The sequence below is a fragment of the Callithrix jacchus genome, chromosome 21, assembly GCF_049354715.1.
Source record: "Callithrix jacchus isolate 240 chromosome 21, calJac240_pri, whole genome shotgun sequence".
Lineage (NCBI taxonomy): Eukaryota > Metazoa > Chordata > Mammalia > Primates > Cebidae > Callithrix > Callithrix jacchus.
This window is the reverse complement of record NC_133522.1, coordinates 23557856-23702034: the sequence shown is the minus strand read 5'-3', so window position 1 is coordinate 23702034 and position 144179 is coordinate 23557856. Positions and strand designations below refer to the sequence as shown.

General features: G+C 34.9%; 1 protein-coding gene across 6 annotated transcripts; it reads right to left on the bottom strand.

The window, feature by feature from the left end:
• Window positions 1-28860: 28860 nt before the first annotated feature.
• On the bottom strand, window positions 28861-130142 carry LOC128930370 (large ribosomal subunit protein uL23-like). 6 transcript variants are annotated; one of them, XR_013530602.1, is made up of 6 exons: window positions 128808-130142; window positions 127074-127135; window positions 77691-115065; window positions 76693-77077; window positions 71981-72095; window positions 67749-70354 (listed from the first exon to the last, which is right to left on the bottom strand). XR_013530602.1 is itself a non-coding variant. In XM_078358612.1 (5 exons), the coding sequence occupies exon 5, from the start codon at window positions 53641-53643 to the stop codon at window positions 53104-53106; it is 540 nt and encodes a 179-aa protein (XP_078214738.1). In that variant the 5' UTR covers window positions 53644-70354; window positions 71981-72095; window positions 76693-77077; window positions 127074-127135; window positions 128808-130142; the 3' UTR covers window positions 28861-53103. The 6 variants fall into 6 exon arrangements, 4 of the variants coding, with proteins under 4 accessions (XP_078214738.1, XP_078214737.1, XP_078214735.1 ...); XM_078358612.1 differs by lacking the exon at window positions 77691-115065 and having other exon boundaries at window positions 28861-70354; XR_013530601.1 differs by having other exon boundaries at window positions 77691-127135.
• Window positions 130143-144179: the final 14037 nt, after the last annotated feature.

Genomic DNA, 144179 nt, shown 5'->3' with positions numbered 1-144179 from the left:
GAGAAAGGTGCTTAATAAAGTCATATATAATTTGCCACCATTATTCACATAAGGCCATGCTGGGAAGAAAATACTGAAACCACCCACTGGCTGTGACTGAAAAGACCTCCTGACTCTGCATCTGTTAATGTTTATGGAAGTGAAAATGCCAATGCTTCCTTTGTCTCTTCCTACTAATTTCAGATACATATTGTGAGTTAAGGAACCATACTAAGGGATGAAAAGAGAGATTCGGCATTCATTTGTGTAGTGCTGGAAAAAGAAGAAACTAAGCAGAATGTATTCATGTATACGCCATGGATTTCAATTCAAACACAATCATCTTTATTTCTAACAAAAGCATCTTTGTAATAAAAAATGGCAGTTTATAATTTTACCTTTTAAATGAACATTTTATTTTGGAATAATTTTAAATTTGCAGAAAAGTTGAAAAGATAGTGTAAAGGGGTTGCAAAATGTACCCCTCAGCCAATTTCCTTACATTAGTACATTAATGTTAATTATATTCCAGACTTATATGAATTTTATCAGTTTTGAATGCCCTAATTCCCTCTCTGTGTTCTAGAATCCAGTCAAGGGGACCGCACTGCATTTAGCTGTCAGGTCATCTCAGTCTCTTCTGCTCTGTTAATATTTCTCCGTCTGTTTTTCGTGAGCTTGATAGTCTCAGATAGTTATTTTCAGCTATTCTGTAGAATGCTCCTCAACCTGTATTTGTTGTATATTTTTTCAGATAAGATTGGGATTATGGGTCTTAAAAAATACTAAGATGAAGTACCATTATCGTCACATCATATCATGTGTTACATGACAGTCACGTGAAATCACTAACAATGTTAATCTTAACTATTTGGATAAAGTAGTGTTTATCAGGTTAATCCACTAAAAACTTGCTGCTTTCCCATTCCCTACTCTACTCTTTGGTAGCAAATCACTAAGCCCACCCTCAAGTCTAGGGGGGTACTATGGGAATTAAGCTCCACACGCTACATATATTATTTGAAATTATGTAAAGAAGATTTATCTCCCTCGCTACTTGTTTATCCATCATTTATTTATAACACTATGGAATCAGGTATATTGATTTTATTCCTTACTTTACAATTCAATAACGCATTATTTATTTTTAGCTTAAATTTTTTGTTGCTTTGGCAATTGGAATCTTTCATGTGGGTTTCTTCATCTTTTTGACAATACCATCTCTTTGTTTTTGAGCACTTTCTTACTTTTTGGTACTACAAGATGCATAGGCTCATCTTGTGTGTTTCTTGTCCCAACCCTAGAACCAGCTGTATCTGCTGTCTTTCAATTAAGAATGATATGTTGAAACCAAGATCTAGGCTCTGAGTACATTTTTACTACTGGGATGTCATTGCTTAAAGACTGTCAGCATAAAGGGAAAATATGCATATGTATAATAACCAATAAATACACACATGTAATTAGCTCTGTATATATCCAGCTATACTAGAACATACAGGTTTATTAGTAATAGGAAGGATTGCTTTTTTATTTTAAGTTAAAAACATAGGCATAGAAAACAACAGTGTCAATAATAAAAAATAATAATTTAAAAAATCATGTTGGCTTACTTTCAGAGCTTCTCTGGAAACATTCCTATGTTTAAATATCAGTATGTTTAAGAGAACGAGTTCTGTATGAAACTAAGAATAATGGCATATATAAAGCATCGGAATATCTATAAGTTAGGTTTTAGTTTTATTTGGGTAATCGTGTAAAAGGAAATTAACTTATTCTTGCATATGTATGTTGAACACGTATAAAACATATGTGTTATGGATTAAAAGACTGTCATGCGATGTGGATTACAAATCGATATATTTTTTAGGATGAACACCAACCACAAAGAGAAAGTCGGAGGACCACAGAATTTCATTTGTAGGAGAAATTTCAAGTAATCTTTAAATCCAACACAGTATCTTTACAGGTGTTATGAAAGTCATATTATGTTATTCTGCTCAGAATCATCCAATGGCTTCTCTTTGCACTTCAGCACATATAAGGCTCCATGTAATCTCACTCTTTGTCAACTGTGACCCCGTCCTTGCTAGTCTCAACACTCTTGACTCAGGGTCTCAACATTTGACCTTTTCCTTGGCCAGAATGTTTCTCTCAGATACAACCAGATATTATCTGATCTCCATGTAATATAAGCCTTATAAGGGCAGAGATTTTTGTCAGTTCTATTCTCTATTGTCTACCAATTACCTACCTATATAGTGTCTGACACATAGTAGGTGGTCAATGAATATTTGTTAAATTTAGCTGAATTGAAAGAAATCTTTATTAAGCAGCATATTATACAAGTACTAGACTCTACTAGTTATTTTAGAATTGAGCTCAGTACTTCTCTTGACATACAGAGATCCATTTAATCACAGTATCATATCATCCTGGTGTCATCATAGAGGACTTCTGGTGTCACACAATCAATGAACAGATACTCATTTTATTGTATATACTTCTGAGAGACAAAATGTTCAGGATATTGTGGGTGATACAGGAAATCTAAGAGAAGCAAAATAAATTGTTATTGCCTTCCAATTAAAGGGATAAGACATGAACTCAGGAAATCTATTACACCAGACAGTATAAAGTTGTGTAATGCACTGCCCTGTGTATGGCAAACTACCCAGGAATGGAGAGAGGAGAGCACGGCTGGCCCTTTAGCAATAGATGCAGGTAGGATGACCAGAAAGAAGATAGTAAACACTTCAGAAACAGGGACAGAACAAAGGAATATCACAACCAAATACACTATTATTTTCTTCAATAGCTACAGAATAAACAATGACTTGTTTTCATTAATCTATTTTTAAGAACTTATTTAAGAAGCTAGGACGTATTTTGACACATTCTAAAACAAATTATTATTACCTGAAATGAATAGATTTATGCTTTTTATAGGCATGCTATTAAAATAAGATTAGCAAGTAAATATTATGGCAAGGTTCACTCATCAATTAAATTATCAAGTAAGATAAGAATGAATATTATTTCATGTATTTTTATGTCTCCAGAGAAAATATTTGCTCTTGGAAATAAGAAAACAAAAAATTAAAGTCCTTCCAAATAGCAATCAATTTATCTGTCCATCTCAGACACAGATAACATAATAATCCATTAAAAATGTAAGGTATGATTCTTAATATCAAACTATCAAATCATTCACGTTTCTAAAAAGAAAGCTCAGAGGTCAGTCAGTGAGATTTGATTTGTCATACAAATCTCTCAGTTAAAACTAAGGAGACTTTAATTCTCTGGAAAGTCCATGAGCAAAATAAACAAAAAAATGCCATAACTTTAAAATAATAATAATAGTAATAATTTTGTGAATCTACAGTTTTACTACTTTAGAGACTTGCAAGAGTACCCAGATTTTTGCAGCAGCCCTTGACTTTGTATCAAAGAGTTTAGAGACTTAATTGGAAAAAAATAACCTGAATTTATAATAGATTTTCCCAGAATTGTTGAGAAATATTAGGAATGCACAGAGGGTCAATTGAAGCATCTTGAATCTTTGAATAGGCATTTTTTATCCAGGGCCTCTAAGAAAAGCCTCATTACATTTTTAAAAACATTGACATCAGCTGGGATTTTTTTTTCTAGTGTTAGTAATTTTGGGGGATGATGGGTTTGAAAACAAAGATTATTTTTTAAAGGCAGATTTTTATAAACTCATGGAATTAAAAGCTCTGGAAATAAGGACAGGGCTATAAACTAAAGGTGACCAAAAAAAAAGTGTATTTCCTGCTTTTAAAGGCTAGGTAATTTGCTGTTGGTTAGCCAGTGATTCTACTGTTTTCATACTACTGGCTGAGGATTTAAAAATCAAGTTATCCTTGCTTTGATGCTTTCTAAGAAACATTTTGGCACTGTTATTTCTAGTAGTAATCATGATATTGAAGGCTTCCTGTGGACATATTTTATTTTCAACCTCCTGACATTGGAACAGTGATCACTATGTTGGTGAAAAATATACCTAAGAAATGAAAATATTAAAATAAATATTTTCCTGAATGTTTTGTGTGATGATGTGATAGAGGGTTTTAACATGTCATATATTAAAATGTCATTAAAATATTTAAAAATCATATACACCCTGGAATACTATTCAGCCATAGAAAACGATGAGTTTGTGTCCTTTTTAGGAACATTGATGAACTTGGAAACCATCATTCTCAGCAAACTGACACAAGAACAGAAAATCAAACACTGCATGTTCTCACTCATAGGTGGGTGTTGAACAGTGAGAACACATGGACACAGGGAGGGGAGCATCACACTCTGGGGTCTGTTGGGGTGAAATAGGGGAGGGACAGCAGGGAGTGAGGAGGTGGGGAGAGAGAGCATGGGGAGAAATGCCAAATATAGGTGAAGGGGAGAAAGGCAGCAAATCACACTGCCATGTGTGTACCTATGCAACAATCTTGCATGTTCTTCACATGTACCCCAAAACCTAAAATGGAATTAAAAAAATTTTTTTTTAAATGTACTTCTTTCTCATAGTTTTGCCTATGTAAACCACTTCATTGCTCTTTTCTCTTTCACTTCTACATGATCTCCTTTATTGTCTTCTACAGCAATTGAACAATCACTGGGGTTGCATTTTCTCCTCAACAAAACAAAGGGTCAGTAATTTTGGCCAACCAGAGACTCTGGTGTTTCTCAGTCACGTCCTTGGAAGAGTCTGTATATTCTCTCATTTAGCCTGTGTGCCTGTCCTTCTTTATGATCACCATCACCATAACCATCACTATGAACAGGAAGAACAGGATCTGTTTTTTTCTGCACGTGTCTTTTAATGGCCTCAATAAACAATTCTTAACCATATTTAATTTCTAAAGTGAAATTAATTCTTTAATATGAATGACTTCAAGACAAAGTAGAAATTTAACAATGTGTAATCATAATTTACGAATCACAGGAAATTACAATTAGAAATATAAATTTTATAGATTATAAACATAATAATAGCAATACATTGAGATAGATGTAAAAAAAGATCCAAAATGGTGCTGTCTCAAAAATTTGTGTGGGATGTGATAAAGTACACTGGGTGAAATTATGTCAAGGATTTCTTCATAAAAATGTAGCAAAAGAATCAAAATGTATGCAGGAAAAACAATATGGCACTGAATTCATTATTGCATGTGTACAGAATTCTTTTAAAAATGCTTTCTATTAAAAATCGCCAGTTTTCCAAAGTGGTTGAACCCATTTAAATTCCCCATATTAATTTATTAGAAATAGAGTTAGTCCACATCCTCGTCAACCTTGTTATTATCAGCCATTTGCATGATAATTTTTCTTTAAATTATAATGGTAATTATAATTTAAATATAATGGTAATTTAAAGAAAAATTATCATGCAAATGGCTGATAGAAATATTGGTAGAATTGTGTGGTAGAATTGCCTGGGGAAGCCGTCTGATCCTAGGATTATCTTTGTAGGAAAGTTTCGAATTACAGATTAAAATTTTTGACTATTTCATTTTTTATTTATTCCTTCCTCCATTGGCAAATTTTGCACTTTCAGAAATTTGTCTTGTTTCATCTAAAATTTTAAAATTTATTGGCATAAATGCATCTCATATATGTTTCATTATCATTTAAGTGTCTCTAGGATCTATACTGAGCTTATTTTTTCCATTCCTGATATTAGAAATTTGTGTTTTCTGTTTTTATTTTTGACAATATATCTTTGCCAATTTTATTTGTCTTGTCAAAGAACAAACTTCTAGCTTTGTTGATCTTCCGTACTGTGGTCTATGGTTTGGTTATTTGTTTGTTTTCCCATTGGTTTCTGCTGTTTTTATCTTATTTTTCTTTGTGGAATGAAAATTAAGGTATTTAACCTTTATTATACATGAACTATTTTTAAATGTGAAGAATTGTTAGTTTCTTCATATCTAACTTCTTATTTCCTGTACGAACTCTAACATATCCTCATTCAGAGATTCTTAAAAGCCCCAACTACTCCAGGAATAATGGATATTTCTCTGTTCTTGTCTTATTTCATTTGGATTTTATTTGTGAATTGAATGCTTAGATTATAGATTTTTAGACTTTAATTCCTTTCCAATGTAGAAATTTAATAAGACAATGCACTTTTCAAAGAGGACAGTCTTCAATACATCCACATGTTTTGGTATTTTTATTATCTTCAATTCAAAATATGTTCTAATTTCAATTGTGCTTTGTTTTTTGGTGCAAGGACCATTTAGAAATGTATTGGATAATTTCTAAACATGTGGGAACACTCTAGTTATCTTTTGCATGTTACAGGTAAAGGAAATAAAGGCTCCAATTAAAAACTTGTCATGAAGGAAAAACACCAATACACATGTAACTTACAAGAAATATAACTTAAATATAAGCATGCAAAAGGGGTGAAAATAAAAGGACAGAAAATGTGACCATTCAGACAGAACTAAAAGAAAGTTGGTGTAAGTAGACTAGCAAAGAAGACTTTCATGCCAGAAGCATAACTGATAATGAGGACATTTCATAAGAATAAAAAACAAGATCTATTTGCTTATGTCTAGCTAATTTCCACTAATTTCTTACATATTCTGTAAGATTGCCATTCTTTCAAATTTGTTGATTAGTTTAATGGACTAGCAAATGATTAAATGCCTCTTTATCAGTCCATGAGAAAAGGATTTTTTTTAAAGTTATTATGGGGACTTAGTAGGTGTATATTTATGGGGTGAGAAACAAATTTTGAAATCCCTCATTATGATTATATATTTGGTTCTTTTTCCTTTTTTTTTTTTACTTTTACTTTATATGTTTTGAATTTCTCTCATTACAAAGTCAGAACTGCTATATATTCTTGGTAGATTTTGTTTTTGATTATTATGAAACGTCCTCATTATCAGTTATGCTTCTGGCATGAAAGTCTTCTTTGCTAGTCTACTTACACAAACTTTGTTTTAGTACTGTCTGAATGGTCACATTTTCTGTTTTTTTATTTTCACCCCTTTTGCATGCTTATATTTAAGTTATATTTCTTGTAAGTTACATGCATGTTGGTGTTTTTCCTCCATGACAAGTTTTTAATTGGAGCCTTTATTTTCTTTACCTGTAACATAATAATTATTTATTTTGTTTAATTTTTCAAATATACTATTGTGTTTTAAATTTAATTTATTTTCCGTTTTTGCATTCTTTTGAAATTGTTTGCAATCTCTTGCCATTTCATTTTTCTAGGTCTACTTGAGCTTTTTTGTTTTACTTTCAGTCAACATAGAGATTGCAAAACAGATACTTTTCTTATAAGGTCTAATATAAATCAAATACACTTCTAGAAAAATGAAAATACTTTAGAATTTTACTTCTTTTTTTCTCTTTAATTATGTGTTCTTATTATATTTTAATATGCTATGTACATATGTCTTTAAAAGGATGGTTGGGTCAGGGTCTAAAGTATGACTATGCATTGCAATTGCTATCTCTGCCTCCCTGTTAAATAATTTTCTTAGAGTATGATAAGCATGTATAAAAGTACATAAGTCATTATGCTACATCTTGATAAATATTTACATATATATCTGTGAAACTACAACTAACATTGAGATACATAATATTTCAAGCATTAGAGAGGGCTCCCATTTTTCTTCTTCCCTATCAATACCTCCTCTAACAATAATTACTATCCTGACATTTGTTATCACAAATTTGTTTTGCCCGTACTTTAATTTTATATACATAAATTTAAGAAGTATATACTCTTTTATATGAATACTTTCACTCAACATTATATATTTTTAATCATCCATGTTACTAAATTCAGTTTGTTTTTTACTGCTAGTTAGTATTCTATTGCATGAGTATACCACAGTTATTTATTCGTTTCGCTATTGGTGGACATTTAGATGATTTTCAGTTTCAGGTGATTGATTATAAATTAAGCCACTATTAACAGTCTTAAACATATCTGGAGGTAGGAATATGCACTCAACTAAGTTAGGCATATACTTGAGTGCTGAATTACTGAGTTAAAGAATAGACATATGTTTAGCATTAGCTGAATTTTTCCAAAGTATTTTCCAAAGTGCTTATTACAACAGAGACTCCCAGTAGTATTGTGTGAAAGTTCTAGTTGTTTTGAATCCTCACCAACTCTTGATATCTAGTCTCATCAGCAATTACTGTTTTAATTTATCTTATTAGTAAAGATGCTAAGCAAATTTTTGTGTGCTTGTTGATCCTTTTTATATTTTTCTTGTGAAATGCTAAAGTCTTCAAGTAATTTATTAAAACTGAATTATGTTTTCCTTATTCACTTGCAGAATTTTTTCATCTATTTTAAGCACAAGTTCTTAGTGAAATAAAATTACTGCAAATGTGTTTACTTATACAGCAGCTTACTTTTTTTTTACTCTCAATAGCTTTTAATAGGTAGAAGTTTTTCATTTTAGCAAAGTCCAGTTTATGATAATTGATTTACAATGATTAGAAATCCCAAATTCAGAACAAAATTGTCCTGGAAGATTTATTGTATTTTTTTTTACATTCAGAATTACACTGACTGAAATTATTTTGTCATACAAGTAAGATTTGTATTTTCCCCATACTTAAATTTTGTTTAATTTATCCTACATCATTATTTGAAAATACTGTATTTTATGCCATATTGTATTGGGAAGTTTATAATAAATACAATGACCATATATGTGTGGCTCTAATTTGTCTATTCTGTTCAATTTATATTTATTTATATTTTTACTAATACTACACTCTTTTAATTATTTAATCAAATATCAAGTCTTATTAAAGCTTTAATAAGTCTTCCAAATTTGCCTTCTTCAAGATGGCCCTGGCCGTTCCTTTGTATTTCTATATAAATGTAAAATAAAATCAGCTTGACAATTTCCACGCAAAATATTCTGTTAGGATTCTGACTAGTATTACGTTATATCTAGAGTTCATGCATTTTGGGGAAACCTGGCATCTTATTGATATTAAATTGTTCAATTTACAAAATGACTACTATCTTCATTTATTTAATTCTTTACTATCTCACAATAGTAATTCATAATTTTTGCACAATGTTTCAACACATTTTGTAAGATGTACTGCTTATGTTGCTGCTCCTATGATAAATGGTTTTTTTTTTTACTGCTCGTGTTGAAATTGCAATAGATTCATAAATGTTGAGTTTACAGGTCATAAGGGAAATCCTTAGAACCTTACCTGTCATATAATATACACTAAATAAGTGATTTATATGGCTTTATTTTTATTTTGGCTTACTCTATTGTACTTTTTGAAGTTACTTTTAAAACTTAGATGTCTAGCACATTAATTCTTAACCTTTTTTTTTCAGCATAAACATCCAGTGTACACATTTCTCCCGAAGCACCAAAACTTTCTTTTCGATTTTATCTTTTGTCGTAGCATTTATTTCAGTCCTTTAATACTCAATGTAATTTATTTAGTTATTTGTCTGTTGCTACAAACTGTAAATTAATGTTCTGTGATGCCAGGTATTTTGACTTTTTTATGCAGCGATATGTCTCCAAATGCCAAACTATGCCTCTAAATAAACAAGTATTTATTTAGAGCATAAATAAATACTTGTTTAATGAGTAAACTCATATTTTTTTCTGCCTGAAAGTTTTGTTTTCACAAATGGTTATGTGTTCTGTTTAAGCAATACATAAAAAACTTAAGGATTTCGTCTCCCAGTGCTAATTTGTGTGTGTTTTTAATTCAACTTTTATTTTAAGTTCAGGGAAACATGTGCAGGTTTGTTCCATAGGTAAACTTGTGTCATGGAGGTTTGTTCTACAGATTATTTCAGCACCCAAGTATTAAGCCTAGTTCAATTCATTATTTTTCCTGGTCCTGTCCCTGCTTCCATCTTCTGATAGGCCCCAGTGTATGTTGTTCCCCTCTATGTGTCCACGTGTTCTTATCATCTAGCTGCCACTTATAAATGGTTGTATTTGGTTTTCTGTATGCTGTATTTGGTTTTCTCCTCCTGCATTAGTTTGCTAAGAATAGTGGCCTCCAGCACCATCCATATTCCTGCAAAGGACATGGTCTTGTTATTTTTTATGGCTGCATAGTATTCCATGGTGCATATGTACCACATTTTCTTTATCTATTCTACTATTGATGGACATTTTGGTTGATTCCATGTCTTTACTATTTGCAAATAGAGCTGCAATTAACATACATGTGCATGTGTCTTTATGATAGAACAATTTATATTCCTTTGGGTGTATACCTTGTAATGGGATTGATGGGTCAAATGATATTTGTGTATTTTTGGTCTTTGAGAAACTACCACAATGTCTTCCACAATGGTTGGACTAATTTACACTCCCATAACAGTATATAAGCATCCTTTTTTTCTCCACATGGCAGCACTAATTTGGAACAGTTAGTCTTTTCATATTTATTGCAAATATTGATTTTTAAAAATATATCTCTACCATCTTATTGTAAATAATTTGTCCTGCTTTTGTATTTTTTGCTTGTATTTTTTGCCTTTTATAAAAATAATTATGGTTTCTTATTCATATTTTTCTAGTTTGTATTTTTCCTTTCTGTTATTTTAGTTGTTATTCTAGAAAGTATCTATGCATGCTTAACTTTCCCATATGATAAAAGTAATGGGTCTTTGCTCTCAAACAATTCCAAGAAATGGCTTTTTGATTTCTCTGCTATCATTTTCATGTATTTTAATTATTTTTTTATACCTTTACAATACTAATGTGTTTGTTTCATACAGCCAGTGTTCGTTTAGATTTGCTCACGTCCTTACTTAGAGTCATTTCCTGCTGTCTTTAGCTTTCTTGTCTCTTTCTTATTTCTACCTCCTTTCTCTGGATTGCATTCCAAATAACTTCTCCAAAATTGTATTAATTTGTTAATTCCTTACAACCCTGCTAAATCAGCTATTTAAATAATTTACTTCAATTATATTTTCCAAGTTTAAGAGTTTAAGAGTTCTAACTTCTCCTTTAAAAATTTACAAGTTTTTAATTCAAGGTAAACCTCTTATTAATATCTTGAACATATTAAATCATATAGTTTATATAATGTATTCAGTAATTCAGTTTCATTAGTTTTTGTGGCTGGAATCCTGTTTTCTGTTCTTCCAACCATAATTTCTCTACCACATGGTAATGTGTTTACCTGCAGATTTGTTGATTTCTAATGCTTTCTATTTTTGTTGGAATGCTAATTATGAATTATTTTGGAGAGATAGAGGAGTCTGGAATAAATGTACGGTCTGTCATACCATTTTTGTCTTTGTCTTAGTAATATTCCTGTACTACTCTAGGATTTCAACTAAGTCCTCAGTTTGGGTTGTTTTGGGCCATTTATGGACTATACATTTGGGCTACAAACCCACATGAGAACTATTTTTTATTATAAATTCCAAAGTTTGAATTTCCTGAAAACTAGCTAGTTTCCTGAAAACTAGCAAATTGTATTTGTTAGCAGGAGAGCCCTTATTTATGGAAAACTTGTAATAGTACATTGTTGGTTGGATAGACTGGTTTGTCATAAACAAGCTTGGAATCTATGGATTTATGTGGCATAGGAAATGGAAAATGTCACAAAGGCCCTGTAAGTGAATGAATATGAAATAGAAATGTTTCATAATCTGAAATATTTTTTCTGCACACATTTAGAAACGTCATGTGTGAATCTGGGTTCAGAGTGCCTTTCATATAGAAAGGAAGAACTGGGAGTTCTGATAATGATCCCAGGTCTCTTTTCACTTTGCCTGTGCCCTAAAATTAGTTGTGTTCATAAAATAATTAGTAATTCTTGATACTGGGTTAGCTCTTTGATTCATTTGAGTCTGATTTGACAATCTAAATTCATGTGTTATTGCAAGATATTTTAGGTGGCATGATTGGCATGGCATCTATTCCACCATATTGTAAAAATGGAAGTCCTCATGATACTAAATCACTTTTCAAGTGTCTCTGACCTGATACAAAACTTGCTTATTAAATATTTACTTTCATAAACACATTTTGATTCTTTCCAGATATGTTGGTAACACTTTTAAAACTGCTTTATCAAATGTGATGGCCTTGTATTTCTTATTTATACAATTTAAATTTTTATTTATTCCTTTAAATGTATAAGACACATAGATTTTATATTCTGTCTCTACCAGTATGCATGACTATAATATTCAGGAGTCTGAGCATGCAGTTTATCATTTCTGGTAACTCTAGCTCATAATGGTTTGTTGCTTTTATTATTATTATTATTATTTATTTTACCTTAAGTTCTAGGATACATGTGCTGAACATGCAGTTTTGCTACAAAGGTATACATGTGCCATGGTGGTTTGCTGCACCTATCAACCTCTCATCTAGGTTTTAAGCCCTGAATTCACTAGGTATTTGTCCTAATGCTCTCCCTCTTCTTTCCCCTGCCCACTGACATGCCTCAATGTGTGATGCTCCCCACCTTGTATCCTTGTGTATTCATTGTTAAACTTCCACTTATGAGTGAGAACGTGCAGTGTTTGGTTTTCTGTTCCTGTTTGCTGAGGATGCTGGTTTCCAGCTTTATCCATATCTGTGCAAAGGACCTAAACTCATTCTTTTTTTATGGCTGCATACGATTCCATGGTGTATATGTGCCACATTTTTTAAATTCAGCCTATCACTGATGGGCATTTGGGTTGGTTCCAAGTCTTTGCTATTGTGAAGAGTGCCGCAATAAACATACATGTGCATGTGTTTTTATAGAATAATTTATAATCCTTTAGGTTTATACCAGTAATAGAATTGCTGGGTCAAATGGTATTTCTGGTTCCAAATCATTGAGAAATCGCAGCCCTGTCTTTTACAATGGTTGAACTAATTTACACTCCCATCAACAATGTAAAAGCATTTCTATTTCTCTGCATCCTCTCCAGCATTTGTTGTTTTCAGACATTTTAATGATCACTCATTGTCAATGGCTTGTTTCTTATTTGTTTAATAATTCCTTTTTATAATGAAGTTATGTGACTTAGAACTTTATCTATAAGAATTATTTAGGAACTGTGTTTAGAGTGAATTTCTCCATAAAATATTTACTTTTACTTCAGTCAGGTAACTATAGGCACAATCCAAGACTATGTTAAATTAAATTTTCAAAAAGGATTATTTAAACTTACCCATATGTGCTTTAATGTAAATTTATGATCATGAATTTTCAAGAGAGTCTTTGTTTTTTTCTACTCTGTGCAAAATCTCATCCAAGTCAGATAAACCATACAAGCTTCCATGTGTATATGTATGTGTGTGTGCAACGCTATTGCCTGGCTCTTCTTTCTATGTCCCATATTAGCAGGCAACCTTGACCTCCTACACTAAGGCCCACACTCTGTCTCTTGGTTTTTGCATTCAGTGTCTCATTAAAACCTAGGCTCTAAGTCACCGGAGATCAGTAGATGCCTTTTGGGTTAGAATAGACTTTAATAATTTCTTGGCCCGATGATGTCATATTTTATCTTTGCTTCTGGACTAAGATTCTTTAATTTACATCAGCCAAGTAGCTTTATAAAAAACTTTTTAAAGATATTTCTGTCAGTTTATTTAGATGCTCTGTGCTGGGAGAGTTTCTTTACCCATCTATTCTATAATATTGCCTGATGATTATTTTTATTAGCACAAACATTAAACAATTAGGACTTATTAATATAAATTGTCCTAAGGAAAGTCTGGTCTTTTTCCATATAAAAATTGTTTTAATAAATCTTTTTTAAAGGAAATATTAGTTTTATTAGCTTTTGAAAAGTAATTACAACAGATAAAACATCCAAATCAGAGACAGCAGATGTGAAGAAAAGAAAAAAAATAGCTTAATTCTTATATCCTTCTATTCCTATACAGTAACTGGGTTACAGTATAATATTTAATTGTATTTTCAAAATTTAACAATCAGATGTTCAGAATAATCTGTAATTTAACCTATTTCAGTTGATAACTTGGCTTACAGTTGTCAGGATAATTTTGGCATTTATCTATTAAAATGTTCATTTATATTGGCACACTAGGCTTGAAACTTAATTTTAGTAAAATGCAAAATCTTACTAACTGCTAGCAAATAGGAATACCCATTATTTTCTTTATAATGGAAATTATTGAATGGATAGATTCTTCTTACAAATATATATATAGACACACAATAAGTACAAATGTAAATTTTTCAGGAAAAGATGAGTGGTAAATTTCCTTATCTATTAATATATCTTTGCACTCATGCACTAAAGACACATACAATATGTAAATGCATGTCATATTGACAGCAAAGTACAAAAATACGGTTACTATGACTAAAGAGATGATATCCACTGAATATCTAATGGGAGTGTTGTGAGGCTCAAGAAACATGTGGAAATGCTATAAAAATTGTAAGATACTTTTACTAAAAATATCTTTAGGCATAGTTATAGTGTTTTTATTCCACCTTAGGAAAAAATATGATCTTCAATATTATTTCACAGAAGTAAATTAAAGATTGTTATAAGACTAGGTCTAGTTAGTCTAGGATTAGGTATTAACACAGTAAACACTTGTGGTTTCAGTTAAATATTTTAGTGGTGAACACTTTTCAAGAAAACAGAATGACTTTTACAAATTAAAGAAAGAGGGCTGGGCGCGGTGGCTCATGCCTGTAATCCCAGAACTTTGGGAGGCCGAGGCAGGTGGATCAGGAGGTCAAGAGATCAAGACCATCCTGGTCAACATGGTGAAACCCTGTCTCTACTAAATATACAAAAAATTAGCTGGGCATGGTGGCACGTGCCTGTAGTCCCAGCTACTGAGGAGGCTGAGGGAGAATTGCCTAAACCCAGGAGGCGGAAGTTGCGGTGAGCAGAGATCGCGCCATTGCACTCCAACCTGGATAACAAGAGCAAAACTCCGTCTCAAAAAAAAAATTAAAGAACGACAGCTACCTGAAGTTTTCCCAAACCATTTTACATAATATATGGTATTTATATGTATAATTTCAATATATAAATAAAGTTCAGTTTAATACTGAACTATGTGTATCACCATAGCTAGATAATGCAAGGTTTCTATCAAGTGATCTGTCATGTTGATGGTGTGTAAACTTGATATGATTTGCTAGAATTGGCATTTTATCTTTGTACTCTTCTTCTCAAAATATACAACTCCAGTCTAGTTTATGAGAAAACATCAGACAAATCCCAACCGAGGGACATACTACCTAATATCTGACCCATAAAAACAAAGAAAGTCTGAGAACCAGAACCTGTCACAGCTAAGAGTAACCTAAGAAGATATGCTGGCTAAATGTAATATGGTGTCTTACATTAGATTCTGGAAGAGAAAGAGTGATATTAGGGAAACACTAAGAAAATTTAAATAAAGTACAGACTTTAGTTAATGGTACCATATTAATATTTGTTCATAACTTGCTACAAATGTACCATACCAATGTATTAGGATTCTGTACTATCTTGAACACTTTTCTGTATATCTAAGTTTATTCTAAAGTAAAAATTTAATTTTTATATTAAGATAAATAAACTAGTAGCAGCAATTTCATTTTCATTGCTACAAATAACTAATTTGGTTGATTTTTTTAAATGTAGAATTTATTGGTTGGTTACTGCCTTTTAACACTGCAGTCATAAATAATTTGGAGGCTTTGATAAGTTTTAATAGCTTCTAATCATTTGGGGTACCTTTGATTAATATATGTAACGAAACCTAACTACTGAAGGAAACTCCAATATGTTCCCTGAAGTGTTTTTCCTTTATCCAGACTCAGGACTTATACAGATTTAACTTCATCTGAGTAACTCCACATTAAGACGCATCAAAATGGAGCAGAACACTTTGACCTGATTCTGTCAGCCCAGCCTCAACTGCATCTTAGCTCCCGCTTTCCCTACAGAAAAACATACAGTTCTTAAGCAGTTCCAAGTCTCCACTAATCTCTTTCCAACTCTACAAAGCGTTGCTTCTATTTTATCATGTACTGTAAGCCTTCTCTATTCTACAGTTCCAATTCTCAGCATTAACCAGGTAAGTTATTGCTCAGGCATGATATAATGCAAGACTTTATCATGCTCATAAAAGAAAAACTAAATACATCTACATTTTATATCCAACACCAGGGTTAGAAAAACTAAACTACAAAACACTCTAAATTCAAAGCACCTTTGAATTCAAAGCAAGAATTTTAATTCCTATGGTCAAAGATATTGCATTCAGATCTTTAAATATGAGACTTTCTTTTAATTCCTGTATTAATTTGCAAAAGCAAAATATTTTCATGAGCGTTCCTTCTGAAAACTCCTTGGAAGCCTTTTGCTCCAAAAACTTTTGTGCAATGATAGCTCTCAAGATTCCTCCCCAAAATGAATTTATGTTTATGCTGTAATTATTTTCACAAAGGAAGAATTCATTAAAGTACTAGTACAGGACTTCTTAACTTCAACACTATTGACATTTTGGATTGGATAAATCATTGTTGTGGGGGGATGCCCTGTGCATTGTAAGATGTTTAGCGGGCACCCATGCCCACTAAACATCTTAGCTCCTGTTTTCTTCCCAATGGATGTCAGTAACAACCCCTCCCCAGCTGTGACAATTTTGGAGTTTTATCTCCAGGTGTTTTCAAATGTCCCCTGAGGGACAAAATCAAACCCTACTTGAGAACCACTGATGTAGTGTCACTACTAAAATTTAATTTTATTGAACCTGTTAAAATATTTTGATTTGGCTCAATATCCCCAGCACGCAGAAAGGACACTTATTCTCTTTGTTAAGTAAACACCCTCTGTATCTGTGTACTGTGCAAGTTGCAAATTTGCTATGGGGTAGAGCATGAGGGCAGCAATTCAGTTGGAAGGAGGCCTTGGAATTTGTGTTGATTCTCCGTTTGCATTGCAAGTGAACTTTTTTCTTTGAAAGATGTTTACTAATAGGAGATACGGAAGTTCCAGTTTAGCCTTCCCCTCTGTCAGTAAACCACCACACCAGCGACTTCTCCAAAATGATGCTTTGGTTCAGTTGCGGTAACTAATGTTAATCATTTAGAGCAAGAATTGGCAATGTGTGGTCTGCAGAAGCCTGCTATGCTCATGGTCTATTGCTACCTTCCATCTCCAACATCAGATTTCTGTACTGGTAACAGACTATGGCCTCCAAAGCATAACGTACTATCTGTCCCTTCACAGAAACAAATTGACAATCCTGTTGTAAAGTCTAAAATCTACAAATTATTTAAACTGTCAAACGTAAACCCTTTATGCTATACATGCATCAGCTAAGTCATAATAGCAGCAGCCACATTTGTAAAAGTATCAGAGTTTTTAAAATTCATGCCCCAGGCAAGATTAATTTAGACACAATTTTCATCCTCACGGGAATAAGTGGCTTGCTCCTTCATCTCCTAAGACTATTTTTACACCTGTGCTTTTTCTGCCTTTCCTTCGGCTCTGCAACTCTAATACCCTTTACATTTGTCAGAAGTTTTCTTCCTCAGGACCTTAGAATCCTTCCTGATGTTTGTGGGAGAGGACTGGGAGATAAGTCCACCTAGGAACAAGTTGGCTGTTACTGGATATGTTTATTTATCTTTTAGGAAGGATTCAGTATTGGAGAGATGTGGATGATTTTGGTGTAAAGTAGCTACAATATTCTTTATCCAGAATCCGGTCACTCATATTTTACTGCTTTGTGTTGTTTGGAAGGTGAGAAGGCATTTCAGAAAAAGTTTGTCCAGCAAGTCTACAAAATTTTAATTTTGTTTGTGTCTTTTCTCTATTAATCCCAGCTCTGGGATGGTTTTCCTGTTGCAACCAGTCGATACTGTTGTATTTCTCCTGCAGCTTACACTATGCTCTACAATGTGGGACATTTTAAAGTGCTCTACTCAAAATGTATTAGGCTTGGAAAACAAAGAACGTCTAAGATGCTTGGTTATTTGTAGTCAGGTGATTGATGGTAGAAAAAACACAGAAAGGGAAATGGAAATGTACAACCAACTACAGCTTACTCTGTAGATTATGTTGTCAATCTGTTTTCATTGTGTTAGAAATAACCATTGTAAAGATACAGCAATGAGCTTGTAATCTTCACTTGTGCTCATTTCCAAAAATGACTAAACTGGAACTATTAAGACTAGATAGACTATTAAAAGCAACTTTGCCTGCAATGTTTATTTCCACATGTACTTGTATTTTTCCTATGAACTAATAAGCTGCAAAGAATAAGATTCCAGCGCTGGAGCTTGGAGAATATTTACATGATAGAACAGCATGTTTGAACTGCTGCCCCCTTCATCATCTGTCCCTGCTCTACCTTTGGGTGCCAAAGAAAAATAACTCTGTAGCCAGAGGGATGAAGGGCCTCATCAGCAAAGAACCATGGGCTCTGTACAACATGGTTCCAGCTCTCTCAGACAGAATTTCATTCACATTATGAACAGATCCCTGCTAAATATAAACTTAAATCTGCTTTGCATATCATTACAGCAGGATTAAATCTATATAAAATATAGAAACCTAGCTATTAATCAAAGGAATATTCAACTATAATCAACATCTAAATAGGCTGTAGGTTTGAAGTGAAAGTAAGTGCCTAACAGGTACAAAGTGCCTCACCCATACTTCTGTGTAAGGCCGACTTGCTTGTAAATATGTACATCAAAATGACAGAAGCAGCTCTAGGATAATTTTCAGAACAGTTTAGAGGAGAAATGGGAGAAAATAATGAGTTTGAGGGAAGAGCTGAAGAAATTTTTTAAAAAATGGAAGGTTTTTTTTGATGTGCAGAGTAGACTTTTGGAAAGACTATCCTGGAAGAAAACAGAAGGAAGAAGAGAGAAAACAGAAAAAAATAATCTAGAAAAGATAAGCTCACTCGTAGTCCATGGATTAATAAATCCGTTGACTTCTTATCAGTGGATTTCTACTTATTGTGGAATAAAAGTCAAGCTCTAATTCTGTATTTAATTGATGGTTTGCTCCCAAATTACTGAATTTTCACCTCTTCCTATTGAGCACCCATCCCTTGCCTACCACAACCCTTAGTTCACCTTGGTTTATCTCCTCTTTCCTTTCTGAAACGTGGTCCATTCCACTCCTTATTCTCCAACTTCCTTCTCTAGCTCCCTATTATTTACGAAACCTTTCCAATTGAATCCAGATCCCAGATAGCTTTCTTCTCTAAACTTATGCACTCACCTATTTTACAATCCCTCAATTACGGCCTTTGGATTTCTATTAATTTGCTCTCTTAAACTGGGTTTGAATTTTTGTATATTCATGATTTATCTTCCTGGAAAAACAATAAATGTACTGAAGGAGAGTATTGTGTCATCCTTCGTGACGATTATAGTATACCACATAAATCTGTGTACAAGGAATCTAGTAAAAGCATTTGGAGACACAGAGGTGTTTTATTTCAGAATATTATAGTCACTTCCTGAAAAGTCAAATTTCTTAGTCATAGTTTCTCTGTAGCTTGTAACATCAAATTTAAGAAGTCCATACTAAATGATACTTTTCATTAGGTATCATAGTAGGTTGAATTATGGCCCCAAAAGATATGCCTACCTGGAATCTCAGAATACAATCATATTTGGAATAAAAATTTGAGCTTCAAAGAGGAAAGAGTCATACAGAAAAAGAACAGCAGAAATCTCAATAAGACCCCTTTGAGACTTAGCTGTGAGATATAACTGCGTAAGATAAAACCCCATGAGAATAAGCAGAAATTGGCTGAGAGTTGTGAGGTGAACAGTTCCCAGAGTTCACACAGGATTGGGGATCCTTGGGTTTATTCCAGCCAGAGTGGAGAGTCCTCACTGAACACTCTTAATATTCAATAGAAATGTTTAAAAAACCATATTTCAGTAGTGAAGTTTAATTATACCTAGAATAAAGGCTCTAACAGCCATATCCAAAGATAAGTAAGAACAAACCTCAAAAAAGAGCAAGATGAAATACAGATAACTCAACAGCCTTATAGAACAAAGGCCACTCACTAGGTTTTAATGGAGGAAAAAAATGGCTATGACCGACCATCACCACAGTAAAATTCACACATCCAGCCTCCAGCCAAAAATTAAACCTGTTAAGAAATAGGAAAATGAGACACATAATGAGGAGAAAAAATAGAGAATAGAAACAGAACAAGAAATGGTAGAGGTGATGGAATTAGAAGGCAAGGATTTTTAAATAGTGGTTACAGTGTTATTCAATTATGTAAAGAAAACATGATGCTAATAGATAGAAAAAATTTTAAAAGAATAAACTAGAATATCTGGCATGAACAATTCACCACACAGAATCAGACACTGCAGACAAAAACTTTTAGCAAACTTTACTGCAAAAGAAAATATTAGTGAACTTTTGAAGAATATCAATAAATAAATACCTAAAATGAAACACAGAGAGGAAAAGAGTGAAAAAATTGAAATGCATTTCTGTGAGCTGTGAAATAACACTGAACAGTGTAAAGGCTTTATAATTTAAGGGTCAGGAAGAAAGGGTGGCAGAGCGAATATCTGCAGAAAAAAACGAACTATTTGTCCAAATTTAAGAAAAAATTAAATATACAAAATGCACAATTAACTCTAAGCAGGAAAAATACAAAGAAAAATATACTGAGTCAGCATGGAAAGATATGTTAATAATATCAGAAATGAAAAAAAGGGGGACATCAATTTAAATTTTGCTAACATTAAAAGGATAGTAAGAGCATACTATGACCAGCTTTAAGCAAATACAGTAGAAAAATTAAATTAAATGAACAAATTTCTTAAGAGGTTAAGAAAAAAACCCACCCAGCTGACTCAAAAAGAAATAGAAGTAGAAAATCTGAGTTAAAATCAATTTAAAATTCCAATTTAAAAATTGGAATTATAATTTAAAATGATTCCACAAAGAAATCTTCAGATCAGATGGCTTCACTGGTGAATTTTATCACACTTTTAAGGAAAAATAATACCAGTCCTATGCAAACCGTTCCAGAAAAGTATAGGAGAGTAGAACGTTCCTTAATTCATTTTATGAGGCCAGCATGTCCCTGATTTAAAATGATATTACATGTAAAGTATAGACAAATATTCCTCATGAATTTAGACACAAAATCCTGAACAAATATTAGCAAATTAATCCAGTAAATCTTTTAAAAGGGAATATATCATAATCCTATAGGAGTTTTCCAGGAATCCACTGTTGATTTTATTCTTTTGTTCGGTTTTGTTTGTTTTTTGGAGGTAACTCAACAGCCTTCTAGAACAAACGCCACTCACTAGGTTTTAACGGAGGAAAAAAATAGCTATGACTGTCCATCACCACAGTAAAATTCTTGTTGCCCAAGCTGGAGTGTAATGGCTCAATCTTGGCTCACTGCAATTTCCACGTCCCGGTTCAAGCGATTCTCCTGCCTCAGCCTCCGGAGTGGCTGGAATTACAGGTGCTGGCCACCAGGCCGGGCTAATTTTTTGTATTTTTAGTAGAGACAGAGTTTCATCATGTTGGCCATGCTGGCCAGGCTGGTTTCGAACTCCTGAACTTAGGTGATCCACCCACCTTAGCATCCCAAAGTGCAGGGATTATAGGCATGAGTCACTGTGCCTGCCCTAGGAATGCACTGTTTAACTTGAATATTGATAATTATTAGTCACCTCGTTAACAGGATAAAGGAGAACCATAAGAGCATTCCAGAAGAAGCATTTGACAAAATTCCATTTCTAATAAAACATCTCAGTAAACTAGTGATAAAAAGGAACATTCTCAATCTGATGAAAGACATCTATAAAAACCTACACTGACACTTAACATCACACTTAAAAGAGAAAGACTTCTCCTCAACATTAGGAATAAGTAAAGAATCTGTGCTCAACTTTCCTAATCAACATTGTACTGAAGTGCAATCAAGTAAAATTTTAAAAGAGACATACAGATGTAAGAAAAGGATGTACATTTGTTTTAATTACCAAATGACATGATAATGTACGTAGAAGCTTCTAAAAAATCTACATAAAACTATCGAAATGAAATGAGTATAGAAGACTGCATAAGACAAGTCAATACAAAATGTATTGTATTTCTATGTAAAACATGAACAATGGGAGGTATTTACAATTACGTTCAAAACCATAAAATACTTAGAATTTTACAAACTACAAGACCTACACACTGAAAACTATAAAACATTCCTGAGAAGTCAAAGACCTAAATACATGTTCATCAATTCGAGTACTTAATATTGTAAGTTATTAATTATCCCTAAATTGATTTATAGATTCTACACAATCCTGTTCAAAATCCCAGCAGGCTTTATTTCAGGAGAATATTGACAATGTAATTCAAAATGTTATAGAGAAATGCAAAGGACTTATAACAGTCAAAACAACTTCATAAAAGTACAAGTTGGAATAGTTAAATTTGATTCCCATATTTCCAACCAATCTACAGTAATCAAGACAATGATACTGGTGTAAAGGTACACATAAAAATCAACGAAACAATATAAATGGTTCAAAATAGACCATGCTTATTTGGTAATTTGATTTTAGACATAATAATTTAAACAAAATAACTCAATGGGTAAAGAGACTTTTAAATAAATAGTGCTAGAAAAAAATAGAAATATCTATAAATATTTAATAACCAAATAAACACCCACTCTTACTTAAAACTATACAAGAAAACTCAGAATGAATCATAGACACAAGACTGAAAGCTAAAATTGTAAAACTCAGATGAAAATATATTTTTGATTTTTACATAACATATTTTCATAGATAGTTCAAAAAGTATCAATCGTAACAGAAGAATGGATAAAATGAATATAAAATTTACTGTTAAATAAACAGTATGAAAAGTAAAAATGCAAGACACACACTTAGAAAATTATATTTGATATATATATTGCTGATAAAAGAGTTATGCTCAGTATATATAAAGAACTCTTATGACCCTATAATAAAATGTAAAGCAATCCAAATAGGCAAGCTGCTTAAACAGATATTTCACAAAAGAAGATACATAAATGGCTTCTAAATACATGAAAAGATGCTTAACATAATTAGTCCCTAATAAGCATTAGGCAAATGCATATTAAAATCATAACGAGTACCATTATAAGCCTATTTAAATGGCTACAATTAAACTGAGTGACAATATCAAGCTTGCACAGATATGAAACCACTAGATCTATGATATATTGCTGTACATTGTTGAGAATGTAAAATGGTATAATCACTTTGTAAAATATTTTAAGCAGTTTCTTATAAGATTTAATATGCATTTTCTATATAACCCTGCAACTTCATTCAAAACAAATGAAACATGCCCACACAAAAGCTTGTACTTGAAAAGTTACTTCACAGTAACTTTTATTTTTAAAATAATAATAGTTTGTATCTTGAATAAACAGAAATGTCTATGCCCAGTTAGTGGATACAGCCATTCTGGTATATTCATGTAGTGGAATACTACTCACTGTGGTAGGCAGCTTCTAAAATATCTCCTTTTGATGTCAGCTTCCTGGTATTCACTACATTGTGTAATCCCCTCCCATTGAGTAATTTCTTTCTAATTAAAAAGATGTCCCATTACTAAGGGGATGTCATTCTGTGGCTACATTACCAGAGATTGCAGCATCTTGCTAGCAGACTCCCTTACTGCTTTTGATAAAGTAATTGCCATCTTGGGGAGGCCCACATGGCAACAAACTGAAGGTAAAATCTAGCTAATAGCTACCTAGTTATCTGAGGCCCTCAGTCCAACTACCCAAGAGCAATTCAATCCTGCCAACTGTCATGTTAAATGAGGCTGGAAGCAGACCCATCTCAAGGTGACTTTCAGATGAGACCTCAGTCCTGACTACTTCCTTGTTAACAGGCTTGTTAACAACTCTGAATCAAAGAACTTACATAAACTGTGCCCAGATTTCTGACCCACAAAAACTATGAGATAATAAATATGTGTGGTTTTAAGACATTTAATTATTGGCAATTTGTTAGGAAGTAATAGCTAACAAACACACCAACCAATATAAAGGAAAAATCTGATGATATATACAGTATATTAGTTTTCTCTTGGTGTATAAAAAATCACCACAAACTTAGCGGCTTCAAATAATTTTCAGTCGTTAATTCACTATTCTACATGTCAGCAATCTGAGCAAGACATAGCTGAGTTCTCTACTCAGATTTCACCAGGCTAAATTTAAGGTGTTGGCCAGGGCCGTGATCTCATGTGAGGCTTAGGGTCCTCTTCTAAGGTCATGTGGCTGTTGACAGAATTCAATTCCTTATGATGTTAAGACTGGGGTCTTAGCTTTGTTGCTGGCTGTGAAGTTAAAGGTAACCTAGTGTTCCCTATCAGCTGGCTTTGTCTATCACATGAAGTTTTCTTTTAAAAGCCAACAAAATTTTGTCTATACTTCAAATATCTCTTAATTTTTTTCTAAAGACTCACCTGCTTAGGTCACTCAATTAGCTCAAGCTCACTTGGGAAAATTTTTCTAACTTAAAATAAACTTTTAGGAACTCTAATTACACTTGTAAAATCCCTTTACAATAGACCTAGATAGTGTTCAGTGGAAAACTGAGAGAAAATTATATATACCGGGAGGTAAGAATGTTAGGAACCATTTTAAAATTCTGTCTGCCATATTGACAGTATGAACAAATTTCAGTTACAGTGTGCTGACAAATAAGCCAAAGTTAAAGAGCACACACTTCATTATTTCATTTATTTGTTTCTCTAGGAAAGCCAAATGTGATCCATGGTAATAAAAAGCAGATCAATTGTTGCCAGAATCCAGGGTTGGGGCATTGGTTGGAAAGGACACAAGAGACTATTCTGGAGTGAGGGGATCATTCTATATCTTGATATTGATGCTGGTTATACATGTCTATAAGTTTTTCAGAACTCCTAAAATTGTACACTTAAAATGTGTGCATTATGTTTTATTATATATGAAGTGTACCCCAATAAAGGTCATTGAACATAAACAAAATTAGCCAGTCACATGACCTTTGCCTTACTATCCCCTTCTCAGTGTTCCACAGGAACATCTAATTTGTCAAACCTAATCTCATGTAGGAACCTAGCTGCAATGTAGTTTAGCAGACACAATGTTGGTTTTAGGTTCCATGCTTCATAATAAAGGAATGGATACTCGAAGGCAGATGGTACAAATGTTGAGCTAAGCCAGGTCCCTCAGTTCAAGATATTTCTTCTCATTCCTTCAGTAAATTCAGTAGGTCAGAATGAATGAATCAAATATACATACATATATGTGCACACATGCATATACAAACATACACACACCTATACTCCCACATTGGGCAAACATGCTTAAAGACAGTGAACGATAGTTCATAAAAAGAAACACAATACTAAATATAATGATAGGTGAACATAATAGAGAGTTCTTATTAATATATATAACAGTTCTAATCCTCTTTTCATTGTTCCACAAGCTGAAAGACAGCAGGCCTGGTTTGTAGTCCTGAAATTCACTAACCAGAGCTATCACCACTGTAGTTAAATATCACTATAGACATAATCATTTCCCACTTCAAAAGTGTGTTCCAGTTTTGATACTTAGTTTTGGAACCTATTCTAGAATCACATAATTTTTAATAAGAAAAAACAATGGAGTTGCACAAAGATTTTGCAGAAATCTTTAAAATAATGAAATTTCCATTTTGTTTTTGGATCAGCTAAATTTATAGGGCAGGGATTTCTTCAATGATCTGTATTTGAATAATAAGGGTGGAGTGGGCAGGGCATAAAACAAGGCCAAATATTCCTCTAAGATTAAATGAGGGGTGTTTTCTAGTCAAAAGCATGTGTACTTAGTTATAAAAATAAAATAGAATATACAAATTAACGAAAATTTTTCAGCACATCTGGGAAGTATTTTCAGATGATGAGTTGCAGAAGCATACCACTTGAGAACCACTGACACAATAAATCATATAAATAGGACAAAGAGCAAGATGTAAGGAAATTGTTCAATGTTCATTGATTGTGCTTCTGCAGTATATATCATATCCAGAAAGAAATAAAATTTAATTAAAACAATATTATGTGAGGAATGTTGCTTATTTGGTTTTTGCCAAACTTAGGAATACAAATTGTAATTGCATTTATCAATCGATGGCCACAGAAATTATATCTCTATCTGAGACAAATTTTCTGGATTTTTTAACCCTAGGCTTCAGGAAAAACTAACAAAGAAACAAACAAAATGACTTTTTTTGTTGTTTTTTTGTTAACACCATTTTTCTTTCAGGAAAATTCCCTTGTACTATGGGCTGAGATGGAGTTGTTTCAGTAGAGTGGTTTCAGCCACACATGAGTTTTATTAGATTTGAAAAGTCATGCTCTACCATTTTCCTGGGAAGGAAAAAAGTATATTAAGACTGTGTTTAGTTCCAAGAAATCCAAACAATGAGTTAAATCAGTAAAAAATTTATTTGTCCCTTGCTCATGAATAGGAAGATCAAGATCAGTACTGTAGCTCATATATCATCAAGGTCCAGATTTCTTCTGTATTATAATTGAAACCAACTCTAAAATGTGGCTTTAATTCTCACAATTATGGAATGACTGTTCCTCCAGGCTTCCATCTGGGAGGAAGGCAAAGGAACTAAGACAGGGGTCCCTAACCCCTGGGCTGTGGACCAGTACTAGTCTGTAGCCTGTTAGGAACTGGGCTACACAGTGGAAGGTAAGCAGTGAAATCAGTGAGCATTACTGCCTGAGTTCTGTCTCCTTTCAGATCAACAGTGGCATTAGATTCTCATAGGAGCATGAACCACATCTAGGTTGAGTGCTTCTTATGAGAATCTAATGCCTGATGATATCTAGGTGAAACACTTTCATCCCCAAACCATCCTGACCACCCTCCTAGTTCATGGAAAAATTGTCTTCCAAGAAACTGGTTTTTTGATGACAAAAAGGTTGGGGACCACTGAACTAAAGGGCAAGGCCAATGAGCCTAACTTTTTTTTTTTTTTTTTTTTTTTTTTTTTTTTTTTTTTTTTTTTTTTTTGAGACGGAGTTTCGCTCTTGTTACCCAGGCTGGAGTGCAATGGCGCAATCTCGGCTCACCGCAACCTCCGCCCCCTGGGTTCAGGCAATTCTCCTGCCTCAGCCTCCTGAGTAGCTGGGATTACAGGCACGCGCCACCATGCCCAGCTAATTTTTTGTAATTTTTAGTAGAGACGGGGTTTCACCATGTTGACCAGGATGGTCTCGATCTCTTGACCTCGTGATCCACCCGCCTCGGCCTCCCAAAGTGCTGGGATTACAGGCTTGAGCCACCGCGCCCGGCCGAGCCTAACTTTTTATAAAGTTTTCATTGAAGGGCCGGGCGCGGTGGCTCACGCCGATAATCCTAGCACTTTGGGGGGCCGAGGTGGTGGATCACGAGGTCAAGAGATCAACACCATCCTGGTCAACAAGGTGAAATCCCGCCTCTACTAAAAATACAAAAATTAGCTGGGCATGGTGGTGCGCGCCTGTAGTCCCAGCTACTTGGGAGGCTGAGACAAGAGAATTGCTTGAACCCAGGAGGCAGAAGTTGCGGTGAGCCGAGATTGTGCCATCGCGCTCCAGTCTGGGTAACAACAGCGAAACTCCGTCTCAAAAAAAAAAAAAAAAAAAAAAATGTTTTTATTAAAGCTTCAACCAGAGGCTTCCATCAGTTTTATTGTTGGCCAGAATGGGGCCACATAGTTACCTTTATTTGCACTGGAGGCTACCTAAGTAAGGTTTTTAGCTTGATACATTTCTATTTAATTGACACATCTATTAAGTAAGAAAAGGGAGTCGGGTGTGGTGGCTCACACCTGTAATGCCAGCACGTTGGGAGGCCGAAGCATGTGGATCACCTGAGGTCAGGATCACCAGCCTGGCCAACATGGCAAAACCTTGTCTCTGCTAAAAATACACAAATTAGCCGGGTGTGGTGGTGGGAACCTACTATTCCAGCTACTCAAGAATCGCTTGAACCCGGGAGGCATAGGATGCAGTGAACCAACATTGTGCCATTGCACTCCAGCCTGGGCAACATAGCAAGAATGTGGAAAAAAAAAAAGAAAGAAAGAAAGAAAGGAAGTGGATATTGGAAAGGCATCACATAGTGTGTATATTATAGCTAGTGACTATCATAAACAAGATCTGCCATCCTAACACAACTTTCTCCCATTCATTCTTCAAATCACACACACATACGTGCCACTTTGTTCTGCTTACTTACATTCAGCTTCTATAAATATCCTCAGTAGATTCACTTCATAAAAAGATAAACATATTTTTGAGGAATATAACAATATAGGTGTTATTTACTCAAATTTCTATGTCTCCAAAGTACTGAGAAATTCTGAGACTTCAATAATTTATTTAGTTAGGATTGAAATGAAATGAGTTTCTGAATGTCTGAACTAGATTTACAGCCTTTTCCTAGAGTTGATTAAAGGTCAGTGTTCAATTGAACGTATCTGAATCAATAAACATTTGCTGAGCGTCAACAATCTGCCAGGTCTGCGCAAAAGTTACCAAGAATAAGACTAAATGTCTCCCTTCAGGAGTACCTGGTACAAAAAACAGGTATGTGAATACATAATTACAATAGAGAAAATATGGTCACAAGTTTGAGGATGGCGCAGTAGAAGAATACTTAATTCTACAGGGAGAGGAAGGCAGGAAAAGCTCCAAAGGCATGATATTCTAAGTTGAGTTAGTCCCCATGTTTGTTGATTCTCATTCTAGTGCATTTTCCACAATCTACAAATAAAAATTAAAACGTGGCAATAAGAAATGTGCTTACAATATTTTAAAATATATTTTTGAGTAAGAATACAACCCAAAGTATGGGTCTGAATTTTAATGAAATATCTGGACTACTGCTTTAGCTTACCCAGAATGCATCCTGTTATTTTCACAGTTTATTATAACTTCATAAATATAGAACATCTCACAATATGCTAGTGCCTACTGAAAAGCAAACAGCAAAGTATCTAATAATCCAAGAAACTGTTGTTTACAAAATATGCTAGACATTTTCATGATGATCTTCAGAAACATTTATATTCTTATTTATTTCCTATACTAATTATTTGAGAATGAGAGAGATTAAATATTTTTAATTCTCTAAAACATGATCATGGTCTAAACTATAATTTCTTGGTGATCAAGCTACACATTCTTGAAGGTATATATACCCATTTCAGATTTTTGTGGGGTGGAATTTCATGGCAATCCTTAATGATTATGAATTAGGATGTTTCCTTATTCAACGACTCACTATTTTCATCACCGTCTTTAACTCAAAACACCTTTCCCTTCTCCAAAACTCAATTATTTTCTGCCCAGAAAAATGTACCAAAGTGCTCTCAAATATTTTATTCCCTTAATTCTCACAATATCCCCCAAAATGAGCCATTTTATGTGGGTTTCGTGAACCCAAGACATTTGCCTAAAGTTACTGATCTTGGTTTCCCTACCTTAACTCCAGTTTTCTTTCTACTACTTTGCACAAGCCTTTACCCAGTCAGTAGTGGGGAGGGGGCTATACAGTATGGTTCAAAATTACAGTCAGTTTTAACAACAGGTATTTTTTGTTATTTCACCTAAAAAGTAAGCAGTTCTACTAGGCATTCTCTAAAGTGATTTGGAGCTCAAACAGTCTTCTACTCCATAAGTCCGCATTAGTTAAGCTTCCTTCTTCAACCAGGCTCCTCAGAAGGTCCTAATATTTTAAGTACGGTATGCATTTTAATAATCCAGGACTCTTTATTAAGCACCTACCTAGCTTTCCAGCACTCTACTAAGTAAAAGGGAAATGAAAACTTTCGGTTTCTGCCTTCTAGAATGATTATAGTTTATTTCACTGTTAACATAAGCATCATAATGGCCGAAACTTAAGTAACCCCTTGTTTTTAATTCCTAGAATGGTACCTAACACTTAATGTTTTTTCAGTAAGCAAATACAATATGAAAGTGAATTTTCAAGACCAGACAGTATATGATGGGTACAACTGGGAAGAAGCAAATGTAGTTAGTATGTTACAGAGCGTAAAATTCTACACCCAGGCACCCAAAGATTACGCAAGCAGGGATTGGGGACATCACTGGAACAACTAATAATTCCTAGCAGGCATTTGTAGCCATAGTGGAGAAAAGCCATTGGACTTTTCTCTGGACTGCTGTATAGCAAGAATTTAAATTTTTAGCTATTTAAAAAGTTTAGAACATTTTTTTTTTTACAAACAATAATATGTGCTCACAGGCATGAAAGTAACAACATCCGAGACTGATCCATTTATAAACTTGATGATAACATCTGAGTTAGTGGAGTTGGAAGATAATTAGGCCCTCAGACAAGGAAAATAAGAACTTGTAGTCGAACAAAAAGAAACTAGATTAAAAATAATAGAGACTATTAGCTAAATTTGGTGCAAGTTTCTGGGCTGCATTAATGTGAACTAAACTAAATCTGATAGTATATCAATTAAAGTTATGCTAAGTTTGAGTATATACTGCAAGTTTTATTAGAACTGTTCATTATTTCCATTTACCAGTATAGTTTTAATCATTCTCAACCACTTCTCTTTGTCTTCAAAATACGAGCCTTTATGTTTGTTTATAGAGACAGGATTTTAGTTTAGACACACTTCGCCTGGCTATTACGTGTGAACATCTTTTTTAGGATGTTGCCCCAAAAGCTATGGCATTCACTAAAATTTACTGAGCATTTTCCTTATGTCACGCAGAAAAAGAAACTGAGGCACAGAGGTTTGCCTAATACCACATAATCAGCACATGGTGGGTTAATAATTGTGAATTAGGATGTTTCCTTTTTATTCAGTGACTCATTATTTTCATCACCTCCTTGAACTCAAGACACCTTCCACAAAATTCAATTCTTTTCTGCCTAGAAAAATGTACGAAAGTGCAAGAAGTCTGACTTCAGAGCTGAGGCTCTGAATGATTAAAGAGTATCCATCTTGGTCTACTGCTTATGATGCAAATACAGTCAACGTTCAATTTATACAAATGTGTTTTGCCTTTGTGATGAAATTTGTGTAACGTAAGTTTAATTATAGAATGATATTCCCTTGTTATGTTATATGAACTATTTTGTATCTCACATTGGCATCAGTTGCATGTCTAGGAAATACAATTTAACTACTAGTCTGAAATCAACAAGAAGGTCAATCTAAGGGGCTAGAGGGGGAACAAGTATATATGATAATTTTAAAACTTTACCCTGAAGAAGATATAATGGCAGTTGAAGTAATAAAAATCCAGTTGTCTTGATTTTCTGATTTTCCAGGAAAACTTTGAAGAAAAGTGAGAACCTAACAATAGATATTCACACAAAGTGGGCATGAAATTGCAAAACTAAAAACCCAGTTAAATAGGATGAGTTCCCGAGAAAAGTAAAAACTCCAGTGAAGTAGCAATTAAAAAGGCATGAGGAAAGTATATTGGGGTAATGAGAGAAAGTTTTAGGAAGTCCTCAACCAAGATACTCTCCAAGCTTTGACGTTTCTTGTTAATGGTATGAAAACTTCATCATGCAAGAGAATAACCTTGTTAAAATACGAATTGCTGGCTATTATCCCCAGATTTTCTGATTTAATGGGTCTGAGGTTTGGCCCAAGACTTTACATCTGTAACGATTTCCCAGGTGACAATACTGCTGGTCCAGGGACCACACTTTGAGAATCACTGCTTTACAATAATTGTTCTCAACACATATACAACCTTCAGAAGGAATATGCTCTAAAATATCTACATTGTCAAGATTATGCCTTTATTTAGTAACAAAGTATATGCTAGAGAGAAAGGCTGGAGTTACTAAATCCATCTGAACAACTGGAGAAAAAAAGAAAAAAAAATCTACCCAAAACCATGATCAACTCTAGGAGCAAAAAGCAATCTGTTTGTTGAGGACTGCTCAACCAACATAATAAAACCAGACTACAGACTCTGGCCACCCTGTTTCCTCGTAGCTAACACTATCATCAATAAACGAGTGAGAGAGAACCCATTCCATATTTACTGCATTTATAGGTCAAACCTATATATTAGTTATAATTAGTTAGACTTTATCCCATATGCAATGGTGAGTCCTGGACATTTTTAAGCAGGAACATGATCTATTAGATCTGAATCTTAGGAAATAAAACTAAATATCAATCAAGACTTCTCCAGTTGAAAATGATACTCAATTCAAACTAGCTTTGGCAAAATGGGAAGTACATTATCTCAGATACCAGGAGTAATTTAGAAAATTCATTCACAGTTTTATTTATGTGCTCAAAAAATATCATCAAGAATTTGCCAAATTTCTCTATTGTTTCTGAGTCTGACTGTGCTTGGCCATGCTCTAGTCTACTGTCAGCCTGAACCAATGCCTATGGCCTGGGGGATAAGCTACCATCACTGACCAGAACAGATCAGATGCCCTCCTTAATAGCCAGGAGTAGGCCAGTTCCACCCAAACCATGTGGAGAAAAGTGAAAGTGCAGAGAGGTGGATTCCACAGGGAAAAGAGGAGAAGAAGTGGTGAGGAGAAGTGGTGAGAATAAAAGGTTGCTAATGTCACAATTCTTGTAATAAATATGTCTAATTCTGTGTGTTTAATCCACCTTATCTTACACTGATTTGACCATGGACTCCTCATGAATGATCCCTTGAACATTGTTACTGCATGGACTACAGTGTGGGACTTTGCTCCAGATACACTGGTGTGCCATGAGATGCTAACCCCTTAGTTTCAGGAAACTGGAGGGTTGAGTTGGTCAGGGCCAAAGATCCAGTCACCTTGGAATATGAGCAGCCCTGCCCACAGTCCCAATTCTCTAGTTTACCCTGTGTCTTAGTCTGTTCAAATTGCTATACCATAGAGTAGGTGGCTTAAAAACAACAGAAATATTTTTCTCCTAGTTCTGGATGTTGGAAAGTCCAAATCAAGGGACTATAGATTTTAAGTTTCCTGAGGGCCTACTTCTTTATAAATACTGCCCTCTCACTGAAAAATCATATGGCAGAAGGAGCAATGAGTCTCTTTTAGGCCTCCCTTATAAGGGAAATTATTCCATTCATGAGAGCTCCAGCAATATGATTAAACTGCTTCCAAAGGCCCCACCTTCTCATTCCATTACCTTGAGGGTTATCTTTACCCTCAGGGGGTACAAAAACATTCAGACCATAGCACCCCAGGATTACATGGTTATCCTTTTGTTTTTTCATATGCCTGGACATGAAAGAGTTTGAAAAACATTGCTCTAGAAAATAAAGTAACACAGGCCACATATTTTCCAAATACTCCTATAATTATCCCAGGGGAAAGAGCTTCTTGGTATTCCAAAGTCAAAATCATGTGTATACAACTAGCAGCCTTAACTGTTATGCTGTTACACAAGTTAGGTAGACAATAAATCTCTTACAAAAGTGGCTTTTAGTCTCTCAAAAGTTGAGGAGAAAAAGGGAAGTGGATAGAGAGGACAAAGATGATAATAGGTCTCCCTCACTACCTATGGGCTCAAGTACTTGAGTGATTGAGAGCTGCCTATTTCTGTTTTGCATACAACTTGCTTGAGGTCAAGTTTCAGTGTTTACCAAAGGCTTGCAAACCACCACCTTCAAAACAGGTCTCAACAGAGGCTCTTCCAATGTAGTTATGCCAGCCTTCACAACAGGAACTCAGAAATAATTCTTTCCTTGAAAAACCCAAGCTAAAGATGATAAGAACCCTATACCTTTCAATCCTCTATTATGAATAGTGCAGGGAATATAAATGCTCTGGGACTGAATTTGATGTAGTTATGGTGCAATTGTTTAGTTAGTTTTAAGGACATGGATTTAACTAAAGCTCAGAAATCAGCTTGTCATCTCCCCCTGGCTCACAAAAGCCTGAGCAGAGTATATCATACACCGGTTTGAGACAATTCTGGCAAGAGTCCAGTGAGAAAACACTGCATGCCAGGTTCATGCTCACCTATCTACAATGTTTCCACAAAAATCCTCTGAATTTAAAAAAAAGCAAAAAAAGATGGTGGTGGGGGGACTCATAAAATGATAACCAACACAGCATTTAGGAGAAATTTTTGTTTCCAAGAGCTTCATTGCGGAATCACATAATGATTTTAAAAGCCAAGTCTGGGAGTGAGATATACAGCTCTGGGTCTTCAACAAATTCTGACAAGATTTCACACACTGTCAGAGAGGTTCTTTCTTCTTGCCCAGCTTCCCTGCAGTGGGAGAGGGGACAGAGCCAATGCTCCAACCTCCCTGCACTTGGGGAGCCACTTTGACCCAATTCCAGAAGCCCAAGGGCTGTCCTTAATTAGCATTGTAATTTATATTGCACAATTATGCAAATTGGGTACATAAACAAAATTATCCTTTCAGTTTGGCTTTGCTACCCGAGAAATGCAAAGCCAGTTGAAGATAAGAATAAAGAACACAGAATACATTTGCTTTAATGCAATGCACCATTTCCTAATTTATCCATTCTTTTGTTTTACTCTTTCACCTTGCACTTGGGGTTTAAAAAATTTTTTTCTTTTCCCTTATTTGTTTTGTTTTTTTCTTTCTTTTATACCTTTCTCCCCTTTATATATACTTGGCTCTTTTTCCTTGAGAAATTTTCTGTCTCATTAATTCTCCTGCAGCAATTTATAACTCTTTGGGGCATTCCTTTGTTTTTTGATGTGACTACTATCTGACTGTCTATAGTTTCTTTTCCCCCCCCTCCCAGATTCTCTCATTTGTATCAGCATCCTTTTCCATTTTACTCCATTTTCCTCAGTTTGACTTGCTTTTATACCTGCGTGATGCTTCTTACCAGGTATCTAGCAAATGCCCTCAGGATCCAATAACTTTTTTTCTAAGAAAGCCTCAAATAAGCATGGCAAATAACAGAGCTTGGAGGACAGGAAATTTTAAAATACAAAGCCCAGTGAAATCTAACTGGAAGCCAATGCCTAGAGGCAAGAGACAGTAATTCAAATAGGTGTTAACTATCAGGTAATCAATCAATGAATCAGCATAACAAAGATAACTTTCCAACGTTGGAAAGTTATTCATTGCTCCAACTGAGCTTAGCCCTTTTAAACAGCCTTAAAATTGTATAAACCTTGAGAATATTTAAGATATTGAAAACTGCTTGAAAATAAATCCTTCTAGATAAAGCTGGTTTTGGAAGAGCAGTGGCCACTGTGATTGACAAAGAGGGGACTGACTGGTAAGGGGATTTATAACAAAAGTACTTGAACAGAATTGTGAAGAGAATAGAATTGTGCATTGCTTTATCTGCCCAGAACCACAGCTCCCACGGGAAATACTCCACCTCATTCTACAACCTTCTGGCTGCAGCAATAGCAGTCAAATTAAAACATAACCCAAGGGGTACCTAACCCAATTTGAGAAAATCATAGCATCCTCCCTTTGGCTATAACTTTTTCCATTTTGAATAACATTCAAATGCCTTGCAGAGCCTCACATACTTATTTTTAGTCCCTATCTGCCTCCTGGACTCTAAATTATTTCCTACCTTTTCCCCATTTGTTTACTAGGTTCCAGCCATCCTGGCTGTCTAATATTCTCAGCTTATTATGTGTGTACCTTTCATCCTCTCTGCCTGCCATGGTCGTTCCTGTTTTTTTTTTTTTTTTTTTGTTTAGTTTTTTGAAACAGAGTTTTGTTCTTGTTGCCCAAACTGGAGTGCAATGGTATGATCTCAGCTCACCACAGTCTGTCTCCTGGGTCAAGCAATTCTCCTGCCTCAACCTCCTTAGTAGCTGGGATTACAGGCATGTGCCACCACGCCCAGCTAATTTTGTATTTTTAGTAGAGACGGGGTTTCTCCATGTTGGTCAGGCTGGTCTCAAACTCCCAACCTCAGGTGATCTGCCAGCCTGAGCCTCCCAAAGTGCTGGGATTACAGATGTGAGCCACTGCACCCGGCCTTTTCCTAATTTTTTGATGGTTGGGGTTTTTTTTGTCATTTGGGTCTCTATTCAGATGTTATCTCAGACAAATATTCTAAGTCTAATATTGACCTCCACTCCTCTACCCCATCAATCATTTGTTATATATTACCCTGTTTTAATTTAGTACTATTTGAAGTCAGCCTATGTATTTAGTTTTTACGTGTACTTGCCTCTTGGATAGTTATTACATATTTTAACTTTATTGCCTGTCTCTCTACATAGAATATAAGATCTTGTTTGTCTGGTTCACTGCTGGATCCACAGTACTAAAATCAGCGTCAGACACATACAAAACATTCTCAAAATATTATTAAGAGAATGAACAGATAATTGTTTTAGAATGACCTAAACCTGGCCAAAGTTTTCCATCTCCACAATTAGTGTTGTTTGCTATTAGAAGAAAATTAACAGTAAGTCAAGTTCACCTCTTTTTGGGCTCATAGTAACTATGTTTTCTACTAAGTGGACAGAAGTAAGACAGTGGAGCAGGGTAGGATGGTGGGTGGAGGGAACTGGTGGAGTGTTGTGGAAGGCTGTGAGGTGGCGGGGCAGAGGTGGAAAACTAATCTTGGTCATTCTTTATTCCTTGATTTCTGATGTTGCCAAGGCCCAGCTACATTCCTGTACTTGCTTTCTATGAAACCCTTCAGGGTACTTCCTATGATTTCTGCTTTTACTTAAACTAATATAAATTGGGTTTCAACCTTTTGCAGTCCATACAAGTACCATATAACAACCTGGAACATCATAATATTATGTTGAAGAAATTAAAATCAAAGACAAAATTAGAATTTGAATCAAGATTCTGCTATTGATTAATCTGTGTCATGGAGGACCAATTTATTAATTTATTTTTCTCTTCAAATTTCATTTTCTTCATTTTTAAAAAATAGAGCAATAAGGCTGGGGGTGGTGGTTCATGCCTGTAATGCAGCATTTTGGGCGGCTGAGGCAGGTAGTTCACGAAGTGAGGAGTTCAAGACCATCCTGGCCAACATGGTAAAACCCCGTCTCTACTAAAAATGCAAAAATTAGCTGGGCATGGTGGCATGCACCTGTAGTCCCAGCTACTCAGGAGGCTGAGGCAAGAGAATCGCTTGAACCCAGGAGGTGGAGGTTGCATTGAGACGAGATCATGCCACTGCACTCCAACCTGGGGACAGAGTGAGACTCCATCTCAAAATATAAATAAATTTAAAAAATTCAGCAATAATAGAACTAACCTGATAAAGGAATTAGAGGGATCAAATGTAATTATATACACATAATTCTTAAAATGCCTGAATATGTAGTAAGTTCCTAGTTATGGAATTTTAACGTTTATAGCCTGGCCAAAGGGTGAAAGTCTGCTTTCAGTTAATATTTCAAACCTACCCTCATTGATGTATCTTATTTTCTGTGACACATTCTGCATTCCCATTTATTTTAGAATATTTCCTAGACTCCTTTCATGATTAATAATGTATTGAGAGTTGGACTTTATACTTTCTTCCATGAAAATTTATACACATCCCATTGTTGATGTATAATTTTCTGTTAGATGTCCATGATAGGGCATTTGTGAATGAACAAAATACTTGGTGCTATGAAATTGGGGAAATGATGACATGTATTATCTTAGAGTGTAGCTTGGTAAGTGCCAGGCAGGTATCCCATTCTGTGAAGAGAAGAGTAAATTCACAAGTCGAGATCCTAGAAAACAAACGGCCAAAGACTGCCGCTCCTATTGCTCTTGGAAATGGTCCTCATTAGAATGGCCCTATTCTAAAATGTAGGTTGTTACCATAAGAACAAAGAGCTGTACATCGTGAACCTGAAAAGCGTCTTGGACTAGATAACCTTTGTGGATGAGATTTGAGATACCACTTTGCTGCTCCATGATATGGGCCTGTAGCCTAATGTCTAGTCTGCAAAAATTCTGTAAGTGAGCTCTACTCTCACCACATTAATAAGCTAGATGTGTCGCAATAATGGGGTATGGTAGTGGGGCTGTTCGTGGGGAAGAGCATGTCCCAAGACCAGTCAGACTAAAATCCAAGGAGAAATGAAGGATAGGATAAGCAAACATAGCAGAGAGTAAAAGAGTTTTTTTTTTTTTTTAGCTAACATGTACTTCCTAAAAATGTAAAGTTTTAAAAAATGTAATTTTATAAAATAAAAGTATACAAGTAAAACATTTCTAAAGCCTATGTGCATCTTAATAATCAATATTGATTTTAAAATTATTGATATGTTTTAATATGTTCTCTTTCTTTAGCCAAAATTGTAAATCAGATTCTGCTTAGTGACAGAATAGGATCTCTAGTGGGCTTGCAATTCCCAGGCAAGATTTAGAAGGAGATAATGGGGAAGAAGAAGAAAAAAATGCAAGACCAAAAGACCAAGTATCTTTTAATATAGTAGATCAAAGTAGATTCATAAGAGATTGAACACTTTGTTTTTCTGCCAAATTTCGGATATGGAAATCAGAATAAGACCAGATTATGTGAGCTGTAATTTTTTTGTTTACATTCAATTGTGTGTGTGGAATTTTGTGACTCTTCTAATCCAGCAATAACCAGGTAAAAAATGCAATGGAAAAAAAAATCTTTCTAATTTTTGCAAAAGTAGAAACTTGTCAGAAGTATATTAAAGCATATTTATGGGCCCTATAGAAAACTTGAATACACGGAGAGATATAATGCTATTACATAAAGTGAAATATTTTAAGTTGATTATTGAAATCATCTATGTATTGCGATAATAAAGTATTAACACATTATTAGATATTTTAACATCCTATACAAATTATATTTGGTAGCATTTCTTCTAGAAATTTACAATTACTTTCTTAAACATTACCGTCAGTACTTTTTAAAAATTTTCTGCCTGTTGAATTCTTTCTCATTTTTTCTTGCTTTTAACTCCTTGTAAAATGTTAAAAACTTTTTCTTTAATAATATTAGTTCTGTGATTTACTTGTTGATTTTTCAGTTTCTCTAATTCAATTAAATTTGTGTTTTGTCTAAGTTTCATCTTTGCTTTACTGTAGTCCAGTTAAGTTCCTCTGACGGACATGATTCTTCCATATTTCTTTGTAGCAGACTGTTAAAGCCTATGAATTTGTCTTTAAGAACAACTTTGGTAATACATCAGTGTTGAAATGTGGTGCTGTAAGGTTAGTAGGTGCCTAAATAGGCTGCAATTATGGTTTAGTTTCCTTTTTGTCCCAACAGTTATTTAGGGAAATGCTTTGCTTATTTTAATGTTGTTATTGATTTGTTATTTGTTTTGAATAATTTGGGGGAATGTTTTTATGAAAGCATTTTTTTTATTATGAAGTTGTGACCACATGTAATTCCTGAAATTTCTGTTATTTATTATTATTATCTTGTTCTTAACTAATACTAGTCTATTCTGGTAAATAAACCACAGATGCTTAAAAATATATATAGTTTCTGTTTAGAGGGTATGAATCCTTTTAAATAACAGTTACTAACTGTCTTTTGTTTCCTTTATTTTAGTTATTTAAATTATATAATTCTTGATCAGCAATTTAATAATTAATATTTATATTTTATATTTATTTTATATGTCTCCTCAAAATGTCTACAATATGATTTTTATACTTATACCTGAGTTAGTATCAGAGCCAAGAATGAAGAAGCACAGCTGTCCCTGCCCAATTAGGACAAAAACATCGGTACATCTTTCCATGTGTACTCATTTTATTCCTTCTCTTCACATTCACATTCCCTTTCTACTTTGTGTCAATATAATCTATATTTTAATATCCAATTGTTGTTGACATTTAAATCCTTTTTTAAACATTTAAATCTTTTCTTTTGCCAATGATTTTCGTATTTGTATTTATTCTACACATATTACTAGTGACTCTGTAAACTGACTTTTATGTTGGTTCACCGCTGTGTTCCTGTCCCCTGCACAGGGCCTGGCACATCATATGCTCTCTGGAATTCTGTTAGGGAGTCATTGCAGACTAACAGGAGAAAGAAAATAAGAACCTAAACAAAATGAAACTTCAATTCCCATAATAAGTATTGCTTCTGTTACCACGTTACCAAAAAAATTAGGCTAAATTCATAGACTGGATTTTACCATGATAACCCCATCTCTGCATGGTTAAAAACATTCAAATACACACTATTCAGAATGAAATCTTTATGATTTCCCATGTATTAACATTTTTTTTTTTTGAGACAGAGTTTTGCTCTTGATGCCTAGGCTGGAGTGCAATGGCGCGATCTCGGGTCACTGTAACTCTACCTCCTGGGTTCAAGCAACTCTAGTGCCTCAGTCTCCCAAGTAGCTGGGATTATAGGCATGCCTCACCAAATTTTGTATTTTTAGTAGAGACGGGGTTTCACCATGTTGGTTAGACTGATCTGGAACTCCTGACCTCAGGTGATCCACCCGCCTTTCAAAGTGCTGTTAATGCTCTTGGGAGGTGAGATGCATACATTGGCTTCATTGTTGTTAGCATTTTAAATGAATTCACCTATAAATACTGGTAAACATTGGTCTCAAACTCAACTACACATTGTAATAACATGAGATTTTTAAAAGATCTTAATGACCTGGCTACTCACCAGACCAATTCAATTCAGTTCTCTCTGGTTGAGCCTTAGGCATCAGTAATTTCTAAAACTCCTGATGTGACTGCAAAATGCAGCCAAGAATAAAAACATAGGAAAATAAATTGAGTCAAACCTTCAGTCTAGTTTGCCTCTGGATATAATTCAATGTAAGAAAGAGCTTTTCTGGATAGTTAAAAAGTGATCTTGGGAAACAGAACTTTCGAAATGATTGGAAAGCACTTGCATCATTCATAACCATTTCTTCATTTCCAACATGCAGATGATTGGGAGTGGCGTGCTCTGATTTGCAGTGAGGATGAAGATAAGAGTTAGTCAAATAACTTAGTTAAAATCAACTTGGAAAACCAATCATAATCCAGTTTTTCAAAACCAAGAACTTTGATCATGTAGCTACTTTTATTTTTTTTGAGATAGAGTCTTGCTCTGTCGCCAGGCTGGAGTACAGTGGCATGATCTCAGCTCACTGCAACCTCTGCCTCCTGGGTTCCAGCGATTCTCCTGCCAAAGCCTCCCGGGTAGTGGGACTACAGGCACATGCCAGCACACCCAGCTCATTTTTCTATTTTTAGTAGAGATGGGTTTTCACCATGTTAGCCAGCACAGTCTCGATCTCCTGACTTTGTGATCTGCCTGCCTTGGCTTCCCAAAGTGCTGGGAGGCATGAGCCACTTCACCCAGCCGCTACTTTTTTATAAAATTAAAATTAATAAGAACAGAATCAATAAACTTAGTAAACATACTCAGCCCTCTTAGGAAAAAGACAATGTCTACAGATAAGAGTAAGGGAAATTAGCTTTGTAGAGCTGAAATCTCTAATTTATTCCTGGCATCTTCCTTGCTAAATCCATTATTAAACTGGTAATATCTATTCATTTTATTATTTGTACTGTATTTTACAAACATGCCATTATGAATATGCCTAATGCTTGGCATATAGTCTTAACTATATTTTAAGGGTAGATTTATCTATAAAATAACCTACTTTTTCAAAGCTATATAGCTTGATTAAAAATATCAAGCAAGCTTGGCATGGTGGCTCACACCTGTAATGCCAGCACTTTGGGAGGCTGAGGAGGGAAGATCAAGAGTTGAATACCAGCCTGGGCAACATAATAAGACCCTATTTCTAAAAAATAAAAAGGAAAGAAAGCAAAATACTTAACAGAATGGAATCCATGGACTTTCATCTTACAGAAAAATAATTGAGAAGATAATATGAGTTAAGTGTCTTCTTTAGTGATTTTCACATAGCGCAGTGGTTCTCAAATAGTGGACCTGGGCCAGCAGCATCAACATCACTTGGGAATTTTAGAAATGCAAATTCCTGTCTCTACCCAGCCTTATTGAACAGAAATTCTGAGATTGGAGCCTGGCAATCTTTGCCTTAATAAGCCTTCTCTGTGATTCTGTTACACTCTAAAGTTTGAGAATTTCTGACACAATAGAAATGCTATAAAAAGGCATTTATTTTTATTATGTTTAGAAAAAAATTTGTAGCAAAAGATATTTGCCCAGAAGTTCATTTTTATCTCTAGCACAAATAATCAGGGTTCTTATCATTCTATTATATATTTTTCATTACATGTCAAAGATTCATAAGTAGTTTGCAACAGCTTTTTTCATATACTTAAGTAACTAATTTCTTCATTTGCTTTCAAAAATACTTTCAAACAGCAGAGTTAGATTTCACATGGACTTTACTTAATCTCATCAAGATAATGTTACTATAATGATCTTGCTTGTATGTTGCATAATTAGATCTAGTATCTCTCTAATGAGATACACCATGTTATCTGGAACGAGCTGTTGTATCCTAGACACCAAAGGACACTTTACATGAAATTTTCAAGACACTCAAGAATAATGAAAGTGGCCATTTCATAAAATTATATCTTCTTCCTTTCTTTAAGAATCTAGTTGTTTTTGAATTGATACTGATATGCACAATAGCTCAAAGGACTAAGGGAGTCAGCTGGTTTGGGCAGGAAGCATAGTGTGTAATAAATTTTATGCTGGGAGAATAGAGACTCTCACCCAGTTCTCACAACTGTAAGCAGTAAACTAAGAATATACACCAGTTTTCACTAATATTTTTTCATTTTCATGTTTACCAAACCTGTGAGATTTTTATATAATAGTTTTAAAAATATTTTTTCATGTGAAGCATACATTTACTTATTAAGAAAGAGTTGTAAGTAGCCTTATGAATGTAGACTTTTTTTCCTGTTTTCAATAACTGCTGATGTATGTTTAATAAATATGAGATGGAAGTAAGTAGATACATATATACCTATAGGGCTTGTTTTATTGGTTATTTAGTCACAAAAATATCTATGTGCATTTTTAATACAGGCAAATGAATACACAATAGACGTGTGTGGATATGCAAAAGTGAACTGTATGAAGGCACAGTCACTCACTGACATTCAGTAGCATTCTCACCTCCCTGCTCAATGTAAATACATAACTATTTATCTAAACTGTATTTGCTTGTTAATGAAACGAGAGCATGCAGGATTTTATGAAAGTGTGGTGAATTAATGGATAAGATTACCTCACCTCCCTACAGCCTGAGTCTCTACAGAAGAGGAAATTAAGGGAGAGAAACTGAACTGTGATGCTTGGGGACTCCCTTGATTCTGCCTGTCACCATTTTTAAGCTGGCTCAAGGCCTCAGGGGAGTCTGGCTGTTCCAGCCTTCCTCAGCCAGCCAGACGGTAACGGTCCACTGCTTTTATTCATTACCCTGAATGTAATGCACTAAATTTAACAAGTAACACACTCAGCGGGAATTTATTGGCCTTTTGCAGCATGATTGCAAGGTAGGATATGGATATGGATTCCAATTACTGTTGACACCCAGATAAGAAGAACAAAGCCTGTAAATAATTATTAATCAAGGTTGATATTTGAGGGAAATGAAATTAAATAAACATCTCTATACTACGCGAGGCAAACATTCCCAAGTTTGGAAAACTCTTTCTGGTTACACAATAGAAGCATTCCAAGTAAACATAGCAATAATATAGTAGCAACACATAAAGGCAAATGTTTCTATAAAGCAACAACTTCCACAGAAAAATAGCTAATGGAGCAGATGTATAGAAACCAACAAATTCCAAACAGAGACTCATATATATTGTGTAAATAAACAGTCAAATAAACAGCAGTCTTTAAATAAGGACTTCATATTTTAAATAGAAAAAAATAATCCACATCATATTGTTATTCCAGAGGGTAGTTATATACAGATCCATTAAAACAGAAGTAATTTTTAAAAAATATAGTATTACATTTTCATATCTATAGTACTAGAGTTACTTGATCGTGAAAATTATTGTTGGGATGTAGACAGATACTTATGGTGAACCTCAAAGTCCTTGGGTAGCAACAGGAAAATGGGAGGAGCCAAAAAAAAAAAGTAAAGTGATAGGAGAGAGGGAACATGATTTTATTGTATCACACTGTGTGTGGATGAAAAATGTTAAAGAATGTATAACTCATATGAAGACAAAAGCGAACATCACCTTCTGCATGATTAACCCAATGACCAACTTAAATTAATGAAATAAGAAGCAACATGCATCACTGGTAAAGGCTTGAACCCTCACATTACACAGAATCATATCCTGGTTTTAATAATTACTAGCTTTCTGACCTTGAGCCACTAATTTAATCTCAGCCTGTTTCCTCAAGTGCAAAATAGGGACGATTATAGCAGCTACCTGCATTGTTATATTAAAATAAAATAATCCCAGTAAATTATTTAAGATCATGCTGGGTACAAAGTAAAGACTCAATAAATATTAGCAATATTATATTATTTTGTATTAATTTAACCTAGTCAGTATTAAAACTTATTAAACTAGAAAGCAAATATCATCATAACCTTTCTTTTATTCCTGGATATGATTTAGTATAAATTTGAGCTGAAACATTTTAATGAAGAAAAAGGACAGTTTATCCCTCTATGGATCAGTTTGGATTTGAGTCATGGTTTTATAGCACATCTTGTCACATACCTGTGTGAGGTTAAAGTTTGCTTCTGATACTCTGCATATCTAACGTATAACATCAGTTTAATAATACTTGCCTTTGAGGGATTATAGGGGAAATTGGAGGAAATGTACATCTGTAAATATGTCCCTGAGATTCAGCACATGGACTAGTACTATTTAAATACGGGGATATTTATTATTAAGGTTTTATACATGGACTCGTGTTTCACCAACAATGTGATTTCTCCAGGTATAATTCCCAGTATGTAGTAAATGAAGGCTGAAACATGCTAATTGGTCTTTTCAAGACTTTAGAGTTAATAAAATGGTAGAGCAAGAGCCTAACTCACTCTAGCTCAGAGTAACCATAAGTCAATGTTCTTTCTACTACAGAAACTGCCCTCAGTAGGTGGGAAGGTAAAGGTAGATAACTGACAAAATGTGTGTGTGTGTTTGTGTAAATAGCATATGCTGTTGATTGTGATGATTGGTACATAGTTTGAGTTTTAAACAGAGAGTGGCCAAATGAAAATCAATGAAGTTGTACCATGTTTTTTTTTTTTTTTAATTTCCTAAGAATGTCATGAAGGTTACCTGATTGAAGACATAAATCATTGGAATACTGGGATAAAATTATCTGCAGAGAAATAAAGAAGTACTTTCCTGACAATATCACCTACCGACGCTTTGGGGGCTCAGTCTTCAAAAGGCCCATAAAGCCAAAGTGACCAGTTAAGTAAAATGAATTCTGTCAACCTTAGGGAATCCTAGTATAATAATAAACTGATTATTTAAACAGCACACATTAACCAAAACTAACAATCAAATAGTATATTATACATATGTATATAGTTTTTCCTTTGAATTTTGCCATTATACTGGAACAGTTTTTATTTCAGAAAACATGGGATCTTTATGTAAAAACTGTTCAGATAACTTAAAGGCCTAGTCTTCCGAATCAGAGAAACATAAATAATATATTTATGTTTTAAACATTAAGAAAGAATAAATCAAACAAAATAGTACTTTAAGTAAATAATGAGTAAATGTTCACATTGAAGGAAATTCATTCACTCATTCATTCAATTCATTCATTCACCCTTTCATTCAGTCTTAAGTGATATGTTAAGTGTCTTCTCTTGGCTAGTTCAGCGCTAGCAATGAGAATACAGTATTGAATCAGATAGTTAAGGTCACTCACTGGCCTCATAGGTGTTTAGATTCCAGTAATGGAGAAAAATATGAAATAATGATATGATTTAGCTGTGTCCCCAACTAGATCTCATCTTGAGTTGCAACTCCCACCATTCCCATGTGTCATGGGAGAAACCTACTGGGAGGTGACTGAATTATGGGGACATGTCTTTCCTGTACTATTCTCATGATGGTGAATGAGTCTCATGAGATCTGATGGTTTTAATAACAGGAGTTATTAAAGCACAAGTTTTCTCTTTGCCCACTGCCATCCATGTAAGACATGACTTGCACCTCCTTGCCCTCCACCATGATTGTGACACTTCCTCAGCCATGTGGAACTATAAGTCCATTAAACCTATTTCTTTTGTAAATTGCCCAGCACTGGGTATATCTTTATAAGCAGCATGAAAACAGACTACTACAATCGTATATTTACAATTTTACCAAGGATATTAACAGTAATGAAAGCCTAGATGAGGATTTAAATCTGCTCTTGGGGAAGGGTCAAGAGGATCTTAATAGGACATAATTTCACATGTGCTAGCTCCCTCAACCCTCACACCAACTGAATGAGATCAGTACTGCTACGGTCACCCCATTCACAGAGAAGAAAGTTGAGGAACAAAGGCATTAAATACTTTAACAAATCACAGAGCCAGCAACCCAGCATCCAAACCAAGGGTGCTTAGTTTTAGATTCTCTTTTTAACCAGTCATTGTGCTATAGTAGTCTGTGCATTTATGAAGGGATAATGAGAACACATTCCAGCTAGAAATTGAGGCACTCACGAAAGCCTGATGTGGGAAGAGCTTGGTACTGGAGAACGGGACCATCTCAAGTCCAATTCTTGAGAACAAGAACTGTCTGAGTCCTGTTGTTTTGAAATGTAAAAAATTATTACAAATGTGAAAAATTATGTATGTAATTTTAAATTTTCTAATAGCTGTATGTAATTTAAAATTTTTTTAAGGTATATAATTTTAAATTTTCTAATAGACTGTACAGATACGTACAGTCACTATGAAAAATAATTGGGCAGTCTTATAAAATAAACATGCTGTTGCCATATGATTTAGCAATTGGACTCTTGAACCTTTACACTAGATAAATAAAATTCATGATTATACAAAAACCTGCATGGAAATGATTGTAGCAAAAACTGGAACTAACTTTGTGCTTAGGGGCAAATAGTTAAATAAAATCTGTAGCACATCCCTACCATGGGATACTACTCAGCAAAAAGAAGAATGAACTATTATAATGACTTGGATTAATCTTCAGAGAATTATTCTAAGAAAAAAAAGGCAATCCCAAAAAGATACACACTGTATGATTTCATTTACACAAAATTATTTAAATGACAAAATTATACAAATGGAGAAAAGACAAGTAGTTGCTAGCAGCAGGGTCAGGGCACAGGAAGAAGGTAGGAGTGGTTATGAAAGGAAACTGGGAATCTGTGAAGAAGGAACAGTTCTGTATTTTGATGTGGTGGTAGATACAACCTACACACGTGATAAAGTTGTATAGAACTAAACAGCTACACACACACAAACATACAAATGAGTACAATTAAAATTAGGAAAATATGAATAAAATAGTACCTTTGTTAACATTTGAGTAGCAATATTGTGACTAAGATTTGCAAGCTATTGCTATTGGGAAAACTGGATAAAAGATATACAGTATTCCTCTGTATTATCTCTTACAACTGCATGGATATCTAGAATTATATCAAAACAAAAATGTTAATTACAAGAAAAGAAATACAAAATTCATTTTTCTTAATCAAATATAACCAAAATATTTTTATTTCAACATATGAAACAGCTGGGCGCAGTGGCTCATGCCTGTAATCCCAGCACTTTGGGAGGCCAAGGCAGGTGGATCGTGAACAATATGAAAATTATTGAAGTATTTTACATTTGTGTTATATTGTCCATATGGGCTTGCCCCACTCCAAGTTCTCAATAGGCACATGTGGCTAGTGGTGACCATACAGGACAGTACAGGTTAGAGGAACACAGAGACAAGAGGTGAGGCAGACGCTGAGCATAGGGAGGGTGAAGTAACAAAATGCAGAGTCTTTGTAATAGCACACAGGACCTGATACTACAGCATTCTCCTGCTATTTCTCCCTTGCTCATTCTTCTTCAGCCACATGAGATTCCTTGCTGCTCCTGGAAAATGCCAAGCACACACGTTCTGGCCTTGGGCACCTTGTTCTTCATGCTTTCTCTGGCTGGAAATTTTGTCCCTGGATACTTCTCTGACCTGCTCCCACACCTGGAATAGTCTCTGCTCAGATGTCTATCATGAGGTCTTCCCTGATCTACTCCTATAAAATAGCAAATGTCACCTTTCTATAGCCCCCTCTGTCACCTTATATGGCTTTCATTTTCTTGGTGACACTTACATCATCTGACCATCTATGTATACATATCACTTATATATTTGTCAGTCTTCGACAGAGGGCAGGGGTATTGTCTGCTTTCTTGGAGACATATTTCCCAGAGTCTGGAATACTTCCTGGCATGCAGTATACATTCAATGAATATTTGTTCAATAAATTGAGGAGTAAATGATTTATGGTTAATTACTTCATAGTTTTCAAATAAACTATCTTGAATAAAATCTATACAAATTTTCCTTGAAATAAAAAAACTGATGTAATGAATTTCAGAAATTGGGTAACGTTTCCTGGGTATTTAAAGAAATCTCTTCGCATTCCAATTAAAATCAATAAAATATTTTTCATGCAAAGATGATTAATTTATTTATATCTTGTTGCTAAATCTACTTTTCTACCAAGTAAATTCACTCAGAAATTATAAAAAAAAGTTACTCTTTTCAAAAGTGCCATAAAAGCCCTCTTACTACATTGGGTCTTCAGGGACATATCACCGTCTTGGAGATACATTATTCTAGTAACCCCAATCAGACGTTTTTTCTCTCTTGGATTTCCATTGTTGCACTAGTTTGTACCTGAATTTAACACCTATTCCAGTCTACTTATATCAAAGTTATTTATGAAAATGTTATCACTCCAGGAAGGCAGAAACTGTCTTTTCTCTCTCAGTCACTAGCATAATGCTTTGCACTTCTCAGTTGAACTTAGATAAATATTTGATGAACTGAATTATGTTTTTAATAATGTATGCATACATCTAGTCTAGAAGATTTGATAAGCAAGCAGTGCTTAAGATACCTTTCACACAAATTCAGACTGTCCAGTATTTGTCCCAGAAAATAACTAGTATTTATCAAGGTCCTAGGATGCATCAAAAATTTTACATGTGATCTCATTTAGCCTCCATAAAACATGAAGTGGGTATTATTGGTAACACTGTTACCTATGAGGAACTGGAAGCTCAGAAAGAATATATAATGTTTCCAAGTTTTAATGGCTGTTAAATGTCAGGATTCTCCAAGTTGGATGGCCCCAAAGTCCAAAGTATTATTTTACACTTCCTAGTGGGGTTCTAATGCTTTAATATTAAGATAGCTTCTGAAGACAAGCAATAGGAAGTATATCTTTCAAAAGAGGAAATTGCAGTGTTAGGGATTATCTAGAGAAATACATCCAAGACATGTTGAACTTCAGAAATGATATCTCACGTAAATTGAAGAAATTGGAGTGTTTAGGGGCAAGAAAATAGCAAATGATACAGCACAGAAAAACATCTGGCCTCACCCAAAAAGAGGACTGGCTTTTGTAACAGAATTTTTGGAGGTAACTTCTAACCCCTTGAAATTCGCCAGGTGATAGAAATATCTTTGTTATTTATGACTGGCTCTTTGGACAACTTGCTATATGATTAATCAATCAACCAGGCATGCCTATGAAATTAAACTCCAACAAAATCTTCAAGTACTCAGTTGAGTTTCCCTTTTTGATAGTACTTCATGTATATTGCAATGTTTTGAATATATCCCCCCAAAAAAACGCATTCAAAACTTAAATATCCAATTCTAGAATGTTAAGTGATAGGGACTAACGAGAAGTGATTAGGCCTCAATGGATTAATGCTGTAATCATGGGAGTGAGTTTGTTATAAAAGGGGTAGATTGACCCTCTTGTCCCTCTTTTACTCTCTCTCCCTCTCTTGCCCTTTCACCTTCTGCCATGGGATGACACAGTGAGAAGGCCCAGATGCTGGTCCCTTGGTCTTAGACTCCCCAGTCTCCAGAACTGTGACAAATCAATTTCTATTCATTATAAACTATCCAGTATGTGGTATTCTGTTACACCAACACCAAGTGGACTAAAAATATGCCATCAGACATCAGTAGTAGACGAGGAAGGCTTCCTAAAGACAGTACAAATCTCCCATTTGGAACCCTTCCAGACTCTATACTATGTATCTCTTTCTTTGACTGATTTTATGAATCTTTCCTCCTGTAATAAGTAAAACTGTGACTATAATAAGTTTCAGTGAGTTCTGTATTTCTCGTAAACTATGGAACCTAAAGGTGGTTTGGGGCAATATGGGTACTTGTGGTGGGTGTCAGAAGTAAAGGTGGTCTTCTCGTTAACTTTGTAGCTGGATTCTAATTTCTTTCAGTTAAACTCCATAATCTTGGGCAGGCTTTGTGTTCTGGAAACCTTTATCATAAGTCCATGTAGGTGCATAACAATAATGCCATAATTTCAGAGATCCTTAAACATTTACTTTAACAAATTAAAGGTTTGTCTGGGGAGAAGTACATGAAAACTGACCTCGAATATTCAAAGTGCTGTCATATAGACATATTTGGTATTAGTCCAGAGACAAAACTGAATTCAAATAAGAAAGAACTGCCTAAAAATCAGAGTGATGCAAAAATGTCATTAGTTGCCTATGAAAGTAGCAAGTTCCCTACCATAGAAAATATGAATTCCTTAATTATAATGCTATAAGCCAGAGAGATGTATTGCTAAGGAATGTCAGCCTCAGAGACGGTAGGTGATTTTTGTCATCTAAGTCTAAGATTCTGCTTTGGTCACCATTACTATTTCTTTAACATGGTAACTAATAAAGCCTAGCTTACATACATGAAAGGCCAAAGTCTTAGATCTGGCTCTTACAAAGAGCTGTTATTGCCTAAAATCACCAGATCACTCAATGTAATCCAATTAGCTGGACAAATATGTTTACAAAATAGAAATCTGAAGTACTCTAAGACAAAACACTAAAAGTTGGATGATGTTGTCTCCCATCCTCCCATCCACGTTTTTGTCATTATCAGGGTAAAGTAAGAAATGCTCACTTTCAAATATTAGTGGAAAGTATCGTCTTTATGAAAAGCAGCTCTTTCACTAACACAGAATTTTAATCGTGTAGCATGAGAATTGGCATTTTGTTACGAATCAATCAATTTGCACAAAAACCCTTTCATACAAACCATAAGTGAACCTGAATGAAATTAAATATTGTCACAAAGAACATAAACTACACATTTGACAATAATTAAATTTAATGCCAATTTACTCGAACATTCAAAAGAAAAATTTCTTTTTTCCACTGTAATTCTCAGTAAGTACTGTCACATCAGCTTCTGAAATATACCTTCAAAGGCTTCCTAAGTAATTGCCATTTCTTTATATTCAACTGAATTTTAGGTTCTTGAGTAAAACTCTCAAAATACAGGTTTTATTATTCAATAAAAGCTAGCCCGTTCCTTGGTATAAGCTGCATTGTACATGTCTCTAATCAGAATTGTCATAAAAAAACAACACAAAAGCATCTTTCTTAAGACAGCTAATTTCATGACCCTGATATGTTACAAAATATCCCATTTGATATGGGGTTAAGCTCCAAAATATATAAGGAAATGAAACAACTCAATAGCAAAAATCAAATAATCCAATTTAAAAGTAAACTAGAAACTTGAATAGATGTTTCTCCAAAAAAGACATGCAGGTGGCCTGCAGATATACCAAAAAATGCTCAATGTCATTAGTTGTCAGGCAAATGCGAATCAAAACTCTGATAAAATACCACCTCACATCTTCCAGGATGGCTAAAAAAGAAAGACAACTATTGGTAAGAACCTGGAGAAATTGTAACCGCTGCACACCGTAGGTGGAAATGCAAAAATGGTACAACTACGGGGAAACAGTATGAAGTTTCCTCAAAAATTATAAATAGGCCAGGGGCAGTGGCTCACGCCTGTGATCCCAGCACTTTGGGAGGCCGAGGCAGGTGGATCACCTGAGGTCAGGAGTTCAAGACTAGTTTGGCCAACATGGTGAAATCCCATCTCTACTAAAAATTAACCAGGCATGGTGGTGCATGCCTGTAATCCCAGTTAGTCTGGAACCTGGGGGCAGAGTTTGCAGTGAGCTGAGATTGCACCATTGCACTGCAGCCTGGGTGACAAGAGTAAAACCCCGTCCACTACCAAAAAAATTAAAAAAAATAATAAAACTAGAGAAGTGAGGGATTAAAAATTACATATTGGATACTATGTACACTATTCGGGTGACAGATATACTAAAAGCCCAGATTGCACCACTCTATAATTCATCCATGTAGCTAAAAGCCAATGTACCCCTAAAACTATTGAAAAAAAAATTTACCCTATGATCCAGCAATATCACTTTCAGCTGTGTATCCAAAAGAATTGAAATCAAGATCCCAAAGAGCTATTAGCACTCCCATGAATAGCACAATGAAGTACTATTCACAGCAGCCAAGATATGGCAGCATCCTTAATGTCCATAAATAGATGAAATGGATAAAGAAATGTGGTATATACAGGGAAATACTATTTAGCCATTTTGTAAAAATGGCAATTCTGCAATGTGGGGTGACATCGATGACCTGAATGTCATTATGCTGAATGAAATAAGTTAGAAACAGAAAGACAAACACTTCGTGCTTCCACTTACATGATGTATCTAAAATAATCAAATTTGTAGACCAAAAGGTAATGGTGTTGTAAGAAGCTGGGGAAAGGGAGAAATGGGGAGTTACTATTCAATGGGCATAAAGTTTTAGTTAAGCAAGATGAATAAACTCTAGAAATCTGCTGTGTAACATTGTGCATATCATCAATAATAATGCAGTTTACAATTTAAAAAACCTGTTGAGTGTGGCTTTCAATAAAAGAAAACTTTTTAAAAAGAGAATCCCATCATGAGATGTGCAATAATCTCTGACTTAACTTTGTACAGAGTATCTTATTGCTATTGCTCTGTAGAGATTATAAGCTTGAAGCTGCCTACAGCTATGCTCTTCTTTCTCTTTTTTGATAAAATGGTGAAAAGGTATACATATATTTAGAATCAGCCAGCTGGACTCAGTTCAGATGATCCCAATTTTGTTGGCAACATCCAAAGCATTGTAATTAGGAGCCAGTCGAACCCATGCCTTCCTCTCTCCATTAGGCCGAATCAGGGTGTTGACCTTGGCCACATCAATGTCACAGAGCGTCTCCACAGCCTGTTTGATCTGGTGCTTGCTGGCTTTAACATCCACAGTGAACACGGGTGTGTTGTTGCCTTCTATCTTCTTCATGGCAGACTCAGTGGTCAGCGGAAACTTGATGATAGGATAGTGGTCAAGTTTGTTTTTCCTGGGGGTGCTCTTCCAAGGATATTTGGGCTGCCTCTGGAGTCGCAGTGTCTTGGGCTGCCAGAAGGTGGGTGCCATGTGGATGTTCTTTATTTTGTGACTGTGGACACCTTTCAACACTGCCTTCTTGGCCTTGAAAGCCTTCACTCTGGCTTCAGCTTTAGGAGGGGCAGGAGCTTCCTTCTTCACTTTCAGCACCATCTTGTGAAAAGGCCTTTTTTTTTTTTGAGATGGAGTATCACTGTTATCCAGGCTAGAGTGCAGTGGCATGATCTCACTGCAACCTTCGCCTCTGTATTCAAGTGATTCTCCTGCCTCAGCCTCCAGAGTAGCTGGGATTATAGGTGTCTACCACCACGCCTGGCTAAGTTTTGTATTTTCAGTAGAGATGGGGTTTCGCCATGTTGGCCAGGCTGGTCTGGAACTCCAGACCTCAAGTGATCCAACCACCTTGGCCTCCCAAAGTCCTGGGATTACAGGGGTGAGCCACTGCACCTCGCCTTTGCTTTTCTATTTTCATTATAACTACATCATTTTGTCCAAAGGTTCAGCCTGCTCCAGTTAGATATTACATGAAATAATAGCTTTAAAATTACGTATTAGATGGAGCTTAATTAAAACATAGAAACATTCGTTTTTTTTTAAAAAAAGTGGTAACAATAATATATCATAACAAAGCAATGTGTTACAGCAAGCAGAATGTTTATATTCTTCCTTTGGGGGCAAAAGCAGTAGAAAAATAGAAGTACAAGAAGCGGGTCAAAATCCCCACTGCCTTTGGTGAATTTAACTTTTTTCTGGAAAACCTCTTCAATTTTAATATAGAATTAAAATAGATTCAAGGAAATTCAGAATTTGAACATAACTAATTAACAATATAATACAGTTCTCAGTTCAAAGAAGATATTCTCTAAGTTTCAAAACAATATGGGTCTAATTTTAAGTGATCTTTTATTGAATAATTGGTATATTTATACAGAACACTGGAGATTTGAACAAAAAGCATCAATGTAAGTCGAATACTAACTATATTTAATTAACTCTAATCAATATATAATGGGAAAATGTATTCTTTCATTTCTATCAAGTGAGATATGAGATTAAAGTTCTATCATAATGTTGTAACTATAAATTAAAGACTACTATTTTTCCACGTTTATTTTTTAATAAGAGGAATCAAAAAGGCACCAGAGATGGTTTTATTAAAAGCCATAAATGTTTGAAAAGCCACAAATAATTACATACTTTTTCTCCATTCCCAAGAATACACATATACCTATGTTTTGCAAAGACAACTGACATTTCACATTGTGCCTTCATAGTTTTATCTTAACTCTATTTTCTTTTTTTTTTTTTTAGGAGGGGAGGCGGGGATGGAGTTTTGCTCTTGTTGCCCAGGCTGGAGTGCAATGGCACGATCTTGGCTAACTGCAACCTCAGCTTCCCAGGTTCAAGTGATTCTCCTGCCTTAGCCTCCTGAGTAGCTGGAATACAGGCATGTGCCACTACGTCTGGCTAATTTTATATTTTTAGTAGAGATGGGGTTTCTCCATGTTGGTCAAACTGGTCTTGAACTCCCAACCTCAGGTGATCCACCCAGCTCAGCTTCCCAAAGTGCTGGGATTACAGGTGTGAGCCACCGTGCCCAGCTTCTGAACTCTATTTTCTTAGAGTGGGATGGAAGGGTTCATTGTGCTTCACCATAAGAATCCACCAAAATTCTGATGCTTTGAATTGCCCCTATTATCTGATCCATATTGGTCTTTGTACAGCTCATCAAAGAAGTTTGGTTCTAAAACAATATTCCTCATTCATTATTCTGACAATAACCAAGTATTCTTCTAGATTGGAGAAGGTCTAAGTATGTATCTTTTATTTGTTCAGAAAGTTCTTCATACTATAATCCATTTTCAGATACATGAGTAGAATAATCCATAGTCTAATACTCACTAGGGTAATGCTACTCAAATTTGCTCAGTTGATGGAATCACTGATGGTTAAGGTTGGGTTGGATTTATTTATTTATTTATTTATTTATTTATTTATTTATTTATTTATTTATTTATTTATTTGATAAAGTCTCACTCTGTCGCCCTGGCTGGAGTGCAGTGGTGTGATCTGGGCTTACCACAACCTCCACCTCCGAGGTTTAAGTGATTCTCCTGCCTCAGGCTCCCAAGTAGCTGGGACTACAGATGTCACGACTGGGTAAGTTTTTGTATTTTTCAGTAGGGATAGGGTTTCACCTGGTTAGCCAGGATGATCTTGATCTCCTCACCTCATGATCCACCTGCCTCGGCCTCCCAAAGTGCTGGGATAACAGGTATGAGTCACTGTGCCTAGCCTATTTATTTTTTATTTTTGAAAAATGTAATGATGACTAATTTTAACATATGAGCTTGAATATTTGATTTCTAGATGACACAACCATAATACATACTTTTAAAATCACAAACATCCTCCCACTAACTTCAGTAAAGTCAGGTTCTCTATGCTCTGTTGGGATTTATTACAATATTATTCATTATCTGTTTTTATAAAAAAAATTAAAAATGTATGTCCTTTTTTTTCAAATTTTATGATGTATGAATAAATCTTGCTAAAACCAAAATAAAAGGAATCTGATTAAAATATTTCAGTTTAGCTCAAAACTTACAGAAAATACAGGAAAGAAGAACATGGTTAATGACATTACACCAAATTCCAGAATGAGAGAAACAATAAAGGACAAATAACCCAGTTCCATCAATAAATAAGTTGCAAAAGATTAACTGAAAGTGGACCAATAGATTAAAAGTGACTTTAAAAACACGTCAATCAAACGCCATCTTCATTCAAAGAAATTAACAGTAAAAACAAAAAAGGAGACAATCAGAAGTTTGCAGACATAGAATTTGATAATACCAGGAAAGTTCTGCAAATATTTGTAGGAGCCATTATGCTACTGAGGTTTAAAAAACAGTGCTTTCTTTTAAAGATGCATACTGAAATATTTGTTGATATATGCATATTATATGATGCATGAGTTCACTTCAAAATAATCCATGGAGTTAGGAATGAGCGAAAGGTGGTATAAATGAAACCAGATTGGCCATAAATTGATATATGTTAAGTCATTAAACCTATTTGTGTGATAAGCACAAAGAGATTCATTATGCTATTCTCTCTAATTTGCATATATTTGGAATTTTCATAACAGAAATTTTTTAGAAACAAAGCTATCATTTACTATGAACAGAAAGCCAAAATAAAATGTAGCAAAGAAATACATGGAATAATTCATTGAAAACAGAGAAAACTCAACTGATTCAGTAATATTTAGACAATGGAGAGGATTCTGCCCAGGACTTGGCTGGTGTTCCATACACAATGTTCATCTAGAATAGAGAGCCCGCAAGAAGCAGAGCAGATTAGACTTTAAAACTAATGTATCTGAATTACGTACTAATAGAAGCATGAGAAAAGTATCAACATTAACTAGAAAGCAAAGAAAAAATGCTTCCTTTTTAACTTTATTTCACAGACCAAACACTAAGTCATACCTTCTGTAGATGTGCAGAAAGCTTTATAGATTGAGGGGAATGGGTGAAGGAGGTTTGAGAGTAAATAGCTGAAACAGCACTTTTGTAGTATTAAAACAGCATGTATTAGTCTTTTCTACCCAAAACTGAGTGTTTAAACCTAAACTGTGTATTAACGTCTTTCAAGGTCCATATACTTTTTTCATTAATTTCTCTTAGATGGATGTTCATTTTGGAATCCAGTTACCCAAACTGATGTCAATATTTTTGTCTTTTATTTTACCAGTTTTGCACAACTGGGCTGCAACAGTATTATATGTGACAAAATAATATAAGATATCCATATTACTACTTCTGAGTGTTTGCCTCGAGGCTTGATTAGAAAATTTTACCCTTCTGTTGACCCATCCCTGGTCTTAAATTGGGATTATAGTCAACTTGAACCTACTATTCAATCAATAATTGAGCTATTCTTCTGAGATGCATTCTATTTAACACTGAAGGAAAGTAACACAGCTTGACCCTTGTGAAGTGTTGTGAAGAGCTGCAGTCAAGTGGAGACTTCTTTTATTCTAGTTAGAGTATTTTGCTGCTATCCTTACCTTGAGCTGGGCAGAATTGTGAATAGCTACAAAAAAAATTCCTTTATCTTTGTTGCTTCAATGTTAAGAGGTCTTATTGACACAATGACATTAAAATTGGATTGAGTCTGTAGCTAAACATTTAATTTTGATGCTTGCAATAACTAAACTAAGACAATAATAGCTACCATTTACTGAGTATGTATTTTAACCAAGCACTAAACTTGACAGCTTTCTATAGAGCATTATATTTATATACTTTTTCGTTATTTATTGGCAATTCAAAAGACTATCCTGCCAGTTGCTCCTATCAAGTCCACTACTCTTTCCTGCAGACTCTGCAATGGCAGGGCTATTGTAGCTTTTAAATATGTATTCAGCAGTGGGCTGAAACCAGCTCATACTGATTCAAGAAACTGTCTTTTCCCAACTCTACATTAAATGACATCATATTGGTAGTTTCAGATGGCTAGGAGGGGAGAATTTACACCATAGAAATCAGTAAGAGAGCCAGTTGCTAAACATATACCAACATACCACTATATGCAACCTTCATTCATTCTCCAAGGAGAAATTTTGTCATTGGGAGCATTTGACATGGCCCAGTTATTGCTACTGTAAAGACAGTTTATAGTTAAGGTTTGATTCAGTTTAAAGACATAAAAGGCAAGGCATCAGGCTCAATAGTCGTGTCACAGGTAGGTGTTTTGCCCTCCAGCTATCCCTGAATTTGTCTCATTTCATGAAAGAACCAAGTGAGGGAGCCGTGGTCCTATGGGCATTCTCTCAATAACTTGAGAAGAGGATTTTGGGGAAGACTCTCTAATTCAAGGGTCAGCAAACTAGAGCCTGTGCGCTAAATCTGCTGATTTTCTGGTTTTATAAGTAACATTTTATTGGAACGCAGCCACGCCCATTTGTTTATGTGTTGTCTAAGGCTGATTTCACACCTCAACAGAAGTGCTGAGTGGTAGTGACACAGACTGTATGGTCCCCAAAGCCAAAAATATTTACTATCTGTTCCTTTTCAGATAAAGTATTCCATGAGTGGCTGGGGTAGGGATGTGTTTGGTACATGGATGATGCTTTATTCTGGATTTAGTTCATGTAAGAATGAGGTAGGAATAAGCTCCATTTCTTTGTTTTTCCTTAATCTAAGGAAGAGACTTGAAGAAATCTAAACTATGTGCTTAATTTTATCCTTATGTACTCATGTAATTGCATCAGGTAGAAGAATAATTGCATTCATTATGTCAGAGAAACACCGTACGGGCTTCAAATAGGTTGGGCTGCCCAGATATTCTACCTGGATATTCTTTTTCAATTATTCATTCATTCAACAAATGAACCCAATATTTATTAAAGCCCTAATAGGGACCAGTCTACTAGATTTTGGGCACTAGGGATATACTCATAAATAATTCAGGCTCCTGTTCAAAAAGAGCTTATATTTTAGTGGGAACAGCATACAGGCATATACTTATTTGCTTGTTGTCTAATACAATATCAGGAAGTGATACGTTTTATGAAGAAAAAGCAGGAAAGGTGTCCGACAGTGAATGCGGTGCTTTTTAAGATGGTTAGGAAAGGTGTCTCTAAAAATATCACATTTGAGCAGAGTGATCAGAATAAAGTAAAGAGGTGAATCATGCAATTCCTGGTGAGAATGCAATTCCTGGCAAAGAGAACACAAAGGCTAAAGTTGACTAGCAGGCATGGTTAGGAAAAGGCAAGGTGCAGAGTGAAAAAGAGGATGAGTCATGAGAGCTGATGCCACTAAGGTAGACAGGGGAAAGGTCATATATGATTTCACAAGCAAGAAATTGTTCTTGTTATTCTAATGACATGAAAACCACTGGCAAATTATGAGGAGGCTGTTGATTTGAGATAATTTACACTTTAGCACCCTCTCTTCTTCATGTAGTGGAGATGACTGTGGTTGATAAAGGAGAAGAACAATTATGATGAGGCGATTGCAACAGTGCAGGCAAGAAATGACCTGAATTTTTTGGGCTTAGATGTTACCAGGAACCATGAGAAGACAGTTAAAAGGATTTCTTTTTTTTTTTTTTAATCAAAAATGCTTGCAGACTTTCTAAGTCCTCTTTATAATTGAATGCTAACTGAGTTCTTACCACACGAAACAGAGATTTTGGAAGAATTTATATATTCATTCAACAAACACTGTTCTTTAATATGAAAACAACAGGTGCTATGTGCTTGAGATTAGAAGCTAAAAGAAGGTCAGTTCAGTGGAAAATAATGCACAGCAATCAGTCCTTACATATCAGCTCTTCTTTTTACTTTTTAAAAACTTTTCCCATTCTGACCTCAGCCTCCTCCACTAAGTTCTCTGCATCCGTGGGACAACTCTGGGGCCATGGCTGCTCCTTGAGGCTGCTATCTTTGAGGTGCTCTTGTCGTCTAGAGTTTGAGTATGAAAGGCACAGATTAAAATAGAAAACAATCTATGAGTGACATACGCACATATGTGCGTGCACACACATCTGAAGTCCAATATGCAGTTGCTGAATTTTCTAATCTTCCCTTTCATAAATTTTACCTATCACTATTAACGTTAGGTGATTCTTCAGCCAATTACACTATGGAATTTCTTTAATTCATGTTTTAATTCTGGTAAACTCAACTCTCCCTATTTCTTTCTTATCCTTTCATGTTAAGCTTCTAGGCTAGATGCACTTAAAATTTTAAACAGATTTCCTTGAAGGTCTTTCCCATTGTTTGACATAGAAAGGTATACCTTCTCTTACTAACTCCAGAGCTCCCTGTGTTGCCATGGATATTGTGAATTCAATATCTGTTCCCAAAGTAATGTTTCTTTCTTTGTCTTAAACAAAGAGCAGTTATTTAACTGATTGAAATCTTCCAAATACAACATGCAAAAGTAGCTGGTTTTCCAAACCAGAAAGATTTAAGCCCTGAGTGAACATTTTGGCATTTAGGAGACTGGTAGCTGTGTTCCTTGTCACATGGGTTTGCCTGAGACTCCAGCGGAACCTTTCAATGTCAGCTATAGTTCAGGGAATATGAAAGTGGAAACAAGGGTGTGAATGAACTGGCAGACCGTTCTCAAAGCTGAGAATAGAAGTAACCACCTAATATTCCTGAGCATAGAGGTTTTGAATTTAAATTCTGTGCATTCCTAATTATAACAAAAGAAATTTCAGTGTGGCTTGAAAATTATTAGAGAGTCAAGGAAATAATATGACTATGAAAAGTTTCATGTAGTATATATAAAATATATAAATATATATCATGTTCTTGATATATTTTTAATTTTGAAAATGCTCTACGTACACAACTTAACCAGATTTTCTTTAGTGTTATGCTGAAGATAAAAAATAAAATGAGGACTTGGTAATCCTCCCCAAGGTATGGGTGAGCGATACTGGACTTCCTTTAACACACAAGCAATGCTTAGGAGTGTGCCAGAGGAGCTTGGAAGGGTTAAAGTTTTGTCTGTGACACTGAAATTGAGGCCAGCTGTAGGTCATATTCACGTCCCAGTCACAGGAAAATGAACCTGTGAGACAGAACCTAATTATCTGCTAAACCAAAAGCCAGTCTCAGTTCAATAACTTACGACAGAGCTAGCAGCCAGATATACTGTTACCATGGCAACTTTGGAAAAAGCTCCACTACAGTTGAGAATAAGGAGGAAGGGAAAGAGCGTGTAACCCTAAATGTGCTGTAGCTGTTTGATCTCCGACAAGTGGGTCCATCTAGGAAACCAGGTTATTCTGTATGTCACTGCCATTGTCTCTTCACTTTAACATCTGCTACAATTATTGAAAAAGAAAATGCAATTACAATGTATTCTGGGCTTAAAAACTATTCCGCTCTTTAACAGCTAAATGAAAGTTAATGTTAAAGAGAAAAATATAAGCTTTCTCTTTCTCTTCCTTCATGCCATCCCTAAATACAGATAAAGCAGGACACAAAGGGTGAGAATTTTGAATACTTTATCATTGTCATGAATGAGGGTTGTGCCCATGAAATTCACTGTCAACCCTATTTTCTTCTGCCTGGCAAATGCCAAGATATTTTGAGGAAAACCTTTCAGGAACTGAAGCAATAGTAAGTAGAACTGGAGAATGGAAAAGACAAAATGTTTTTCTGTGAATTATGCCTAAACTTTCAAGTGAAATAATTTTCTGGGATATTAGGATAAGAAGAATCAAACATTAGAGAAAAGGAAAAGCCCTGTCAGGTTGGTCATTTTCCTTCAGTTCACCTTTGTAGTTCTTTTTGGAATAGCACTGGAATTTCAATTTAGATGATGATATGGTTTTATGCACATAAAAATTTCAGAAACCAGCTACCACAAATACTCTGAAAACAGCATCTCACTAAAAATATTAGCAGATAAGAAACAAGAGCTTATCATACAGCTATATGTACTTTGAGGAATAATTCAGAAATACATTCCTCTATTTTTTTTTTCATTCCCAATGAGGAATAATTCAGAAATACATTCCTCTATTTTTTTTTCATTCCCAATGAGGAATAATTCAGAAATACATTCCTCTATTTTTTTTTCATTCCCAATCATGCTAAAGCTTGTCAGTTATAATTATTGGATTTCAACATGTTTGACAATTTTGGTATGTCATGAATGATGTAATAAGACACATGTGGCACATAATGTTATCACTTGGGGTTGCTATCCAGCTGTAATACCAAATTTGAATCAGATAGATATCTATGTATAAACATACAGAGATAGCAGTGTGTTTCTTTATGTATAACTCATAAACCCATTGGGTTTGGAATAAGGAGAGAAAGGAATATGGAGATGAATAATATCCTTTTCATATGCATGAATAACTTTGCAGTAATGCAAATGAGAAAACACAAAATGGAAAGTAGGTTTCTTCTAGCAGAAATATGACTAAGAACGTAGTCTGAAATTTGCCAATAAATTAGAGTCACTTATGATATCTCTGGATTTTCTTTAAGATGTCACATCTTTTAAAAACACTTTACCCTACCCTATTATATTATATATTCAGTATATAATTATGTAAATATGGAAATCCACAATTTCAGATTCTTTTAAACTGCCATGATGCATGAAAAGGAGCTTTAGGATTGTTCGACAGAAGGTGTGTTGAGGTGTGGGGGCAGAAGAGCAACACCAAAGGGCAAAATGAAATTTCTGATTAATTTCCAGGTAGAAGTAACCTAACCTCTGCTTATGACCCTAACTTATTTTCAAGTAAATGAAGCCAGAAAGTATACCCCTGTCTAAGATAGACGTTTCGGAGATCACATTATTAAAGGGCTTACAAAGATGCCAACTAGAACAATGAAGTCCAATCCACCCTTTGGATCCTGTTACTCCTAATATAAGCTTTTCTCTTAATCTTTCCACTTACATAAATTAGTTAGGAAAGCAAATGAAGTAATTTTATCAGAATATCATCTGAAAGAGCTATTGATTCAAAAGCTTTTACGTTTTAGCCTTATCACACATGATTAGCTTGCAGATATGAGCTTAGTAATGACGCAAAGCACCAAATTTCACTAGATTCTCTGTTCCACATGAATTCTCAGGAAAGATATTAGAAGCACTAACAAAGAAATCATACTTGTTTTTCTCTTGGTGATTTTAGTCAATGATTTTGAAAAGATGTGCCATTACAGTCTTTCTGAAATTTCTTTAGCACCATCATCAATTTCCTATAGGCTTGTAGGTAGGTGTGTTTGTGTGTGTCTGTGCTTTGTATTTTTGTTTTTGTTTTGACTCTTGCTCTATCACTTTAGCTGGAGTACAGTGGCATGATCTTGGCTCACTGCAATCTCTGCCTCCTGGGTTCAAGCGATTCTCCTGCCTCAGCCTTCCAAGTGGCTGCCATTATAGGCATGCACCACTATGCCCAGCTAATTTTTGTATTTTTAGTAGAGTCAGGTTTCACCATGTTGGCCAGGCTGGTCTCTAACTCCTGACCTCAGGTGATCAGTCTGCCTCAGCCTCCCAAAATGCTAGTATTTATAGGTGTGAGGTACCATACCAGGCCTGCTTTGTTTATTTCTAATTATAATCCTAAAATATCCAGTGAGATCTGTGTGAAGCATGTGCTCCAACCAGCATAAAGGTTGTGATATGTTCAACTAACATTAAACAAATAAAATACAATAAATTGTAGCTGAAACTAATTCTACAACTTAAAATAATTCACTGGCCATATGGAAGGTATTTAATGTATTTGTTGACTGAGTTAATGAATAAATGAGTCTATTTTCTAAGACCAAGGACTTGATTATCTGCATAAAGACAAAGGAAGAAAAAGTAAAGTCTGAATGAACCTTTGAAAAACATACTTTTGGATAAGCTATATAAAAAAAGATTCCAGTTTTCAAGGTTTTTAATTCACTCACTGAAAAGGAAAAGAAAATCTAGAACAATAGTTATTACTATTGTATCTACAATATTAAAATGGACTAGAATATTCTGGAATGTATGATAATTTAATGTACAATAAAGGTGGAATTACATGTCTCTGATTTTCACTGCCTCCCCTAGAGGTTGTAAAACTAGGAGTGAAATAGGAAGTATTTGCCTATATTTGATTTTCTCTTCTCTCTCTAGGACATTAGTCTCTTTACTGACCCCAGTCTAGAAAGTTTCATGGTGTTCTATGTGATGGATAACTACTTTCAGATCATATCCTAAAGTCTTCTCTATCTGATAGTTAACTATGATAAATTCTATGATCCAGGTCTCTAGGATTAGGGCCAATATTTCTGTCCATGCACTTTAGAAATTAAAAGTAAAATCATTTGTTTCTTATGAGTCCATCTCTTCCAAACCAGATCAATTTGTTTAGAGTTCATTAGACTTGCTATACGTTTAAAAAATAATCTAACAGATACTTCAAATCTTCTGTTTATTCTATTCTTGATTGCTTCTTCCTTCCCATGAAAAAAACAAATGTCATAGATCAAATGAGTAGAGAAAAACAGAGCAACAGCATAATGTGAGTAGGTAATTATTTTGGTTTAAGTTTTCCAGATATCATTCCACTCTACAGTCAATCACTTGGCTCTGTCAATTCTACCTCCTAAATCTTTCTCTGATTCCTCTTTGCCTTTCTAATCCCACTGCCATCATCTTCATTCAGGCCATTATCATCTGTTCCAATTAATATCCCTAGGGAATCATTACATATAATTATATGTAAGTGTATTTATCAACATAATACTGTTCATATTGGTGAAAAATAAGGTGGAAGTAAATTCAATGTACTCTTGTGGGCTGACTGGTTAAATAAATTATATTAGTGTATCAAAAAATAACATAAGCATATAGTATTCACTTAGTATATAACAATTGAAAAACAAGTTACAAAAGATTATTAAAATATTGAGTGCATGTATGTGATGAGAAAAGAGATAGAACATATGAGCTTACATTGTATGATAATAGGAGATAGTCTCTGGTGATTAGATTTAGTAATTGTTTTTATATTTCTATTTAGTCTGGAATTTTTCATTTTATAATTTCATAAAATGAACTTTTGCTATCATTGATCTGTGAGACTTTATTTTGTTTCTTTTTTTCTTGTCCCTTCCCAGACTTTATTTTGTTAAAAACTTAGTTTCTTTAGACAATATGAAAATATCTTAAATTGTTTTAAAATGGTTCAAGACTAGCAGGTTTAGAAACATTGGAATAGTAGGTTTAACTGCATTTGCAACCAGTAATACTATCTTCCCAGTTGAACATGGAAGGGTTTTAATCTTTTCAGGATATGAATTACCTGAATAAGACAGGTGTTTAAAATGTTTCATGAAATATGTTATAAAGGAATTTGTACATCTTTCTAAGCAAAATATATTATTTAAGGAGAAAGTTGAGATAAAATATCCTTATATTATGGTTGGGTTCATTTATTATCAGATGCTACAAAATCGTTAATGTTCCTTATGACAGGTTGAGAGTTTTTCTCCAATATCTACTCTCTTTTTTTTTTTTTTCTGGTTTTTAGCTGGGTAAATAACTACGTGGAATTAAGTCTGTATTTTCATGCACCACTCTGCCCCAAAACTTTGTGTATCAGTTCTAAGGACACAGTAGATTCTGTTTATAAAAGCTCCAAATTGTTTCCTTAAAAAGGAAATCAGTACCTTTATTTTTCTCCTTTCATTTCTACTAGAGCAACAAGATGGAAGCATTCTGATCCCTAACTTGAAAAGCGTTCAACTATGTTTCCAGGAGAATGTTTTCCAAAGCTATGTAGTCATCTCTAAAATTTTCACTACTGTTCCAACATCTTCCTGTAGTGAAATATTCATACCATGCCTAATATCAAAGTTCTATGAACTGAAATACAAGTCCAAGGGTAAGTTAATGCTAATTCACAAAGGGAATATGATGATTCTAATTATTTTAGTATCAATAGCTAGAAAAACTTTATGAAATATTCTCTGCCTTTCTTTCTTACCACGAATTGCATCCACATGCAATCTACCCTGTCATTAAATACTTCCAATTGTACATTCATGAAATCTCTCCCATTTACTTCATACTAAATGATCCTCGTAGTTCTTAATATTGGGTGACTTTAGTCTCCTTTGAAAATATTATACACATGATTAGATCATTTTATCCAGAAAAAAAGGGACATACACTCAAAATATTACATGTAATATCATAGGAACATAAAACTCTGGGCACATGTGAAATTCTCATTAAGAAACCCTGGTTTATATCTTCATTTTTGTTCTTCCTACACACTGCAATACTCTTCATTCTTATCTAATAAACCTTGACATCTTCTCATTTCAGCAATCTCTACCCAACTCTTTCTCAATGTGTGTGATAGCTAGTCATCTAGGAGCTTTTACAAAATACACCTGCACATTCTGTATCCCACACCTAGTGAGTCAGAATTTATGGGGTAGGAAAAATGGTGTGTCTACATAAAGCTTGCTCAGTAGTTCTGACAGGTCCTCTGGATTGGAGTATCATGCCATATTGACTGGAAACAGATTAATCTTGCACCTTACCTCCTTGCATCTGCCCCCAAATATTTAAAAGGTCCTCAGTGCCTACTGGATTATAAAATTGCATGACCTCCAGGAGAGCCTCTCTGAACTCTATAGGTGCTCCACAAACGCATTTCAGCTTACCTCTTATTAGTCACTCAATTTCTACCTTTCCAACAAATGCACCTAACTTTGCAACAACATTCACTGCTAAACATAGCCCATCTTTCTCGTTCCTGCACATTTGTGTATAATGTATATTCTCCCAGAAACCCAAGCCCCTCCATCACTTTCTCTAGAAATCCTTCCTATCTAGGGATGAGCTAAATGCAGCCTCCACCAAGGAATTGTTCTTGATTTTCAATGACTAAAATAAATACCATTTCTAGAATCCCAAAATATCGTGTTTCCATCTCCTTTGTAGATCAATCACATTCTGACTTGATAACTTTTTTGTTTTTTAAACAAATTCTCCTAAGAACATAATATTTTGTCAAGAAGGAATTCTAACTTTATTTTGTATTTCCTTCCTACCTAGCATAGGACCATGTTCTATATAGATTATGAATGAATGGGTAGATGCATAGAAAAATGAATAAAAAGATTTAAGAGTTGGGAATCCTGTTTTTAACTGTCTGTAATTTCACTTATTCATAGGGCTTTATAAAATAAGGAATTTAACAATCAAAGTTTATCTGTTTAGAATTATGATTTGAGACAGAGTTGAAGACTAATAATGAAGATGAAAAGAAATCACCACAAGGCATTGAGGTAATCCCTTCACACTTTAAAAAGAGAGAGAGGCAATGTCCAAATTCTCCATTAATATTGTGTCTAGAAGACCCAAGGCTTTACTGAGCTTAGATAACTCTTGGAGAGGGATCAAGACAAAACACCAGGAAAGAAGAAATGTCTTCCCCTCTATGCTTTTAAAGAAATTGTAGTATTCTTCTAAAGGAGAAAGATGTAACAGAATAAGTAAATAAAAAATTTTAAACATTCACTGCAAAGCTCCTAAAAGCCCTAAAAAGAGTTTCTTTTCATCATAGTAAAGTATCGAATTACTTCTATGTCACTTGGGTTGAATGGTCAAAAGTTCTGACACAAGTTAATGCAAGGTCCCACCTAACATAATTAAGTACTTAGTCATCCTCGGCTGTAGAACACTTACAATTTAAAGCTTAAAACTTTCTCATTATGACTAAGAACATAAAAGTGAAAATACTTTTCAAAAGATTTTAAGTTTCATTGAGACCTGCTTGATTGAAGTGTAAAATCACTTGTAATTGATAATATTATTAATCAAAGGTTAATCTGGATATGTGTGTACACAGCTTGTACTTTTAAATCAGAGAAGATTTTACAAAAGTTTTGCAAAACTAAATAGCATTGGCTGCTATTGATTGCCATTTTAAAAACTTGCTTATTAGTCATTTTTCTCATATAATATTTTAAAAATAAATTTTCTCATGTTAAGAATGAAGAAGGAAGTATGAATATGGTTTTATAGCTTCAAAAAGGCATAATATAACACTCAAATAATCCTCTGATGATCATGGAAATCCCAAATAAGTCTCAAGAAGACACAAGAAAAGGCTTGGAGTAGTAAGCCAAGATTTGTGAAATGAAATTGATTTCCATTCAAATCAGGTCTTTTACTTTTCTTGAAAATGTCAAGGTGTCAGCCTTGACCATTACGAGACTGTAATTTATAGTTGAGACAAAGCGATAGTACCAGCTGACTGTCTGGAGCCATGGTACAGTGTCTGGGAAGGCTGCCGATGACAGCCGTCTCTTTTCTTAACCAATCAGCAAGGCTGTGTAAGACCCGACTCTTTTTTCCTCTGTCTTGATAAGGGAATGATAAAATACTATCTGGAAGATTTACTTTGTGGGAAAAAAACAAGCATTGTGAAGGGAAGTAGGTATCATTTTTCCACAGAACAAATTGCAAATATTATTTATGGCAATCTATACTTCAGCCCTTTAGGAATATTCATAATGGGACCATAAACAGATGTTCCAAATACGACAACTTATTTTAATATACTGGAAGCCACAGCATAATTTTCTAATTTGATTAATTAGTAAGAAGAATTGCGAATGTTAAAATACATTTTCAAACTCTCTAAATTATATTTATGGCTTTGCTCATCTGCATCACAACAAAAGCCCAAAATGTTTTACATTATAACTATTATTCATAGTAAATTAATCTTTTTATCATTTAGAAAGATTCCTAAATAGTAGTTCTTGACAGTAAAATGTTAGAAAACCACCCAGGTCATACTATGATAAATAAAAGAGCACAAAAGTAAAGGATAATAAATAAGAACCTAACATCCTTATTTTATAATTGTAGCCATCATCTATACATCACACACACACACACACACACACACACACACAGGTATATATAATGCACATATATGTGTATAATAGTAGAGGAAGAAATTACTTCATAAACAAAAATAAAAATTTCCAAGAATCAATACATAATTATTTGTAACACTGGAGATAAAAGTGAGAAGAATATAAAATTTGCTATAAGAAGATGGCCTGAACATAAGGTAGCTAAGGTTAGACACAATAGGCTACAGAAAAAATCATCAGGCTGGGCATGGTGGCTCACGCTTGTATTCGCAGCACTTTGGGAGGCTGAGGCGGGTGGATCATGAGGTCAGGAGTTCAAGACCAGCCTGGCCAACATAGTGAAATCCCATCTCTACTAAAAAAAAATACAAAAATTAGCCAGGTGTGCTGGCTCATGCCTGTAGTCCCAGCAACTTGGAAGGCTGAGGCAGGAGAATCGCTTAAACCCAGGAAGTAGAGGTTGGGGTGAGCCAAGACCACATCATTGCACTCTAGCCTCAGTGACAGAATGAGACTCTGCCTCAAAATAAATAAATAAATAAATATATAAATCATCATCTCTTCTTTACCAAACTAGTTCTAGTAATCCTAAATAATTTTTAACATTTCAAATTCCTAAATGAGACCAAATGCTGACTTTCATGGTATATATCATATATGAAATGCTTATGGAAAGTGTTAATAAAGGTAATTAATTTCATGACACTTAAGGCTGAGATTTGTTGCAGAAGATGTTTTATAGTTTCCATGCTGTACAGAGGACATTTGGCAGAATAAACTAATACTGGCTGCAGATTAATAGGTACCAGTAAGTTTACCAAGACATTTTCAAAATCCTATCAATAATTATACTCCAGCACTTTGGGAGGTTGAGAGATTGAGACCATCCTGGTCAACATGGTGAAACCCCGTCTCTACTAAAAATACAAAAATTAGCTGGGCATGGTGGCGCGTGCCTGTAATCCCAGCTACTCGGGAGGCTGAGGCAGGAGAATTGCCTGAACCCAGGAGGCGGAGGTTGCGGTGAGCCGAGATCGCGCCATTGCACTCCAGCCTGGGTAACAAGAGCGAAACTCCATCTCAAAAAAAAAAAAAAAATCATTATACTCAGTGATTAAAAATTGTGCAGTGGTGGTTGTGTGTCCCATTACATTCCAGCTGCTTTAAATTCCCTTCACTTTCTACCATTGACAGACCCTCACTCATCCTCATGACCTGGATAGGCTAGTCTTCTTTTGCTTCCCAACATTTAGCCATCCAATCAGAGTAGCACTTGTTTATCAAATAAGTGGATCCACAGATGGGCATGTCACCAAAACAGAGCCAATCCAAGATTTTCTGACAACTGAAACTGATGCTGGGGTAAAGGGAATCTTTTTGTTTGCTTGTTTTCACGATTCACAGGCTGTAGGATGATGCATGATGCAAGTCTGTAGTGGTGGGTGGCCATCTTTGCTACCACATTAAGAAAGCTTACCTGAGAATGAGTCAACACTGGAGAGAAAAAGAGAGAGAGAGAGAAATATCAGGTGAGAGGGAGAGGCAGAGCCAGCAGAGAGAACTTGGGGGAAGGTGTGAAGAATTGATGCATTAATGAATAAATATCTTATTTTGATCTGAGAAATTATATGTAGGATGATGAATTCCATGTGGGCTTCATTCTCAGGTAGAATCTCTCCACAATGGCAACAAAGATGGTCACTAGCAAGCCCACTCCTCCATCCTCCTTAAAACTTGCAATACTTGAAGCCAAAGAAAAACTATCTTTTTTTCCAAGATCTATGTTACTTTTAAAAGAAGATATTAAGAAAAGCCTACATGAAATTTCATCTATCAGTCAAGACCACACTGGCCTTGAATAAACTTTATAAGCAGTTTTTATAAAGAAAGTCAACATTGGGGTCAATAAAATATATTTTCTTATAAATGTGGGTATTCCTTATAGAAGCACATGTCTTATAGATAGGTAAATAGTAGGAAGAGAATTTCCTGACTCAATCACTAAGAGATAAGGTAGGGATTACTTTTTATATCTTAAATTTAGAAACACATAGTCCTATTATAAATCAGAAAATTGCTCCTTCAGAGTTACATATGAAATATTTTAAATCATAGAACTGAATGCAAGAAATGAACTGGAAAACATATACAAGTTGAACATTTTTCTTTCAAGATAAAATGAGCATTTGTTACATGTCTAATTGCAAAAAAAAAAAAAAATTATCTCTGTCCCATGAATATATTTGGTTGTTTTTAGTCAGTGCACTAGGTGGCCTTCACTAGAGAGCATCCCATGGAAAGAAAACACGTTTTCTTTAAACATAAGATACAATTCCTTTGAGATTCTATTAATCACTTTTCCTCTCTAATTGAAAAAGTCACCACATAAATTAGAGTACAAATTTCATTCTTCTAGAAAGAACCTTAAAAGTTGACATTTCTTTGAACAATTGTTTCAGAAATCCTTTTTTAAGGACATTTTCATTTTCTGGCATGGCTTGAATTGAATTCTAAACTTTCGGCTGCTTGTTCTCTAAGCCCCTCTGGTGAATTTAAATAGGCTTCCCTATATATTTAGTACATTCAAGAATTCTTTGTCGCAGTGCCTATTCTGCTTTATTATTAGAGAGCTGCCTCGGAAGTACAGCAGCCAGTTTGTTTTCTGCCATTAATAAAGAGTCTACTTTTTTTTTTTTCCACTTCTTTGAAGAAGTTGAAAAGGCTCCATGTTGGGTGGAGGGGGGCCAGGAAGAGAGGGAGAAATGGAGGGAACTGACTGTGGTATAATCCCTCAGTAAAAAATGTTGTCTAAAGTAGAAACCTCCCCGACGTTTACAGATGCCCAGGCTGGGCTTTAGTGTGATGTATAACAGAGCAGTAAGTTAGCTACAGACTGGTCCCCCCACCCCTAAGACTAGGAAGTGTACTACCAGTAAGGCCCTGCATTTCAAAATTCAACAAAATCAAATGCTTCCATTGGCCAGTGTTTCAATGCCACCCAAATATTTTCCTGAAGCTATCCAGATGCTGTAAAAACAACCACAATGTAAATCTGTAATTTCTTATACTTCACTTATATGTCTAGAACAAATACATAGAAGGATTTCAATAAGGACCTACCAATTTGGATGTATAAACTACTAGTGTTGACTCATGGCCTAGGGAAAGCTAATTCAAAGGAAAGGACAGAGGATTCCACATAGTAGTCACTTGATGCTCACAAATCACCAGACACCTATTGACAAAGAGGGAGAAACTTCTTAGAAAAGAGGCAAAGTTAAATCTGCCTACACAAAAGACCCCCAAAATACCTCAAAAACCTATATGGCCATGACAAAACCTAGAAATTTTTATTCTTATTTACTTGACCTAACAGATACAGTCCATGATTATTTTTACACTTCTTTTGTTTGTTTAGGAATTAATTATTAAGGTAACAGACTTAAAGTCACATTACTTATATCAGTAATGAAAAATTTAGTTTACCTTATCAGAAATTTTCACTTTTAAGTTGTCCATAAAATATACATGAAATTAACTGTGTATATAACATGAAGCTATTTAATCTTAAATTCACTTAATCTCAATTATCTTCAAGTTCCACCTGCTTTCAAATTCCTACAAGTAAAATATTATATACAAGTTAATATTATTGGCTGATAATGTACGTCATCTCATAAAGTTACATTTAGCACAGAGATTGGGGAAAAGCAACATTTAATTAAAATTGAAGCTAGTTCATTGAAGAAATGGTGTGAATCATTTTATGAAGATATCTCTGATTTTATACTGTTTTTACTAAACCTTTTTAAAAACTAAGGACATATAGGAGATATATATGTGACCCTCTGTATTAGTTGGTCATTGAAAGATAAGAAAACGAAATGTGAAAATGATAGATAATAATGTGAATATGATAGGTACCTAAGTTTCTGCATACTGAATATGTTATTTCCAGAGCTACACTAAAAGTCTATTTTTCAAATGTTTACAAAGGCCCAGGAATTTTTTTTAAACTTCTCTATATTAGGAACTTCGTTTTCCTGATCCAAATGCAGTCTCTAAGGGATCAGTGGGATTTGAGTGCTAAGTTAAATGTCTAGTAAAAAAATTAAACAAAAGAATCCAAGCAATCAAAATGATGCCTGCATTTGCTGCCTACAGAAATGTAGGCTGCATTGCATGTGTAAATGGCAAGAAAATTTGGGTGTTAGCTAACCCTTTATATACTGCTTTTCTCAGGACTCATCCAAACATGACAGCTTGTAAAACCGTTTACATGTTTAGGGTGTATTAGACCAAGCCTAGGCACATGTACCAGCATGCCCATTTGAAGAGGAGTTTAAGGTGGAACACACCCTAATTTCATTAGTAATTAACTTGTACTATAATTCCCCTGAGATACTTATTTCTCTTCAAGGCATTATTAATGTAGCCTAACGCCTAAATGATTTAAGAATATCTCTACACCTCTTCTGTAGCTCCACTGGAATACTAAAATGTTTGGGACTTTTACACTGAAAACGATATTGATCCCATGAACTCTGAAATGAAATAAAATCATATTTAGATTTGGTAAAATTCCAGAGTGGCTTCCTGGATGGATCCTAAAAGCCTTTAAAAAATGCTATTTTGGAAAATTGATGTTTTCCTTACAGAGATTAAAAGTTAAAAGCATGAGTATCACAATATTGTCAGAGCAATACAAAAAAGACAAAAGAAAAAGACTTCATTGGTCTTTGGTAGATGTTTAAGTTGAGTGATGATTTTTTTGCTAAAAAAAAGGAAGTTGAAGTTGACAGTAAATTAACAAACAATATGGAAAAGAAAATGAATCAGGCAGGGTTAGTATATTTATGTAAAACAATAATTTGCTATTTCAAAATTAAAATATACAAATAAGCTGGTGTCAGAAAGGAGATGATTCCTCATTTCCACCGCATTGAGCAAGCTCACATCGGCAGCAGACAGCCCTTAATATATGCGTCTGGCTCAGGCTGGTCTCCCTACCAGGAAGCCATCGAATTGTTAATATCACTGCTTTTTCTGTATGCAACACACATCATTTTCTCGCTCTTTGTTGTAGATCTCTTCTTTTATTTTAAGCTTAGTATGATCTGATTTTCCAAATCATGTCATAAAGCCCTAAAACAATATTATTCTGTGACAGCAGAGACAGTAATGCAGAAAAAGTGGCATCTGTCTATATACATACAGCACAAAGTAGCTTATATAAACAAAGTCACCCACTTAAATCCCTACACACCTTTATGAGGTAAGAGAAGAGCTTTATCAATGAGGCTCTCAAAAGACAGTTATCATAGGAGGGTTACATAGAGAAGTTCCAATCATGTAGGATTATCAGTAAAAAAAAAATTTATATGTTTATGGTAAAAATGAACAAACACCATTGCATTCTCAGTTCAGCTTTGGGATATTTCTTTTATGAGACAGAAGTTAATATACAGTGTGGTTCGTGAATATGATAACATTAAAACATTTTCACATTTCAATAACCTCTATCTGATATCACTATAGCCAATAAACATCTACCTCTTACACTGTTTTGGAATTAAATTGATGGAAACTCTTATAGATATTATTTATAATCATGTTAAAACAGGTGTCAGTAAACACATACTTGTATGTGATATTATTTTATATAAGAAGTACTTTCAAATTTGTTGTGTGAACATTGCTATTAATGTAATCAAGTTTCTGTGTACATGTAGATATACATGCATAGATTTCTTTGTATTAAGAAACTTATGGTTTTAAAAAATGCTCAATTCCAATGAGAATGAGGTCAAAATTAGTAAAAGATAAATACAACCAAAACTCTTTACTGTTTATATTGCCTCTTTTCATTGGGAGCTTTAAAACTTTTATTTACACATACCACATATACACACCTAAAATTTCAGAACTTCTAGATAAATGAGGTAGATGATATAAATAAAGAATCTGAATAGGTACAGTGTGCATACATGCTTAAACATACTCTGCATGCTTTATATAGATGCATGTTTATGATATTGTTATATTAATTTTTAATAACTATGACTAATAGATGATTTATATTCTGTAATATTTCAAGTAGGTATTATAAGAAATTTTTTAAAATGTGAACAAAGAGTCCATATAGTATTCTAAAATACATTCATATATTTATTTTAACAATGCAGAAAACACGTAATTTATGGCACTCATCTAATGCAATAGTTAAAAGAATGAAGCCACTTTGTTGCTTCTATTATGGAAAGTCTGTCATCTCCATTTTGAATCTTGATATTTGTAACATTACTGTAAAATTTTAAAATAGATTTAGTATACTGATTCCATTTCTATGAAAGACATATCTGATGTGGCAATGGCTATTAAACATTCAAATGTGACATATTACTTATGGTTGGAATAGTAACCTCTGATAAAACTAAATTTCTTATAAAACTAAAACTATGCAGTTCATATGCAGTTGCCAGTCCAAGCAGTTTGACTTCCTAGGTGGTGTTTACTGTTTTATCTCACATAGATCCATGATGTGTACACAGCAAACTGTAAAAACGAAAATATACCATATTTTCCCAAATTATTGATGAAACTTTCACTCTTAAACTCTCATAATAAGAGAATTGTCAGAATTGTTAAGACATATAAAGTACGTTGTTTGGATACAAGACTCAGGAAAACCCTGGCAATAAATACAAAGTATAGAGCAGCATTCTTCTTAAATCGGTAGTAAAATCTAATAGGGTCAATAAAGAAGATTGTAAATCATGTTATTTCTAGGCCTCAAGCATGATTATAGCTGTATATGACATAGTTTAAGCCATAGTTATATGGAGACACACAGAATTTATTTCAGTAGCTAATGTATATATTTCAATGCATATGGAAAAAAGTTATAAATATAATCCTCTTTCTTCATTAACTTAAGAGATATCCTCTTACACTAGCCACCTTAAAATGTACCAAAAGAAGCATTTTATAACACTTGTATTGTAATTTTGCTTCTTACACAATTTCTTATATTGCTTTTGTATGACTGTTATAATACAAATGCTATTTTAGTGCGACTGTGCAATCACTTTAGAGTACAGTTCCTGACAATTGTATTTTTGGGGGTGGGTCATGGTGAAAACATTGCTGATGATAAAGAAAAGCATTGTTCTTTTCTCCTAGGCAGAATCTATGTATGTTCTTTTGTTCTGGTGGTAACTGCAGACAATCAATAAGGTCCAAAGCTGCTGGTTCCCCTCCGCCTAGGTCCCAAGAGCCTGACTTGTGATGTTACTAAAATACCTCACAAGTTAGGGTCTCAGGGACTAGGAAAAGTCTGGTTTGATGCAGTAGAATTCTTCTTCCAGAAATAAGGATAGCTCAGAAATTACAGTTGGGTTCACTTAGGCTTTTACCTCTAAATACTATTTAAAACACATAAGTAGAAATATATATTGATATATAGAAGTTAGGATGAGCTGAGTGATCACGGCGACTATTTACAGACTAATTCCAGACCTTAAAATAATGAAGAATATGAGAAACAATGCAGACAATGAACAGTTAAGAGTCATCCCATTAGATCCAAAGAAAGAGAATAAAAATGGGTTAAAAATTGATTTGTACGGCAACACCATAGCCTCTATCACATTAAAGAAGGATTATATGCCAGTTAATGGGACCCTAATTGAAATTTTGCTTCTCATTACATTGCTATACAGCACAACTGTTAAGGTGGGCCCAGGACATATAACACTTTAAATCGGATTAAAATATATACCGTTGCAGTTAAGAACAAAACAAAAACTTTTCTGCATGTCATAATTTAATACCTCTGAAGCTTGATTTTTCTCTTTGAATCTCCAAACTATTCAGACAGCAAATATTTCCACGCATACTCTGTAGTTATTTGAGAAATGCCACTTAATAAACATGTAATTTAAAATGCTGGCAGCATCATTAAAAAAAAAACATGATTCTACTTCTTGAATAATTGAATTATAAAGCTCAGTACTTTTGAAAATACACAACCCCAATCCTGTATATTCACTGAATTTCCTCCGATCTTTTAGCCTTGTTTGTGGTTCGAGAACAATTTGTACTTTAGGAATTATCCAAGGTTTAGTAGCATAGAACGCAGGGTAAAACAATCGGACCAGCCATAACATAAAAGTCCTGGCCACAGAAGTGGAATCTGGTTCTTCTGAAGTGGTTGATCTTAAAAGGGAAAAGAGGAGGGAAAAAAAAAATGGAAAGAATTAGAACGTTTTCCTGTAGAACAGGTGAATCATCCATTTCCAAGTAAGCTGCAAGGAAAGCTATGCTGTACAAAATATTTGCTAACTGGCCCCCCTCCTCCATCCTAGTACCACACCCCTTTCAAACCACCACCCCCCACCCCCTGTCCAGATCTTTACTCTGCCTTCTAAGACTTTAAATATTCTGCTCCATGATGTAATGCATCATTATATAAGATCTCTTTCTGTTTATCGTTTGATTTCCCATACTGAATCACTTATGGCTTAAAATAAATAGTTAAAAAACAAAAACCAAAAAAAAAAAAAAAAAAAAAAAAGCAGCACTCACAAAAAGCGAAAAAATAAAACAGCCCTTAGATCTAAGTCCATGCTTTTCCCTAAAACTGAATATGGCTTTACAATTTTTGACCATAGCATTCAACCAATTATCAGAATGAAAAATCTCACCCCTCCATAAATATGACATTAACATAATTATACCACCCCCATCACGGAGACCCATCCTCCTTAGGGAATACATCTGATGCTCCAAAGATGGAAATCAGTCAGATTTTAGTTGCTCTCCAACGTACCTTTGCTTCTCACTGACTGACTGGCTTTTACCCTCCACGCACTCACACGCCACCCCCTCCCCTCGGCTAGACACGGATGCCCGAGCGAGCACGCGCGCGCGCACAGGCATACAGACACACAGCGAGAGGCGAGGCAAAGCATCTGATGCTGACTCAGAGCGCTTCTGTGAGCAGGGGGTGGCAGCGGCTGGTATTTTCACTGCGCTCATCATTAACATTAACTCACAGTCTAGCATCCACCCTCTCCCAGACCTGCTGGACTGCAGCATTTGCATGACGCTGTCACTCTAGCCTTTGCAGGTCAGATGATTGAAGAAAAAAAAAAAAAGAGAGAAAAAAAGAAAAGGAAAAAGCCCCAAGGCTCTCTCATAAGAAATGCCTTCATTTCTTCCAGGGTCTCCTCATTTTTCCACCTTTCTACTTCCTTTCTGGCTGTTTCTCAGTGGGTTAACATCTTTCCGGAAGAAAATGTCTTGTGCTTCAATGAGTCAGTTGTCAGCTGGTCCTCCCCTCACCTCACACTCCTGATCCCCACCCCTTTCTCCCCCTAATCAATAAGACAGATCTCCAAATGTAGTTGTGGAAACAGGCTCTGTCACAGTCTCATCCTGGATCCCCTACCTCAGGAAGCAGGCAGCCAGGCTCACACGTGACAGAGAGAAGTAATGCCGGCAATTCTTTAACAGCCCTAGAGTTTATTCTATGCCTTCATTTTCCCCACCTTAGTCGAAGGAAGAGCAAAGGGAACTTTCCACTTCTATATGAAGCCCCAAACAGCCCACGAGACACACGAGTGAGACCAATCTGCATAGATCAATCATTTCTATGTGATAATGAAAAAAAATCCCTATGATTTTAATAAAAATAATTGCTTAATATTTTTATTAGCCGTGCTGTCATTTCACAGGAATTATAAGACCTGCCAGGATCTGAGTCATCGATGTGATTTAAACTCTGTGGAAATCCTTAGTTGCTTAACAAAATCAACCAACAGAGATATTAGTATATATCTTTTTTAAGTTAAGAACTTTAAAAAAATAATAAAAAATAGCTGTGTGGGAGTGAATATGTAACAGTCTTTGAGATTGGGATATGTTTGCACCCTGTAACTATGAACAATTGACTACATATGTTTAAATAAAATATAGAATCTTGTACATATGTGGAGACAATCTACTATATGCATTAGTACAAAAGGAAGTGAAACATTTGGCTGAACACAGTTGTGTTTGTGCTACAGTGTTTCACAACATAAAAGGCAATATATAGGTATTTACTCGGTTCCTTTGTTCTTCAATTGCTCTCTTTATTGACAGAGTGTGGTAAAGTGCCTACCTTTCCTTTCTACATGAACAGCATTTCTGAATTACTTGCCAGATAGAGCTAGCCATCAGTGACTCTGCAGCATACAAGCAATACATACAAAGAGAAGCAAAGTACGGCAATTCTCAAGCCAACTCTAACGCTGCCTGGTGCTGTAGAAATTTCAGTTTACTCACACAGACAGATCCCAGCATGCAGTGCAGCACTGCAGGCTCAACTAAGGTAGCAGATTGGCAACAGATCTGTGGCAACAAACAAGAAGGACAACCATTCTCAGAGGTTCCAATGAAAATATCACACAACCCATAAAGAGACAGAAGCATCAGTCGTGGGTATGTATCTCTAAGATCAGTTCCTACAGGCTCCCGATTTGAAAAAAAAAGGAAAAAGAAACCTCTCAAACACAACAACAAAAACAGATAAAGGAGTTGGCACCAGAAGGAAACAGAATTAAGAATATACTCTCATGAGAGCCAATGGCAAGGAGGAAAATAGTAACAGAGGGAAGAGGAAAGGGAAACACAGAAATGGGAAGAGAAAAGGGAAGAATGAAAAAGGGAGAGAAAGAAACAGATAGCAAAGAATCCCTCAGCATTGAATCAACAGTAAAATATGAAATTAACTTTCTGACGTGGAATAGGAATCGTATTCAACAAGCTTAGAATCTAATGAAAAACTAAAACAAAAATTAACACATGCACAGCATAGCTCAAAATACTTGTCATTAACATCGAGACACCTGCTGACTTCTTCCTGTCCTTCGTGGATTAAATAAATTGGTCATCTCTTAATCACTCTTTGCTCAGACCCAACTTTTTTTTTTCTTCTTCAGCTTTCTGGCATCTGTGTCCTTTACGCTATTTATTTTTCTAGACAGTCGCCCACAATACTTTGGATAAATTAATGTCATGACCTCGCTATGGCTATCAGACATAAAATGTCTACTATTTTAATAATTGAACATGAGCTTACAGCAACTGCCTACTGACATCCTAGCCCTGTGGACTCTATATGAGCACTGTACTCCTAGCTCTGTGAATCAGAAACAACAAATGCAAATACAACCTTTTTTCCCCCTAATCCATGCTGTCCCTTTATTACATACAGAGATAGACACACACACAGGCCTTAACTTTACAGAAGGCTTAACAATGTTAACTGAGCAGTCTAGAAAATCAAGAGGAATAAATATTTTCCAAAAAAATCATACTTATAACTGAATGGCCATGCGTTAAAAATATTTACATCCAGATAGAGGGTAGCCAGGTCTGAGTGCCCAGGCTTCTGCTAGGACTTCCACTGAGGCCAATGGAAATGCAGATTTTGATTAAATCAATATTTATTGGAAAGATGTTGTAATCAATCAGTTCAATTACCACTCTCATATATACAGGTTTAAGGTCTCCTCTAATTCTGAACTTCTTATCATCAACACAAAGCATTCCTCAACTAGAGTTTATACTTTGATTATGGCTAAAATATTTAAAGTAAAATTGTGATGCTATTTTACATTTAGTTTAAATCACATAATGCAACTATTACCTTGCTAGACCAACCATTTTTATGTTTTGGAGATTTATTCTATGTTTTTGGAGATTTGTTCTATTAACTTTCTATAAGATAAGCAAGATAGATCTGAATTTACATCCAAAAATATTTTCAGTTAGAGGAAGTAATAGCTAACTACTCTGAAACAATTTCATACAACCTGCCTTCTACCTTACTACAAAGGCAGGAACCTTTTATTTCTTATAAATGCCATTTGAAATCAGTACTGAGAAGGGGAAGATATTTGTATTCCTTAGTGACTTTTGGAGTAAGAAGAAGACAAAAGACAAAAAAAAAAAAACCAAAAAAACCAAAAAAACTACAGTTCAAATTTTGACTCAAAATTCATGAATGTGCAGAATACATTGTTTATCACTTGCATATTTTCTTGTTTTATTTAGCCTCCATTCTCCAAGAAGCTGTGACCAGCCACGTGTAGCTATTTAAATATAAATTAAAGTAAACAAATTTTTTTCTGTTGCCCTAGCCATATTTCAAATGTGCAGCAGGGCATGTGGTGGTAGACACTACTGTGAACAACCTGAATATAAAACATTTTAAACCCTGCAGAAAGTTTTATAGAAGAGTGTTGACTTAAATTTTCCTTGTGAAAAGTATTATAACATAACTGATTACTGGATCCCAATAGTTTCTTTCAAGTCTCTTTTAAGAGAATTAAACTATGTTGATTTATTCAAAGATCTAAAATCAAGAGACTTCATTTTGACTGAAGAGTATCTATTGTTTTTATTTACTCATAGTCTGGAAATATGCATGATTACTTAAGGAAAAAGGGTACATAAATACTAACTTCGAAACAGTTGATAACAAAACTATCAGAAGACACAGAAAACTACTGAAGCTAAAGTCTCTGAATAAACGAGGTGTTTATTTTTCTAACCTTTCCAGAAATGAGAGTCATTCTCTTTTTAGAGCCAAATAACACATATTACATATTTCTGTTTTCAATAAAGAAGTGATGTAATAGTAGTGTGAGTAGCAAAAATTCAAAAGAAAATCTTTTCTAAAAATCCTGTTAAAATGAGGAGCAATCAGCAATTAGGAGCAGACAAAACTACTTTGCTGTTGTTTAAACAAAGAAGAGTAATTAAAGGGCAGTAAGATAAAAATCAGATGCTGATGGACTGGGATGATCTAGTTGGAAATTTTCTTTTTTGTTTTTTTTTTGAGATGGAGTCTCCCTCTGTTACCCAGGCTGGAGTACAAGGGTGTGATCTTGGCTCATTGTAACCCTGGCCTCTTGGGTTCAAGTGATTATCCTGTCTCAGCCTCCTGAGTAGCTGGAATTACAGGTACATGCCACAACGTCTGGCTAATTTTTATATTTTTAGTAGAGATGGGTTTTACCATGTTGGCCAGGCTGGTCTTGAACTCCTGACCTTGTGATCCGCCCACTTCAGCCTCCCAAAGTGCTGGGATTATCGGCATGAGCCACCAAGCCTGGCCCTGATTGGGAATTTTCTATGTAATTGGCTGAGAAAAAAACCCAAATGAGACGAGTCTGTTTGTCAGCGCACACAGGTGTGTGCGTGCGTGTGTGTGTGTGTGTGTGTGTGTGTGTGTGTACACGTTAGCAACATAATTTTCATGTACAATTCAGATTCTAGAATTAGTTTAAGCAAAATTAAAGTAAAATGTAAATTTATATGAGTTATTACTTTAAAAATTTCATGATCAAAGATACTGGTTTTTAACCAGGAAAAAATAAACTTGACCTATATATTTTTTTAAGATTTTGGTGTTTGGACTAGAGAATGACTCAGTGCTAATTCAGGCACTTTATGACTGGGATGCAATAGTCTGTCAACCCAAAATTACTTTCTTTCTTTTTCTTTTCATATATATAAATGTAGAGTATCAGAACTATCAAGGAAAAACAAATCATGACAGAGATTTCTCTTCCTTTTAGGAATGATCCTGGCATATAAAAATCTATGTTCATTCTTGTATTTAGTTATACAAAAAATAGTGATTGTAATTCATTGTAGTAATCACTTTTTCATGCCCCCTCTCCCCTGTTTTCTTTCATCTCACCCTCCCTTCTTCTGCTCTCTAGAAGTGTACAACCCACTTTCCATTCAGTTTGTCTGTCATCAGTATCCACAAGGGGACCTCATTCAAAGTACACTACAGAGATGACACTGAGATGAGGGAACAGAGCAAGAAGAACTTGAGGGAGGTCTTGAGCTGAAAGTGACATGAACGTTGTTGTTCAGTCACACATAGGAACAAGTAGGTCTTGAGGATGCTGGTGGAGTGTTTCTCTCTCAGGGAAAAGGCAGGGAATGATAATGAGAGGAAATTTGGAGAGCACAAAAAAGTATATTCTAACAAATTATATACAAATCTGAGGTTGGGCATGGTGGCTCACGCCTGTAATCCCACCACTTTGGAAGGCCGAAGCAGGTGGATCACCTTAAGTCAGGAGTTCAAAGCCGGCCTAGCCAACATGGCAAAACCCCATCCTACTAAAAATACAAAAATTAGCTGGGCGTCGTGGTGCACACCTGTAGTTCCAGCTACTCTAGAGGCTGAGGCAGGAGAATTGCTTGAACCTGGGGGTAGAGGTTCAGTGAGCTGAGATCGCGCCATTGCACTGTAGCCTGGGTGACAGAGACTCTGTCTCAAAAATATATATAGATACACAAATCTGGAAGAGTATTTTTCAATAGTTTTCCACTTTGTACATACTAATAAGTAAATGTTTCTGCTGTGTTGATGTGCTTCCTAACAGGTGAGAGAGAAAATAACTAATCCTGGTTTTTAAAGAATGAATATAAATGAGAGGGCTTCAAATGACTTCAGAGTTACTGTTGTACTTTGAATATTATACTTCAGGATCAATATAAAAATTTATGTTTTAAGTAACATAACTATAGAAAAACACTATTTTTCCCATATGGTAGGCTATGTACAACACCATGAAACCAAGTGAGGAAGTAGAAAAATAACTGATTTAAGAGTGAGAAAAACTGGTTGTACTACCACTTGTGTAAGTAATAATGTTTATCATCTTAGATAAGTCATTTAACTTTTGGAACCTTAGTTCTTTTTTTTTTTTTTTTTTTTGAGACAGAGTCTCCCTCTGTTGCCCAGGCCGGAGTGCAATGGCGAGATCTCGGTTCACTGCAAAGTCCACCTCCCTGGTTCAAGCAATTCTCCTGCCTCAGCCTCCCAAGTCTCTGGGATTACAGGTGCTCACCACCACACCCAGCTAGTTTTTTTGTATTTTTAGTAAACACAGGATTTCACCGTATTAGCCAGAATGGTCTCGAACTCCTGACCTCAGGTGATCTACCTGCCTTGGCCTCCCAAAGTGCTGGGATTACAGGCATGAGCCACCATGCCTGGCCTAGTTCTCTTATTTTTTAAAATAAAGAGAGAGGACTAGCTTATCTCCAAAGCCTAATTCAGCCCTAAAATCCTGTGCAATGGAAGGGCAGTACAATTGAAAACATATGTTGGTAATTACTATCTACTATTTAGATATCTGTTTATATAATTATCTAATTTAATCCTCACAATAACTGTCCAGTAGCATTTTTCCCCAGAAAGGCTAATGACATACCCTCTTTCTATATCTCTGTGATATCTCACCTCATAGCTGAATTTTGAAAATTGGTATGATCTCAGGCCAGGTGCAGTGGCTCACGCCTGTTATTACAGCATTTTAGGAGGCTGAGGCGGGTCAGTCACCTGAGGTCAGGACCAATATGGTGAAATCCCATCTCTACTAAAATTAGTCAGGCATCGTGGTGTGCACGTGTAGTCCCAGCTACTCAGGTGGCTGAGATAGGAGAATTGCTTGAACCTGGGAGGCAGGGGTTTGCAGCAAGCCGAGATCATGCCCACTGCACTTTAGCCTGGGCAACAGAGCGAGACTCCATCTCAAAAAAAAAAAAAAAAAGCAATTGTATCATTTCATAGTAACTGTATAATAGTATAATATGGCGATTTCAAAATGTTATAGTAGATCTTTTATGTGGATTACTTTATTTCTGCTGAAATTTTTAATTATTTGAAATACTATATAAAATATTTTCATCTTAGAACTAGAAAGATAGTAATTTTCTAAGATTTAAAAATGTATATGCACAGTTATGACACAGACACAGGGGAGAAAACCTCATAATTTCTTTGGAAGACTGTAAAAATTAGCCTATGTGGATTAAAAAAACATTTTAGGGTTCATTGATCAAATAGACATACTTTAGCTTTAATAAAGCATTTAAAATCTGTCAGGATAAGGTATCTAGTTTATAAAACCTTCTTAAGTGGATTTTTGAAATTTGGAATACAAAGGAAACCAGAAAAACAGGCAAATCATAGGTTAAAAATTCTCCATCAACTTGCAAAAACTTTTTGGTTTTAAAAAATATTCATTTTCAAGTGCTGCTTAATTAAAGGGGAATAAAGTTATTAATGTATAGTTATACTGACTGTGCATAATCATTTTTATTCTAGATTTTTAGAGTTTTCTTTGATGTTAAAAATATGCTAATTTTGTAGGGTTCTTTTCATGAGAAAAATGCTTTATCTACTGATCATGACAGTTAGCAGGAGCACAAAATATAGAGTAAATTATTTTAAATTAAAAAGTGTTCTCTCTTTTAGATACTTTTTTCTTTCCTAAGTTTTTCATATTAAAATAATTTATACACATTCTTTTCAAGATTGAATTTCACTTTGCTCTCTCTATGCTGAGTGATAGAAACTGTTCCCACTTTTAGAAGTATAAGTAATGTGAAATGATTTTAACTTTTACAAAGACATGTTATTCCATGAAGGATGTCATTATAGCATATTCTCAAACTCTATTACTCAGGTCTTTAATCTAGATTAAGGAAGCTTCCATTACATGGAGTTAGTGGAAAATGCTTCTAAGCATTATGAACATCATTTAAATATTACTGAACAATGAAGGTTCAAGTGTATTCCACATTCTCATGCTTTGTTCCTACCTTTTCCAATCAATTGTATTGATTTTGTTAAGGGTTAGAAGATATAATTTCATTGATCAAGGAAATAGCCTAACATAGCAAAACTGTCTTTCAATTCAAGACAGATCAATCCCACCTTTGTCTCCTATTAGATCATTATGCTTATTTATTCTGCATCTTTAAATTCTATAATATATAGCTGTTTAAGAAAGATAATAGACAAAGAATTTTCTATTTTCTTGGAAAATATAACATATTCCTGGGTGTTCCCCACACTGAACTGCTACTGAACTCAGGGGACCTTGTGACACCTGGTCAAGTGCTTGGCCTCAGTTTCAAGTTCACTGAAGAATGTGGGCCCTTTTCAGGAGTTTAGAAAGCAATAAAGAAAAAAAAACTTCCAAAAAATATTGAAATCATTTAGCAAATCAGCGTTTGAGAAAATAATGATGAAGACATTGTAGCTATCTTTTCTGGAGCCACCACTCACTTTTTAAAATGACACATTGGAAATGGGTGAACTACAAACAATATATTGGTTCTGACAGCTTCAGAATGATCCAAGTGAAGCTACCTCGGAAAAATAATGCAAGAGAACAAACAACCCCTCACCCAAGATAATGTTAGCATATTAGTCTCTTTGGGAAGGTATTTTGTTAGACTCTGTACACCAGAGTTCCAAGAGTTAGCATTTTGACTGGCCTAGAAAATTACATGCTGATTAACACTCTTACAAACTCTCCATATAAAACTTGGATAACAAAACATTCACAAATTCAAAAGCCTCATAGCCCAAGTGGCCCATAGGCATGTTAACTTTTTACAGTAATGTTTGACTATATTTCTTTATATAACAATTTAATGTATTTTTCTCTTATGTGCCATTAGCCATAACTCACTAAGGAAAAGGGTTAAGGTAGAACTTATGTTCAGATACTTTGCCATTATAAAGGATTGAATTTAAGAGAAAGTGTATTCCCATTCTTGTGCCTGACAAAGACATGTTTTAAAGTACACATTAAACAAAAGAAAACTGCTTTTCAATTACTAAATGCAGTGCTCAGTAGGACAGAAAACGTACTGCTTCTCTTAAATGCTAGACCTTTAAAACATTTGCTGGATGACAGCACTATTAAAAAAAAAAACAGTTTCTTTAGTAAATAATTAAAGCTGAATATGCAACATTTCTTAGAAGCACTGAATAAGTCTATTTGTCCAGCTTACTTTGCAAAGACTGCGTAGAAAACAGCACCATAAACACTTTCAGTCCCCACACAAGGGCTAAACAAAGAGTCCTCTTTCTAGCCATCTAATCGGGTAATTTATTTTTTCAACCATCACATAAATCGAAACACAGCTGTAACCAATGACTTGCAGACCCAGTTCCCAGCCAGCTGGAATCAGTTCTGCTGAAACAGCAAGATTTTTACATTGTTCACTTCTGTACATCTGGAGAAATCATTGAGGTTCAAAGGTGACCAGAACAGCTCTTTAAATAAATTCAACTGACAGTGAAGATTTGCCTAAGGATCTACAAACTCTACATTCACTTGTACAAAATGTTCATGTCATGAAATTAATGCTTATAAAGGCTATTTGCATCCTAGTCAATATAGACTTTATGAGTTGCTAATTGAATTAAGCACTGAAATGCCAATTTCTTTCCAAAAGAACTTGCATAGGTTTCCTCAAAACTTCTTCCTAGGAGTTGTTGCTATTTAAAGACAGTTGTATTAAAGTATTACATTACAGGCAGAAAATCAACCATAAGAACCTGTAACAAAACCAGATACTAGAAATGTACCTACTCATATCTCAAGTTCAATCATGTTTAGTTAATATAATCCTCTATTTAGATAAAAACGAATAAGAAATACTATCTGAAAGAAAGCAGAGCTGGAATACCTCCATCAAGCTAGGCAGGCAAATCCCTCAAAGGAGTCAGAGTCCTGGGAGAAACAAATGTGGGTTAGGAAAGTTCCATATGCAGTCTTGCAGGGAGGTGATTCTGGCACAAGCAGGGGAGAAACCCACGAGCAGCAACAACTTCTGCTCTATCTTAGAAGCATGTAACTCCACACCAGGCAACAGCTAAGACTCCCCAAAACAAAAACTGAGGCTGTCAATCTTTGATGTCAAGAGCCCTCCATAATAATTGGAAAAACTCAGAACAAATAAAAATCTAGAAGAGTAAATGTATTATTGGCATTTATATTATGCACACTATATCAATTCCAATGCATCATTTTCCTCACAAAAGCCATCAAAAAATAACTATTTGGGAAAGAAATATATATGTCTGACAAACTTCTCAAGTCGGGTTTTATTGGGGTTAGAAAAACAATATATAAGTGAATCACAAAAGCATTTTACTTTTCTTTCTTAAGTCAATATACAGAGAAACAAGTTATTTTCATTATTTAGCCATCTTTTTCAAATATGTGGGCATTTCAATTACAGTGGACCAATAATCGGTTACTTCCTTAGGCATTGTGCCTTGAAAAAGATTGAACCAATAAATAGTAATAATGTATAGTTCTCAGTTCATACTGATTGACAGATGGTGATCACGAGGTGAGCAGCAATTCACAATTAGATATTAAATTCACATAAAGATGTTTAGGTTCATGTACTTGTTAAACATGACTGATTTTTATGTGTCAATCACTGTGTACACAGGTTATAGAAACATGGTCTGGAACAGTTAGAAATGCAATTTAATAAATTATAAAATATTCAATATAGTGAGGATTACCTTTAAGAATTTCAGGGTTATGAAAATTTATACCTACCCAAAAGGCAGGTGATCTGCATGCTCTTACACCACTGGTTATTAACTCACTGTGGGATGTGGAGGAAGGGGGTCTAGAGAGGTACACAACCTCTAGAGATCTCCTGTAGAATAAAGATCTAATGTTGTTTCCTTCTGGAATATGCCCATTTTATAAGGAATTTTTAAAATACTGATATACATCTTCCAATACTATTACTTACGAAATGTAAATCCCAAGTTTTCTTCCTTAAAATACATCCTTACTTTCAGAGCAAACGCCATTTAAAAAAAAATCTCTCCTTTTAAATATATGAACCAAGCAATCCAAAGATAATTAGAGTCTACTAACTTATATTCTTGATTAGTAGAGGGAAAGTTAAATTTATAAGAAAAAATTTGTGAATGAACATTGCTTAAGTTTATGAACATATCATTTAAAAGTAAGGAGCTAGTTAAACATATCATTGTTTTAAAATTGGACTAAAATTAAGCAACTCTCATACTCTGTTCTCTACTATAATATTAAGGTATTCTTCATAAGCAAATTCATGACTGAGTTTTCAGTTAATAAATGTTTTAATGATTTGAATTCACATGTATTCCAGAATCCTGTGGTCCTGTGATGTACATATAGTTATTCAAATATGCAATGTTTCTAAAGCATCTGTAACATATGACAATTTACATATATATGTACAATTTATGTATATTAATATGAGTGAAGATAGATTTGTAAGACTAAAAATGTTCAAGAATTTTTATTATTGATGACAGAATGTCAACTGAACCCACAGCAGTAGAAACTGTCACACAAATACTTATTCAGAAAAAAAAACAAAAGTGTCTTCCCATAACAATTCAGCTAAAAGAAAAAAGGGGGTCGGGGGGTAAATATTAGAAAAAAACTTGCTTTAGTGTTTCCCAACAGATACCTTGAAATATGCCCAGCTAACATGTAATTTTCACAAGTTAGTTTCTTACTTAAACTTATTGTTATCAAAGTTTGATCTAATACTTTTTACCCAGTTTCTTTTCTCATAACTCCTCTAGACTGTAAATTACAAAATAAACATTTAGTGTGTGATCCATGCAACATATGCTGTGAAAACGCTATAGAAAAATGCTGTCTCGGTGTCACCACCAGCTTGCTAAACTAAAAATGGGTGCCAGGCTTTATTCTTCTACAGGAACTAAGAACAAGTTTCTCATCTAGATTTGAGCTGGTAGAGTGAAGAAGAAAGTTCTAAGATAGGCAAATAATCCACATTTATTTGTGAACATGTCTTACTCTTATTATTTAGTACACTGATAATAGCTTGACTCTTTTTAAAAAAAAAACTGGAATTTTATTAATTAGCAAGTCTCTTGTTAATCATATTATATATACACTATTGTGATAATAATAGTCTTAATTTCTTAGAGGTTGGTGTTAAGAGTCACAACAGACTTTTAAAATTATGTATTTAAATATAATTGCCATTAAGCTAGCCCTAAAATTATGTTTGATTGTTATTTAGTAAATGCGTTTTAATCCTAATAATGGTTTTGTAATAGTTAAGGCAGATTTTATTTATGTTAGTTATTTGTTTATATGTGTATTTTGTTTGTAATAGCGAATAAGTCTCCATGGGAAATGATAGAATTTTAGATATTTAAAAGTAGTTTGGAATTTGGCAAGGTGGAAAGTAATGAAAATGCATATTCAGAGAAGGGTGAAAAGATTAGTCTTCTTGGGTAAAGTAGACATGATGAGAATATTTGGAAAGTGGGGTTGGAGAGAACCAGGGAGTGAAACAGGGAAGGGGCTCATAGACAAGATCAGATTTTTAATATGCATTCTAGAATCTTCTACAGTCGGACAAGACTTCTAAACTAAGATTCAATGGAAACTACTTTGTCTCTTTTTTTAAAGAAAAATATGTAATATTTAAACAAGTTTTTCTCCATTTCTGAAGAAAGAGAATTAGACTTTATGCTGACTTACAAAATTCTCATGGATTGCTTAAGTTCACCACTGAATACAAACAGATAAATACTTTTCAAAGTATACTCTGACCCTGACAATTTTTAAATTTGATAGGTTTTCTTTGCCAAACTCTGTCAAGCCTAGCCACTTTGTTATAACCATTATTTTTATTGATTGATTGATTGATTGATTGAGATGGAGTCTAGCTCTGTCTCCAGGCCGGAGTGCAGTGGCGTGATCTCTGCTCACTGCAACCTCCACCTCCTGGGTTCAAGCGATTCTCCTGCCTCAGCCTCCTGAGTAGCTGGGACTACAGGCATGCACCACCACGCCCAGTTAATTTTTGTATTTTTAGTAGAGACAGGGTTTCACCATGTTGCCCAGGATGGTCTTGATCTCCTGACCTTGCCATTCACTCACCTTGACCTCCCAAAGTCCTGGGATTATAGGCATGAGCCACTGTGCCTGCCCAGTCAAGCCACTGTTTTTTTAATCAAGTAGAATTTTTTTTTTTTTTTTTTTTTTAATGTGAGACGGTCTAGCTCTGTCATTCAGACTGGAATGCAGTAGCTCAATCTTGGCTCACTGCAATCTCCGCCTCTCGGGTTCAAGTGACTCTCCAGCCTCTGCCTCCTGAGTAGCTGAGATTATAAGCGCCTGCCACCACACTCAGCTAATTTTTGTGTTTTTAGTAGAGACAGGGTTTCACCATGTTGGCCAGGCTTGTCTCAAACTCCTGACCTCAGGTGATCTGCCCACCTTGGCCTCCCAAAGTGCTGTGATTACAGGCGTAAACCATTGCACCGGGCCTATCAAGTTGGTTCTTGGTAATATTCAGTATAAACTACCAAGTGAAAATAATCAGAATATTTAAAAATCCTAAGATTATTGTCAAGTATTTTGAGTGTTTGATTGGATTATTGACTACAGTGACTCCTTGTCAGCAGGTGGATATCACTAGCCGTTTTAGAATGTTTTACAACAGAGTTTAGCAAAAGTTTTTGTCAAAAAGGAACACACCATTCATTTGAGTGTACATTTTTCGTGAGAAGATTATTGTGTGTGTGTTTGTGAGAGAGACATACAGAGAAAAAGAGACAGAGAGACACACACACACAAATAATTTTTTAGTTTAAATCTTTCAAGTTGAAACTCTAAGAGGACACAGAGATTCCTGTAAAAATAGTTCATAGGTTTGTAAAGATATGAGTAAATCAGGCATCTACAAGAGGAGCTTTTCTTGTCTTTGGAGGCCTAATTAATATTATGTATCAATGGGTGAAGCTATTAAAAAATGTTATTTCAATTACGCTAAAATTAGAAACTCTTTAAAGATCTACTGACACTCATCTTCAGGGCAAGTTTTGGCCTTTCTTTTCTCCCAATCTTACCATCCTCTTGTAGTTTTAAAGACCTACAATTTCTTCCTTTCTAAAGAGGGAATTATGAGATATTATATTTGAAAACTCTTGAGTTTATTTTCTTTGCAGAGGATCCATAAATCTTCCAAATCGACCAGGTAAATCAATTCATTTATCACTCCCTCTCTTGAACTAGTAAAAATTTCCCAAAATACTACAGGTACTGTTTTAAGCAAGCCAGGGTATAGCTTATAAATTACCAAATATGCTTTGTCCATGAACTAGCCCCAATGGAAAGATTTTATCTACATAACTGTACCCAACAGCTATCTGTGCAATAAATTAAAATGAAATGTGGGGGGAGTAATTCTGTGTCAAGTATACCAATGCATTTATTAGCCTTTTAGAACCAACTTTATGTAAGTAAAAATTCAATTTGTAAAAATTAGAAAAATCATATTCAAATGGGTACTTCAAATGGCACGTCTGTGTCACGAAGGGTTACACAATGTTCTTTCTTTCAGTAACTTGAATTTAATCTGACATATATTTTAAATATATCCACTGTGTGTAAGTGACTAAGTTGCTAAAAGAATTACAAAAAAATGAAGGGAGAAATAGCTTCTGTCTTCAAAAAGTTTAATATATTGTAGAGAGTCAGACCTAGAAATGACGGATGGAAAGTGTGAAGCATTCTATTAAATACAAAGTGCCAAAAAAAAAAAAAAAAACGGGGGAAAAACAGTAAATACTGAGTGCTTTATAGAAAGCTTCCAGCAGGAAGCTCCACTTAGTTAAATCTTGAAGGAAAAGGATGGTTCAACAGGAAAATCCAGAAGAAGGAGAAAAGACAGTCTGTGGGCTGAGCAGGAGGAAAGGCTCAGGGTGGAAATTGACACAGTTTGGGGAAACTGACTAGAACCGTAAAAATGCTGGCTTATACAAGGAATGTTACTAAGAAAAATGGGCATGCAGTTGGATTGGGGGTTTGGTAATAGAAGGGGTTTGGTGTACTAAGAAGTAATGCTTTGGGCATAAATGACCAACTAAAATATTTTTGAGTAAAAGTTTTAGATTAGCATAAGGCACACAACAACAATGCTAACAATTGCCATGTACTTAATACCAAATCTGTACCTAGCTCAGTGCTAGTACATATAATGCCATTTTATCATCCATTGGGTAAACAGTATTATTATTAGCAATTTATTGACAAGAAATCTGAGCTTCAAAGAAGTAATGTACCCAATATGGTACCACTAGGAAGTGGCTATATTGTTCATGGCCTATTTGATTCCATTCATTCCTTTCTTAAGTGTTTAGGCAGACTACTCAAAATTAAATTGGTCTCTTAGCAAGCATAGTGTTGAATCTCTGTACACAATAGGATAAGTAGTCTATGACAGGTCAGGGAGGATTCTACAAAGAAACTCTAAGATGGCACAGAGATTCCAGGTGTTTCTTTATATTTGGAACATGTTGGAAGTGACAGAGGACTCAATTATAGACTTTTCTGATCCCAAAGCTCATGTTCTTTTCTTTATCACATGCTACTATTGATTTAATCAATATTTTAAGTAGCTGTAAAAAATTTCATCTCGGGAATGTATTTGCTTAACAAATTCCCAAATGTTGAGAATCTCTTGGGCTTCAAATTTGGGATCATAATGTATAATATTAAAATAAATACTTTTTTCCCATGTATCTTTTTCCATTTGAATTTTCTCCTTTGTATAACATCATAGACATAAGAAGGTTATAATGATTTAAAGCAGCTGAATAACTCTGGCATAATTGAATAATTGATATCCTAGAGATTTTTCCATTTTTGTTTGAATTCTATAATGTATTAAGCATAAAAGCATAATAGTGAATTTGAATTCATTAAAGCCTTTGCTTTTCAGTTTCATTCATTCATTTTGCCACTGGTTCATTACTTATTTAGTTGTTCATTCATTTCTTATCTGACTACACATTATATGACTGAAGATTCAGCTAAAGATTAAACTTTTCATTACCTAGTAAGCCTGTGAGAGTAGTCACTGAATACCTTAATGTTCAAGAAAACTTAAGTTATTAAGTTCAAGGATTTAAATGATCTATCCCATGTGGTAGACTCAAGTTTCACAATAAAGTAGACCATTTAGTAATGTATTATTATGTCAGTTCCAGAGGAATAAGATCAGTTCTTGGAACAAAATTTGTAACAAAACTTCCATGAGGGTTTTTGTTTGACTACATAAAATCTATCGGTTTGGAGGCTCTATTTGCATTCCTGTTTCATTCATATTTCTAACTATTTTTTTAAACTTTTTGAAAATAATCACTTAGACTACAGAAAAGTAATCATAAGTGTATCACAGAACAAGTATTTTTTGGGGGTCTAAATTAAATTCGAAAGCACATAGCACTTCTAATTTGAGAATTTAATATGTAAAAGAGAGATAGATGAAAGAAAATAAAACTTAGAAACTGAGTTCTAATTTTGTCTCTGCCATGTTCATTGTGCAACTACAGACAGGATACTTAACACCTCAGGGCTTTGGTTTCTTCCTTTGAAAATGCATTTCACTACCACCGTGGAATGGAATGTCAATTTTGTAATTTCAAACCCAGTGAAAACAAAAAGTGCCATATAAACATAAAATAACATTTCCATGTAACAGATTGATCTGGGGTTATTTTACCTGCAACTTTTAAAGTAAATTTTGTTAAGTAGAGAAAAAAAATCCCAATTTACATTATTTCTTAAACTTGGCTTTATGTGTCTGGAATGCAGTGACAGAGTTGTTGATTTTTGAAGACGTGAAATGCAGCAAAAACAAGAGGATAAACTCTGAACTCCTATTGATTAAGGTACATAAGGTGTAGTGGGGTTAAAAATAAATGAAGACAACTAGTGAGTTTTCAGGATCTGAAGGCACAGTTATTTTGAGTTGAAGAAGAAGAGGAATACAATTTCCAAACTATAACAATGCCATCTCACATTACATATCCCTTCCAAAGAGTTCAAGGTTTAAGGAAAACAAAGACAAATATGAAATGCATTTTAGACTCCTTTGAAAAGGGAAGTTTATGATCATTTTTAAAAAAATAACTGCTTGCACATAGACCTTAAAAATAAAAAAGGCCATTTATGGGAAGGAGGAGGAGGAGGCAAGTGAACGAGTCAGAAAAATCTAATATTTGCAGGTCCGTTTACTCATTTCTTCCATGCACCATGGTGATTTTGTCCTGAGAAGTGGCAGTTGAGGACTTCTACCCTAGAGCAGGAGCAGATAGACTGAATGCACTCTCAAAAACTCCAACCAGTTTTCAAGAAACCTGACCTGCGAAAGCAGTAATGCATCCAAACCTCAGGCATCCAACTTCTACAACTGTAAATTGAGATTATATGCCCATATACCTTGGAAAATTTCTTTTTAGTTTTGAATTTCTGTGGATACACACTAGGTGTATATACTTATGGATTACATGGCATATTTTGACATAGGTATGCACTGCGTAATCACATCAGGGTAAACGGTATCCATCACATCAAGTATTTCTCCTTTGTATATTTCTTGGATAATTTTCATATCTTCTTTTCCCCTCTATTACTTAGAAAATATTCAACAAATAGTATGAGAGAACAGAAGGGATATTTGTAGTTCTGACTGCCCTGCATCCCCTATTCAGGCAGCTCTGAGGGTATTTGAAAAGATTTTTTATCAATATTCTAGACAACACTCTAAACGAGATCTCTGTTAAAGAAAATTTCAAATACATGTCACATGTTTAGAAGTGAAAATATTTTAGTGAAGCTTATTTCTTGAAGAGAAAGAAAACATGTTGGGTATTGCAGGAATTAGAAGCCACATTACAGCAACAAAAGGACAGCAGCAATAGAACAAAGTCAAGCTTGTTTAATAAAAACTGCTTACTCATTCATTCATTCTTTACTGTCAAAACCCTTTTCACAAAAAGGCTATCATGAACAAGTCATGGAGGTGGAATTTCCAAACAAAGAGGTAGTATTTGACCTCCCTAATTTTTAGGATAGCTACCTAAACTGCATCTGTAATTCACTAGGATCCAGGTACTTTAGAGTTTTTACATACTTGAAACATGTCTGAAATTTTGTGTTTCTTTATTCAGAATTGTTTGCCTTGAAAAAACTGAGTTAAGAATTTAAAGAAATCCCAAAATTTCTTAGAGATTTTGTACAAAATGTGTTAGGTACTATTTTTAAAAAATGAAGACAAGAAAGGTCAGTCAGTCTATTCTTGAGTAGAAATAACAATGGAACATAATAATTTTAAAAGATGAAATTTCTAAGGGCTTTAAAACTTAAAACATGTGAGGTTCAAACATATTTCTATCACATTCCTCGCTATCTTGTTTCATGACTTATATCTTCTTCCATTTAGGATTACAAGACAACCTCCATATCATCCACTATGCATCCACTGAGAGATGTGTTGAGATAATATGAAAACCATGCCTTCTTGTCTGCATTCCTAATCATTTAACTCAGCCTGGGGATAACAGAACTCCTACACCAGTTGGCCAGTTGAATGTACCTCTATTTCTACATTCAGGTTACTTTTCTGCTGCCATTCCTATAATTTCCATTGGCTTTTAATCACTCTTTTAAATAATTCATTTATCAGACCTGGTCATTTTTTGACGGCCCCTTTTTTGACACCCTAGTGATTACATCAGAAAACATCTTATTCATTGTACTCAGTTGTCTTCCTCTGAAGTTTAAATGGTGGTAGTTTACCTAGTGTTCTGTTTACATCTGCTGATTCTATTTAATATAGCAACTTTAAAAAATATGCTAGACCTTGTTTTCATGCAATAATGTACCTCTACTTCTTTCTCCTTACATGTGCAAAATTCATTTTATATTTTCTGATTGTGACTAGAACCAAGAAAACCTTTAAGTCCTCCCCAAGAGGAACAATGAAAGGGCTCTAAGGAAAGATAGCTTAAATAAGAAGAAACTGGCTAGCTTGGGTCCCATGTATGTAATAATAAGTTGGAGCTTTAGGTCACACTAATCACATTTTCAATAACGAAAGAAAATTCTTATACCCTGAGATCTGGTTACAAACTTGGTTCTAGGTTAAGAATGTTATAGGAAAAAGAAAACATTGTCTATTAGCCTTATCTGAAATTAATAACCTAAATTTTGAAAAATTATTAGGAGATGACTTACTAGTTTGAAAATTTTTATTGAAGGATGGATGTAATTTACATATGATTTAAATAAGGTATTTATCTATGGAATGCTAACATAACAAGGCCAATATTATAAGGCCCTCTCCTCCTTGGTGAAAATAGTAAATAGAAAAGAAAATGCTGGAAATGATTAAAGATATATGTATCAAGAGGAAGGACAGCTGCCTATAGTTCAAAAAGCATCACTCTAGCTATGTTGGTATGAACCACTGACTCAATCACTTGATGTAGACTCACTAATCAGTTTATCTGCCAAATATATCCCTGTTCTTCCTGCACGAGACTGGGCTCAACTCTGCTACTATTAGGTAAAAGGTAGCTCAGAGGCAGATGGAATAACAATTAATTGTGATAAATACTATAAGTAGAATTGAACAAAGCCTAAAATGTGAGCTTCAAAAAACTATTTGAATCATAGCATTCTAAGGAGTCCAGTGAAACTGAATTTGATATAAGCAAAGATAATAAAAGTTACAGACATTTGAAAAGAAAAATTCATGAAAGAGATTCATTAATAAAGTGTGAGGGAAATATGCCCTTCTACTAATGCATACTAACCTGGCATTTTGGGTCTGTACATTGGTGAAGAGGTGTGAATTTTGGCTGCTCCAAAATATATGACTATCCCTGAGAAGAAGGGCACAAAATGACTTAAGCCACTTCTAAGATATGCATTTCCTCTTTTTCAGGATGTCTATTAATGCATAGTAAGTGTAAGGAACAGTAACATTATAATTATAAGCACATTAACTTTTTAACGATTTTTGTATCTAGTTATATAAATATGGTGATTAATAATTATTCACAATTAAGGAGTTTTATTTAAATAAGTAGACCTAATTAAAAAGAATATGCATTATTTCAACAAAAAGCAAGATGAATGCAGAAAAAACAAATAAACAACATGAGAGTAAGTCTTTCAAAAGAGACAGGTAACAAAGACTGTCTCATTTTGAGAACCTGTCATTTCCTTGCAAATAGATAATGAATGTCAAAATGCCTATTCAGATCCTCACAGTAAAATGAAATAACTTTTTCCTCTCAAAATCTATGACTGTAAATATCCTGAGTGGAAAACATTTCATATATAGTTATATTAATTACAGAATTTGAAGTAAGTGTTATATGTTCAAATACAAATAGTTTATTGTGCCAGTTTATTCTTGTAGCCCTCACCAATTCTTATATTTATATAGGCACAGCTAATGCATCATAAGAAGACCTTTCTTTGCTTTCTTGTATTCATTTAGTTTTAGTTCAGCTTATTAGACAGATTCAAGAAGAAAATGTACCTGTAATCAGATTTTTATCCCAAGATCCAGCAGAAGGAGAATATATACAGGCAACAGTTTTTGAGGCATTAAAAGTAGCAGCTTCAGGATGGATAAACACAGACTAGGAAAGTTCACACTACATATTGCGAAGCGTTAATTGAAGAATGTTTATTTGGCACAAGAGACACCCCTTTTTTGTACATTCCATAAGATGGTGGTGTCATGTTTATATGGCTATGCCACCTTGCAGCAATGCATTCTTCAAAACAATTTCTAAATGTTTTAATTACTTTTCTTCCAATACTATATGATATTCCCACACTCAATTCAACCTATGTTTTGGAACACTAGGTGCCGACAAGGTATTTTCAAAAAGATTAGTTACCTTTCTACAATACTGAAAAACAGACCTCATGTATAAACTGAGTTCACTGCAAAAGATTGGATTGATATGCATGCACGTGTACACATGGGTCAACTGCCCAAGGAAAGAAGTGGTACAATTTGATATTTTCTTACTTTTCTTGGTTTTCAAGAAATACAAAGCCTAAAGCCTTTCTTTTATCCAACTGAACAAGAACATTAGCAAAGAAATTAATCTAAGTCAACTATAGAGGCAAGAGAACCACATAAATATATAAGGAAGGTTTTTTCCCCCCAAGAAAAAAACATTACTGTCCACTGTTGAAAACGTTATAATTAATCATTTTAAGTAAGAGCTCCTAGTATTGATGCACAAGGTTGGTGATTTTTACAGCCAGTGAGAAAATGAGAACATCAAAAATGTTGAGAGTAAATCCCTTAGAACATTGAAGACCAGGAAAATGTGAAAAAACATGGGAGTCTTGTATTAATCTTGATAGTTCAAGGTAAAACTTGATTTTTTAGTACACATTCAATTGGATTGAAGGATTATGGAATGAAATTTGCCAGATTTTCACACACACAAAATCTTTACTTATAATTGACTATTTTACAATACAATTCGTAATTTTCTTCTTCTTAAATATTAAAGTTTTACAACAGTAGTCAATCATTAGAGGAAGTAACTGAGTAAGCCGAATGCCTTTCAAATTTAAAAGATCTAGATTCTGTCTCTAAAGCTTTCTTTGAGACAAAGAAAAGTAACAAACCTGCTTTTTGGAGAATATTATGAAGTTACAGACTCATAGTATTTAACATGGACAAAAACCTCAGAATCAATTACAAAGAAATCCTAGAAATCTGCTCATCAATATTCTATAAAAGAACTTTCTCAATAAAAAATGTGTATTGATAAGAACCTAAAGCAATGATTAAGTAGGATCTATAATCAAATTAAAAACAAACTCTTCTATTTGATGAAAAGTGTTGATTTTAAAATTATACATTTTATGAATCTAGTCTACCAAGTATTTGGCCATAAATATCACTGGCTGACAATGCAGGATGCAATTCACTACTCAAGTAACTCTTTTCTGACTAATTGATTTAATATTTTATGCACTGTTCAATAGGCACAGTTTTAGTTCAGGTTGAAATATTATTATTATTACTGTATTATTATTTTTTTTTGAGATGGAGTTTTGCTCTTGTTACCCAGGCTGGAGTGCAATGGCGCGATCTCGGCTCACTGCAATCTCCGCCTCCTGGGTTCAGGCAATTCTCCTGCCTCAGCCTCCTGAGTAACTGGGATTACAGGCACAGGCCACCATGCCCAGCTAATTTTTTGTATTTTTAGTAGAGATGGGGTTTCACCATGTTGACCAGGATGGTCTCAATCTTTTGACCTCATGATCCACCAGCCTCGGCCTCCCAAAGTGCTGGGATTACAGGCTTGAGCCACCACACCTGGCTTGAAATATTATTATTTAGAGTTTTATATTCACTTTTTAACTTTCAATTTTAAACATATATAACTTTTTATATTTAAATTATATAGAGAGCAGTTAAAATACATTTTCATATATATATATATATATATATTCACAATTGTTCCCCAATTTGTTATTTTTTAAAAAGCCATCACACTCCATACATACCCCATAAGAGGAACGTATTGTAAGTATGAGTGGTAAGGAGTAGGCACCATCTTGAGTGGCATACAGGGGACATATCAGACTAACAAGCCACGTTGACATTAACATCAAAATCTTATTCAGAATGTTGCAGGTATACTCCCTCCTTACTCTTGATGTTCCCCCACTGACCCACAGAGGTAGATAAATTCTCTTTGGAGATACTGTTTTGTAATGAATCTTATCTTCTGTAATTATTAATAAAGGCAAGACACGAGTTAATCTACCTGCGAATGATAAAAATCACAAATGCCTAGAATAAGTACCTCTAGTATTAAGAAATCACCATCCAAGTAAAATCCAGAAACTGACAATTTTTAATTGGGAGAATGGCATAAGGAAATAAACACATTTTGGAAAAGGTCTATTTCTAAATTTTTTTTTACTTATTTTGTTTTCATGGAGATAGAGATCTTGCTATATTGCACAGGCTGGTCTCAAACTCCTGGCCTTAGGTGATCCTCCTGCCTTGGCCTCCCAAAGTGCAGGGGTTACAGGAATGAGCCACCATACCCAGCCTGTTTGTAGCTTTTGATCCCATAAACTAATTTGCTTCACTAACCCTATATCATATGGAAAATGGACTAGAACTTAACGTCTTAAAAATCAGAGTTCATTAAGTATCAAATTCACTTTTAATAGAAAATGACATAATAAGCAATGATAAAAATCATTTATCACAAAACATTTTATTTAAATATTTACATAAAGACAGGTTTTATAAGATGGAAATATATCCAGGGTTTATTCTGTGGCAAACACATACTTCCATACCTCCTATATCTATACTTTAGAACAGATAGTGTTAAAAGCAAGATTATGACCTCAAGTTAATATGTGATCAAAATGAAAAGTAAATGTTATATTTGGTTCCTCTTAGAACATGAAGCTGAAAACGACTTTTTTCAAACAATACTGAAGCAGTATGCCTGTCTAATGAAACTGTGATCAAATATGTCTTACAACAGGTGTTAATACATAAGGACAATGGAAAAAAAAAAACCCGACAAGATTTATAATGAAATCACAGTAAACAGATAATTAGATTTCACCACAATTAACTTGCTTTATTAAAGTAGAAATTTTGGTTATGTGAGGCTCAGTTTTTAAGCAAAACACAATTGATATTGATAAAATGTAAAAGAATGGGGAGCAAGTAATTTATATATATGTTCTAGAGCAATATCCACAGATATCTATATAGTAAAAACTAGTGACATAGTACAATTAGTCCACTTTGCTTCTGGTTATCAAAGGTGGGATGAGTTTCCTGACTGGCTTGATTTGCATGCAGCCAGCAGATGGTTGATGAACACAGAGATTTTGTTTATGAACTCTACTCACCTTACTAAACCACAGGTTTAACTCTAGTCTCTCTAGAGTCAAACACCTTCTCCTCCATTCTTGAGCCAAGAGACTATATGCACAATAAATTGGAAGTGGGAATTTAAGCGAACAATTCTAAAAAATGACCAGAAGAAAAAAAATATCTAGCAAATTCTGGAGCTGTTCTACATAAACTACTTCCTCTTTTTCTGCTGACCCTTCCACTTACTTTATTAGAACTTTTGGGTTCACACATTTCCCCTTTTCACAATGCGGTTGCAACGTGTGTGTGTGTGTGTGTGTGTGTGTGTGTGTGTGTGTGTGTGTGTGATAGTTTCCCTCTTGTTGCCCAGGCTGGGGTGCAATGGTGTGAGCTCAGCCTACTGCAACCTCCGCTTCCCGGGTTCAAGTGATTCTCCTGCCTTAGCCTCCGAGTAGCTGGGATTACAGGTGCCCGCCACCACTCACGGCTAATTTTTGTATTTTTAATGGAGTCGGGGTTTCGTTATGTCGGTCAGGCTGATCTCAAACTCCTGGCCTCATGTGATCCACCTGCTGCGTGCATGGATCCCAAGTGTTGGGATTACAGGTGTGAGCCACCGTGCCTGGCAGCGACTTACTTTATCCTGATTACAAGAGAAAGGGGCACCAGTGTGAAGCAATGTGACAAATCCAGAAAGTCATCTCTTTTGTTTTCCTACTAATTGTTGCGCAATGTGGCTAGAGGTGAAAGGCCGCTGGCCTGAGCAGTCAGTCTGCAGCGGGGGAGGTGTGCTTGGAATGTGTTGAATGTGCATTCCTCAGATGCTTGAAAGGGGTGAATGCCTCCTTACTGGCTTCTACCCATTTTCACTGGTGTGGCTGCTTTAGTAGGGAAGTTATTACTTTTAAACACCCAGCATGCTTCCTAGCTTTTAATCACTGATAACTTGCTGCTCTTAGGTTTTTGGAATTAGGCTTTTAAAGCAGTTTTCTTTTATCCTCATTTGGTTTATGTCCATTCAATTTTTGGTTTGTTTACTTATTTTTTAAACTGAAGTCATAGGCCTGGGATGTTGGCTTATTCCTGTAATCCCAGCACTTTGGGAGGCCGAGGAGGGCAGATCACTTGAAGTCAGGAGTTCAAGACCAGCCTGGCCAAAATGGCCAAACCCTGCCTCTACTAAAAATGCAAAAATTAGTTGAGCATGGTTGTGCATACCTGCAATCCCAGCTACCAGGGAGGGTGAGACAGGAGAATCGCTTCAACCTGGGCGCTGGAAGTTGCAGTGAGCCAAGATCATGCCACTGCACTCCAGCCCAGGTGACAGAGACTCTGTCTCCAAAAAAAAAAAAAAAAAAAAAAAGAAGTATTAAGTTGGGAGTCTTCTTGTTGTGGTTGAAGCCTTTCAACCATGCATGAGCCATTGTGCTTAGCACTGGAGATACACAGATTGATAAAGCCAGACCCCTCCCTCGAATTTCCCGGTAGGTTCATGGCTTTTTCTTTATGAGCTTCTGATTGCTCTCAGTTTGAATAGCTTGGTGATTATTAAGAAATGCAAATAGACTTATGTTCTTTATTGACAATTATTTTGTTTCTATTCATTTGGTAAAATATTTTTAATAGCCATTATTAAATGCCATAATCTGCATTGGCTTTTATTTTGTCAGAATAATAATTTAAAAACTATGAAAAGTAAAATAAATCTATTCTTCCAGCCAACCAGCTATTCTTTAAAAGATTTTAAAAACAGCAGATGAACTTCTAATCAAAGCTCAGGCACACAGCTGCTTTCTAGAATGGTCTTGCTAGTTCCTGATTCACCCTAAGCCATCTTCATGCCATATTGTGCTCCTACCCCAGTTCTACACTCTATTCTGGTAATGTGCTTATGATCATACTCTTCTGAGAATCTTCTTTGGATTTCAAGTTATATAAATGACAATAATAATTTTTCTAAGCAAGTCACTTAGAACTATTGTGGATTTGGCTTTATATAGACTTCTGTTTTATATTCGAATTAATGTACAATATGAACAATCATGAAAACTAATTAGTTTAGAAATAATATTGCAACATTTAAACTTTCATTTAAATAGGCCTTTGCCTACCTTCTTCTACATGAGGGTAGTTATATACTAAACAGTCAGACATAAAATAGTATTAAAAGAATATTAAAATAAAATGGAGCAATTTAATATGCACAGACATTGATTCCTTCTTTAGAAATTCTACAGCACAGAGTACACGGTTCTGTCAAAGCCCTTATCACATTGAATTATAATTACTGTTTATAGTCTATCTCTGATAAGGCAGGGAGCTTCAGGAAATCTTAACCTATTTATCTTTGGATTCTCAGCTTTGACATAATGTCTGACACATAGAGGATGCTCAGCATAAATCTGTTGAATGAAAGAATAAGCAAGGAAAGAGAATGGGCTTGATTTCCTCACTCCACCATTTATAGTGTATGACCTCTTAGCCTGCCTGAGTTTCAGCTTCCTCATCTGTCATCTGAGTGAAATAAAGTGTAGTAAAGAGCTTTAAAAGAAAGCCTGTGACTCTAAGCTATAGGGAATTGCACGGGGCCTAATTAACTTGAGTATCCCTTCATTCAATCAGAGTTGATTACTGTGTATGAAACCCAGCTAGACCACTAGACACCCAGTTCCAGTCCTTGGGAAGTTGATGTCCAGGGAAATGATGACAGGTAAACAGGTCACAGCATTCGATGTGCTGATTGCATTGTGACAAAGGCTGACAAAGTACAGACTGTAAGGGGCACATTGGATTTTCTCTCCCATAGACACCAGGAGTCTGGGAAGGATTCTTGGAGAACCTGACATCTAAGACCCATGGAACAGGCAGTGCAAGGTCCTGGAGGGATGGGCAAGAGCCTGATGCAATGTATGTAAGGGAAAATTTCCTTATATCATATCCTTGTTCCAGAGATCATTAAATAATGCTTTGTAATCTAGGGTTCATCTTCTAAATTGAACAGAAAAACATCTAAGTTAACTCATTTTTTTCTTCCATCATTTAGGACGTTTTCTTTCTGGAATTGCATTTCTAAACATTTCCAAACTTAGACTTATTTATCACTGCTATCATTTAGCACATGTTTTATCAACAGAATAGCAGAACTGAATCTTTGTGGTGCAAAAAGGCCAACTTAAAAATATTCCTGAATATACTGCCAATTACTAAATTAGTTTTTAAAAATCTGAAAGTATTTTACCATTGATTGGTTTCACCCCTCACTAATTGCTGGGATTATATGGCTTTCTGAAGGTGAAAAGAATATGCTCCTCAGAAATATTTATATTGACAGAATTAGCAGTTTAATAAATATTTGTCACATTGTATTGCTTTTTGTGGTTAGTCATTACATACTGGGCATCTCATTAGCATTTATATTTTGTATATTTTATCTAAACACCACAATAGCATGAAGTGTATTTTGTGCTGACAAACAGAGATACTGAACTATGTATTGACGTCAGTTATCTTAAAACCTTGACTTCTTTAAAAGAGCAGTGAACAGAACATGGGCAAACCAGAAAATCTAAGTCTGATTCTTGGCATAGCTGTGAACTAACTCTTTGGCTGCAGGCAGGTCACTTAACCTCTATTTTATTTAATAATTGTTTTCATTATCCTATTCATTTACACTTTAAACAACATACAAACAGTGCTTGAAGAAGCTTTCAGTGGAGATTAGTTAAAAAAATAAATACTTAAAATTTATTTAAGTATGGGTAAATCCTAGATCTTAATTTTTTTAAAAAAAGATCCAAATCTCCTTGAGCACTGTTTATGCTTTCAGTGCTATTTAACTTCTGTTTTACTGAATCATTGCTGACTTCATAAATGTTTGAAAAAGACTGTGGCAACATTAATAGAAGAAGAAATTTTTAAAATAACTTTAATGGATCCAGAAATGCAGTATATTGCATGAAAATAATATAGAAAGAATGATGATGTTGTTACAGTATAAGATCCTTAGGCGTCTTTTAGAAATTTTGATTGCAAAATATGCTTAAAAGATCGATCCTATGAATTGATGGGAAGAAATGAATTACAGAATAATTCTCATAATATTCACACCATAAATCAAACAGTTTACTTTGTTCAGTTTGACCCATCAAGTATTATACCCACAATTTTCTACAAAAAGAGCATCCCGTGGAAAAGTCTGTTGCCTTCCTGGTTCCTGAAAATACAGAATTGCTAATTACCTTGGAGGACGAACATGGCTGCAGATCATACATTTATTACACAAATTATTATTTTTCCATCTCCAAATTTCCTAAAGATACGAAACAGCCAATTTTAATCAAATTGGTTTCCCTCATGCTCCTTAAGTGCAAGAGATGCCCATCTGGGTCTGAAGATAATGATACCATGAAATGGAAATCGAAGTTTTAGACCACAGTCAGGGCAGTCTTCTACTAAAAATAAGTGGCCATTTAAATGCTACCACATCTTGTTTTGCAAGTCTGTCCTCACACAGCAAATAATCGTTTTTGGTGCAGAATTCAGTCGCAAAATTATCCATTAGTGTTAGTAATGGACCATAATTTTACATGTTTTTAGAAAGTGCATTTGGAAAATGAAACACTAAAAATGATGGCCATATAAGGAATATTAATATTCATATAAAATAAAATTTAGGGACACATACCCTTTTTTACTGACAACTACTGGCATAGAATATTTTCTACTTTCTTAAGGAGAAGGGGACTATGACGCCTCATCCAATGGTAGAGATAGACATTAAGAAATTCTACAACTTATAGAGTATATTAATATCCTGCTTTGCAGTATGCTAGCTTTAATGGAAAAATGAGAACGATTAATAACTGTAAGTTTTAAGGTAGATAAGATAAATCAGAAAGCAGTTTTGGAATGTTAAATATATTACAGGCAAACAATATAAACCTGTGTCTGAATCAAATGTAAATGCCTATAGCAAATTTCTGCCCTTCATTATTAACATATAACCCAAAAGAGATGAATTTCAAGCAAACGTCAAGACAGAATTACACTTGTAATTGAACTTTCAACATAAGGTTATATACATTTCCAATGTGGTGCCAATAATGCCATTTGAGTGTGTTCAGTTTCCAACATGGTCAAACTGATAAAGATGGTTTTGCTGAAAATCAGATTAACTGAAATCATCTAATTATAAATGAAGAAAGTAAATTCTACCCCATTTATTTCTTGTTTGTAAAGAATTTTTTTTAGCATAAAGAAAAATATGCATGTGAGCAACTCAGATTAGATGAAATTGCAACTTGATTTTCACAAAGTAATGAATAATAATGATTAGGAGCTAATATCTATGGAGCACTACTGTGAGTCAGGCTCTGTACTATTACATTTATTATTTCATTTATTTTTTCCAGCTTTGAGGTTGACACTGCTTTGCAGGTGAAGCATCAGAGGTACAGAGAAATGAAAGAACTTATTTAAGGCCATACACCCAACAAGTAATTCGAACTCCGACAATCTGACACTAGAGCACACTCAGTCTATATTTGTTGATTTTTTTCTCTCTCAGGAGCAGGAAAATGAGATACTCATTGAAGGTTATTGCCAGGTTCAAGTGCTAGTTACTAAACACAGACTTTGCATCCCTAAACCACAATTTGAACTAGCCACCTGTTTAATTTCAGGACTCCATGGGGCTGCGTGGGAGGCACTTTAGCATGGAAATTCAATGGTCCTATAGCCCAAGGCTGCTCTAGGAACTTTGCTAGAACTTATGGGGAGAAAGGTTAGATTTCTCTCAGTGTTGCAGAATATCTCAGCTATAGTTTTTTCTTTTTTTGGATGGGGGGTGGGGGGACAGGGTCTTGCTGGAGTGCAATAGACAGGTCCAGGTTGGAGTGCAATAGCATGATCTCGGGTCACTACAACACCCACCTCTTGGGCTCAAGCCATACTCCCCACTCAGCCTCCTGAGTAGCTATGACCACAGATGTATGCCACCACACCCAGCTAAGTTTTTGTATTTCTGGTAGAATATAAATAAATACTTATTAACCTTAGAGATCATCTGGCCCATTTTCCAGATTACCAAACTGAGGTCCACATTTCTTTTTTTTCTCTTTTTTTTTTTTTTTTTTGAGACAGAGTCTTGCTCTGTCACCCAGGCTAGAGGGCAGTGGCAAATATTGGCTCACTGCAATCTCTGCCTCTTGGGTTCAAGCGTTTCTCCTGCCTCAGCCTCCTGAGTAGTTGGGACTACAGGCATGCACCACTGTTACCAGGTTTTCTCTTGGGTGCTGGTGAGGCACAGCTCCCCCGAGAGAATGCTGTGGGTTCTTGGTCTCCAACCTCTTAAAGAATAAGCGATGAGACCACTGAAGGTGCATCCTATGTTCATGAAAGTAAATATCGGACCCAAGAAGTATTGCAGAAAGGTGATTTTATTTAGGTACAGAAAAGAGAAGGAAAGGAGAAAAGAGAAAGACTTCCACAAAGAATGTGGAAGGGGATTTCAGAGGGGGAAATCTCAGAGGGGAAAGGGAGCTCCCACCATGTGGAGGGGATTCCAGAAAGCTGGAAATCTGGCGTGGGAGAAGGAGCAGGGGTATTTATCCTGGGAAAAATTCCCACCTTACCAAGTTCTTCTGGCCAATGAAAGGAGTTCCTTAGAACTTCCGCTGGAGTGACTTTTAGTTTCTTCCCTCACCCGTGAAATTTAAACATAAACTGTTAAAACTCCCTGATGGAGAGAGATGGGAGGGGGTATGGCACTGGGAAATTCTTGTCCTTAAAACTACGGCCCCTCATGGACCTGGAAAGAGAACACATTTGCTTACCACCAAGCCCAGCTAATTTTTGCATTTTTATTAGACAGGGTTTTGCCATGTTGCCCATGCTGGTCTCAAACTCCTGACTTCAAGCTATCCACCTGCCTTGGTCTCCCAAAGTGCTGGGATTACAGGTGGGAGCTACTGCATCCTTAGCTCAACCACAGTTCTAAGGCAGCTCCAACCCAGTGAAGGAAAAGTGTACAGCATAAAAACAGTATGATGGCAGAGTGGGTATCTGAATTTAGATGATGTTTTAGTTCCCTCATTTATAAAACATAAGTCTTTTTTATGAAACGTAAACTTTTCTGCTTCTCTATCAGTTATTATAGAGTAGAAATAAAGCAACAAGAATGAAAGTAGTCTGCAGACAGCCAAGGTTAACACAAAATTGGCACTGCTGTGAAATTAAGGTTGAAGCAATTAATTGTGAGACACAAGAAAGGACCACTGAATTTGATGCCGAGGATAGAAGATCCACATGTGTAGATCTTCTTAGCCAGGAAAAAGTAAATAAATGAAGAAATAAATAAATTACTGCTTCAGCTTTAGTTTTTCTCCTTGGTCTGTCTCTAGGGGTATGCATCATTAGAATTCCAAACACACATGATCACATTATACAACCAGGAGCATCCCTGGATCTTAGAAAGATCAGTTTTATGAGGGCTACTCCAGGATGCATAAAAAGCTTTTTTAAATAAGTGAATCTACAAAATAAGATGAAGTTTGAGTGAAAAGAAACGTGGTATAGCACAAAGAGCACTGGCCAACCATTCAGAAGTCTGCTCACAAGTAGTTCCACAACATTTTTTTTTCCAGAAATATCTACCACTGAGAATTCACCGTATATCAATCATTGTTGATACTAAGCCAATCAGACAGACACAGTTTGCTACTTTTTGCAAACTGACAGACTACTCTGAGGGCAGATACTATACAAACCATCTCACAAAAATATGTTAGTTATCAATGAGTTTGATGAGTGTGAATTTCAGTTTTATAAATTATTAGATGAGAAAATTGGACTAAATGACTGACAAATTCTTTTTCATCCTAATTACCTATGACTATTTCTTAGTGTCAATCTGGAGAAAAGTTAGAATAAGAAAAGATACAATGTCAATTAAGAAGTAAGAGAGTGGCATGCAACATGATTATTATTAATAACATTTTAATGTGAATATAAAGGTTAGCAGATTTTAAAGATTATACAATTTTGCCAGAAATGAAAATAATTCAAAACTTTTTAGACAGAATAATCAAAAGAAGCAAAAACTTTCCTGTACATCTTTATTGTATCACGATAACACTTACTGCCTTCCCTGTACCGAACAATTTATACCATAATTTAAAATATGTTATATCATTTAATCCTAATGGGAGCTCTATGTTGTGTTATTATCTTACTTATAGGTAAAATAATGAGTCTTATAGGGACAGAGACAGCCCCGTAGCCACAGAATGATAGAGCTACATTTGGGATCTCTTTGCCTCATTTCAAAGCCTACACCTAATGAACCTTCTTGCCTTCCACTACACACCACTGCTCATGTGCTACACTGGTGCATGGAACCACATTGTGAGTGAAATATAAAGTAATGCTGTACTGGTAGGGGCTGGGAAATGGTGGACTCAGGAGATGAAGGGACAGCCTGATATGATTTCATGTTGGTGCAGTGGAAGCAGATTTTAAGTTCCTTACTCTTCTGCAGAGGAATTTAAACTTTATTGGTGTAGGTAGGCAAGTTATAAAACCTTTACAGAATACATACTATTCTGTGACTAGAGCAGTCGAGAGAGAGACAGAGAGAGAGAGAGAGAGAGAGAGAGAGAGAGAGAGAGCGAGAGACAGAGAGAGACAGAGACAGAGAGAGACAGAGAGAGGGGCGGGGGGGAATTGCTTAAGAAGACTAAAGAAAGCCAGAGGCGCAAATGAGGATCAAAGGGAAGTACTGTGCTGCAACAGTGTAAAAAATGTAACTTAGATATGTGGGATAATTTTAAAAAATCCAATTACTTAAAAATGTCCTAGAATTTACTTTAAAATATCGATAGAAACAATAAAGTACCTATGTCACTCTCAAATGTGTCATGAAACAACTGGAAAATAATGTATTTTGTATTATTTTAATAAAGCACTGGATACCACCATTTTCTCATATATTCATTATCTGAAGATTCTTGACTTGCTATATGCTAATTATTAGGTCAAATTTTAAACTGAAAATATGATAGAATCATATAATCACAGAACATTCTTGTGTAAAAAATAAATATGTCCAAGCGCAAAAAGAGTTAAATGAACTTGTCAGTGACTGGGAAACGAATGGAATTCTTAGCCTCAACCAGAATTAGGTCTCACAAATTGTCTCTCACATATCATCTTCACTTTAGTGAAAACTGCAGGGAAGAAACATTTTCTGAAATCCCACTATAAGCAGTTCAGTAGGTATTTTAAGCTCTAGTTTAATGCTGGGACCATATGATCCTATATTACAGAGGAAGAACTTAAGTCTCAAAAACTTGATTTGATGGCAGCACTTGGGTTCCTGCCTTGAGTTGTGAGCATGCAACTTTGATGGTAACCTCTTAATCTTTAAGTGCTTATGTCCATCCATATAAAATGAGAGAAATGGTGCCAAATTTACATAACAATTCCCTAATTCAATTAAAAAATTCATTATGTGTGAATATGTGGTCAAGCACATGTGTGCATAGTGTGACTTTGGGTGACACTATGAAAGCTTCTGGGTTTGTTATTCTCTGCTCAGGCTGCAAAAATAGGAGGGAACTGGTGGTGGGGGGGGAGCCGATGAATGTAGGGAGAAGACCTGGCTGGAGAGCTTGGCTCTGGTGAGGATATGAGCAAAACAGGAAATGAAGAAAGCCACTGAGCTGGGGATGGTTAGGATGGTCAGGAAGGAAGAGATAGGGATAGAGGAAGGGGTTAGATTGTGACGTGCGGGAACACAGCCAGGGCGCTGTTATCACAGATCTCTAGGTGCCATGTAAAACATTTACTTAAATCTGGGGCAAACACACAGCACAAGTAACGTGCATAAGATTTATCTTTTTATAGCAACTGATGTTTAAAAAGCTAGCAAAGATTTTAAAGGAGCTAATAGCAACAGATCATGTGAGAAACAAATGATGCTTTCTATTAACTGAAGAGTGAAATTCCTTTAATCAGGATGTTAATTTCTTAGAAAACGTTCTCTCCAGAACTTGCACCAAAAAATACTCTGTAGTAATTAATACAAAGGCCACTGAGAATATCACAGAAGGCTGGATGCGGTGGCTCACACCTGTAATCCTAACACTTTGGGAGGCCGAGGAGGGTGGATTGGCTGAGCTCAGGAGTTTGAGACCAGCCAGGGCAACATGGGGAAACCTCGTCTCTACTAAAATACAAAAAAACATAGCTGAGTGTGGCAGCGTGTGCCTGTAATCCCAGCTACTTCGGAGGCTGAGACAGGAGAATCGGTTGAACCTGGGACGGAGGTTGCAGTGAGCCAAGACTGTGCCACTGCACTCCAGCCTCGGTGATACAGTAAGCTCTCACCTCAAAAAAAAAAAAAAAAAAGAAAGAATATCACAGAAACCAACTGGAAATGTGGCTTAGACACCGTAACAAATTTTAATCTCCTAACGTTTATGATGATGTTGTAAACTGGCTTTTGTTTATTAAATGACATTTGCTAAACCATTTTGTTTAATCATATGAATATAGTCAAATACAAATTTTACATGAATCTAATGTTTAGAAGAAAGGCTTTTCTCTGATTTTCTATTAATTTAATATAAATTGTTATATTAATTTTGTATTTTCCCACTGATATTTCATACATAAATTTTATTCTAGTTAGCTTCCATTCCTTTTACTTAATGTGAGGGGAAATATACAGAGAAATAGGAATAAGGCACTTCATTATGGAAAATGCTACCTAAATAAAGTCGCCAAATAAAAATATAAGATGTTCAAATTTGATTTTCAGATAAGCAGTAAAAACAACATGACATATTGGACATACTAATACACTATCCAGCCAAGGGAAAAGGGAAAAAGAACCATGTTTAAAACCCCACAAACTCATAACCCAGTTCAAATACCTCCTGGCCACTATCTAAAGTGAAAATTGGTTACAATAAAATTACTGAATGTGCTCTCACTGGACCAGTATGGCACACTGAACTTAATTTCTACCAAGTGAAAATTAAATATGAAACATAGACTCATTTTTCTGTGAGAAATGTCTAATGTAATCAATCTTATCAAACAGGTATGGAGTGCATACCTAGCTCATATGGAAATAATTGGCTTTATTTTAAAAAAACAGAAAGAAATTACAGGACTGATCTAGCTCCTACGGCATCCCCTGACCAAGATGATGACCAAGCTTGACAAACCATTAATATGTTAATTACGATGTAGCTAGTACCCTTCAGTTTCATGTGAACTAAAATCTACATTTCTCTAGCTGCTTCATTAATTTAATTAAAAATTAATTTATGTATCAAATACAATGTTACTTTGGCACTTGCCTAGACATGAAAAAAGAATTTACATGCATACATGAAAACAGTCATGCAGAAAGTTAAGGAGAGAAAATATAAACAGGATCTAGGCACACAGAACAGATGCAGGTAGACAGAGAGGGAAAGAAAGACAAAGAGAGGTATTAAAAGATCAAGAGAGACAGCTTTTTCTTAGGATAGCAACAATTAAAGAATACTTTGCCACTTCTTCTCTTGAAGTCTACTTATCAAACTTCCTGTACATAAGTCTAAATGGCTTAATTTTCTATTTATGAGAATACTGATGCTCTTTTATTTTCTCAACAGTCTGGAAAAGTGCGACAGGAAGGGATTATGACCCCTATTCTACAGATAGAAAAACAGAGACACTTAAGCAATTTATCATTTTACTTTATTTGCATATATACAGTAGTGACAAGATTGTTCATGTCTGCAAAATAAGCATGATACAAAAAAGAAAAGAATTAACTTCAAACTAATGAAGAGAGATTGTAAATTCAGAAGGAAAAGGTAAGACTTATTATTTATCATGACCTGACAATGAAAAGAATATCTGGAGTGTGGCCTATTCAGTCCGGCAAATCCAGCAGCAGTGCCATGATGTTTTGAAGACAAGAGGACAGTCAGAAAACAAAACAAAACAAAACAAAATAAAAAAAACACCTCCCAACATTTCCATTGATTGGCTCTGCCTATATAAATTCTGTAGCACTGAGCATGCAGGACTTCTGGCAAGTAAACAATACACTGCATCATTTAATATGTCTAATGATAATAATTACCTTTTATTCAACTCCTATTACCTGCTAACCATCATGGTTGCTAAATGTTATGTGCATATAATCTTTTAATTCTCTCAAAAGTCTTGCAACATTCGTGTTATAATTCTCATTTTAGAGATAAAGATCACAAACCACTGAGAAAAGGGTCAGCTGTTATAGTTGTTGTAGATCCAGACTCTCTATAAACTAGGAGATCCTGACTCCAGGGTGGCGTTCAGTCACTATATTACTGGAGAACAAGGGATAGTCAATCATTGTGCTCTAAGATAAATGTGCAGTATAAGACCAAGCTATTCTGAAGGAAGGGTGGCCTTTCCTATGCCTCTGAAATTGTATCACAGAATGGATTCTTACTGAGATGGGTGCCCAGGCAGAGGTAAAGTCTAAGACTCGCTCAACCACACCCACCTCCTGCCTCATACTCCTCTCCCATTCATGCCCGGTTGAGGGTCACTGTTCTAAAAGGTCTTAAAACCTAGAGCAGGGAGGAAAACAATAAGTTAAGGTCAAATTATTTTTAATCCTTAGAAGTGGGAAAAGGAAAAACAGAGTCTTCCCTGGGCCCCTATATTATGTAAAAAACTGGGTTATTTAGATCTTCTCAAATATTAGTCAGTTAATCTCAAGTAGTCTGTGAAGTAAAGTTTATTGCTCTATGATTTGAAATACTTAGAATTTTTAAAATGGAAATAATCAAGTTAAAAGACTGAGTGATATTACACATTTTTTTAAGTTAGAAGCAAATATATTTGCATTTTAGATAGGTTAGGTTTAGTATTCTATAATTTAAAAACTCGTCAGAAACAAAAAACAGCTATTCTATAATTTAAAAACTCAGAAACAGAAAACGGCTCATCCAACTTTCATTGTATGGATCTCCAAATTGTAATACTGGTCTAGCAAAGGTCTCTGAAAGCACAGGAAAGGCTAGCTAGTTGGACTAGGGAGGCTGCACATTCATTTTAAATAAAACAGAGAAAATTGTTACTTGCAAATTTTTACTGTGGATACTACTGCTTTCAAGTTTCGAATCCTCTGTCACAGGAGACATTATAAAAAAAATAGTTGAAATCAAATCCCTTGGAATAAGATACACCTGCTTGAGCCCTGGGTTTTACCTTTCATGTGGTTGTAAGGAATTCACAGGTATAACTCCCCGAACATGGTTTTCTCACTTTTATAAAAAGACTAATACTATTACAGTAGAAGCCATCCTACTTGATGTCTTTGGAATTGGTAGTTGATAGATTACAAAAATGCTACAGTTGACTCTTGAACAATACAGGTTGGAATTGTACAAGTTCACTTACATGTGAATTTTTTTCAGTGAAGCTTACACCGAGTGTGCCTGCGTCTTCTGCCTCTGCTTTCACCTCTACCACCCGAGGCAACAAGACCAGTTCCTCCTCTTCCTCCTCCTCCTTGGCTTAGTCAACTTGAAGACAATTAAGATGAAGGCTTTTATGATTACCTATTTTTACTTAATAAGCAGTGGAATATTTTCTCGTATAATTTTCTTAATAACATTTCCTCTTCTTAAGAATACTGTATAGTAAGAATATGGTGTATAATAGATATAACTTACAAAATATGTGTTAATAAACTGTTTACGTTATCAGTAAGACTTCTGGTCAACAGTAGGCTATTAGTATTTAAGTTTTTGAGGAGTCAAAAGATATACCCAGATTTTCAACTACCTCGGGGGTGAGGACCCCTAATTCCTGTGATGTTCAAGGATCAACTGTAGTTAAAAAGGGAAACATAAAAATAAATTGGAACAAATATTTTATTTTAAAAACATATAAAAGTACGATTTTCTAATTTTCCCAATGTTTTCATGTGAGGCGAGTTCTCTCATTGAACATGAAACTGGTGACTATCTTTTTATGTTACATAAAACACACAAAATGCACCTCTTTAATAACCCTCTCGTTCATTATTAAAAAGTAAATGTACTTATATTGTAAAACAGAGAGATGGTTCAATCTATTTTATTTTATTTAGAGATGGGCTCTCCCTCCATCACCCACGTTGAAGATGACAACTCACAACACCCTCAAATTCCTGAATGCAAACAATCCTGTTGCCTCTGCCTCTTGAGTAGCTGAGATTATAGGCACACGCCATCATGCCTGGCTTCAGTCTATATTTTTATGATATGTCCAGTACTTTAGAGTTAAGTGTTCAAACTTAACATGACAGTGATCTTACCTATCCAATTTAATTTGTTCTTCTGAAGAATTAAGCTACCCTTTTTCTTATGTCAACATTGTTCCAGGTTTAGTTAAGTAATTAAATTATGAATATATTATTAAATTACATATAAATTATATATTGTGCAATATCTAAATTTCTTACAAATTTAATAACGTATAAATTATATAATTTAAAATATAGATGGACTGATAGATTTATAATATTTATAAATGAAGGCTTTTGAATCTATCACAGTTCACTACTAAATTAAATTCAGGCACCTCAAAAAATGTTAGACAATAACTTCATGCAGTTATCATTAACTTTTTGAGGAAATTATTTCAAAGACATACTTCTTTGAAAATCTTACAACAGCCTGGGTTTTTCTTAGAAATACGAGCACATTCACATATATTTAAACTATTAATATAAACATAGCAAAAGTTCTAAAGACTCAACAAATTCAGCCTATGGCGCCTATGGATCTACTATCCTGAATTAAAAACATTTTTTTTGGCCAATGTGAGAAGGAATGTCATTACTTTCTGTTGTATTGAATGCTAAAGAAAGAGCTATAAACCTCTGTAGTGTTTACTGCTTCACTCATTGGCTTCTGTATTTTGAATAAAGTTTTAAAAATTCCTCAAAATTAAATTTAGACTCAAATAGAAACAAAATAGACAAAGATAAAAGATAATAAAACAAAACAGAGCAAAACAAACACATTCCAAATCAACCCGCATTTCCTAAGTCTATCTTAATTCAACTAGGGTAGTATTCTTAACCATTAGCCACTTCACAGATTATCTGATATTTTTAACAGATGCCACAGCAGCAAACACTAAATGCAAGTGAGCTACTCTCTAGAACTGCACAGCCTACTACCTTAGCTACAAATCTCATGTAGCTATTTAAATTTGAGTGGACTAAAATTAACTAAGATGTAAAATTCATTTTTTCAGTCACACTAGACATACTCCGAGTGCTCAATAGCTTTATGTGACCAGTGGCTACTGTTTTGACAGTGCAGAGAGAACATTTCCAGCACCATCAAGATTTCTAGAACACCCAAGAATACGTCTGCTTCCACCAAGTGATTTATATGCTTCCCTGGAATTCATTATGTTTGCTCCCAAACCAGTGTATGCCAGTTTTGCATATATTAAATTACATCTTTTAATTAAATATCACATAACCAAATTGAAATATAATTGTAAAAAATTGAGAAATGTTCTATACCTCCAAGTTGAATATTGAAGAAAGAATTAATAAATTTCAGTCACTTAGCAAAACGTATAATGCTATAGAATAACATATAGGAAAGACAATTTCAGAAGCTTAGAAAAAATGAGAGAAAGTAGAATTCTGCTCTTAGATTTCTTAGCATTGGATTTGAACTTAAAGATGTTCATGAAGACACCAAAAATTAGAAATCATAGATGATGCATTATAGGATTTACTGAAAGGGAGGATGACTATAATTTGTAATCAATAATCTAAACCAAAAAAAGTTCTGTTTACATAAAATTATTGGCAAATGAATACATAATCAAGTAAAATGTAGGTTGTATGTATTCATTTTTAAGATTAATTTATTTTAAAATCTGGGTGTATTAGCTGATTGACTATTGATCCCATTTATATTAAATAGAAGGCTTCTACAACAGACAACAAAATTGCCAATACATTTTGTTTTACTAGAGAAACTTTGTGTTTTCATAAGTGGTTTTGTCATTTCTCTTCCACATTTAGATTCATTGGATTAAATTATATTGAAAATTTATGGACAGGAATCTGATCTAATTTCATATTGATGTATAATTGGTCTTTTAATTATATAACCTAATAAAATATAATTAACAATACCAATGTTTCTTTACTTTTGAACTCAGTTGCCTGAATGTAAGAATTTACATAGAGATGAGAATACTTGAATTTAGTGGTCATTCTTTTTAACATTTTGATTTTTCTGACTTGACAATGTTATATATTTATCCATCTATAGCACTAATTACTGGAGCATAAGAATTACAAGAATTTCATTTTTTGTACATTGAGGTTTATATGTAAATACAAACCTAAAATTATGTACTCTTATTAACAATATTACAATTACTACCACTACTAGTATACTTCTTTTGTTAAAATGACATCAAAACGATATCACAGTTGCTAATTGCTTGACCAATGAATATTTTTCATTAGTTAAATATAAGAAACTATGTAGACTGTCATGAACCATACATATCTATCTGAAATAACAACAGCAGCATAGAAGTTTTTTAAATGAACTTTAAAAAAGATGATGTTAGCTTTATCAAAATAACAAGTTTTTTGAAATTTTGCTTTATTATCTGATACTTTCATATCAGAAAGGGAAAACTGGTTCCCCTTGGGATCCAAATTCATATTGACTAATGAGAGTTATTTTGAAATATCTTTTTTTTCTTTTTTCTTTTGAGACAGAGTCTCGCTCTGTGGCCCAGGCTGTGTAGTGGTGCAATCTTAGCTCACTGCAACCTCTGCCTCCTGGTTTAAGCAATTCTCCTGCCTTAGCCTCCGGAGTAGCTGGGATTACAGATACCTACCACCACGCCTGGCTATTTTTTTTGTATCTTTGGTAGAGATGGGATTTCACCATTTGGTCAGGCTGATCTTAAACTCCTGACCTCAGATGATGTGCCCACCTTGGCCTCCAAAAGTGCTGGGATTACAGGCGTGAGCCATGGCACCGGGCCTATTTTGAAATATCTTAAAGGTAAATACGTCTTCTTTGGTCTACCACAGTCCTTGTTACTTCCTTTTGTCTTAAAGTCTGGCTTATACCACCTGGACCCAGAGGTTATTTAAGTTTATGATCCCTGTGAAAACACCTTACATAATACCTTGTGTATATCATGAAGCGCATGAACAACTGAACCTTCAAGTTAGATTTAGTTACAGTTACCATTTAACATTAACGTTCATTTTTCTAAGCAACACACTGCTAACAGATTGAACAATATCTAGTGTTTTTTTTTCTTTTTGCTTAAGATACACCACCAACTGCTAGGCCATACTCTCCTCCCTTGGAGAAGTGTCCTAGAAGTGTTCTAGAAGGAGAAATACCTGAATGAAACTGGGGTAGATAACTTGCTCTCTGTGCCTAGAAGGATGAGAGTGCAATTGTACTTGGAAAAAAATAATTGGAGGGATGAGTTTATTTTCAATCATTTTAATTATATGTCTATCATATTTGAGCTTGACGCTAAATTACTATGTTATTTGTAGCCTTTTGGAACCAAAAGTCTATTTTCCAATTTCAATTGATTCATTTATTAAAAATTTGTTTAATGACACATTAAAATTGAGTACTAACTAAAAATCTAATGACAACCATACTAAAATATTTCTTCTTGGATAGATCTCCGAATTGGATTGAATTCTGGGCTATGTCCATAACTAGTAGCTTGACCCTGACAGAGTCATTAAAGAAACTGGGTGTCAGTTTGGTCATCTGCAAAATGGGCCATTTATCTCAATTTTTTTTCCATTAATAAATCTCAGTTTTATTTTTAATTTCAATAAAGCACTATTCGTTAAGTGCCTATTGTGTAAAAATTCACACAAATTATCCAGCTTATGATTTACCTTCTTATATGCCATATGAACATATAAAAAGTTAACAAGAAATTCAGGCTGAATATGATTGGAGTCAAATAAGTACTCTAAGAGTTCAGATGAAGAGAAACAAAATTGGGATTTAAGAGATATTGGATGTAGGAGAGAAATATGATTTAATTCACACCTTCACATAGCACAGAATACAGTTAAAAATTAAGGGACACATAAGACAATGCCAATTTTAAAAGATTAAGAATTATCATCAAACAGAGTTCACCCAAAAAGTGATATTTCTAATTTCTTTCAAATTCTAAACTTTAAAAGTTTGAAGAAGTCTACTTAAATATAGAATTGCTCCATTCTATCACAGTTTTCATTTTGTTTAAAAAATATTTGCTCATTCACCAAAAAAGTTCTTGAATCAATCCTATAAGCTAAACATTAGGGTAGGAGCTGTGAGTTTGAAAGGGACATGCATTTCTTACATAAAGGGGCTTAGAATTATTACAAATTATAGTGATTAGCTAGTGTCCTAAATCATTTCAAATGGTATATCACATGCTTAATCAAGAGTGGCCTGCAGACCTAGACACCATTAGCAACTCCTAATACCATAATAATATATTCCAGAGAGTCTAGAAATATCTTGGGTAACACAGGACCTTACTGCTGAAGCAAAGTTTATTGTAAAGGGTGTAGAGGTTCTCATCCTTGCCCGTAAATGATCTAAAGTTCAACTCAAGATGAAAGGCACTGATTCAATATATCTACAGTTAAAAAAGTAAAGCATGTATATTATAAGAGGTACCAAGGCAAGTCATAGTCCCTTTGGACACTTGTAATTACTACTAACAGAAGTCAGAGAAATCCCCGTGGGAATCAAAGTGGCAAGGGTCTTGAGGATTCAAAGCTGGGCAATTCTATCTTAGAGAATCAGTTAAGGATTTGTAGACGAACATGATATTATCAAGTTAAAAGGCATGTTAATAACAGGTACTAGTTTTGCTTGAGCAGTAGGAATTAAAGCAAGAATAAAGTATTCTCCTGGTACATCTTTCACAAGCATTCTCAAAGGGTTTTAGAGGTGAAGCATAGGTAGAGTCAAGATCAGTTACCTCAGAAGTTATCTGTCTACTCTGTAGCAGAGAAACTAGCCACAGGTGTGAAATAATGCTCAGGATGAAGGAATCCTGGATCAGATCATTTGAGTAATCTTGAGGAATCACCTGTGCTCATTAGTCAGCATTTGATAAAAGGGAATAAGAGAATCTAAATTATTATTTATAGAAAGTCACTTATTTATTCTAATAACATAGTTCATGGACTGTTGGATTGTTTTCAAAAAGACTCAGTCCAAGTGCCAAGTAATTCATCTGATTCTCTCACAGTTATTTTCTCTCATTAGTTCTTATAAACTAATATCGGACTTTTCTGGTAAGGCTCAATTTATTGCTTTGCACTTGGTTTTACTTTTCTGTTAAGGCTCAATTTATTGCTTTGTACTTGGTTTCACTTTTCTTCCTTCCTCCTCTCTCTCCTTCCCTTCCCACTCTAAAACTCCTTCCTGCTTCATCCCACAAAGCATTTGAGGTAAATCAACCAGTATGAACATAAAGATACATCCAACTTTGTGCCTCAAAATATCAAAAGGAATATTGGATAAATGAATTACAATACACTGATTATTTAATAATTTCCTGAATTGCCATACTCTGTTACCAGATGTGAAAACCTCAGTCTACAGTCTACAGTTAAACCTGAGACCACTTATAATTCTTAAGGAAATTATTCAGTGTGGGTAGTTGTTTCCCATAGCTGAACGTAAGCCCTCTATATGAACAATCTTTCCCTTTGATTTCTTAGACATAATTTAATTATTTTTAATTATTGACATTGGCAGCAGTCCTATATGTGGTTTCTTTAAAAATCCTATCAATTTGTGCTGGGCACGGTGGCTCATGCCTATAATCCTAGCACTCAGGCAAACTGCCTGAGGTCAGGAGTTCGAGACCAGCCTGGCCAACACAGTGAAACCCCGTCTCTACTAAAAATACAAAAAAATTATCCAGGCGTGGTGGCGGGTGCCTGTAATCCCAGCTGCTCAGAAGGCTGAGGCAGGGGAATTTCATGAACCAGGGAAGTGGAGGTTGCAGCGAGCTGAGATCACACCACAGCACTCCAGCCTGGGTGACAGAGCGAGACTCCATCTTAAACCAAACCAAACCAAACAAAAATCCTATCAATTTGTGTATTTAACATTTGCCCATTGTTTGTAAATATGTAGCAAGTTACATATCCCTCATAACTGGAGTAGCAAAATTTATTATGAATCCAAGGCAAACATACAACTCTTCCATGTATTGTTCTCAGAGAAGTTTTAATATTTGATTCATTGGTACTAACTACATCCTCCACCTTACAGATTTTTCTGTTTTTGTTTTGTTTTGTGTTTTCGAGAATGGAGTCTCACTCGGTCACCCAGGCTGGAGTGCAATGGCATGATCTCAGCTCGCTGCAACCTCCGCCTCCCGAGTTCAAGTGATTCACCTATCCTAGCCTCCCAAGTAGCTGAGATTACAGGTGTGCACCACCACACCCTGCTAATTTTGTATTTTTAGTGGAGATGGGGTTTCATCATGTTGGTCAGACTGGTCTTGAACCCCTGAACTCCAGTGATTCACCTGCCTCAGCCTCCCAAAGTGCTAGAATTATAGGTGTGAGCCACCACGCCCAGTCAGATTTCTTCTTATGATTTCTGCATGACTAACATAATAAATCATAGCTACACCCTCATCATTCTTCAGTTATTCTTCAGTTATACTCCTTCACCTTAGATGATAGTATTTAAAAGAGATGGTAATTCTAACAATTCATTATAGTACTTTTATAAGATTATCCTTAAACTGCATATCTTACTTGACCTTTGTGAGGCACTTAACTCCATTACACTGTAAGAAAATGGACATTTATTGGCAATCATATTCTTTTTGACCCATCAGTAGATTTGGCTTCTAAATAAATGCACCTAGCATGGGGAGACACACATACATAGAAATACATAGGAAAGGGATCCTAGGTTCTCAAGGAAAAAGCTATTTATAAAGATGTAATTGTTTACCCATTTAGTTGTCCCTTTCTTTCACCTGTGGGTTGAACTGCCATCATTAGACATAGTGGTGTTTCTCTTTGCTATGGGTCACGTTCCTTTTCATCTCTTCATGTCTTTTTGTTTGTGTTATGTCTACTGCCTCTTATCCATTGCTTCTTCATTAGTCCTTCACAAAGAGGAATAGTCTTTGGTTGAAGTGATTGGTATTCACTTTCTTTTTTTCTTTTTTTTGAGACGGAGTTTCGCTCTTGTTACCCAGGCTGGAGTGCAATGGCGCGATCTTGGCTCACCACAATCTCCGCCTCCTGGGTTCAGGCAATTCTCCTGCCTCAGCCTCCTGAGTAGCTGGGATTACAGGCACGCACCACCATGCCCAGCTAATTTTTTGTATTTTTAGTAGAGACGGAGTTTCACCATGTTAACCAAGATGGTCTCGATCTCTTGACCTCGTGATCCACCCGCCTTGGCCTTCCAAAGTGCTGGGATTACAGGCTTGAGCCACCGCGCCCGGCCTGGTATTCACTTTCTAAGGCTCACATTTTCTACATGTTGGGGGGAAGACGTTCCTTCTTCACTACATTGTTAGCAAATTCTAGGTAATAAGATATTTTGGATGCCTGAGTATTCTAGAAAGGCCATCACCACATAGCCAGTATTTTAAGATTCATTATATATATTTGCACCTAAACATCTTTTTAATGTATTCCATGTTTCATACTTGGAGTTTTAAAGTTCTAACATCAACGACTACTTAATCCTGTGTTTGAAAGATGATCTATGTAAGATAGCATCACTACAAAAATTATACCACTAAGTGCTACTCAAGTTGACAGCAAACTAAGATTCCAAAGAGTCACATTTACTTTGTAACATAAAGAATATTATAAGTTGCCTTTCCTTTAAACAAAAATGTGTTCATATCCCCAAATTATACTTTATATACATATTTATTATTAATTCCTTGACATGTTTCTAGTTTAGTTGCTTCTCATTTATTCAACAGACATAGCTGTACAAAAATAAAGGGCAGGAGATGAGGGAAATATACAAAACACGAAAATCTAATTTAAAAAAATTATATTGTTAAATAAGACTTAGAATATTTAGCTAAAATCAATGCTAAAAGAAAAACAATTCATCTAGAAACAGGTATTTAAAATTCAACAGAAATATAAATTATCTAAATTTAAGATCATAAACTATCATGAACTAATTAGTAAAAATGAATTTGCTCTTTTTTAATTCTAGGTAGTAAGTACTTCTTAATATTAAATTATCTGATTAGGATGAATGGACACATTCAAAAGTCAAAAATTGTCACATATATTACTGATGTGGAGCAGTCCAGTAATTAAATTTAAACAATTTTAGGAGCAATAAATAAAACTCGGATGTTTGACCATTGCCATAATTCATTCAAATATTCAATAGAAACTCATCACAGAGTGAGGTCTTACACTCCATTCATTTATCCAATAAATATTTAGTGCTTATGATGAGTAAGGCATTGCAGGGGATACAATGAAAAATAAAGCATGGACTTTGCCCTCAAGGGGCTTACAGTCTAGTATGGAAAAAATAAGCAAGCACATAAATAGCCATAACATAAGGTAGAAAGTGATGTGTCATAACAAAACTCAAATAATGTGCTACGGGAGCTATTAACTCTAGCAGACATTTTTTCTTATAGTGTCTAAGCAGTCAATATAAATAGACCCATGATCAATTTGAAAATTAAGGGCTGAATTTTAATCTATAGATGATAAAAAGCTTTAATATTAATGTAGTTTAAGTCACTACCCACAATTTTCTTAAAATGTTTGAACATGGAGTGACAACCCATTAGAAATACCATTTCCCATTGTTCATAAGCAGATGCAAATGGAATAATCTAAAAGGGCTGAAATGATCATTTTAATGTTAATAAAGGCTCAAGTCAGTGATCTAAGATACTCATGACACATTACCTTCTTGCACAGAACTTGGCTCAATCAGATTAAAGTGATGAAGAATTCCTCGATGGCTCAAGTGTGCTCCAAGGAAAGCTAGAAGGTTGTACAGTTAACTCCCAGGGTGTAACTCTAAACCATACAACCTACTACCTCAACCCGGATGCACACAGCTTCCAATGTTGCTTCAAACTCCTTATCATATCTTCAGTCAGCTCCTCCAAATATGGCAGCCATATACCTAAGAGCTTGGCAAGGATGTAGATATAATATTCTAACATTTTACCAGTAAACTTTAACTGTTTCTCACAGGATTAACCTAAACATGTGGCTTTTCAGCATAGGTCACATAAAATGTCTTTTCATATCTCTCTTGCCATAGTTCTACTAGCAATTAATATTAAAAATCAATTGCATTCAGCCTCCTTTTTTTCATGAAAAATAGGCTCAATAAAAACATATAAATCCAGTGGTAGTCTTTAATTTTCTTACTGAAGTTGAAGAGGTACACTAACACTACAGTACGCACTGAAGTTTCTGAACAGGATCTATTCAGATCGTGGTCCAAACCTTGCTATAAAGATTCAACTTTATTATGCAATTTACTGCACATGGAATCAAACTTGAATGGCTGTGCTATAAACGTTTCCAAGTTGTTGAGAATTGAAGCCTGCCTTGTAAGACAGATGACGATTAAAATATACATGAAAAACAAAGGAAAATATAATTACTTCAGAAGTATATAATCAACTGGAGTTTAACAGGATCTTACGGAACTGATTGAACGGCATTGTGTATAGCATTTTGTCAGATTACCACACTGACACAGACCCATAGAAGCGAGCTTGTGCGGTCCACTTCACCACAAGATCGGATCTACGGGTTTATGCCAATGGGCAACATCTTGCATGGGCTCCCTATTAATATATAATTTGTTGTAAATATCTGATGCAATTAAGAGATGAAAATAATATTGATCCCTTAGTGCAAATGTTTTAAATGCTGAATCCTAAGGATGCATATTCTCCATGAAAGGCCTTCATAAATATTTGAAACTTAGCACAAATTTATATGCATGAGAATTTAAAAACTAGTCTGTTGAAAAATTTTTCATGAGCTGCTTTTGTTTCAATGGTAAATATTTTGGAATTAAACTACCCTAATTCATGATGAGTTTTAAAAGAAAAAAAGAATCCATACGTGCATGTATGAATTATGTAATTGTGAGGCATGAATGTGGTATTATGAGCCTATAATTAAAACCAAATTAACTATTAAGTGAATTGTGTATGAATTAGACTGTGCTTATTTTAATTTTTATAAAAGTAGTTTAGTTAGTGGTTTCAATGAATTGGTAACATTATAACTTTCTCATAAAATAAGTAAGATCTTGTTTACTAGGTAGAGGAACACAGGAAGTTATTATCAGCCTTAAATATATACATCCACGTCTATAGTTGGAATGGTGCTAAAATTTACAATATTTGGATGAGTTAATACAAAACTAAAATAAATGGCACAATAATGGCATCATTACTAATACTCCACACTAACATCTATACTCCAGATATATTACATGTCATAACATGCCTTCTTTCCTAAATAAGAATATGTATTTCCTAAATAAGAATATGTATTTCCTACATATTTAAATTTATTGTTCGAAATAGATACACTTAAAATACATAGCTACATACAACTCTCATCTGGTCAACAGGTTGGGCAAAAATAAAATGTAACGAAAATTTTTTTTAAACCACCAGACAACAAGCAAACACAGGAACAAGTAAACATAAAGCCAGCCACATGCACTTTTTTTAAAGATTCTAAACTCAACTGCAACAAAATTATAAGTTGTACAATCATTAATCATTTCACTTACATCTATAATCATTTAGCATTTCCTAATTATATCTTTATTGTGTAAAATAATACTACATACTAATTACTTAGTGATTTTGCATATTTTGAAATAAATAAAATATGTTTTATAGACTTTATATAGCTACTGTGTTCTACATAATTTTTAACCATTATTTATTCTTAAATTGTCCTTATAATTACTAAAAACTATAGTAAATAATCAACAATCATACATTCAATTGTAGTAAAAAATATTTCAACATATATTTATAAATGCAAATGTGAAATAAAAGGCAGCATTGGGTTTCGTTTTATCATAACTATAAGAATGCATATTTTGATTTCATTGTCTTTTCAGGTCACGTAAAAAAGATTAAAAAGCATGACCTTATTCCCCTCCTCCTGATTTCACTTCTTTTTATATGGTACAACAAATAAGAAAATATAATTTTTTCTTTTCTTAAATAGCTTTCTAGTAAACCATATTGCACCTATCTTAAGCGTATGGATATACAGACATATATTCAATGGGATGTGAACTGCCCACAAGAAATTTTTCACAGAGGCAGGTCACATTACACATTTTCAAATGAAAACAGTCAAAAAAATTCAACGGCCAGACTCATAAAGAATATGAAATGAATTCTTACAACAAACACCATCAAAATAATGTGGTTTTTCTTTAAAATATTAAATATTAATTGCTCTGTTTTTAATTTTTACCTGAAATGGTTTTCTCCTATGATCACTTTCTTCACTTTTCATATCCATTTTAAGTTTTTTCCCTAAAACAACCACAAAAGGAGAAATATCAGACAACTGCTGTCTAGGAGGAGCATCTGAGTGGATGGTGGGAATGAGGATAGATGATCGAGACGAAAACATGGTATCAAAATGGGCAAAACCTTTTAAAGTATTTTTTTTTAAAGGCTTGGAAGACTCATAGGGCCCCACCCAGGCTACTCATATGACATATAAAGTGGTTTCATAGTTTGCATTTATGCGTTCATTTTGGTTGGTGTTATTTTCACAGTAACAGTTTTGAAAGTGAAAGGATGATGGCTGTTAAGGAAGCGACTAGGTTTTGCACAATGAAATAGTGAAAGCTGAAAAGAGATTTGGATTTGGCATGGAGCTTAATAAGATAATTAAGAGTGTAGAGATTAATGGCTGCTAAAATCACATTTAAAATAATGTTTTTAAACTAAAGGATCTTGAAACATGGAAACAGGTTATCAATATTAATTAAGCCTGTGAAAGTTGGTGTACCATTAGCTGAGGCAGCATAGAGGAAGAAGAGCTATTTTGTAAATAACTAGTTAATAATAATCAACAAAATGTTTTATTTGAATGTTATCAGTATATAGGGATTTTGTAATTTCCTGTAATTGTTCATAGAATAGCAAACACGAAGGCAGAATTATTCAGTTCTATATTTCTCATTGTTTACCCTACATATTTTTAATACAATAAAATATGATTTTAAAATCATAAGAGTACCAAATTTATTTTTTACCAAAATATTATAACATCAATTCTTAGTATGAAAATTATAGTCTTCATTGATATATCCTGACTTTTTCAAAAGCATTCTCTTTTAAAAATATTTTAAACACATGTTTAGAAACATTTTGTATCAAAATTAAAATAACCAAATGCATCTCCTAATCCTTTCACACTGAACCAGGCAAAACTGTTTTTTTAATAAAATGCCTAAATTGCTTCGCAATTTACTTCTACAAACAGACACAATAATTACAATGCAATGCATTTATCTGCTGAGCAATATTGCTCTGAACTTAAAACAAGTTTGTATGTACTTTTTCTACTAATATACTTAATGAATGTTTCCAATGCTTTTTGCAACTGCTCTAGGACAAATACTTCTCTTAAAACATATTTTAAAAGAGAGTATTATTATGAAAGAAGCTTCTTTTCTACCTAGCAACCGAGAACATGCTCTTTTCATTACTATTTTTGTTCTGCTGAAATCTTTATAAATAATTTGAATATAACTTCCCCAAAAGTAATCTTATTTATCAGTAATTTAATGCATATTCTAATATAACCTTTTACTACAAGTTTAAAAAATTTCTTATTTCACATTTCAAAGCATAAGTCACATGAAAGATTTACTTTTTTACCCACTAGATCTAAACATTCACTTTTCTTAGACAGCAAAAACTAATACTGGACACAAAAAGCACAGATACATTAATGTCCTTCCAAAACTTCTGTGTATACCCCACATAAAAACATGTATTGTCTTTTTCATAGAGATTTTTCTATGTTTACTTAAGTTTCTATTCTAATCAAGATTAGAGCAAGAGAGGAAAAGGAAAAAGTTAACAAGAGTAAAGTGGGCAATGAGTCAAATAAGAGTAAATGGAAAGTTCAAGGATTCTCTTTTATATAACAGTAGTCTTTAAAAGAAAAAAAACAACAAAAAAGTTATACCTGATTTGAAAGGTACGATTTCACCAAGTGCAATATATTGTTAATTATGCCATATTGTTTGAAATAATAAAAATAAAGAAGGCTCATTTGGATATATTGCCTTAAAAAGCTGCTTTACAAAGCCCGATGTCTCTGTAGTTACAGTCAATGTTTGCTTTTTTTTTGGTTTGTTTTGGTTTGGATTTTTGTTTGTTTTTGTTTTTGTTTTTGAGCAGGAGCGTCTTTTTTTTTTTTTTTTTTCCAGCACTCTTGCATGTAGTAGGACAAACTCAGATTTTTTTCTTCAAGGGCGCCTGTAATTTCTTAAGGACCAGGGTGCTTGTCTTCTTTTTCCTCCTTCTCGGTATTCCAGGCACAAAGCACTGCGCAGAAGCTGCACCAATCCTTGCCGTCACTGGCAGCAGAATGGTAGAAGGTGGGAGAGACCAGGAATCCTTCCAGGCTGTGCTGACTTTAGAAATGAGGATTGCACACGTTTGTCTCCTGAACCAAAGGGTGCAAAGGCAGGGTGCCAGTTTGCTACACTGCTGCAATGCAATGATCTCATGCTCACTGCTGCTGTCGTCCTGTTTGCCCAGTTCAAATGCCTGTTTCATTATAAACCAAAAAAAAAAAAAAAACAAAAAAAAAACCCAACTACTTGGATTCTTCTACAAGCAGAAAGGGTATTAAATTAACACTTAAAAAAAAAAAAGAAAAGAAAAAAATTAGCAGTCAAAGGCAAAAAAACATAAAGTACATACAATTTTAGAATTCACTTGTTATGCCTCAATATTCTGTTATTATTTTCCTTTTTTTTTTTCTATTTAGAGATAAGCAGCAGAATTTATCAGGCGTGAAAGGGACAGCCTCCTGGTGGCCTGCCAAAAACCCAGAATAAAGACGAAGTTGTGCTTCAAAGCTCAGTCGCTTGCTGAGTCTGGCTAAAGTCAAGTATTAAGATCCACCATTTTCTGAGCCATGTTAGAAAAGAAGAAAAAAGTCAGGACGGTTGCTGCTTTCCAAGTCTCCGTTGGCACCATCACAAAATCTCTGCCGTAAGGTCACATGATTCTCTGCCAAATGTAGAGTGCATTCCCATCAACCATTCTGCTGATACTGCGAAGGCAGCTATTGTCTCGTTTAGACCCAAAGTTCAGCCCACTCTTCATTGAATTAGCTGAAAAACGCATCACCTTTGGGGGCTGGGAGTCATGGAAACGTCTACCTGGCAAGCTGCCCACTTTTTCTGCCCATCAACCAGAGATGGAATTGTGCTGCCTAACGCAATGATGACTTGGAATGTGAAGAGTCGTCCAAAGTGAATCTGATTCTTGCAATGCCTGTTTCGTTTGCACAGAAAACTCTGGCTTCCTGTAGTTAAGGGGGGGGCGGGGGGAGGAAATCTTCCCTACCAAATGTAGCAAATAAATGTTTGAACATGCCTACTCTGCAACTTTTTTCCCAACACACCCAAATGGTTCTCAAATGAAAAGACTGAGAGCTGGGCAAGTTTTCTGAGTTAAAGGCATCCCTTCATCTGTCTCCTTTTCCTTACAATTGAATGAAACAAGCCCAGAACATTTGTTTTCGTCTCTCACTTTAAGATTTAAAAAGACTCCGAGTTTTCTTCTTGCTTTTTGTTACTTTCTGATTTTATCTGGCACTGATTTTGTAGTACATGGTCACAATGTCTTCTAGCAACAGTGGGGATGCATTATTGCTACAATCTCCAACAAAGTGGTCCTCTGAGAAAGCCAGTTGTCTCTTTATCCACACAAAACCCTGCAACTGGGTCCTATAGTCATCCTCATCAGTACCTAGCACAGCTGCTGTACAAGTTTTCTGAGATTGACATATGTGAGAAGGGCTCTTTCTGTTTCTTCGCTGACTACAGTTTGCCGGTGTGGCATGAAAGATGCCTTTGAAAGATGCAGGGACTGTATCAACAGCTCTTAGGTAGTAAAATGAAATGGTTCCCCCCTCCTCAGTGAATTTCCATTCTAGCAGGCAATGAAAGTTCCCATGTATGAACATTTCTATTTCTTATAATAAAAGTAGAGTGAATTAAATTTTTCACAATTTCCTTAAGCAGAATTTAAAGCCAGGCAGGAAAACAAGCATGATTATGAAACCAAATATACTGAGTAGCACTAAAAAGAACCATGTCCTTTGACTTTATTTTTTTAAATGTTCCAATAATTGGAGAATCTAACATATGATTATGTTTGCACAAATTTCCCAACAGGAATTAATATTGCCCCTCTTCCACATATAAACATATACACTGCACAATACATAACAATGACTTTCAAAGATATTCAAACTGTGACTTGTCTAATAAAAACAAATCTGAAAAAAGGAAAAAGATTCAGCCATCTAGGAAACATAACCTAAAAATGATTTGTGATTGTTTTTGTGCCATGCCCTTCAGGTGACTTTCTTTAGCAATTATAGGAGTGAATGTGTGCGTGCGTGCACACGCGCACACACATACACACACACACACACACATGAGAACCATCATGTTCTCCTTCCCAACTGTAATTCAAAATAATGCAATTCTAAACAATAAAACAAAAAATTTTCACACTTGCTAAAATTAAAATTGCTTTTTTTCTAGATTGCAAAATTCTGGACAAATCTGCTAGTGTCCTAAGCATATGTGTAAAGAGTGTTTGGTAGGGACTTAAGTCCCATGCTTCAGCAAAACAAGAAAGTAGATGACCCATTCATTGAAATAAAATTTTAAGTTTCCAATTCTCATTCACTTGTGCAGCAGATTATTTATGAAGTACTAGTATGTGTCAGGCCTTCTGATAGGCACAGGGGAACCACAATGAAGGAAACTGACATGACTCGCAAGTGGAAGTCATTCAGTAAGTACTTTTAAGTGAGAAAAGCTCACTACTTAACAGATATGTTACAGGTCCTAAAAGAGACAAACTTGTCAAGAAACAAACTGATGACAGAAATTGGAAAATGGAAGTAAAATGGATATTAAAAATAAATTACAGATAGAGATGTTTTCTCTGTCTGAAGGTTTCCTTTTTAATATTACATTATTAAATTATTTTGTATAATTCTGTTGAATTTTCTGAGAGAATCTAATGTGAAAATGACATGCCACATTCCCAATTAAAAACAATTTTTTTTTTCCACAGATGGAATTTTGCTCTTGTTGCCCAGGTTGGAGTGCAGTGGTGTGATCTCGGCTCACGACAACTTCCGCCTCCTTGGTTCAAGTGATTCTCCCTGCCTCAGTCTCCCAAGTAGCTGGGATTATAGGCATGCACCACCACGCCTGGCTAATTAATTTTGCATTTTTAGTAGAGACGGGGTTTCTCCACATTGATCAGACTGGTCTTGACCTCCTGACCTCAGGTGATCCACCCGCCTCAACCAAGTGCTGGGATTACAGGCCACTGTGCCTAGCCCAAAACAATTTTTAAAAAGAAACAAAGTAATAGACTTTCACTTCTAGAAAGATGGAGAAAATAGTTTTTCTTAATCCCCCTGCTAGGTACAACTAAAATCCTGGCACATTACATATCAAACAAATTTAAGGACATTCTGAAAAGCTTAGAGAAGATGAAAAACTAGCTAGAGACTGAAGGACTCAAGGAATAATATGGATTTTTAATTTTTATGTTATACATCAAAACTTCAGAGCTGAAGAAGCCTGCAACCTAGAAATACCAACTGGTGCGAACAAAACAAAACAAACAAACAAAAAACAAAGTTCCAACAAAAGCCTGTTCTCTCTAGTCAAAGGAACAAGAAAGAGACAGCCTAGAAAGACAGAACGCAATACCATTTTGCTCTAGTTGAACAGCAGAGAAAGAATTCTGGTCCCATCCCCATGCACACCTGCAAAGACAAAGCAGAAAACACAGACACTGACCCTTGCCAGAATACTTCAACACCCTCTCTGTCCAGGACCCAAAGTACTATAAAAAAAGTCTGAGCAGGAATCTAGGGGTTTCATCCCTGTTGAGGGTTAGCAAGATTCTTCTCTTACCCAACATGCAGTGTCTATGTTGACTAAATGAACAGTCTGCATTTCCACACCAAACTCAACAATAATGATGCATCCATCTCCCTCTCCACTGAGGCAGTATCAGAGGAGGCTTGGTAGAGATTCAGAACATTTAAAACTGTCCAGCTGTAACAAAGCTACCCTGCTATCCCTCAACTTCTAAAGCACTGGTGAAGAGCACAATAAAGTATCAACGAACTACTCATTTTTTCCTAGCCTGGAAGATATCAGGGGAGGTCAGTTTGGTAGCAGAGACCAGTGGAGGTTTACTGAGGAGCATGAGATACTTCTATCCATATCTGGCAGTAACAAGTTGGCACCCCCCACCCCTGACTTTTCCCAGCTGGAGTGGTGGAAGAAGCAGCCAGGTAAAACAGAAGGTTTAAATAAGAACCATAATACCTAAAATGTCCAGGTTTCAACTGAATATCATTTGTCACACAAAGCAGAAGGGAGATCATAAACTGAATGTTTACAAGACTGTTGATACATGTGAACATCAAGATGACAGAGGTGTTAGAATTATCTCACAAAGATTTTAAAGCAGCCATCATGAAAACACCTCAAGGAACAATTATAAACATGGTTGAAACAAATAAAAAAGGTTAAAGTTGTGACAAAGAAATAGAAGATACAAAGAATAATCAGATCAAAATTTTATAACTGAAAAATAAAATAATTGAAATTATTAAAAACTAAAAGGATGTACTTGACAGCAGAGTGGAAAAGGCAGAAGAAAGAATCCGTAAACTCGAAGAGAGAATGGAAATAACTTAATTTGAACAACATAAATAAACTATACTTAAAAATGGAGACTTGGGAAACTGTGAAACTGTAACAAAAAATAAAACATTTGTATCTGTGTCATTAGCAACCCAGAAAGAGAGGAGGAAAAGGGCAGTGCTTAAAATATCCTCAAAGAAATAGTGGCTATAGTGGCTGGAAACTTCCAAAGTATAGCAAAGAAGATACAATCAAGAAGCTGAGCAAACCACAAACAGAATATAACCAAAAAAATTTATACCAAAGCGTATCACAATCAAACTTATAAAAACTAAAACAAAGAAAAAATCTTGAAAGGAGCAGGAGAAAAACATAGGCTTACCTATAGGGGAAAAATGATTCGGATAGTGGGTTTCTCATCAGAAACCATGAAGGATAAAAGGAAAGAACACAACCATTTCACTTGCTGAAAGCAACCCAGACTATCAACCCAGAGTTTTATATCCATAGAAAATATCCTTTAGAAATGAAAGGGAAAGCAAAACATTGTTAAAGAAAACTACAATAATTTTCAACTATAAGGCTTAACCTGACAGAATGGCTAAGGAAGTTGTCTAAACAGACTGGAAATGACAAAAGAAGGAATCTTGTAAGTTTAGAAAGGAAGAAATAATTTAGTACATACAAATATGGGTAAATAGAATAGACTTTCCTTTTCTGGAGTTTTCTAAATTATGTTTAATTATGGAAACATAAACAGCACAGTTTGGTATAGTTCTAAATGCATGTCAAGGAAATATCTAAGACAATTATATTATAAATGGGTAAGAATAAAGGTACAAAAAGTAGGTAAGATTTTTTTTTTAACTACGTGAAATGGTGAAATGAAGATAGCAGTAGATTGTGATAAGTTATGTATATGTAACATAATACATAAAGCAACCACTAAAACATTACATAAAGAAATTTAGTAAAAAAATTTCTAAATATGTCAACATTCTAAAAATGTTAAAATTTGTTCAAGTATCCCACAAAAAAGGCAGAAGAAAAAACTCAGAGAAATAAAAACAGAAAGAACAAACAGAAAAAAAATATTTAAATGGCAGGCTTAAATCATACAAATAAGCTATTGAATTAAATGTTAATTGTTTGAATACACCAATGAAATGGCAGAGATTTGCATAGTGGATATAAAAATCATGGCCCATTGATGAATCTGGAAACCATCATTCTCAGCAAATTGACACAAGAACAGAAAACGAAATACCACATGTTCTGGATCATAGGTGGGTGTTGAACAATGAGAACACATGAGCACAGGGAGGGGAGCATCACAAACTGGGGTCTGTTGGGGGGGCTAAGGGAAGGACAGTGCCGGGTGGGGAGGTTTGGGAAGGAGAAGGAAGGGGAGAAATGTCAGATATAGGTGACAGAGGGATGGGGGCAGCAAACCAGGATGCCATGTAGGTACCTATGCAACAATCCTTCATGATCTGCACATGTACCTCAGAACCTAAAGTACAATTAAAAAATAAAAACCGTGGGCCAATTATATGCTATTTACAATAAAAGTTTATATATAATAATATAAACAGGTTGAAAGTAAAATGATTAAAATAAGTATGTTAGGTAAACATTAGTCAAAAGAAAACAGGAGTCTTTAATAATATCAAATAGACTTCCAGGCACAGAAAATTACCAGAGACACAGGTAGACATTAGACAATGATATAAGAAACAATCCAACAAGAAGACATAGCATCTCTGAATATGTATGCAACAAAACAAAGCTTCGAAATATGTAGAGTATGAAACAGAAAAGAGAAATAGACAAGTTCACATTTATAGTTGTATACTTTGACACACATCTCCCCATAATGGACAGAACAATTAAACAAACAATTATCAAGGATATAGACTCAAACAAATCATTCATCAACAGAATCTAGTTGACATTTATTAACCATACCACCCAACCACAGAAGAATACACATTATTTTCAAGTGCCCACAAACATATCCCAAGATAGGTAGGTCACGTTATATAGCATGCAAAGCATATCTCAACAAATTAAAAATAACTGAAATCATACAGAAAGCGTTTTCAGACTACAGTATATTCAAAATAGCAATCAGTAATAGAAAGGTAACAGAAATATCTCCAAATGCTTGGAAACTAATCAACATACTTTAAGAAGTCAAAGAGGAAGTCTCAAGTGAAAGAAAAATAAATTGAAGTGAATGAAAATGAAAGTACAACATATCAACATTTGTGGGATACAGGTACAGCAATGCTCACAGTGAAATTAATAGCAATAAGTGCACAAACTAGAAAAGAGGAAAAGTCTCAAATCTATAATCAAAGCTCCAATGTCAAAAACCAAGGATAAGAAGAGCAAAATGAACCTAAAGCAGAAGAGAAAGAAAATAAGAGCACAAGTATGCAAAAATGAAAACAGAAAAACCACAGGGAAAAATAGATGAAAAAAATGTGTGTTTGAAAAGATTAACAAAATTGGTATTTTCTCAGCAAGACTGACAAATAAAAAAATACACAAATTATCAATACGAGAAATTTGTATGATATGACTACACATGGCAAAAGATAATATGGGAAAACTGCAAATTACACTAAACACATAAATTAGGTATCTTAGATAAAATGAACGACCTCTTTTAAAACACATATTACCACAACTCACTCAATATAAATTAGATCGCTTGATTGATCCTTATAATGAGCCCTGAAATGAGTCCTATTACTATTAAGAAAACTGCAGGCCAGGCATGATGGCTCATGCCTGTGATCCTAGTGCTTTAGGAGGCCAAGGCAGGAGGATCACTTGAGACCAGGAGTTTGAGGCCAGGCTGGGCAACATAGTGAGACACCATCTATACAAAAACTAAAAAATAACAATTAGCTAGTTATGGTGACACGCACCTGTAATCCTACCTAATTAGGAGGCTGAGGTGGAAGGATGGCTTGGGCCCCAGAGTTTGGGGCTACAGTGGGCTATGACCATGCTGCTGCACTCCAGCCTGGGTGACAAAGCAAGACCCTGTCTCTATTTAAAAAAAAGAAAGAAAGAGATTGAATATGTAATTTAACAACTCTCTCAAAAAGCAATCTACAGATAATTTAACTGGATAATTGTAACAAATATTGACAGGTTTTTGTTTTTTTTTTTGAGAGGGAGTTTTACTTTTGTCAACCAGGCTGGAGTGCAATGGAGCTATCTTGGCTTACTACAACCTCCACCACCTGGGTTAAAGCGACTCTCCTGCCTCAGGCTCTTGAATAGCTGGGATTACAGGCACTTGCCACCACACCCAGCTAACTTTTGTATTTTTAGTATAGATGGGGTTTTACTATGTGGGCGAGGGTGGTCTTGAACACCTGACGTCAGGTGATCCACCTGCATGGGCCTCCCAAAATGCTGGGATTACAGGCATGAGCCACCTTGTCCAGCCATTATTGAAAGTTTTAACACCAATTCTACATAAGCTTTTTGAGAAAACAGAGGAAGAGGGAATATTTCTTAATTTCTTTTATGAAGTTGACATTACCCTGATACTTAAATCAGACAAGACAGTGTAAAAGGAAGAATCTACAGACCAATATCTCTCATGAATATGGACACAAAATTTCTAAACAAAACATTAGCAAAAATATATAAATTTTATATATTAACATCAATATATAAAAAAGTATTATATTAGGTGAGTGCGTTGTTGGAATTTGCCATTTGATATTGAAATACATTCTTAAATAAATGTGGTTATTCTATCCATCATTTTAATAGGCATTTCTTGCTTTTTTTTTGCTAATGAATTATAACGCTGTTTATTTTAGAATATGAAAATATCATTAATCAACAAGCAAATTCAAGCAATTTTCTTATTTGAGTTCAAATTGAACTCACCATCAACAACGCATCTGGCCCGGGAACTGCTAATGAGCCTACAGTACAGTGGTGGTTCAAGGAGTTGTGCAAAGGAGACAAGAGCCTTGAAGATGAGTAGCATATTGGCCAGCAGTTGGAAGTGAACAATGACCAACTGAGAAGCTGATCCTCAAGAACTGAATGTTGACCATTCTATGGTCTCTTGGCATTTGTAGCAAATCAAAAAGGTGAAAAGCTCAATAAGCGGGTGTCTCAGGAGCTGAGTGAAAATCAAAAGTATCATTTTGGAGTGTCATCTTCTCTCATTTTATGCAAAAACAACAAACCATTTCTCAATTGGATTGTGATGTACAATGAAAAGTGAATTTTATATGACAAACTGTGATGACCTGCCCAGTGGCTGGACTGAGAAGAGGCTCCAAAGCATTTCCCCAAGCCAAACTTGTCCCCAAAACAGGTCATGGTCACTGTTTTGTGGTCGGCTGCAGGTCTTATCCACTATAGCTTTCTGAATCCTGGCAAAACCATTACATCTGACAAGAATGCTCAGCAAATCAATGGGATGCACTGAAAACTGCAAGGCCGGCAGCTGGCATTAGTCAACAGAGAGGGCCCAATTCTTCTCCACAATAAGGCCTGACCACACGTTGCACAACCAATGCTTCTAAAGTTGAACTAACTGGGTTATGAAGTTTTGCCTCATCTACCAAATTCTCCTGACCTCTCACCAAGCGACTACCACTTCTTCTAGCATCTCGACAACTTGTTTTGATAAAATGCTTCCACAACCAGCAGGATGCAGAAAATGCTTTCCAAAAGTTTGCGGATCCCAAAGCTCGGATTTTTACGCTTCAGGAATAAACAAACTTATTTTTTGTTGGCAAAAGTATGTTGGTTGTAATCGTTTTTATTTTGATAATAAAGAGGTGTTCAAGCCTAGTTACAATGACTTAAAATTCATGATCCAAAAGGTCAAGCACTTTTGCACCAACCTAATACACAGAGAACTGGTTAGGCATATTCTAGGGATGCAAAGCCAGTTTAATATTCAAATATCAATCAATACAATTCACCATACCAACAGGCTAAAAAGAAAGAGAAAAATCACAGGATGACATCAATCAAAGCAAACATAAAAAAGGCATTTGACAAAATTCAGTACCTATTTATGACTAAAAATTCTCAGACAACTAGGAACAGAGGTGAACTTTCTCAACTTGATAAAGCTCCTTTACAAAAAAAAATCCTGTAATTAACATTATACTTAATGGTAAAAGACTAAATGCTTTCTCCCTAAGATCAGCAATAAGGCAAGGAGATAAGAATACAATACTATCTAGAATGGCTAAAAAAAATGAACTGGTTAGGTGTAGATAACAGAACATGTACAGGACTTTTGTGATGAAAACTGCAAAATGCTGGTAAGAAACTTAAGAGAACTGGAGAGAGATATCGTTATGTTCATGGATTGCAAGTCTCAACAAAGATGTTAGTTCTCCCCAAATTGACATATAAATTTAATTTGATTCTGACCAAAACCCAACAAGATTTATTATAGGTATAGAAAAAATTATTCCAAATGTATTTGGAAAAGCAATGGAACTAGAATAACTGAAACCATTTTGGAATAATATATAGTAGCAGTAATTAGTCTATTTGACTTAAAGACTGATTTTGAACTAGTATAAACACTAACATTAGACATAATATATGTAAAATGAATTAGTACTAAAAAAATAGATTACTATTTGAGTCTAATCAAGACTGTGTGGGAGTATTGGCAGAGAGACAGACACATCAGTCAATGGAACAGAACAGGGAATCTAGAAGGAGACTCATATACACATGCTCAACTAATAACTGATTTTTGACAAAGATATAAAACCATATATTTTTTTTTTGATACGGAGTCTTGCTCTGTCACTCAGGCTAGAGCACAGCGGCATGATTTCAGTTCACTGCCAACCACCACTTCCGAGTTCAAGCAATTTTCCTGCCTCAGTCTCCTGAGTAGCTGGAATTACAGGCATGCACCACCATGCCGGGCTAACTTTTTGTATTTTTAGTAGAGATGGGGTTTCGCCATGTTGGTCAGGCTGGACTTGAACTCCTGGCTTCAAATGATCCGCCCACCTCGGCCTACCAACATTCTGGGGTTACAGCCACGAGCCACCAACCCCCGACCCAAAACCAATTCAATAGAAGAAAGATAGTCTTTTCAGCAAATGGTGCCACAGCAATTGTACACCCAGGGGGAAGAGAGACTGACCAAAGAGGACGGGAGTGAAGGGTAAGAGAGGACAATCTTGAGCTATATATCACTTCTTATATACCAATTAAATCAAAATGAATCACAGGCCTAAATGTAAAACATAAAACTATAAAACTTTTAGAAAATAATAAAACAAGATATTTGGTACCTGGGACTAGGTCAAGAGTTACTGGAATTCATACCAAAATCACTATTGATATGTTGGTTAATCAAAATTAAACACTTTTGCTCCATAAAATATTCTGAAGGAAACCAGAATATGGCACTGCAAAATATGCCTCTGTGACATCAATATTCTTGAGCTAAAGACAATCATGAAACAGCCAACAAAGTAATAGCTCTGTCTATTCTCCCCGTTTTCCATGTAAACAGAATATATAAATTCTTTCTGGAGACTCAGAGATGGCACCAGAAGAGTCTACAAACAAACCTTACTGCATTCGTTTTTTTCCCCCATATATTTACCTTCCCACAGCTTCCTGCCTCTGGAAGCCTAAAACTGCTTTTGTCATGTCACTTCTCTAAAATGTATTGTTATTTGTTGAAGATGGTATATAAGCCAGAGTTCCACGCCACTCCCTTGCGTTACCTTTCACTAAAATTTCTCTCAAGTGATAGGCACTGTGCATGTTAATAAACTTGATGGTTTTTATCTTGTTAATCTGTCTTTTGCTACTGAAGTCTGTTTGAACTACGAATTTATCAGAGTTAAGGAGAAATTATACTTCCCACAATTCCATTAAGAGAATGAAAAGACAAGCTACAGATTAGAAAATATTTTCAAACCATATATCTGAAAAAGGACCAGTATCCAGAAAATATAAAGACTTTTCACAATCAATAGTAAGAAAATCAAACAGTCTAAATGACAAATGGGCAAAACATGTAAGAGGCATTCAAACCAAGAGGCTATCTGAGTGGCAAACAAGCACTTCAGAGAAATGCAAATTGAACCCACAACGAGGTATCACCCTGTACCTGTTAGACCTGTTAGAAGGTCTAACAGAACAAACAAAAAATAGTGGCAATACTAAATGTAGGTGAGGATATTGGATCACTCATATGTTGCTAACAGAAGTGTAAAGTGATACAGCCACTCTGGGGATTGTTTGACAAATTATTTTAAAAACTAAACAAACACCATATGGTCCAGCAATTTGACTCATGGGAATTTATCACCCCAAATAAAAATTTCTATAAAACTGGAAGCCACCTTTATGTGCTACAAATGATGAGTGGTTAAAATGTAGTATTTACATACCTTGGAATACTACTCAGCAATAAGAAGCACACTATTGATAAACTGAGCAACCCGGTTGATTTCAAAAGAATTATGCTGAGTAAAAAAGGCCAATTCTCACAGATAACATTCTGTCATTACATTTCCATGTTTCTGAAGTGACAAAATTATAGAAATGGAAAGCGGGTAAGAGGTTAAGGAATGAACAGGCACAAGAATGATTAGGTGTGTCTAATAGTAATGGAAACATTCTGTATCCTGACTGTATCAGTGTTAACATCTGGGGTATTAATATTGTTTTCAGTTGTATTGTTTTGTACAACTGTTTCATTTTTTTCCAATTGTACTACAGTTTCCAAGATGTTAGCACTGGGGAAACCGGATAAAGATTAATGCTATCTCTGTTTTATTTCTTGCAAGAAATTTTTTATATAAAGTTACAAATACACAAAGGTAACTGCTCTTACTGGTTATTTGTGCCCACCCTGTGTTACTGTAAAGAAAAACTCTAATGGAAAAATCTGAAGATACTCCTTGGTTTATTTGAACTTGAAATTCCAGAGCTGATAGTTAATAAACAATGATTTAATCAGCTGGGAAAATTAACTTAGGGGAATGTTCTAAATCTGGAGACAGCAAGCTTTTCTAAGAAGGGCTAGATAATAAATGTTTTATATGCTGCATGTCATATGGTCTCTGTCCCAACTGCTTAATTCTGCTGTTACAGCATAAAAACAGCCATAGACAATACATAAATCAAAGAGTGTGACAGTGTTCCAATAAAAGTTTCTTTATGGACAACAACGTTTTCGTTTTATCAATTTTCACATCATAAAGTATGACTTTCTAAACATTTTTCTAACATGTATCATTGTAAAAACTATTCTTAATGTGTAGATTGTACAAAAACAGACCTTGAATTTGGCCCATGGGCCGTAGTTTGTGGAAGGCTAGATAAATTGCCATTTTTTTGGACTCTTCTATGGTCTCACAATTCAGTTTTGCTTACTTTCTCTTTTCTTCTTGAATATCTACATTTTCATAGCTGCTAACTGCTCCCATTTAGGAATTCCCCCTCAATGTTCTTCCATCTGTGTTTTTCTTTATGATGTTGTTAAAAGATAAAACAGAATTTGTACTGTGAAAATGTAGAGCTTTGACTAAAGTAGAAAATTGGATAAAGTTATGTCTTTGAAATCACATTTGCTTCAATTTCTTCAAATTTTAGGAAAAAACAATGCTTCCTTTTTATAAGTCCTCTTTGATGGTTCATGTCTTGAGAATCAATAAAGGAGAAAATTTCATGAGGCAAACTAGTTGAAAAATTCAGATTTATTTAGACCAGAAGTTGGGGGTGGGGAACAGATTAATAAAAAAGGCTACAAGAGGCTAGGTGTGGTGGCTCACACCTGTAATCCCAGTACTTTGGGAGGCTGAGGCAGGCAGATCACTTGAGGTCAGAAGTTCGAGCTCAGCCTGGCCAACATGGTGAAACCTTGTCTCTCCTAAAAATACAAAAATTAGCTGGGCATGGTGGTGGGCACCTGTAATTCCAGTTACTCAGGAGGCTGAGGTGGGAGAATTGCTTGAGCCAAGGAGGCAGAGGTTAAAGTGAGCCAAGATAGTGCCACTGCACTCCAGCCTGGGCAACGGTGGTGGGAGGGGGAAGGCTATAAGAAACAATGTGCTGTGGTGTGTTGTGGTTGTAGGTGGCACTTGATAATGATGAAAGGAAGAGCAGAGATGGCATGAAAAGCAGGAGGATAAAGTAGTTATGACAATAATAAGGTTATTAAAATTAAATCAGAATGAAAGAAAACCATGTCAATCACAAAGAGAAAGTTAAAAGCAAGGGCTAAATGCAGGTAACAATAGTAGTAATGATGTATATTTTGAAGTCGCAATATTCCATTGGGGCCATGTGAATAAAACGGTAGACTTCTAATGAGATTCTTATTTTTAATTAAAAATAAAATTTGCCACAATTATGTTTAATCAAAGACATTTTATGAAGCTTTTTTAAAGTAACATAAATGAAGAATATTCCAAAGTCCTCAGACGATATTGTCTGGATTTTCTTTAGAAAATTAGAATGTACAGAGAACAAGGCCTTTTTTAAAAACAAAAAAAAAATTAAATGACTCCAAATAATTAATGTAGAAAACTAAACTGCATTATTTTTATCCTTATGGTCAATTAAACCTCAAAATGCATTAAAAACTCATGACCATTATTTTTTGTATCAAATGAGAAGTGATGAAAATAATTTAACGAAATGAGGAATTTTATTTAAGTTTTTGGATACATATGCAGGATGTGCAGGTTTGTTACACAGGCAAACACGTGCCATGGTGGTTTGTTGCACCTATCAACACATCACCTACATGTATTAGTTATTGATCCTGAAGTTCTCCCTTCCCTGCTACCCTCAACTGGCCCCACTGTGTGTTGTTCCCCTCCCTGTGACCATGTGTTATCATTGTTCAGCTCCCACTTATAAGTGAGAATATGTACTGTTTGGTTTTCTGTTCCTGCATTAGTTTACTGAGGATAATGGCTTCCAGCTTCATCCATGTCCCTGCAAAGGACATGATCTCATTCCCTTTTACGGCTGCATAGTGGAATAAGGAATTTTATATAAACATAAGTTCTTAAAATACCAACCAGAAAGTAAAATAAGGTTTTATCATTACTGATATAATATATATTAACACACTTAAAAGTTATAGTTCAAACATTTTAGTGAACAAACACAAATAGAATAGTAATATTTTTAAAGCAACTCTAAAGTATAGATATTGTGCTAAGCAATTTATGTGAATTCATTCAGTTAATAAGAATAGTTTTCCTAATCCACTTACACAAGTATGAAGTTCATAAAGTGCAGTTATCTTTGCTAGTATAATGCTACCCATCATGCATAGGGGAAAAGAGTTCTGTGTTTAAGTGTGTGGTAAAACTGGTATTTTAAGTGGTTTAGGGTTTTAACCCTTACTTTTGAAATAACTATTAAATTGAACATTTAATTTTTAATTTTCCAAAGCAGAGAAACTGAATAATATATACTTTTTAATATAAGGATCTTTTCGAAGTAATTTTGTATAATGTCTCTTTTGCTGCTTTTGGATATTTGGGTCTTTTCACATCTAGGATTTGGCCTTCATGTAACTGGCAGATTCAGTGGGGTTTCGGCTGGTTCAAGGATTTGGGGTACTA

Excerpts from the sequence above, each read along its gene's own strand:
- LOC128930370 (XM_078358610.1), bottom strand. The coding sequence starts at position 77,965 with ATGCAAATGCTGCAGTCCAGCAGGTCTGGGAGAGGGTGGATGCTAGAC. Across the intron at positions 77,078-77,690 it reads TCAGTCAGTGAGAAGCAAAG|ATCAACCACTTCAGAAGAAC; the intron begins GTACGTTGGAGA and ends TTCCCTTTTAAG.